This window comes from Stylophora pistillata, chromosome 8 (assembly GCF_964205215.1).
Source record: "Stylophora pistillata chromosome 8, jaStyPist1.2, whole genome shotgun sequence".
Classification (NCBI taxonomy): Eukaryota; Metazoa; Cnidaria; class Anthozoa; order Scleractinia; family Pocilloporidae; genus Stylophora; species Stylophora pistillata.
This window is the reverse complement of record NC_142526.1, coordinates 3,346,064-3,479,480: the sequence shown is the minus strand read 5'-3', so window position 1 is coordinate 3,479,480 and position 133,417 is coordinate 3,346,064. Positions and strand designations below refer to the sequence as shown.

At 38.6% G+C, this 133,417-nt stretch overlaps 10 protein-coding genes and 1 pseudogene across 21 annotated transcripts; 10 read left to right on the top strand and 1 right to left on the bottom strand.

Moving 5' to 3' along the window:
• Nucleotides 1-14,529: 14,529 nt before the first annotated feature.
• LOC111344378 (peroxidasin) lies at nucleotides 14,530-39,321 on the top strand. 2 transcript variants are annotated; one of them, XM_022951604.2, is made up of 5 exons: nucleotides 14,530-14,801; nucleotides 17,808-18,461; nucleotides 19,864-20,412; nucleotides 21,015-21,331; nucleotides 39,198-39,321. In XM_022951604.2, exons 1-5 carry the CDS (start codon nucleotides 14,600-14,602, stop codon nucleotides 39,231-39,233), a joined length of 1,758 nt encoding a protein of 585 aa, XP_022807339.2. In that variant the 5' UTR covers nucleotides 14,530-14,599; the 3' UTR covers nucleotides 39,234-39,321. The 2 variants fall into 2 exon arrangements, with proteins under 2 accessions (XP_022807339.2, XP_088586572.1); XM_088730446.1 differs by lacking the exon at nucleotides 39,198-39,321 and adding an exon at nucleotides 23,925-26,045.
• Nucleotides 26,089-32,910, top strand: LOC148724464 (uncharacterized). The gene has a single exon (XM_088730441.1). The coding sequence runs from the start codon at nucleotides 26,089-26,091 to the stop codon at nucleotides 32,038-32,040; it is 5,952 nt and encodes a 1,983-aa protein (XP_088586567.1). The 3' UTR covers nucleotides 32,041-32,910.
• On the bottom strand, nucleotides 33,925-36,887 carry LOC148724463 (uncharacterized; annotated as a pseudogene).
• Nucleotides 39,272-42,886, top strand: LOC111342613 (lactadherin-like). The gene is made up of 4 exons (XM_088730464.1): nucleotides 39,272-39,388; nucleotides 40,361-40,704; nucleotides 41,097-41,407; nucleotides 41,842-42,886. The coding sequence occupies exons 2-4, from the start codon at nucleotides 40,368-40,370 to the stop codon at nucleotides 41,980-41,982; spliced, it is 789 nt and encodes a 262-aa protein (XP_088586590.1). The 5' UTR covers nucleotides 39,272-39,388; nucleotides 40,361-40,367; the 3' UTR covers nucleotides 41,983-42,886.
• A 307-nt stretch (nucleotides 42,887-43,193) lies between these two features.
• LOC148724462 (roundabout homolog 3-like) lies at nucleotides 43,194-51,724 on the top strand. Of its 2 annotated transcripts, none has more exons than XR_015990670.1 (5): nucleotides 43,194-44,091; nucleotides 44,785-45,438; nucleotides 45,820-46,368; nucleotides 49,435-49,651; nucleotides 50,636-50,771. XR_015990670.1 is itself a non-coding variant. In XM_088730445.1 (5 exons), exons 1-5 carry the CDS (start codon nucleotides 43,893-43,895, stop codon nucleotides 50,774-50,776), a joined length of 1,857 nt encoding a protein of 618 aa, XP_088586571.1. In that variant the 5' UTR covers nucleotides 43,199-43,892; the 3' UTR covers nucleotides 50,777-51,724. The 2 variants fall into 2 exon arrangements, 1 of the variants encoding a protein (XP_088586571.1); XM_088730445.1 differs by having other exon boundaries at nucleotides 43,199-44,091; nucleotides 49,338-49,651; nucleotides 50,636-51,724.
• A 1,855-nt stretch (nucleotides 51,725-53,579) lies between these two features.
• On the top strand, nucleotides 53,580-66,959 carry LOC148724461 (contactin-associated protein-like 5). 2 transcript variants are annotated; one of them, XM_088730462.1, is made up of 4 exons: nucleotides 53,580-54,058; nucleotides 64,037-64,388; nucleotides 64,808-65,121; nucleotides 65,658-66,959. In XM_088730462.1, the coding sequence occupies exons 2-4, from the start codon at nucleotides 64,052-64,054 to the stop codon at nucleotides 65,796-65,798; spliced, it is 792 nt and encodes a 263-aa protein (XP_088586588.1). In that variant the 5' UTR covers nucleotides 53,580-54,058; nucleotides 64,037-64,051; the 3' UTR covers nucleotides 65,799-66,959. The 2 variants fall into 2 exon arrangements, with proteins under 2 accessions (XP_088586588.1, XP_088586589.1); XM_088730463.1 differs by lacking the exon at nucleotides 53,580-54,058 and adding an exon at nucleotides 59,185-59,400.
• A 2,595-nt stretch (nucleotides 66,960-69,554) lies between these two features.
• LOC148724460 (discoidin domain-containing receptor 2-like) lies at nucleotides 69,555-81,596 on the top strand. Of its 3 annotated transcripts, none has more exons than XM_088730465.1 (5): nucleotides 69,555-70,106; nucleotides 77,892-78,082; nucleotides 79,077-79,420; nucleotides 79,813-80,123; nucleotides 80,558-81,596. In XM_088730465.1, exons 3-5 carry the CDS (start codon nucleotides 79,084-79,086, stop codon nucleotides 80,696-80,698), a joined length of 789 nt encoding a protein of 262 aa, XP_088586591.1. In that variant the 5' UTR covers nucleotides 69,555-70,106; nucleotides 77,892-78,082; nucleotides 79,077-79,083; the 3' UTR covers nucleotides 80,699-81,596. The 3 variants fall into 3 exon arrangements, with proteins under 3 accessions (XP_088586591.1, XP_088586592.1, XP_088586593.1); XM_088730466.1 differs by lacking the exon at nucleotides 69,555-70,106 and adding an exon at nucleotides 77,134-77,274; XM_088730467.1 differs by lacking the exon at nucleotides 69,555-70,106 and having other exon boundaries at nucleotides 77,364-78,082.
• Nucleotides 81,597-82,562: 966 nt separating this feature from the next.
• Nucleotides 82,563-88,951, top strand: LOC111342612 (roundabout homolog 3-like). Of its 3 annotated transcripts, none has more exons than XR_015990669.1 (5): nucleotides 82,563-82,804; nucleotides 83,766-84,419; nucleotides 84,801-85,349; nucleotides 86,662-86,878; nucleotides 87,863-87,931. XR_015990669.1 is itself a non-coding variant. In XM_022949711.2 (5 exons), the coding sequence occupies exons 1-5, from the start codon at nucleotides 82,603-82,605 to the stop codon at nucleotides 88,001-88,003; spliced, it is 1,860 nt and encodes a 619-aa protein (XP_022805446.2). In that variant the 5' UTR covers nucleotides 82,563-82,602; the 3' UTR covers nucleotides 88,004-88,951. The 3 variants fall into 3 exon arrangements, 2 of the variants coding, with proteins under 2 accessions (XP_022805446.2, XP_088586570.1); XM_022949711.2 differs by having other exon boundaries at nucleotides 86,565-86,878; nucleotides 87,863-88,951; XM_088730444.1 differs by having other exon boundaries at nucleotides 82,563-82,840; nucleotides 83,769-84,419; nucleotides 86,565-86,878; nucleotides 87,863-88,951.
• A 145-nt stretch (nucleotides 88,952-89,096) lies between these two features.
• On the top strand, nucleotides 89,097-94,738 carry LOC148724459 (uncharacterized). Of its 2 annotated transcripts, XM_088730470.1 has the most exons (4): nucleotides 89,097-91,244; nucleotides 93,667-93,913; nucleotides 94,190-94,339; nucleotides 94,420-94,738. In XM_088730470.1, the coding sequence occupies exons 2-3, from the start codon at nucleotides 93,710-93,712 to the stop codon at nucleotides 94,262-94,264; spliced, it is 279 nt and encodes a 92-aa protein (XP_088586596.1). In that variant the 5' UTR covers nucleotides 89,097-91,244; nucleotides 93,667-93,709; the 3' UTR covers nucleotides 94,265-94,339; nucleotides 94,420-94,738. The 2 variants fall into 2 exon arrangements, with proteins under 2 accessions (XP_088586596.1, XP_088586595.1); XM_088730469.1 differs by lacking the exon at nucleotides 89,097-91,244 and having other exon boundaries at nucleotides 92,548-93,913.
• Nucleotides 94,457-110,388, top strand: LOC111344376 (uncharacterized). Its single transcript, XM_088730453.1, has 6 exons — nucleotides 94,457-94,492; nucleotides 94,794-94,913; nucleotides 95,062-95,187; nucleotides 106,201-106,552; nucleotides 106,970-107,283; nucleotides 108,444-110,388. Exons 3-6 carry the CDS (start codon nucleotides 95,098-95,100, stop codon nucleotides 108,582-108,584), a joined length of 897 nt encoding a protein of 298 aa, XP_088586579.1. The 5' UTR covers nucleotides 94,457-94,492; nucleotides 94,794-94,913; nucleotides 95,062-95,097; the 3' UTR covers nucleotides 108,585-110,388.
• Nucleotides 110,389-114,077: 3,689 nt separating this feature from the next.
• On the top strand, nucleotides 114,078-126,144 carry LOC148724458 (solute carrier family 35 member F6-like). Of its 4 annotated transcripts, none has more exons than XR_015990672.1 (16): nucleotides 114,078-114,236; nucleotides 115,752-115,840; nucleotides 116,157-116,221; nucleotides 116,824-116,897; nucleotides 117,541-117,602; nucleotides 118,204-118,283; nucleotides 119,471-119,530; nucleotides 120,911-120,983; nucleotides 121,243-121,337; nucleotides 121,691-121,735; nucleotides 122,297-122,411; nucleotides 122,714-122,779; nucleotides 123,195-123,277; nucleotides 123,833-123,914; nucleotides 124,386-124,480; nucleotides 124,812-124,831. XR_015990672.1 is itself a non-coding variant. In XM_088730449.1 (16 exons), the coding sequence occupies exons 1-16, from the start codon at nucleotides 114,139-114,141 to the stop codon at nucleotides 124,914-124,916; spliced, it is 1,248 nt and encodes a 415-aa protein (XP_088586575.1). In that variant the 5' UTR covers nucleotides 114,080-114,138; the 3' UTR covers nucleotides 124,917-126,144. The 4 variants fall into 4 exon arrangements, 3 of the variants coding, with proteins under 3 accessions (XP_088586575.1, XP_088586576.1, XP_088586577.1); XM_088730449.1 differs by having other exon boundaries at nucleotides 114,080-114,236; nucleotides 123,833-123,875; nucleotides 124,812-126,144; XM_088730451.1 differs by having other exon boundaries at nucleotides 114,097-114,236; nucleotides 116,197-116,221; nucleotides 123,833-123,875; nucleotides 124,812-126,144.
• The last annotated feature ends 7,273 nt before the right edge of the window (nucleotides 126,145-133,417 follow it).

The window sequence follows — 133,417 nt, the reverse complement described above, 5'->3', positions numbered from 1 at the left end:
GTTCATGAGCACGTGGGGCCTCATGACGAAAAGTAACATGGAATTGCTCCGTAACTGCAGCACGAAAGTTACATGGTAGTTAGCACTGAAGTGGAGAGCTTTCACCAGAACTTTTTGATGGATGGAAATTCCTCAATATACTTCAAGGTAATTCCTTTGTATGGTTGCATATTTCGTCAATACCAAGACAGAAAAAAAGACATGTACAGTGAACATGTTGATTATCAAGTTCAGTCTTTTGCAAGCTGAACTTCGAAAAATTTGCAGAGGATTCGTTTTAGCCGTCAACCGAACATTCTTAACACATGACAATGGGATAATTCATAGCACATTCGTGACTTTCTTGTTCTGATGATGCTCAGTTTCAACGGAGGATTATCTTGAGTGGAGTACACTGAGAAATCTCATTAACGGCTTAAAGACAGGAAAAAAAAATCTAATAAACATGTCACTTTATTTTTTTACTGTTTGTAAGGGAAATTGGTTTGTATCTGAAAAGGGTAGTCGGTGCACCGTTGGAAAAAAATTAGCACAAATAAAATGTAGATTGCGCATATAACTAGCAATGGTCACCAAGAGACGGAGTTGGCTACATGTAAACAAGCCGGTACTTTACTCGCAACACTGAAAACTGTCCATTGTGTATTTGAACTGGTGATCGCATTAAGCGACTTTAGTTCCACTGCGACAAAAACAAATCTGTACATCGGCAGGATTATTTAAAGCATCTTCTACAGTGGAACTGACCGTTTATATAGGTAATAAGTGGCTAGATTATAAGGGCGCTGATTAATCACCTTTAAGAGTGGTCGTCTGTAAAAATCGAGCAGAGGTGTTGAAAATAAAAAAAAAAAATTGAAATGTTTTCAAACTTTGCCAGAACATAGGTATGAATGGCCTCAGTTACGGAAAAATATCAAAAATGCTGAAAAAAAATTATTTTGGGAGAACGGTGGCATTTTGTGTTTTGGGGGTTCATAACCGTGTTTTCCCGGTGAAATATTGCACCTCAAGAGAACGGCCGAAAAAAAAATTATTTCGCCAGCAATTCGGAAATCACACAACAATTCTAAAACAAGAGATGTTTTTCAAAGGTTCTGAAGTATTTTTTTCCAAGATTCCTTAAAAACCAATTTTTTTACGAGTCTTCTAATTTTCGGGCTACTTAAACTAGAACTACGACTTGTTAGAGCGATTTTTATATAAGCGTATTTGAGCTGAAGAAGCGTATTACGTGACCAACGTGACTTGCACGTCACATTGAGCAAACATCATCAAAACACTCGAATTCCCTCTTATATCATACAAAAACTTCTAAACAGGTCTCCTTCATATTCAATATGCATATCACTTTCTCCTGAAGCCAAAAAGTCCAGATAATCCGGGCAATTTTTGATAGTCTAATATATACAAATTGCTGGTTTATGTTGTTACAATGGCCATATTCGCAACTATTACCAACCCGACAATAACAAAAATTTTGTTAACATCAGAAGGAATTGCCCAGGCTTCAATTACACCTTTAGTAGTGGTTTCCATGCCAAGAGTAAGTACTTTAGCTCGCTATACCATTTTCGAAACATATCATCCATGTTACCATTTCTCGCCACTGCAGTGCGATCGATGGTATGTGATTGCGTTAGACACATGAAGCCGATGAGCGTGGAATGTTTATCTTTGCCCTCCTCTTTCTTGCCTGCCATTATTTGAAATTGCTTCTTTTGCTAAAATGGCGGCATGCAGCTTCTCCGAGCTCGTTGGTGGTTCTTGTATTTCCCGCAAGACCAGTGGAGAAAGTAAATGCATAGTCATAACTAAGTGAAAAAGAGACATCCAAGGTCATCTTAAAGCATCAATGCCATGATGCTCAGCTGGAAAGTGAGATCCTCCTTCTTCTCGCCAGAGCAGGTGAATATCTCATCATTAAAAGTGTCAAGAATGTTTAGCAAAGGCAAATGCTGTATCCCTCTTTGTCTTGTTTTATATTTTGCACTAAGATCAATAAGATATGCTTCGTGCTAAAAACGAAAACGGAGAGCGTCGATTTGCTGTTGGCGAGTTTTTATCACCAAAGCAGATAAAGTCGCATTTCTCAAGGTCAGCATCAAAAATTAAACAGGCGGCATCTGTAGTAGAGATCGATGTACCAGCAATTGATAAGGAAATGGTATACTCCTCAGTTCGTGACAAGATAATTCAAGAGTGCCAGCTTAGTCATCCCATTTTGTAGGGCACATACAACCTCTGTCAACCTTCAAGATATATGCACATATTTCCACTTGGAACTGAATTGATTCCCTTCCTGCTACACGAAAAGCGCCATACATTGGTCTAATCAATAAACTGATAAAGTCAAGTACAAACAAGGAAAAATAGAAACTTTTCAGCTAGAAGTGACCATAGTCTTCGTGTTCAGAAAGTAAGGACTCCTGGAATAGAGAGACCAACATTATTCCAACTGTCTTAAGGGAATCGAAATAAGTATGATAAGTGCATATGCGTCATACGCAGCTACGATATGTCATTATCCCTTTGTAGCTTTGTTATAAAAAAATTGGCGGTGAAAACCTCACGTTTACATAAACATGTTTTAGATCGAAAGGATTTTATAAAGACCAACCTTGTTCTGTCAAAAACGTTGGTCATCCTTTGTACCATTCTCACTCAGTAATGGGCTTCCTGTGTGTAACGCAATCACGTACCATCGATCGCAGTGGCCAGAAATGTTAGCATGGATAAGTTTTGAAAATGGTGGAGCGGGCTAAAGTGCATACTATTGGCATGGAAACCACTTGTAAAGGTAATATTTTGTGTAATTATAGCCTGGGAAATTTCTTCTGATGTTAGCAAAGTTTTTGTTATTGTTGGGTTGATATTAGTTGCGAATATGGCCATTGTAACAACATAAACCAGCAATTTGCATATACTAGACTATCGAAAATTTCCCAGATTGTCATGAATTTTTGGCTTCAGGAGAAATAATATATGTATGAATATGAAGGAGACCTGTTTCGAAGTTTTTGTATGATGTAAGAGGGAATTCGTGTGTTTTGGTAATGTTTTTCTTGATGTGACGTGCAAAGCGTTGGTCACGTAACGCGAGTTCTTAAGCTCAAATACGTTTATATAAATCGCCCTAAAAATTCGTAGTTTAAGTAGCCCAAAAATTTTATTGCAGTTTCTGAAAGAATAAACCTTGTTTTTGATAATGGTTATTGTCTCACTTTATGGAGCCATGTAACAATGGCCGATTTTAGTCGTCAAAGTTGAGTTATGTTTTGATGGCTGAAATTTTACCTGAATTAGAAAACTCGTAAAAAAATCGTTTTTAAAGGAATCTTGGAACAAATTACTTCAGAACCTATGAGAAACATCTCTTGTTTTAGAACTGCTGTGTGATTTGCGAATTGCTGGCGAAATAATTTTTTTTCGGCCGTTATCTTGAGGTGCAATATTTCACCGGGAAAACACGGTTATTAACCCCCAAAACACAAAATGCCGCCGTTCTCCCAAAATAATTTTTTTTCAGCATTTTTGATATTTTTCCGTAACTAAGGCCATTCATATGTTCTGGCAAAGTTTGAAAAGAATTCAAGTTTTTTTTTTTATTTTCAACACCTCTGCTCGATTTTTACACACGACCAATCTTAAGAAAGGTGCCTTTGCTATGTATAAAACCCGATGCAAGTTGTTATCGTTAAGCGTGGTAGCACATAGAGGCCTTGACAGCGCGAGTGCCTCAAAAAGCTAGAGAAGCTCTCGGCTGCGCCTCGAGCTACTCTTACGCGATTTTCGGGCTCTCCGAACTTGCCGCGTGCATCCATAACTCGATATACGTACGCTAAGCATGAAAAAATTCTCAAATCTTTATTTCGTATGTGGGCCCGTAGTTGTAGCAGACAAAAGCGTTATTCCTGCAGGTAAAATGACAGCAAGCTCCTTCTACAGTACTGATTCCTACCCGTACTTCGGCCGACTGCATGCGACCAGCGAATACGGAGGATGGTGTCCAAAGACGGACTACATGGAACCGAACAAACTATCTTCAAGTTGACATGGGTACAGCACTAGTGCTCTCTATTTGCGCTGTGACCACACAAGGACCAGGGTAAATATCTGAATGGATTACCAGCTCAGTACAAACTACACCTTTGAACAGACGGCATAATTTGGAATTCTTACAAGGAGGCAATTGAAAAGACTCGTAAATCTGTCAAATACTTGTCAATACGAGTAACTACACCCTTAGAATAGCCGCCAGTTATCGCCCGTTAGTCTCAACGCCTACAATTCAAATGGTGTGTTCCCTACGGGTCACTGCCACCTTATTCCTAATTTTGTTTTTTTTTTCCTCTATTTTTGCTTTTGTCATTGTTATTGCTGTTTTTCTTTTTTATTACTTTGGGGGTATGTAAAAATTATCAAACCAAGAAAAATTGCTTTTTTAACATATTTCATTTAAGCTGTGCAATTTGGTCATTTTAGAAGTAAAATCGGGTAGTCAAGTATGTTTATTCATTCTGTCCATCTTAAAGTGTTTTTTTTTTATGTTGCTTGTGTTGTTGTTTTTTTTTATTTTTTACCAAGCTTGAGGGCTCAATTCTGTTTCTTATAGCGAACAGTTACTTTGGTATCGAAGATCATTTCCACCTCTGGCCCGACTACGATGTTCTTAAAGTCACTCACCCTCCCTCCGCCCTCCCGACCCCCACCCCCTCCGACTAAAACAGAAAGGGTTTTCCTTTTCCAGTCGTTCTCAGCAAACTCAGACCGAAATACCGTTGAGAAACATGCACTCAGTACGGACGTCAAAGCCAGATACGTGCGGTTTTATCCTGTCCCATACCAAAGCTGGCCATGTTTTAGAGTTGAAGTCTTTTTGCTTAAATAATTGAATATCTAACCATAAGTTCCTTCATTTCGTTAAAAAATCAAATGTATGTGTGTTTTTCTGTCACGAAATATTTTCAAGTGTGAGGACTAGTCTTCTGATTATCGTCTGGAATTTCCAAAGTCATAGTTACATTGTGCAAGAACAATGTTGACACAAAGCATAAAACAGTAGAGACATGTTGGTCACCCTGTCTTTGTTACATGTAGGTAACAAAAGGTATAGCATGCTCTTTGCAAAATTCGATTTGTTTTCGATATGTATGTGACAGAGTCACTTAGGCTTATTTTCTACTTAAAACATGTAAATTCTGTTTATTTTATTTTCTGGAATTTTAGTCATTTGTCAGTAATTTTAGTAATGTGTTAATTGTGTTAGTAATGTGTTAACTGTATTATTCCTTTACCTGCCCTTGTCCTGTTGTGTAAGAGTAAACACCGATTTCCCTTATGTAATTCCTGTTTAATCGACCGCTCCTAGCCCATATTTGGTTTTAAGTTATTTTTACCTTTTCCTGTAGTTACAACCGTTTCCTAGCTTTTGGTATGTTTCAGTATTTTATGTTTGTTTGAGCCCTAAGCTTAGCATGTAGTTGTTTCCATTTGTATTTTTGTAGTGATTTTCGGGTTAGAATTTGCTTAGTTTAGCCACATATTCCTTTTATCTTACTACTGTATTTTATCTGTTTACTCTGACCTTTGTCACACAGCATGTAATTTCTCTGCTATATAAACTGCAATTGTTTTCGTATTAGCAGCTGTAATATTTTGCTTACCTGCTTCCAGTTCATTGTTGCTATGATTCTTGTGTTTTCAGTACCAAATTATGGGTTCATCACACTAGTAATTTCATTTTCCCCTTTCACTGTTTTATACTGTATTAGCTCAAGTTGTAATATTAAGCCTAGCTCGTAGTCTTTGTTGAATTCATGCCTCGTGTAGCAATCACTAATTTTGATAGTTTCTGTCACACAATTTCCTCTTTTCAAGTACTTTGTTTAGTTCCTTTCTTTTACTGAATTATTTCTGTCTGTAGGTTATCCTTTAGTGTTAAGTACTTTCTCATAATCCATTTTAATCTTGTTACATAATTTAGCTCATTAATTGGAGCTTTGTTTTCTTATTTATTGTTCAGTGTGACTCGTTCCCGTTTTTTTATTGTACCATTGTATTTATTTGCTGTGTAATAAACTTGTAAATCTTCCCTTGGATCTTTTGTTCGTACGTCGACCGTTTTGGCCGTCTTATATGTATTTTGCAGAAACTATTGAATTTACACTTATAGCTGATTGTCAGTCTACGAATTCTTTTGGAGGTACAGCTGTTTACAGCGGAATCCAATTCAGTCGTGGTCATACTTATTGTTTCTTTATAGGAATGGGGTATAGATGAACTGGCTCGATACAAAAACATATAATTTTTTCAAAGGACTTACTATTTGGCTTTGTCGATCAATACATAAACTATACAAAGTAAGCAATGTTCGCTTGTGTTCCTGTCTCTATACTCTCTCCCTCGTAGCCAAACAAAACATCGGGACTGAATAGCGTCAAAGTATGTTTATCTTCTATCAAAATCTTTCCAGTGAATAAGTTTGCACTATGAACACAAAGTTAAAAATTATACAAGCTAAATTAAAAGAAATAATTAAACTAGCCTTAGCATCTGACGCAATAGAAAGAGACGAATTTAGATGAATAAAATGGAAGGAACTGAATTGTTTTTTATCCTAAAGTCTCTTCTAATACCTTATCGCATAAGTGCTCATAAAAAGGGACTCACTTTATCAAAAGCTTGAATGAAAGCCAGCTGCCAACTAATAGTTTGGTGCACTAAAGGAAAAAAATAGATAAGGGACGCAATGTATGAGGAGATGACCATCATTTAAACCAAAATTTCATTACTTAACAATCACTTGTAGTACAACTTGAGACTCGTTTACAAACCCTTGCAAAATGAGTTTTCTTAATTAAGAACGTGTCCACGAGAAAACCGAGCAGGGGGCGATAAAGCTCAAATCACCGATTTGAAAGTAAATGCTAAGTATCACGAGTTAACAAATGTGTGAAATAATAAATGACATCAATGTCAATGGCGTCAACCTTTGGAAGTACGTCGATAACACATCGATGGTCGAGAGTCCACAAGGGCCAACCAAGTGGAATCCAAGTTACTGTAGACGAACTAGTTAGGCAAGTCGAGGCAGATAAGTTCCAATTGAATGAGACCAAGTGTAAAGAGCTGCAGATAAGTTTTTAAAGGTCTGCAGATTCGTTCGAAGCAGTTACTATCAACAACAAACCAATAGAGGTTGTAACTAGCGTAAAAATTCTTGGTCTTAAGTGGAACGCTCACATAGAGAATGTTATCTAAAATGGAGCCTCCAGGCTTTCGGTTAAGGCAACTTAAGCGTGCAAAAGGAGATCCTGCGCAGCTAGTTTGTTTCTATACTACGTGTATTCGGCCCGTGTCTGAATATGCTTGTCAAGTTTTCCACAGTGGTCTACCTAAGAATATCACTGAAGAGCTGGAGAAAATTCAGCGCCATGCACTTAAAATAATTTTCCCAGACTTAGGCTACCAAGAAACTCTTAAATATTAGTAAGGTAGCCTTAAGGAGAAAGCTCGCTTTTAACGTACCTCTTTGAAGAACAAATAGAAAAAAGAATAGTTGTATCATGTACAACGCGGCTATTTCCTAATGGCTTTATCATGTATAATTCGGCTATTTTTTAAATTTCATTACGTATGATATATATAATAATATACATGATATATATATATATATATATATATATATATATATATATGTATATATTATTATGATATATATATTTAATAATACATACAATAATATATATCAATGGTATTTTTTACTCTTTCGTTCATGAATTTGAATATATACGCACATATAGTATTTTTAGCCTTTTTTTATTTAGTTTTTAGTTTTTTTGGATTTTGTATTATGTAAAAATTTGTACAGTCCGTAATTCAGCCTTTGGGCTGCAACGGATTTTTAATAAAGCTATCTATCTATCGATATCTATCTATCTATCTATCTATCTATCTATCTATCTAGCTAGCCATCTATCTAGCTATCTAGCTTTCTAGCTGGCCTATCTATCTATCTATCTATATATCTAGCTATCTATTTATCTAGCTATCTATCTATCTATCTAGCTATCTATCTAATAGGTAAAAATATTTAATTGCCTAGGAGATATAGGATCCCCTAGAGAAACCCCCATCTATTGCATTTTGCATAATTAACTAGCTAAGTTTGCATTGCTGCTGGGACAAACCGTAAAGCCATCTGCAAATTCAGTAAACTGGGCTGTGTTTTATATTTATCAGCCTTCAAGAGCATTGAACTTTTTTAACTTTTTCATTTCATTTCATTCCTTACCTCTCCCACAAGTAAAGACGACTTTTTCTGGTTTTGACAAAGTCCAAAAATAAGGGTATTTTAAGGCCCAATACCTCCGCTGATCAACCACTTCTAATAATTATTTCTACATGGTCAGTGAAAGCCATCACTTGACTTGCGAAATCAGTAATAACATTTTGGGGCAAATGATTTCATAACCCTTGCCGACGTGAAATTTACATCGAACTCTCGCTTTCTGGACTGTATCATCAAAATTCCGTAACCAGCATCTTGTATGTTTTACTAAACTGAAATAACTTGAAATTTGCAAAAAATTTCCCAGAGAGTATCGTTTAGACATTAACGAGGAGAGAATCTTTGAATAGCGCAACTTGAGCCCTTTTTGAGAACTTTTTTCGTTGCCATATTTGGATTATTGTCGAGGAAACGCGGCAGTTGATGATGAACATCAAGGGCGCGTGTAGTCGAACTCCTGACAAAAGAAATCTAGGAAGAAACTTGATAGTACATACATGTCTCTGTGGTGCCCCAGTTGCAACTTTTGGCTTGATATCATTTGTTAGATAAGTAGCCATTATGTCAACAATGCACCAGTTTCGATTTGCTTCGTTGCCTCGTCGAAATTTTAAACGGGGCGAGAGCTCTCGGAAAGAGCGATCAAATTGATTGGTCTTTTACTGCGTGATACTTATCGACTTACATGATATGTGTTGCCGCCAAAAATATAATTTGATGCCCTGAAAGCTGATGTAAATCAAAAGGACAATCCGCCATCGTTGATCACATTGCACCCGCAATTTTGTTCAGCGGTCAACTTTGACATTCATTTGACATGTTGTGTTTCCTTAATCTCCAAAGTTTAAAATGTAAGAAAGATTTACGGCTACCAAAATATTTGACTTATCATCTATTAAGCTTCAGATAGTTGCTGGTTGACCGAAAAACAAATAAGTCGCTGACATATTGGTCTCCTCTCAGCAAAAGGAAAAAGAAAATGGTTAAAAAACTGACACGTACTTAGAAGTCAATTACATATATTATCCGAGGTTTTCTGCTTACATTTGATATGTAATCTCTCGCTCGTGGTCTACTGTTATATCTGGCCTCGGAGTGCACAATATGTTGCGGCAGCCTCTTTGCGCCGGCCATATTATAACTGGTTACATGACATACACGCTCGACTGCTCAATAATATTGCTAGCTTGGTAAAGGATGGAGGAGCGTTGACCATGTAGACATCAAATGAGCTACATGTACGAATGTGTGACTACAAAATCGTTACAAAATGAATATCTCACGCAGGACCGTAAATAGCAGGAAAAAACTGACAGTATATAAGAGTACTGTGAAATTTTTGACAACACAACCAACAATTTCGGGATGGAGTTTGGAGGCATGATAATCCCAAGATCAAGGGAAGAATTCACGAAAACTTTGCCACTCTTTGCCCACAAATTGCCACTGTGTCGGGGTCCATCCCGGCTATCCTCATGGTTTGTTACATATGATCCTGAAAAAACGCGGCCAACCGTTGCTGACCAGGGTGGGGGGGGGGGGTGCTGATGCGATACTTGTCAATGCCTGGAAGGACTATTCTCTCTCTACCGGCGGGCCCAAGGACAGCGGAGATTATTTGGACCCCCAAGGTCATTCTCCGCGCTAGAAACGATTGGCCCGAATGCAGAGGACCCTGTCATTTACATGCTGCTCCAGTAATCCGTGGAAAATAACTGTCAGCCTTGAGGTTGCCTCTGCACTGAGCAAAAGATTGAAGGAAACAGTGGTGAGTTCGTCTGCTTGTTTGAAAGAAGGTGCAAGCTCAATGAATCATTCACTGAGCTTGCCAGATGGTAAACTATCTTTGCCTCCACGAGATGAACAAAAAGATAAGGCAATCACGAAGGTTCTCAATTCCTATGATAACCTCCTCTCGGTTAGCTCAATCGATAGAGCGCTAGACTGTTGTGCAGGAGGTCGAGGGCTCGAGTCCCGGCCGGACCAACACCCAAGGTCTTAAAATAATTGAGAAGAATATGCTGCCTTTCTATAATATCTGAAACGGTTAGAAATTCTAGTCTTCTTGGATAGGGACGAATAAATGGAGGTCCAGTCTCCTGCAGGGTTTGGGGGTAGGAGACGTTAATTTCCACGCACAAGATTACTGTGTGATGGATGTCCTCCCCTGGGTGGGATGGGTGGTTACTAGGCCCGCAATGATTGCCTGTCGGGAAATCTTGTAAATAAATATAAATAATAAAAAAAAGAAAATGTCTTGTTACCGTGTGAGAGTCTTTCACAGGAAACATCCCCTTCCGAGCTTCCACCAAAGCTACAACGATCAAACGAGAAAGCTTCCCTCATCAGCACAACAGAGAACAAGAGCATTGCATTATGAAAATGTCAATGTGGTAAATGGCTTTCGTGTGGCATTTTGTCGGCAGTGTCCACTTCTAAACATTGTCCGATTTTAGACATTAGTATCCGATTTTAGACGCTAGTGGCCGATTTTAGACGCAATTGTTCCATTTCATCACTACTTTCCGATTTTAGACACTAGTGACACTACAGTCTAATTTTAAACACTTGTCTCGCTCTTAAACGCTGTTGTCTGATTTTAGAAACCCGTAGGTGAATTTACTAATTACCAGTTATTACCAGTTACATCTTATAACTGTTATTAGTTCAACCTGAAAAAATCTGACGATTACTCGTCCCAGTCTCGGATGAAACTGCGTTCTTGACCTTTGCGAGTACAGATGCTTTATGAACAACGATTGAAGATTGTGGAGGAAGTCATGCCCCACGATCAATTAAAACGAGCAAGGACGGATTTAGCTTCAACCAAGGAGGGTAATGAAAACCGTTCTGTGTTGCATGAGATGGTTACATGTATACATACATTATCTACATTTCCAGTTAGTTTCGATACAGCTTTACAAGCTTTCATGCCCCCACAGGTAGCTTGAGCATTACTCAAGGTGGACCGCATGTTAGAAGTAAAACTCCTTAAACGATGTCAACGAGTTACGTATAATCTAATAAAATTGTTAATAGGACAACTTCAATCACGTTAAGTTATTCGGCATAGAACGTTACTTGGAGAAGCAAATTAATTACGCCAAAATGATACAAGTATATCTTTCATTTTTTTCGTTCGAGGCAAATTCTTATGGTGACTTCCGTTTGCAATTAGTTTGATTTTTACATAGGGTGTGATCTTTAATTTCACCTCTTGATGGACGAAATTGAGAGTTTCATGATGTTAAGAAGAAGTACTGATTTACGAGCATCTTTGAAAACCAATTCCTCCGTCGAATGAAACGTTCTCGTATCTCTTTTTAGCGGTTATTTCGAGAGAGGCCTCAAATTACTAGAAACGTAGCTGTAAAGTTGCTAAGGAATTCAATCCACCTCCTTCTCGTGTGGTTTCCAAATCTGTCGATATTATAATTTCCTTTGCTAAATATGCTTCTACGACATTTCACGTATCGCACGCTTTGCTAGCTTACTTAGATTCAGCAAAACAACAACAGCATCACCAAAAAAAAATTACAATAACTGATCACTAGTATCTATATAAAATGATCCTAATGGAAATCGGCTAAATTCACCAATAGCAAAATAAGTAGCCACTAAAAATTCACATCTTGCCAAGCACAGTAATTCTTTTTTAATTTCTTCTTTAAATTTAGTCTCTCACACCCACGGTGAGGATGAACTCCATCGAATGAAACGTAGTATTTCACAACCATCTCCTTTAAATAGCTCGGCTCATGTTAGGGAACTATTTGGAGACATAATCTCCACCACTTTAAAGATTTGTCAATGCCAAGGACAGTGAAATGTTTGCCCTCGTGGTCGGCCGGGACCTCCACGGAAAGCTGGACCAAAGGGTGACAAAGGAACGAAAGGCTCCCGAGGAATTATTGGACCTCCTGGTCGGAGCGGAAGAAAAGGAAAGACGGGACCATCTGGAGTAAGAGGAGAAAAGGAAATTAAAGGGAATATGGGGCCACCGGGTATGCCTGGTATCCCAGGGATTAAAGGTCAACCAGGAGAGTCTCTTTCGGCTCCAAAAGTGACAATTTCTCCACCAAAACTAATTGTCAACCAAACAAATACAGCCTCGCTTCTATGCTCTGCTTCTGGAAATCCCGCTGTTCTAATATCTTGGACAAAGACCAATGCATTGTTGCCTAGTGACCGGACCAAAATGACGTCAGATGGCTTAATGCAGATTACTAATGTCGGCTTTGAAGATGCGAGGCGCGAAGTATTCTGGGAAAGGATGAAAAAACCGCGTCTTGTCATTCAAAGTAGGTTGTATCTTTTTAACATGCTTTCCTTCTTTTTTTTTCGCTCCATGGTAATCGCATGTAAAAGCGTATCACCCCCTTCGAGCTTTAAGATTTACCCTAAGAATGATACGTTCGCTTCTATCCCGTCACATATAATGAATATCCATGTTTGAGAGTTGAGATATTCGAGCGAAAATGATGGCAACTTTTAACTGTATTTTTCCCATCTATCTCAGTGCACAAAGGCGACAATGAAAAAGTTATATGAGCTGTCGATGCCCAAAAAAAATTTGATAACCAGGAACGCCTATCAGAAACAGAATTCAGATTTCCATTAAACTGTGGTGTATAATAAAGGAAACAAAGTGGGGAAAGGATCAGAGATCTCATTCATTTATCAGTCTGTTGAGAAAACCACACAATGCTTGTATTTTCTATTACAAGATTTTTTCAAAACGTTCAAGCCATGTATGCAAATTATAGCTTAGAGTTCTTTTTTTTTTTTTTTTTTTTTAGTTTCAAATCATGTAAGGCTTAAATTCGCTTAGGTAATCCTCGCTTTGACAGTCTATATCTATGCTAAAGAATGAGTTCAATAGCAGCAACAGAAGTTTGACAAATAAGGCAAGATTTTAAAAATAAATATCTAGCCATACCGTTTTCGTATCATGCATTTGACGTAAGTCATGCGTTTTAGAAATCGACACACGCTGAGCATTTTGCAGGACGAGTTCATATATTCTCACTCAACAACTGTCAGCAATGGTGTCCAGGTACGTTTAGCTCCTAACCTAAATCTTTCTGGAATTAATTTTTCGGTCGAACAAATGCTTACGATTACGCAAGCTTTAAAAAAATAATAAATGTTATATATTCCCTTAGTAGATAAAGTGATGGAAAATAACAGTTCCGAAGTCATTAAAATACGAAGAAGGAAATAGTCTTGAGACTACTGCAGTATTTTAAACAAAACTCGAGTGGTGTTAGAAACCCTTTAACAACCGACACAGTTTAATTATTCAAACGGCTAGCTTGAATCAACGATAGCGGTGGTCGACCACCAACTAAGACTCTTCTAAGTCTGGTACACTGAAGAAGAGAAAAAAGCAAGATCCAAATGAAAAGCCGCCTTGCAGTCACTGAGAGACTAAATGGAGTTATGCAAAGTCATGTCATTTCTTCTAGGTTCATATGATCGAGATTCTCGTTTGTCGTTTGTGCTGAAAGGAAGACGTCTTTGAAAAGTGGTATGGGGAAATCATTGTTCAGAAGAGCCAGAGCTACCGCAAAATTTCAAGAAGAATCACAAAATTGAATTAAACCTCGCTTACTAATTGGTTAACGAAGTGCGATATTTAGCGTGAAAGAGCGAGTTGAAAATGAGGCTAAGTAATATTATCTCGCATCTACATATACATACCAGCTATCGTCAAATTGTTTTCAAAACCATTGTCATCTTTTGAAGAGCCGAAAACAAACAAAAGTGTCTTTAAAAGTGAGCCGAAGGTTCCTCCTTGGTTTGAACTGAACTACCAATTCTTAGACTGAGAAGAAAAAAATCAAAACCCACATCGGATACCAAATTCGAAAACCTATTAGTATTTTTGACGAAAATCGAAAACCACATGCTAAAACTCTGAAAATCTACAAACCACAAGGAACACCAAAACCCAAAAAACGACAAAACCGATATAAAAAGTAGCCAAAACCGCGGAACCGAAAATGCCAATGCCCCCTTCAGGAGCATGTTGGTGTAATGTTTGAACTATGTTAGTATTACTTGTCTGAACGCTTTAAAAGATAAACGAGATGTGTTTGATCATCTTTGATCGCTCAGCATTTTTAGATGTCTCTACCTTTCATGCCAAGGTTCACTTCTCACTTCTCGCAGTTATTGCATAGGGTTGCGTGACTTCCTCCCAGACCTTCTGAACTGAAATGCTATCAAATTCTTAAAAGGTCAAGTTTCAAGAATATGCCGTAACAAGTTGTTTTAGAGCGCTGTTGATTATACACGTTCGTGATGTCTCTTTCTGAAGACCGTTCTTGTCCGGTGAGCCCCGGCACAGTTCTGAGTGTTTTCAGTCTGCTTCTTTATTCTGCTGGATTCATTCGAATCGAAACCAAGTTCAATAATTATGAACGGAGGTTAATAACAGTGGAGGAATTCATGCCTCAAAATAAAATGAAAGAGTCGAGGACGGATTTGCCTGCCGCTGAACAAGGTAATATTCAACTGTCTCTAAATTGTATACGTGGTTTTCTTGTTCTTCGTTAACCATGTTCATTTAAAGTGATATTCGTATGATGACTTTAAGTTGCAAATTACTCTAGGCTGGTAAATAATTAAATTTTATAGTCAGAAGTATTCAAAAGCTTATCGTCATGTCTCGACTTCCGTTCATGGTTTTATCACAAAGAATGCGGCTTGGAAGTTCTTAATTGCCTTCAATACACAAGGTAGATATCTTCGCATATCTTGTGACAAAGAGTCAGCTAACGATATGAATTATTCCTACTGCATCTCACTCAATCTCGGTTTTCCCTTACGGAATCTGTTACAGCCCTTGCCAAGAATTAAAACGCAGAGGCTCACAAGGTCAACTAGCAGCTATTTCAAACTGGCGCTGATGAAAATAACAGACTTGATTCCTTTCCCATTGCATTGTCAAGGAGGCATCAAAACTCGTCAACTCTTGCACGTATAAAGGTTTCATAACTTGATTCGGATTTGTTTTTCTTACAGGGAGAGATAAAATCGTAGATAAACAGGACTTGAACTAGTTGTCATTGTTTACTTAGGGCCTATCCGCACTAGCGAAAAAAATATTTGTTTAGACAAATTTTCTGTCATCGCCAACACTCTAGAAGTGCGAATAGCTTGTCGCGACTGAAACAAATTTTGGTCGAAGCGGACAAATTTTCAAACGCACCGCCGACAAAGCTTGTCCCGGGTAAAACCCTGGAAAAACTGACTAAATAAATAAAACCGTGATAAACTTGTCGATCATTTGTCGTAAACGCTAACAGCACAGTGGTAACAGACCAATTTCGATATATTTCAACGTGACAGACTGGCGACGAAACTCCAACACCGAAGCGAAGCTCCGGGGAATACGGCGCGAATAATAAAAACAAACACACCACTGCAAACACTGCAAGGATGGCCATGTGCGATTGATAAAGAGGGTATATTCTCGGTTTTTTTTTTTTTTTTTTTGGTCCATTGCTGTTCATTTTCGCGTGTAGCACGATAAAGTATTGTGCTGTTGCGCTTTGCCGCAATGGGAGCAAGAAAAGATCGGATCTCAGTTATTTTTGCTTTCCTACAAGGCCCAATGAGCGTAAGAAGTGGGAAGTTTTCTGTAAGCGAGCAGATAAAAAATTCAAGGCACTGGGCGATCCACGAATCTGTTCCTTGCATTTTAAGGAAAGCGACATCGAGATTTGAATTACTGGTAGAAAAAGTGTACGTTCAGACTGCTATCCGACTATCTTTGATCCAACGAAATCTACTGATAATGTGAGTTCACGTTCGAAACGTCTTGCCGATAAGAAGGCACAGTGTGATGAACAACCGCAAGCCAAGAAAGTTTGTCCCAAAAAGCTCCATGAGGACTCCAATGAGACTTGCGTGGATTTTAGTGCTGATGCGATTCAGTAAACCATGATCACTCGTACTTTTGCAGCCAGGAACAAGCAACACAAAGTAACTCGAACGGTTCTGATAATACGCTTCCGAAAGGTATAATTTGGATATATCAACAAAGTTGGAGTGGTAAATTGGCCACATTAACGATTAAAAAAGCTGACGTTTCGAGCGTTAGCCCTTCGTCGGAGCCCGACGAAGGGCTAACGCTCGAAACGTCAGCTTTTGTAAACGTTACGGTGGCCAATTTGCCATTTCAACTTTGTTGATATATCCAAATTATTAGCTGATGAAATAGACTACTTGGTAACTGACCTGGAAGAGTGCAGGAGGGAGGAGATAGTTGCATATATCTGGGAAGGTGACTTCTGGAAATATCGAGAGGTTCCTACTCCAGTTCGATTTCAATATGGATGCAGGGTCTGGCAAAACACCCTCGTCTGTGGCAAGTAATTCGGCCATGATATGATTTTCATTTTCACTTTCCCCTTCAGTCACTTTCGGGAGCTTCATTGAATGAGCATTAAACGCAAGCTCAACCAACTCGGCCTTTCTTTTACACTTTCCTTACGAGGATGTTTGTACCCTTCTTCCTTGAAGGAAGTTTCGCAACCACGGCAACTTTTGACCCTGAAAGTATTGTAGATTGATGTCACCTCTTTTTTTTCCGTCGTGGCCATGACAACGATGATTACTTCGATTCAATTTCAACTCCAAGAAACTACGAATTTACAATAGAAAAACGATAATAACCCAAGAAAGCAGTTTCTGCTTGAAGATGTGAGCAACCAAAGCTACATTCGAATGAATTTTGTTCCCCGGAGCCTCGCTTGGGTGTTCAAGTTTCGCTACCAGTCTCTCACGTTGAAATATATCGAAATTGGTCTATTGAACTGAGTTCAGTTTACCAAAGATTGCAGTGATTGTCTTTCGTTGCGAAACTCGCGGACTTTACATATTCAGACAAATTAAGATGAATCTTGGTAACTGAAGTTTAAATCCATTCGAAAATTAAAGCTGCAACTCTTATGAACAAGTTATATAATTAGGCGCTGGAATGTCCCACCTTATGACAATCAAGGGAACAATTTGCATACAGCCGGGGCAAGTTACAACGGTGGAGTGACTATCCAGTCGCCACTTTACCAGTCCAACAATGAAGCCGTAGAGGTGGCACAAGATCCAAAAGTGCCTTCTTGAAGCAAAGGGAAAAGAAAAGCTACATTGAATAAATTACAATGAAATATAGCCAGATTGGTGTCATTTTTGCCCGTTGACCGAGTTTGACAGCTTTGACAGCTTCGAAACTTTTAGTACGGATGTAACAGTGGAGACAAAAGTTTGTCTTTACAAAAATTGTCCATTGATTTTGTCGGAACAATTTTAGTTTTGTCTGCTAGTGCAGATAGGCCCTTAATCTTGGACTGACAGAAAAGCAAATGTGCATTCTGTCACTACGTTTCCTGTCTTGGAAGTTTACGCAACTTGTCCTCCATGTCAAAAAGATCGATTTTCATCTTCTTATTAATGGGGACAAGGAAGTGTCTTGTTGAGTTATCATCTTTATTTGATAAATTTTCAGTTATATCGACCACCTCCAGCGAGCTTGCAGTCCATCGGCATAAACGTAGTATTTCACAATCGTCTTCATTCAATGACTCAGCTCAGATGAGAGAAATGCTGAAGGAAATTGTGTTGTCTACTTGGAAAAGTTGTCAAAACAGAGGCAATTCGAATGTTTGCCCTCGTGGCCGGCCGGGGCCTCCAGGGAGAGCTGGACCCAGAGGTGATAAGGGAAGGCGAGGAAGGAAAGGTTCCCTAGGACTCATGGGACCACCAGGAAAAAGTGGAAAACAAGGAGTCATGGGACCACCAGGGATGAGAGGAGAAAATGGAATGAAAGGTGACATGGGGCAACCGGGTAAGCCTGGTATGCCAGGATTGAAAGGTGAACCAGGTGAATCTATTTCGAGTCCAAAAGTAGCAATTACTCCCCCAAAACTATTTGTCAATGAAACCAACACAGCCTCACTCCTGTGCTCCACGTCTGGAAATCCCACCGCCCAAATATCGTGGTCAAAGGTCAATGGATCGTTACCAAGTGACAGGACCAAAGTGCGCTTAGACGGTCTGATTCAGATAACTGAGGTTCGCACGAGCGACTCAGGGAAATACAAATGCGTGGCACAAAATATCCTGGGGAAAGATGAAAAAACTGCAAGGCTTGTCGTACGAAGTAAGTTTAAAGACACCTTTAAATGTAGCTTACACCTCTCTTGCGTCTTTTGCTTGTTTGTGGCTTTTTACGAATTCCTCCTCTTCAGGGTAGAACGTTCATTAAAGGTGTATATTCTTATAACTTACCGATCTATCTTATCTATTGGTACACATAGGCCTCTTTTTAAGTGAAACTTCAATATAAAAGCTTTAATAAAAACTTCAACTCCAAAGATAGGCTGTTTTTCAAGAAGTAGGCATCCCCGATCCAAAACTTTCATCAGCTGATTTGCTAATTGAATTAAAATCCTGGTCATTGATCGGCTTAAAGTCGAAATCTGGGAAAAAAATAGCAAATGAAATGATTGTTTTTACTATTCAAGTGCTCATTTCGTTACTAGTGTCGTCAACATTGTAGATGCCAAGTGTTGTTACCATGGGATATGGGGAACTGGCTCAAATCGTAGAAAGGATATCTTCACTTTCGTCCGCCATATTGGATTGCAATTTTTCTTTGAGGTTTCTGTGGTGTTTGTATCATATTTTCACCGTTATAAAGACGTAAATGATGCTTTTAAAGGTAATACGGAACGCACTTATGCTGAGAATCAATGGCCTGAGGCTCTTGCCGCATTGAATCAAACTGTTTTTCCGGTCCCGAACTTGATACAACCTAAGCACGTGGACTGGAGTTCAACGCAGGGGAATCTTTTTTCCTTCTTAAACTTTTGAGTCTGTTAGAGACAGTGTTGGGAAACCTTTGGGAATTATAATATAGAAATAAATGAATAAATAAATAAATGGTAGTTTGAACATCAAAACAGAGGACGCTTATCTTCTGCATACCATAAATACATTCGAACGTGAGCTTTTGATCAGACGGTTCATTCTAAGAGCAGTTTACAACAATCCTTGTTTTCATATTTTCTTTATTAGTTTGGAAATGCAACCCTGTTACGTTCCTTTCTGATCGGATCGGATTTTGCCACTATCAATAGATTCGTGTCAAAGAACAATCATTATGAGAGTGACTCACCGCGAGGTGTCTAATAGTTATTTAAATGTGTAACAGAGATGTAAAAAAACAATCTTCTCCATTTTGAAAGAGTCTTTCGTTCGACTGTCATGTAGTTTTTAACATTGCTAAGAGATAGATATCGTCAAAACCATCAAAAATGCCTTTGCTATCCTTTTTCATGTATTTAAAAACTTAGATTTCGCGGCTAAGCTGTAAACAGCCAACGAGCCTCAAATATTTTGATTTGGTGAAGGTACTAAAGCTTTGATGCTTAACTGCCGTTTCTGGATCGGGTCTATTGTTTTATACCCATCTCTTATGCGGACCTTCGCTTAATAAGAGCCTGACAAGCAATTTACTAGATACCAATTTACGTAACGATGATCATTCCATTCATCTACAGGTAAACCTAAAGTTTCTCTCTCCTTTGGCCCGACTTATGTTGAAAAGGGCAAGAACGTCACGTTACCAAAATGTCACGTGACCAGTTTTCCTTCGGCAGTCATCACATGGTCTAGAATGCGCGGTGAACTCGCACATTCCAGAACTGTTATGAAAGACGGACAGTTGTTGATTATCCGTGCTCAGAAAAGGGATTCTGGTTTGTACGAATGCAAAGCCTCCAATATCCTGGGGCATGACTCAGCTTTGACAAATCTTGGTGTCTTAGATCTGCCCCGTTTTACAATCAATCCACCTGCACAGCTTGATGTAGGAAAAGGCGAAAACATTTCAGTCCCTTGTCAGGCTACTGGTGACCCTCAACCGATAATCACGTGGGTTAAAGATAACAGTGAGCTGCCAGTTGGAAGATCACAAGTTAGAGCGAATGGAACACTTCAGATGTGGAATGTTAAGGACGAAGACTCGGGTATATACATTTGTACAGCCACCTCACAAGGATTGTTTAAAACGTCTTCTTTAATGCAACTGATCGTGACTGTTGCGAAAGGTAAGGAATGGCTTAATTTGATATTTTGTCACTGGACGGTGATTCATAGATTTTTTCATGACGTAACAAAAATCCAAATAGTTGTGAGCGGCAGGGGATTTGCCATGTTTGGAATTTTTTAATTACGGTTGTGGTTCTAAGAAAATGATTTATCAATTTTTCTTTCCTTTCGCAATGGCTGTAAGACGTATGAGGCTCAACTAATGCATGTCAGCTGTAACCTTTGTGTAAATCATCCTCCTCAATTGCAATGAATCTGGACGCAAGAATAACAGCGAGCATCAGGAACAATAATAGGGAATATACCTACTATTCTTCTTATTATTAAAATCATTATTATTTTTCTTACTATTACTATTATCATTATAATTATTGTTATTATCATTACTACTATCATTACTATCATTATTACAATTACTATTATTATTATTATCATTATTATTTTCTTTATTTTTATTTTTAAAATCCATCACAGCTTGATCCGAACCTAAAGTCTGTGCTGGTTAATTAAACCTTTCTAAAACCAATGCAAAACAATAAAAGCAGGTTTTAAGAAGCCATGCGCATAGGCTTTAACATTTTTTCCATTAACTATCATTTAGAATGTGGGCCCGTCGGTGTGGTGGACAAAAATAAAATTCCAGATGCCGCTCTGAAAGCCAGCACATTCTTTAGTACAGACTATCATCCATACTACGGCCGACTGAATGAAACCAGGGGATATGGGGGTTGGTGTGCTAAGACTAAATTTGACAGAACAGACTATCTTCAAGTTGATATGGGTGCGGTGCTGTCCTTATGTGCTGTTGCTACGCAGGGAGCACGGAGCTATAGTGGTGAATGGACCGCCAGCTACAAATTGCATATATCCACAGACGGTGTAACTTGGACAACTTACAAGGAATCGAATGTTGAAAAGGTTTGAAAATATTGATGAATGAAAAGTTGATTTGATCGGCAGCTATAAATAATGGCTATAGAAGCGGGCGGAGTCCAATTCGATCTGCGAATTAGACGAGTAATTAAGAAAATCGGACCACTTCAAGCAAGAGTGTGATGTATGCGTTACTAAGTAAGTAAGTAAAGAATTTATTTAAAGAGGGTAGCACTAAAATAGTATAAAAATACTAACAAACCCGTGGCCCTCTAAAATTATGTACAATACGGATGTTAAAAACTATGGCATAACTATGAGATAATATAACGAATAAAATACAAGAGATAAGAGATAAAAATCAATTAATAGTATAAAAGTACGACCTAATCACAGAACAAAATGCTGCTGCTCTTCAAAAATTTTTTTTTCAAAGAGAGTTCATAATAGAATTTAGCGACGCTATTTTCCGCATGGATAGCGGCAAGCTGTTCCAGGCTTGACAGGCAGTCACAGTCGATGTTTTTCCTCCTTCAGTTTTACGTTTGATAACAGGGTGAGCAATATTGAAGTTGGCATACCTAGTCTGCCGTGAATGAGTGTCGCTAGTAAACTTAAGTAAACTTTTAAGATAGGTAGGTACATGCCTCTGTACACGCTTGTATATTATACAGCATTTAGTTAGTTTAGCCTGTTCGAAAAAGGGCATCCAGTTTAGTTTACTGAACAGTTTGACGGAGGAGGCTTGACAATCGGCGTCTTGAATAACTCTAGCAGCCCTCTTCTGCAACTTTAGCACACGCTTAAGGCAATGTTTATCACAGGTCGTCCAAACCACATTTACATAATCAATTACCGGTCTTATAATGGTGTTATAGAAAATAAGTCGATGTTTTAGAGGTAGACAATGTTTAAGACTCTTTAAAATGCCTATCCGCTGCGAGAGCTTTTTACTCAATTCTCCACATGTGGGATAAATGCTTAACCAACATTCTCGAGTTGTTTTCCATTGACCATTGTTTTCCAAGATCATGGTTAATTCTGTTAGAAAGTCGCTTGCCAGTAATGGTAAGCACTTTTGTCCCGCTCTCATTGAGAGGAAGTTTATTAGCTGTTGCCCATTGGTCGACCTCAGAAATTGCTGTAGTCAGTGAACTTTGAAGAACATCAACGGAGTCAAAGTTAGCAGCGGATGTTAATGTCGTGTCGTCTGCGTATAGGTCAATTTGAGCCGAGCTCACATATAGTGGAAGATCGTTAATAAAGGCGATGAAAAGCAAGGGACCCAGAATTGAGCCCTTAGGTACGCCATGACGAACACAAGCAGTTGGGGATTCAATGTTACCCATAGACACCAACTGGCGCCTTTCATTCAGATATGATCGAAACCAGATTAATTAATGATCTGTTGTCAAGCCCACATGCTTGAAGTTTTTGCAATAGAATCGAGTGATCAACCATGTCGAAAGCCTTGCAAAAATCAATTAAAACCATACCACTAACGTGATCATTGCTAAGGTTGAACAGCAGTTCGTCGATAATTCCAATAAGAGCAGTTTCAGTACTGTGACGCTTACAAAAGCCAGACATGCTTAGAATAAGTTAAATTATTGACACTCAAATAAATATAACGTGAGTCGTGTACATGCCTCTCAATCACCTCGGAAAGTACTGGCAACACTGATATCGGACGATAGTTTTTTACGTTTTCTGGACCCCCACCTTTAAATAACGGAGTGACTTTTGCAGTCTTCCAGCGCTGACGAAAAACTGATGTTACGAAGGAATAATTAATTAGTATAGCAATGGATGGATCGGAGCAATAATAAGAGCTGCTACTTTCAGCATTCGCGCACTCGTCTGATATTATCAATACCACAGGCCTTGTTTGAGCTAATGTTCTTGAGACAATCGATGATCTTGCTCTCTGTGATAGGTGGTATGGAGAAAGTGGTGCTAGCGTCCTTTCTTGAGATGAAAAAGTTTTGAAGTTTAGATATTTCAAAATTAGATTGAGGAAGTAGTGACCGATGCTGATCTGCAATAGATGTAAAATGAGCATTAAACTCAGAAGCAACTTTTTCATTGTCCTCTAAGAGACACCCACCAACTTTAAGGTTGTTTAAACGCTAAGACTGTTTGCTCAATTCAGAAATTGATTTGATTGTTTTCCACATTTCTTTGGCATTGTTTTTATTATTCTCAAGTTTTGAGGCATAATACTTTCATTTACCACTCTTTAGCATGCCAACTGCTTTATTCCTGACCTTCTTGTATCCAGCCTAATCGTCAGGATTGTTTGAACGCTTAGATTTTTTCAACAAGGTGTCCCTCAGCCTCAACTGATCAATAATAGCATTAGACATCCAAGGTGTTTGATGGACAAGTGCTACCCACTTATTTCTCCACGGACAATGTTGATCAACCGCGTTATTGAATAAACTCTCCCAAGATTCCAGCATGTCGTCTATTTCGTCAAAAACAAAGACAGTATCCCAGGGGGTGTGCTGAAGAGTTAACTTGAATTGTTCCTCATCAAACCTTTTCATGTTGCGATATCGAATAAAGGTGCTGCCCTTTGACGCGTTACGAATACAACGCTCATGTGCATTGTTATACTTTCTTACCGCAAACACAGGAAAATGATCAGAAAGACCAATTACTGGACAAGTGATACTCTGTATCCTTTGGGGCTGATTGGAAAAATGTGATCCAGACAGGTTCCGCTAATTGGTCGTGTTGGTACGTTTATGAGTTGATTAAAATTCATAGTCTTCAAACCCTTGCAAAAAATGTTGTTTTTCAAATTTTGACCGATCGAGTGCGTCGATGTTGAAATCGCCCAGTGAGATCGTTTCTTTGTTCAGGTGATAGGCCTGTTCAATGTTTGGCTCTAAGCAAGTATCGTCAGCCGAAGAGTACGAAGGCGGACTTCGACGGTAAATTCCTGAAATAAACAGAGACCTTTTTGACTTGAAAGGAAAACCAACAGCCAAATAATCCCTAAGTGAGCATTCCCCAAGTCAGCCCTACGTTTTACACGCAGATCTTGATTGACAAAGGCCAATACACCACCACCATCTTTCGATATTCTGATCTGATCAAACTTTGTTGAAGTTAAGCGATTAACGTTCCAGTGACCAATCCTTAAACCTTTATCATCCAAACCGAGATCAAAGAGAGGATACAACTCGCAGTGGTCTAATTCCACCGAAGAGTCAAAGGTGTCATACAAACCAATATGCGAACTCGACAGCGTACTTCCATCAAGCGAAAAAGACTCATCACTTAGGCTGCTTGGTGTAACCTGCGGCAAAGGTCCAGCAGGACCTGGATTTAGGGAGACATCATTGGATAGAATAACTAGATTTGCTGCAAGGCCAAAAACGCAAGATGCCAGTCGCCAATAATGATAATAATAATAATAATAATAATAATAATAATAATAATAGTAATAATAATAATAACTTTGTGTGCGACGCCATGGCACTTGCTTTTGCTGACTTCTTTGGATGCAAAAAGATGGATTCAATCCTTGGCGTCGAGACATCCCTGGTCACAATCAACGTTGTAAGGTCATAGCCAATACCTTTAGAAGTAGAGTTCAAGGATTTTCCACTCAAATGAAGGCTAAGAAGACACATTAGAAGATAAAATATCGAAGAGTAACATATCACATGTCTATCCGCCATTATTGTTTCACTGACCAAGCGTGGGTTCAAGATCGCTAGATATCGACCGAGTTAAGTTTTTGCCTTTATTGACCAAGCCGAAGTCGAGGTCCGTAAAAACGCAAAAGAGCACAATGAAACCACGAGAGTCGTTTACGTTTTTCGTTTTGACTGTCTTCTTCCGCTGATTTTTCGAAAAATTACGATCTTTGTTAAGTCCACTACACGAATGTTTTTCTTGCGCGGGATCAAAGCGGGCAATCCCGAGCCCATCCTGCCCGCCAAGGTAGCCAGTTCGAACACAGGACTAGCTTCATATCGACCAAGGGCACTGCCCGCTACAAGGTAACTATTGCTATTCTCGTGTATGATTACTGACCGGACGATGGGACAAAAAGTCTTGTGATCAATTGACCAAAACTATTGCAAAATTTTTAGAGAAATTAACATTGATAAAACGCATCCATAAATAACATTTTATTTATTAATTTATCTTTTGTTTTATAAACAAAAATGAACCCAACTGTCTGCCGATAACTATTACAGTCGAGAATTCAGTTCCAGTCTTCTAGTTAAAGCCGCATAACGCTTTGCGCAATATAACTTCATAGTATGTGTAGCCACGAGAGTTATTATTATTATTATTATTATTATTTTTTCTTATCAGTTCTGTCGTTCGTCTTTGTTAATTGTAATTAGCGTAAATAGTTCTCGTCTCGATAGTTCAGTTCTGTATTTATTAGTTTGTATTTTTTCGTGCTGTCAAAATGTAAATTAAGTTTGTCAGCGTTGTTTCATGCAATCGCCTTTGAGTATTGTGTAGCCTTGTTTAGTCTATTGTTTTTAGCCTTTTATCCGCTATATAACATCGTAGTTGTGATTTTCATTCAGTCGTTGTTATTCCGGAGTGCCGTACAGATCTTGTAAGTAGTTACGCTTTCGTTTGTATTTTCCTGTAGTTTCTCGTATTCCTTTCGTTGTATTTTAGTTTCGTTGGGTTTAAGTTCGCATTGTTAATTCTGTATTTTTTCTGTGTGTTATGTACAAGTGAATCGTCGAGATTAAAAGGTACGTATTTCAAACTGTAACGGAGTGTCAGTTACATGCATTCAAAGATCTGAAGTGGATGACATGTTGTCCGGAATTGAAGGTCGGAGAAGACGCCGAGCTCACTCAGAAGAAGCCCTCGAAAGTGTGCGAAAGAAGAATTCGAGGTCAGGGTGTTTATCCAGAGTAACGATGTTGTACCGTGCTACGGAAGTTCTGCTGAGTGATCCGAAAAATGTCGATGAAGTTAAACAGAAGTTACTGGAGATTGATGAAGCTTTTTCTCGCTTCGAACAGGTGCACTACGAATACATCTCAACTTTGGATGGAGATATGGAAGTGTGGGGAAGCGAGGCACGTTATTTCAAGGAACATTTCCGTCGAAAAATGGATTTTGTTTCGGGAATAGAGCGATGGATCCAGGAGGTGGGATTAAACGCTGGAGCACGCGAGGAAAATGAGATACCAGTTGAAGACTGTGTAAGTACCGCTAATTCTTCGCAAAGTTCGCATTCATCTAGACTATCTATCAGACAGCTTAAAGCGAATCAGGCAATAGCGCAACTGAAGTTGTACCAGCTGAAGAAAAGGCAAGAATTACTACGTCAGGAAGAAGAAACGAAGCTAGAGTTAGAGCTTTTGGATGTGCAGTTTGAAATTAGGAAAACTGAACTTCAAATAAAGTTACTTCAGGATGACGAGCTAGTCGATTTAGCCAAGTTACCGAACGTTTTTGAAAATCTGAAGCCGTCTAGGGAAGGAGTTGATGTAGGAGCTGCACATGCGCCTGATCAGGAATATTCTAATTCTCGTGTTGAACGCAACGTTGGTTCTCAAGACCTTCCGTTGCGGCTGAAATCTAATGCGCAGGAGTATAAGAGTTGGTCAGCCGGACCTACTGCCGCCTTTGCACATCCAGAGGCGATAGGTTCTGTTTTGCGTGGAGGAGTTATGGATAGTGTGGCTTTAGCTATGAGGCAAGGATTTGCGTTGCCTAAAAAGAAATTGACAGTGTTTGATGGTGATCCTCTGGAATACTGGAACTTTATCAAATCATTTGAAACCAGTATCGTGAACAATGCAGCCAGTGAAAGCGAGAAACTCATGTACCTTCTTCAGTACACTTCTGGAGCAGCAAACGATACCATCAAATGTTGCTTAGTAATGGATCCATCCCTTGGATATCAAAGGGCAAGAGAACTGCTTCAAGAACGTTTTGGTCACCCCTTCACAATTGCCTCAAAGTACGTAACCAGGTTAACAGAAGGACCCCCTCTGAAACCAGGGGATCGCGCGGGATTGCTTGCCTTTGCAGACAAATTGAAGGACTGTGAAAATACGTTAGAATCCATTGGATATCTAGATGAAATAAACAGTGCAGACAACCTAAGAAGAATTGTTCAGAGATTACCATATCATCTCCGCACCAAGTTTGTTGAAGTTGCAGACCAAATCCAGCAAACGGGCCAAAGAACGAACATCAGTCACATCGCTGAATTTGTTAAAGTCAAAGCCAGAGTAGCAAATAACCCCGTGTTCGGTTGTGTGGTGGACATCGCGCGCGACAGATCGGAAAATGAAAGGCGAAAACCTAAGTCGAGGAGTGCTACATTAACTGGAGAACGCGTCAGCACATTTAACACTCAAGAGACCAAATCCGGTGGCAGACAGAGTCTACCCCCTTTTTGCAAGCCAGCTTCTTTCATGAAGTGTCCATCGTGCAATGGTGATCATTCGTTAGCGAGGTGCAGGTGTTTCAAGGACAAGAGCTTCGAAGAGCGCCTGGAGATAATGAAGAAAGCTCAGCTCTGTTTCAATTGCTTTAAATATGGCCACATAGGAGTTGGATGTTTAGCAAAGGGTGCTTGTGAAGTCCCAGGATGTAAGAGGAGACATCACACCTTACTTCATCCACCATCTCCACCACCAGCAGTGGAAGGTAGCGACAGAGTGGCTGATAAAGGAACTCAAGCTGAAGGCGGTGCCCCGTTTCAAAGTGGACAGACTAATAGTACCTCAGCTGGAGAAGGAAAGGTGTGCCTGAGAGTAGTTCCTGTAAAGGTGCGAAGTCATGATGACGCCAACAAGACCATAGAAACCTATGCCCTTCTAGACGGTGGATCAGACATCTCCTTGTGTGACAAGAAGTTAGCCATGGATCTTGGATTGCATGGACGCCAGAAAACGTTTTATTTGACAACTCAAGAGAAAGAGGATAGCCCAAGAGTTGGTCACGAATTAAGCCTAGTTGTTGAACCACTTGATGGAAGTGACAGAGTTGACGTTGTTAGACTTTGGACAGTTGATAAATTGAATGCTTCCGGCCGCAGTATTCCATCAGAACAAGATCTAAAGCAGTGGCCTCACCTTAGAGACATCAAGCTGCCAAGTACTAGTGAGAAGGAAGTTCGATTGATTATAGGCACCAACGTCCCTGATGCCTTTTGGGTGTTGGAGGAGAGACGTGGTAACAAGGGAGAGCCATACGCCATACGCACGCCACTTGGCTGGACACTCATGGGCCCTATGCATAAGAACGTTGGCGGAGAATGCCATCTTAACGTTAATTTTGTTGGATCAGCGGAGGCCGTGGGAGAAAAGAATGATTGTCTTATGCACCAGCTAGAAAGGTTCTGGGAAGTGGAGAATTATGGAGTTGTTCCCCAATCCAAGCTTGGCATGTCAGTGGAAGACAAGAGAGCCCTTGAAGTTATGGAACAATCTGTGAAACTTGAGCATGGTCATTACCAAATTGCGCTTCCTTGGAGAAACTACCCACCAGTCTTGCCTTATAATCGCTGCATGGCAGAAAAGAGGCTACTGGCGCTAAAAGGCAGGTTCATGCAAGATGGTGAGCTTCTGAAAAATTACAAGAACACCATGGAACAGTATCTTACCAAAGGTCACGCTTCACGAGTGCCACTTAATGAAATTCATGTAAAGAACAAGCCTATTTGGTATCTACCCCACCACCCAGTGCTGAACAAACCTGGAAAGACTCGAGTGGTTTTTGATTGCGCTGCAAAACATAAAGGAACGTCTCTAAACGATCAGCTCCTTACTGGACCAGATTTGACAAATTCTATCGTTGGTGTGCTAATGAGATTTCGGGAAGAACAAGTCGCGTTGTCTGCTGATATTGAATGTATGTTCCATCAGGTCAGAGTAGTGCCAGGTGACCGAGATGCATTCAGATTCCTCTGGTGGCCAGATGGAGATCTGACCCAAGAACCAGTTGATCATCGTATGGAGGTCCATTTGTTTGGCGCGACCTCGTCTCCAAGTTGTTCTAGCTTCGCGCTAAGAAAGACAGCAGAAGACAACAAAGGTGAATTCTCAGAAGAGATAGTTAAGACTGTCAGAAGGAATTTCTATGTTGATGACTGCCTAAAATCGGTAAAGTCAGCTGAAAATGCTATCGAAGTTGTGTATCAGCTCCGAGAAATGCTCTCCAAAGGCGGATTTCGACTCACAAAGTGGTCGTGCAACAGTTTGGAAGTTCTGAGTACAGTCCCTCAATCTGAGAGAGATCAACCGGTACTAGACCTTGACCTAGACAAAGACAAGCTACCGATGCAACGCACGTTGGGGCTCCACTGGGAGATGGAGAGCGACAAGTTCCTATTTAAGGTTGCTCTTAAAGACAGACCGAACACCCGTCGCGGTATACTTTCCCTGTCAAGTTCCGTTTATGATCCACTTGGTTTCGTTGCGCCAATCATCCTCCCGGCTAAGAAATTGTTACAAGAGCTCTGTAAGCAGAAACTTGGATGGGATGATCCAATCAGCACTAATGATGGTGAAAGGTGGGAGAAGTGGAAGGCTCAGTTGGTCGGTCTCTCTCGGATAACAGTAGACAGATGCGTTAAGCCAACCTGCTTTGGAGACTTGAAGATGGCTGAGTTACACAACTTTGCTGACGCGTCGCAAATCGCATATGGAGCAGTCTCCTATCTCAGATTGGAGGATGTCGAGGAAAGAATCCATTGTGCGTTTCTCATGGGGAAGTCTCGCCTTGCTCACTTGAGACCTATGACTGTGCCAAGGTTGGAACTGTCAGCTGCAGTCTTAGCCATTCAGTTAGATCAGACCGTTAGAGAAGAGCTGGATATTCCGATTAGCCAATCGACATTTTGGTCGGACTCCACCTGCGTGTTGCAGTACATCAGAAATCAGTCAAAGCGTTTCCACACGTTTGTTGCAAATCGGCTGTCAGTTATACATGAAAATTCAGCGCCTCATCAGTGGAGATATGTTAGCTCCGAAGACAACCCGGCAGACGAAGTATCCAGAGGTCTTACGGTGGAAGAAATGAGTACAAGCAGTAAATGGCTGAGTGGTCCCGAGTTTCTGAAGAAAAAAGAAGAGTTCTGGCCGTGTGATCCTACAATTCACCGATCAGGACCTTCAGATGATGATCCAGAAATCAAGCGTGAAACTCATTCTCACGGCCAGTCGTTGACACGTCATCGAAGCGAAGTTCTCTCCAGGTTGATAGAGTATTACTCATCTTGGGACAGATTACGAAGAGCTGTGGCCTGGCTATTGAGGTTCAGAACGTGGCTCATCGAAAGACACAGTAGCAGATCCATTAACTCCACACCTGAAAGCAGTTTGAAAGAGGGATCCCAGTTCCTGTCCGTGGAAGAATTACAGAACGCAGAACGGGAAGTTATCAAGCATGTACAAAAACTTTCATTTCCGGAAGTCATTCAAGCCATACAGACAATCAGTTCATCGAAACCTTCACGTGGAGTTACCTCCGAGTTAAAGAATCTTAAGATACCAGCTCACATGCGCAAACTTCATCCATTGTTGGACGACACTGGAATTCTAAGAGTTGGAGGAAGACTGGAAAATGCCTTAATCAACTATGACGCAAAACATCCAATTATTCTGCCGTATCGTCATCAGGTAACGGATATGATCATTTCTCAGCACCACAAAAAGGTTGGCCACCTCGGTCAAGAATACGTACTGTCCAGCTTACGACAATTCTCTTGGATAATCAAGGGGCGTTCAGCTGTGCGTCGAGTGATTAGTGGCTGTTTCCAGTGTAAGAAACTTGGTGCAGTTCGTGGAGAGCAGTTGATGGCCGACCTACCAAGGGAAAGACTAATGTCAGGAGACCCACCATTCACATACGTAGGCGTGGATTACTTTGGTCCCTTTTATGTACGCCAAGGTCGCTCGAACGTGAAACGTTTCGGGTGTTTGTTTACTTGCCTGGTCGTCAGAGCCGTTCATATAGAGGTCGTGAACTCGCTTGACACTGATTCATTCGTTAATGCGTTACGAAGATTCATTAACTTACGAGGATGTCCAGTTACCGTATACAGTGACAATGGGACGAACTTCCAAGCAGGGGAAAGAGAGTTACGCGAGTCATTGAATGATTTAAATCAAGAATCAATCCACAGTTTTCTTCGTCAGAAGAATATTAGATGGAAATTCAATCCCCCTACAGCCTCACACATGGGTGGGGCCTGGGAGCGTACGATCAGATCTGTGCGCAAGATCCTGAGAGCACTGCTAGGACAACAACTCGTCTCTGAAGAAATGCTCCGAACCTTGATGAGTGAAGTTGAAGGGATCTTAAATGGCAGACCTTTGACTCCAGTCAGTAGTGACCCGAAGGACCTGGAGCCTCTTACGCCAAACCATCTGCTCTTGTTAAGAGCCAACCCAAATTTGCCTCCTGGAGTCTTCAACAAAGAAGAAATGTACAGCAAGCGACGCTGGCGTCAAGTCCAGTACATGGCCAATTTGTTTTGGAAGCGCTGGTTGAAGGAGTATTTGCCAACCCTCCAAGAGAGAGCAAAATGGACCAAACCTCGCCGTTGCTTAGCGAACGGAGACCTGGTACTAATTGCAGATGACAACATTCATCGAGGAAGATGGCCGTTAGGCCGAGTAACCGAAGTTTTCACGGGAAAAGACGGGAAAGTCCGCTCAGCCAAGGTGCAAACAGCTACCACAATTCTTACAAGACCAGTGACTAAACTGTGTTTCTTAGAGGGAGAAAACAGAGCTTAAAAAGAGAAACTGAACCTGTTGTTAAGAAGAATGCAATGGAATTGAAAATCCATACTGTAAAAGGATAAACTTACTCTCGCGTCGTACAATAGTTACGTTAAGTAATGAACTGTGGACTTTAGTGGTTCATTAGGGGGGCTATGTAGCCACGAGAGTTATTATTATTATTATTATTATTATTTTTTCTTATCAGTTCTGTCGTTCGTCTTTGTTAATTGTAATTAGCGTAAATAGTTCTCGTCTCGATAGTTCAGTTCTGTATTTATTAGTTTGTATTTTTTCGTGCTGTCAAAATGTAAATTAAGTTTGTCAGCGTTGTTTCATGCAATCGCCTTTGAGTATTGTGTAGCCTTGTTTAGTCTATTGTTTTTAGCCTTTTATCCGCTATATAACATCGTAGTTGTGATTTTCATTCAGTCGTTGTTATTCCGGAGTGCCGTACAGATCTTGTAAGTAGTTACGCTTTCGTTTGTATTTTCCTGTAGTTTCTCGTATTCCTTTCGTTGTATTTTAGTTTCGTTGGGTTTAAGTTCGCATTGTTAATTCTGTATTTTTTCTGTGTGTTATGTACAAGTGAATCGTCGAGATTAAAAGGTACGTATTTCAAACTGTAACGGAGTGTCAGTTACAGTATGGTCCTAGCTCTTCAATAACCTTGACCTTGCTTAGAGTCCTCACCGGGATGGTTTAGTGTGCGTTTTAGTTCTTACAAATTGGTTGTTTTTTGTCGTTCATTTCGAATATCTTAAAATATGTTAACCCTGCTATAGTCCGTTGTGCCGTAAGCCGCAACGTGCCTTTAAGAGCATGTACTCCGGGCTGAATAAGAAAGACAGAGATGCAGAGAGTGAATAAATGTTCTTGATCAGACTCACAGTTCCTTCGTTTGCGCGATTGTTAACCCCAACAGTACAACAATGTGCCCCTTTATTTCAGTCGTTTAATTACCTCCATAGTAAATTTCATTGATTCAAGGCCGTCAAAATTTAAAGCGGACTTTTGTATTCCGCTAAGCGAAGATCTCGCGAAGTTCATGAGCCAGTAGGGCCTTGTGACGAAAACTTGCCATCCTCGGAGACCCAGGGGCTGTGAGTCGATTTCAAGTTAGGGCCGAGGAGCCCCTGGAGACATTGTCTTACATGACTCGTTCCAAACGATCGCAGTCGTTCTGGCATCTGATTGGTGCCAGAAAATCGTTGTTTTTTTTCTACCCAATCAGAGTAAGGTGTGCCTTAGAGTCTTTTCGTGTGTTTTGACACGGACATATACAAGAAGCTACGTTGCTCGCCATGTTTGTTTGGGTCGTGCGACGGAGCATTGCTCGAGGTGAAAAGTTTCAGTCTCAGCACACAATTTAAGAGAAATCGGTCAGATTGTCCGCAAAAATCTTACCGGAAACTATACGGAATACTTTCGCAAGTATTACAAGGGAACGTGTTTAAAAGTTTGTGAGGTTCGTATAAAACAAAATTGTTGCAGGCGTTTATGTGTTGCTTTAAACGTTAGACGAGATGTGAGCTTAAATATTTCTAGACTTTTTGTATAATTTACTGTGACTGAAACGTTGCCAATTCCGTGAAGTTATTTCGTCGCACGGGCCACGCAGGTATGACGAGCAACTGGCGCTTACGCAGCTTTCTGTGCGCGCCAAAATCTAATCTCCTTCGGCTAGTTGTTTAGGTAAAGTTCAGGGTTTTTTTTACGATAATTAATAACCCGGGTGAAAATGTTTCAAATCGTTGTCGAGTATGCTCTTCCGTTTTTATCAACATTAAGAGAAAAAGAAATCTCAATGGCGAGTTTATGAAAATATTTGAAGAAGTTTTCAATCAAAAGGTTCTACCAGACGATGGTCTTCCGCGTGCAGTTTGCGACACTTGTCGCTATAGAATTGAACCATCATGGAAACGTAATTGCAAGCTTAAGAGTATGGCACGTTTTCAGAGTCAAAATTCAAATTCTTGTTGTACTTCATTCTGAATTCCGAATTCACATCACTGCATGACAATTGCATTCACAAAATTACCCTGTTATAGTATTTCAATCAAAAACAAGCCATCGTCTACGTTTTTGAAATAAAAAGTACATTTTTCGATTTAACTAAGTTTACCCGTTTTAAAAAAAAGTAAACAATTTCAAAAGTATTCCCCCTCCGATAGATTTTACAAGTTTCTAATAAAATATAAATGCACGCAATTTTTTTCTAGAATTTAAAATGTCTTGACACATTGTGCAATCGCGAACGTCGCTATACATTAATTCTGAATTTAGTAAATGCGTTTTGAATTGAATAAACGCGTTTTGAATTGAATACTTTTTGCCAGGCGTTCCTGGCGGAATTCTGGATGGCCTTGTCGCTTGTTCAGAGCTACGCTTTTTGACCAGCGGCTCTCGTGTCTAAAAACAACCACTCGAAAACGTACTCTGAACTGCTCATAGTTGTATTTTTGCATTTTTTTTGTTGTTGTTGTTGTTGTGGATGGTACAACTTGCGGATAATAAAGCCTTTACAACGGAGCAATGGCAGTTTTTACAGAGCGTAAGGCTCATTCTTTTGGATTTATCCCGACGATTGCACCAAGATGTCAGCGAGGATGTAGCTGATCACGCTTTGTTTCAGCTACAGCAATTGTCGCTGGGTTAAATGGGGTTGACGGGCCTACACGACTCCCCAGCGCGTGTTTAGAGTAGCTTATTCAAAGTTTAGCCCTCACGAGTTTGTCTTTGAGCGACCACCCTCTTTTGTAAGATGCGAGCGGCGGATTTTTATATAGTTCGTTCAGTAGTGGTTGTGTATCTATTAAATGCCAGTTTTTCATGAGAATTTGCTTTATGTGTGGCACTGATGGTTGGTATTGTGTAACAAAAGGCAAGATTCGTTCGTTCGTCTTCGGTTTCTGTTGAAGAGCTAATTTCCAGTTTTTGAAATTCACCTCTGAGAGGGTTGTGTTAATGAGGTCCTCTGGGTAGCCTCTCTTTAGCAAATGCGCTTTGAAATTTGCGATTTTCTCCTGGAATATCGTTTGAGAGGAGTTTGTTCTGAGAAGTCTGAGGGCCTCCCCTTTTATGAAGCCTTTTTTAACTCCTTGTGGGTGACAGGAACTATAGTGTGTATACTGAAATGTCTCAGTTTGTTTAAAATGGGTACGCACTTCAAGAATTGCGTCCTTTTCGAATCGCTCGCCTTTGTAGATTTAGGTGTCCAGGAATCTTGTTTCCTTATCGGAAATTTCAGCCGTAAATTTTATTGTTGGATGATGGTTGCTTGCTTTTTCAATGAAACGTTCTATTGTTGCTTTGTTTGTGCTCCATAGCGAGATGTCGTCTATGTAACGCTTCCAAACAAGAGGTTTGAAAAGGCTTTTGTTAAGGAATTTTGTCTCTACCTTGTTCATCGTTAGATTAACGACAACTCAGACATTCAAAATCGCTAAAAAAAATTTTTTGAGGCAAAGGGACGACTTTACACCACAGGTAAAGTAATTCAACGTTTATTTATCACTGATTTATATACATAGTCAGCAATATATCACCATAGGTGAGGCAAACGGTAAATCTGGCACATTCACTATAAAACAACAGTCGGCTTCACAAACATATTGTATGGTCCCCTGTGGTTGCAGAAGCGGCATGCGTATTCGTAAGAGATGCGCTTCTGAACAAGCGACCAGGCCATCCAGAATTCCGCCAGGAACGCCTGGCAAAAAGGTTCAATTCAAACGCGTTTATTCAATTCAAAAGACATTTACTAAATTCGGAATTAATGTATAGCGACGTACGCGATTGCAGAATGTGTAAAGACATTTTAAATTCTAGATAAAAACTGCGTGCATTCATATTTCATTAGAAAATTGTAAAAGCTGTCGGAGGGGGGAATATTTTTTAAAATTGTTTACTTTGTTTAATACGGGAAAACTTTTTTGTGAAATTGAAACGTGTACTTTTTATTTCAAAAGCGTAGACGGTGGCTTGTTTTTGATTAAAATACTATAACAGGGTTATTTTGTGAATGCAATCGTCGTGCAGTGATGTGAATTCGGAATTCAGAGTGAAGTGCAACGAGAATTTGAATTTTGACCCTGAAAACGCGCCATATCAGGCTGTCTCTTATTTCCAAACGGTCGATTTCGCGTCAGAAATAATTTTTCCTGAAACTCTGTCAACAGAATGACTTTACTTAGGAAAGAAGTAAATTAGGTTTGATTTGATTCGAAATAATTTTCTGACTGCGTTGGGGGCCATAGTTATTTCCCAGTCCGTAGGGACCGTGGCAACGTCTCGAAAATTGAAAAATAGGCATATTTTGTAACATTGTAAAATATTTGATTCGCATAGTTAAGCCACCGAATTTAAATCAGATTGCTTAAAAACCTTTCTGGTTTGCCAAGAAAGTTAGAATTTTCCCTCTCAATGTATCTGAAAAGGCGAATTTTAGCATATTCTGACCCCTGTAAATCGCCATCGGCCGATGGCTGTAAATAACCTTGATTTAGACGTTAAGTTTTGGGATTTGGGACCTGGTTGACAAATTTACCCTACACAGCCGTTAAGTTTAGACCTTTATAGGCAAAAGCATGCAAAAAACCCTGTACGTTTTCGATTTTTCAAAAGTTATGACCGCTTGAATCACGAGCATTCGCGATTTTTTCACCTACACTAAAATCGAACTACTGGAGCAGATTTCGTCATAAATACAACTTACCCACTTTGCAGCCCGGCTTCATGGCTAACTTCAGTATTTCTCCTGAGATTGCTTCTTTTGGTTCAGCGTCGATTGTGTCCACAGACCAGCAACCTGTCGATAGCCGGAGAAATCGGCTACAAACGCGATAAAAATTTTGACACATGCTTGGTATGAACAGATGTTATAAGTGTTGCTTCTGGTAAATTTTCAATCGTTTTTATAAAAAAAAAAAAAAAAACATCACTGATTGCGAAAAGCTGAACACACTTATCCCTTTTTTCGTTAAAAATGATTTTGACTTGAAGAGCAAGGCTCAGTACGATGCCTATATCGTGTATCGGACACTGCTTGACATGTCTTCAAACTAGGTACTATCTTTCACTGATTTAGTTCTGAATTCTAAGTGAGTAGAGCACGAAAAAATTTAATGTCACATATATCATAAGCTTTGAGTATTACACTATAACAACGCCGTCAGAGCTTGATATCGGAACTAAAGGTAGTTTGTATCTGTAGACCATGTTCTACTTTTTCAGCAACTGTATAGGACATTGTTTACATAAGTCTATTGTGAAACACACTGACAATCCTTAATCACGTCGGACAGTTTGTCCACGAGGATCTGCCTTTTGCCTCTCAATTTTACAGGGATCTCAAAATGACTACAGATGGCTCGCAACAAAACCACATTGAATTTCTGAAGTGTGTGGCCACTTATTCACATCTCATTGAACCACAATACATCCTTTCGTGTTCTGCCTCGTTCTTCTAAGCATGAAAGTGGACATCAGTGGCGTCTAATAAGTTATAATTGTGTAGTTCCTCCTATGATATGTTTGGTAGCTAGTTCCCAAATCGCCTATTGCAGAATTTAGATTTAATTCACATAAATTCTTAGTGAATAAGAACCTTACACTGATGTATGTTTGCTCTTTGGTATTTGATTCATAAAATGGTTAAAGAGAAAAAAATGTTAACATCACTTATTGCGTTTAAAATTTTAAACAGACACGAGCGTAAACCTTAATTGCACAATCCGTAATCGTTCGTAGTCATTACGGGAGTAAAATACCTTGCTCTGATCTCGCTTCTAGCCAATAAGAGCATGCTAACCATCAGCCCATTCGATCAAGAGTGAAAAGACAATTTTGCGCCGAAAAAAAGGCATATTGCCACTTCCATCGGAGCACTGACTACCGTCAGCTCTTAACTTCAACATTTCACCTTTTTGCGCATCTCCCCTACCACCTCCCTAGATTTTAAAGTTAGTCGTAAGAGGGTGATTTTTTTCTCTCACAATGTGTCGTTTTAAAAGCGTCAACATATCAGAGTATCATGTGTCTTGTGGGTAGTGCGGTTGACATTTGGCTCAGGTCCTTAAAGTGTCTTCTAGTCCTTTTCGTGTTCGTAGGATGAATTCAAATACATTTGCTTATTCTTAGGATCTTCATTTTCTTTATTCAGTATGTGAGTCATTCATGCTGTCCAGAGAGACATTTTTACTTTATATCGAGCTTGGAAAAACCCAATTGAAGGATATATCGTCAGAATTAAACTCAGAAAAGAACTCCTCTCTAATTAAGCATTTAAAAGAAACCTGATCGATATTCGAGTCTTAACTACTAAGCCAAGACGTTCGGGATAGGTGTCATTTGAACTGAAATTCTACCGCCTTGTGAAAGTCAGTTTGATATGAAATTACCCTTGTTGGTCAATTTTGATGGTAAAAGCGAGCGATCAAAATTGTTTTAGAACGATAGATAAACTATCAACCTTTTCACATAATTGAAATTTATTTTTAACACTTCTGCTGCATGATCGTGCTGTTTTGAGATGTGGAATAACAGTAAGTACCAGTCATTAGAAAACAGACACGAACCCATCCGTTCAATCATAAAAAAAAAATGATTGAATTTCATTTAGACAATATTTTTAAAATATTCGGCCACCGAACTAGGTGAAATAGCTTTCGAAAATATTTTTCACTCAATAACCCGCTAAACACCTTTAATTCAACACTCTCAATTGATAGAAAACGCCAAACTCTGTGTTGCAATTAAAACTACTTTCGATAATATTTAGCTCCCAAGAAGCCGATAAACATGCCACTGATGAGATGAGGATGACCTGAATGCAGAATACGATCAACGGCGAAATCTGCACTTGGTTCCAAGTATCACCATCTCAACATGACAAAAATGTGCCCAGTTGAGAGAGCTTAGTGGGGTTCACCGTTGGCCGCAAACAACCAAAAATCAGTCTTAAAAAATGATATTTTCAACCTTTAGTCGTAATAAAAGGAAAAATCTGGTTAATGTGATAGCGAGGGTATGTACACCGATAACAAAAACAAAGATATTTCTCTCAGGTCCGGCAGAGTCATATTCCGCGAACCGATACTGACTTCCTTTCGCTTCTGGGATAAGTTGACAGACAGCTGACTATTTCTGGGATTTTCGGTTTCTTTATTCAGTGTGTGAGCGATGGCTGTCCTGAAAGGCATAATTAATTCATAACGAGCTGGGGAACGGAAGTCAGTTGAACGGGCAAGAATTGAAATCATTTCAGCTTCAGTCGACTATTAGCGACCTGCGATAGTGCTTCGCACCGCAGAAGAAGATCAACCAGAGTCAGTTAAAAGAAACTAAGGGTATTATTAACCAGGTATGTGTCTAAGTTTATCCATATCTTGATTTAAACATTGCCATTTCAGAGAATGCGAAAAAATAAACCATGTCAGGAATAATTAGGGGAAAACATTTGCCTCCACGGCGGCAGGTTATCATTCTTCCTATCCTACAGAGAGTGGCTTACGCATGACCAAAGTTCGAACGTTGCTTATTTGTGGAAGTTTCCTAATAACGCAGTTTTTTTCCATCCCGGAATATGACAGGTAAATTAAAATAGATGACCAAATGATGTTTCGCCAAATATCAAGAGGAAGGTGAACTGAAAACTACTCAACGCTTTTGCTTTCCTCATATTTGTGTTTGCATTTCATTTCAAAAAGAATTACAAGAGGAGAGAGGCAGTGGGCGGAGTTTAAGGTGAAAACGTTCTTAGAGAGCTTTTTGGAAGTTTTTCCACAAAGATATTGGAGTGGATGATTTTTTCATTCTCTAGTCATTAATTTTGTATGGAATGTCAAAACTGCAGGTCTGCCTTAGCTCTCTTGCATTGTAAGATATTTTCTTTGCTAAGTATACTTGAGCATGCTTATTTTAAATATTTTTTATTTATTTTTTTTTTTTTTGGACTTCATCAGCTTTCTCACCTCCCCTCTGACTTGTCTAACACTCCGATCCGCCCTTTTCATCAAACATTTTTCAATAAATGTGCTGAACGTCTTGTTTTGCAGGTACTTAACGGTGGTCAGCGTGTCGGACTCGCAATCCGTCGCTCCCGGGTTCGAGTCCCGCCCTGACCACTACCTGAATTTGTTTCTCGGTGGCTCCGAGTTCAAATCCTCGGCCATGCTTGTAAATAGCCAACTGGTTTGCCTCCGGCCAGTTGGGATTCTTAACAATTTTATGTTCTATTTGAATGATTTGTTTTATAGCCCACAATGTAAACTACTGGGTTACCAGTAATTGTGTTAGCTATTAAAGTTAATTTTTTTTGTTTTTGTTTTTTTAGTTCTGATATGCCTCACATGACTGGTCGACAGGCTTCATTTTTTACCGCGCTGTTTTTGATTTCTCAAATGTTCCGTGACATTGTCGGTCAGCAGTGTAGAGCTGGTGGAGACCTATACTCAATTTATCAAATGATGCTTAAGGACCACACCTTTAAGACGTTTAAGTTTCCACCAGGCACGCTGGAATGCAGAGAGGCTTGTCTGGTTGATGACAGATGTCAAAGCTATAATGTAGTCATGTTCATTGCAATATGTGAGTTAAACAATCGGACTAAAGAGGCCAGACCAGAGGACTTTGTCAAGGACCAGAACAGATATTACATGCCGATAGGTCGAAAACGAGGTGAAAGAACGTGAAACACTAAACAGTATTAACGCACTAAAGAGATTGGGGACGCTCAATCTACTAGTTGAATTGTCTAATTTAAATGTAAGTCTAACATTTACACAAAAACGTTACCCAGCATTGTGATAAATAGTTTTTAGAGAAAGGCTGGTAGACTATTAATTAAAAGTGCATTAAGGTAATGCAGAAAAATGGCATGGGTCACCTCACGTTCATGAATTTACGCTGCTTGTAAGTGTTGTTAGTTTTCCTATCCTTTTCAACCATCTCAATATATGTAGTACCCAAAGTCTATAGTATTTATATCAATGTTCTAGATCGGGAAGAAAAAAACCAATGCAGGTAGATATAAGCGTAACTGCCTATTTCTTTAATAACAATTTATTTAGAATGTGAGCCTGTTGGTGTGGCAGACAGGAACATAATACCAGACGCAAGAATGACAGCGAGCACCACTAACAGTGATAAAGAATATCCATACTATGGCCGATTGAATGAAGGGAGAGGACTCGGAGTGTGGTGTCCTGATACTAGATCTGACAGAACAGACTTTCTTCAAGTTGATATGGGCACAGAGCACCTTGTTTGCGCCGTGGCGACACAAGGATATGGAGGGGGTGCTCGAGTCACCAGTTACAAAGTACGCCTTTCTGCGGACGGAATAACTTGGATCACTTACAAGGAAATAAATATTAAAAAGGTACAGAACGATGTTAACTTTGCGGTTACATTTTTATCTTAATATGATCCATAACCTAAGATAAGGAGCGATGAGAAGAAGGAGAGAGATGAGGTTCATAGGAAAGATTTTAAGCATCAAAATTCACACCGGATTGCTTAAAAGAAGAGCGGATTTAAGTAGTAAGTCAACGATCTAACTCTCGTTTCTCGCGTAAGATCATTGAGCTTGAAAAACATCTACATTAAATTTATGTAATCTTAAATTGACCATCCAATATTTATCAACCTTAGTAAACAAACATTGTTTGCAATCTCTCTTATACCGTGTTGCGACCTGGGCAGCTCTGAAAGAGTGTTTGTTTCTTTGTTTTGTTATTTTGTTTAAAGACATAGTTTCTTTTTTCCTTTTTTCGTTTGTCTTTTCTGTTTAAGATTTCTTTCCTTGATTTTCAGGTGTTTGTAGGAAATTCCGACGGAAGGAGTGTTGTGAAAAATTCAATGGGTACTGACGTCAAAGCCAGATATGTTCGGTTTTATCCTGTCACATTTAACCTGTGGCCATGCACGAGTGTTGAAATATATGTGAGGAAATGATGGACCAAACAAGTTTACTTATCTAACAGCTCAATCACTAACAGCATACAATCAGAATAACTAGAAAGAAAACACCAAAAAAATCACAAAAATAATTTTAGAATTAATAGTGATAATGATAGTAATGATTATGATAGAAGTATTGACAAAGATAACAATTACAAGTCTAGGCTGGAATATGCAAACAAAGCTCTGATTCCGTACAGATAGTCAATAAGCGAACGGAAAATCTTCTATATTCAGCAGAATTACACAGTTAAACAGAATCTGGGGTAGACGGATAAGATATTCCGCATTTGTTTCAAAGTTGTTTGTGTAACATCGGTATTTATCTAGTATAACATTCAGTTACCATTGCTGATTTCTGACGTGATCTCTAGATACATATGAGTCATCTTTTCTATCCAGACCAGTTGATGACTTGTGGAAGGAACCACATCAGTGAAAGTCTAATCGAAATTCCTGAAGCAGGCCAAAAATAGTCAAACAATGCAATAAGTGAATGGCTTATGCAAATAATATCAATAGATTCAGTGGAATTGAGACTACTGAAGGGTGGATACCTGAAACCAAACAGCAAAGCAGTCAGTCAATAAGTAATCATGCAGTTATGTAGGAAAACAGTATCAACTCGTCCAAACAATAATGTACCAACAAAAGCGGGCTAAAACACGCCAACAGCAGCTCAGTATGCTACATTAACAGCAATGAGTTACTTTTCAACTTCATTACCCGATGAAGACAAGCAGTAAAGAAGTTATAGGGTCGCGATTTACAGTTGCCTTTTATAGCTTGAGTCCGCAAATAATAAGTACTATTTATTTTGAAAAAAAAAAAACGTTTTATGTTTATCTATTACCTGGGATCTGATTTTTACTCGCTGATATTAATTAAAAGCTGAATCCACCAAAGAGCTCCTCTTTCAAGTGTTTGGCGAATTTACTGCGGGAGGGGGGAGGGAAACATTCAGGGGATGGTAGGAAATTGAAAGGTAAGGAAGCTGGAGTTAAACGCCGACTGGATGGGTCACCTGGCTCATAAATAGACTTTAACCTCGATTGTCGATAGTCGATTGGTAATGGCGGAGGAACGTGCAAAACCTGATCGGCATCATTGTTATTCTTACGAAGCTCCCACCTCAACCCCGTTATGGTAGCTTTTTCTTTTCTCCGATAGTTAGCATAAAAGGATCTGTGCTTGATTCCACCAAAGTAACGCTTTTATCACGCATCTTGTTCCTTTGCTAAGAAAGCAAAAAATCACGCCCTTTTAATCTTCCCACGAGTTTTAAAAGATTTAATTAAATTCAAAACTAATACGTGATAAATCTTCTTCTGCCGTCCACAATAGCTTTATCACATTCTTCTGACAACTAATTCATTAAACTAAAAGGGTTTTGACAGATTTGGTGACTAGGAACGAAGCGATCAGAAGGCAACTGCACAAAACTTATTCCCTCTGGATGTAAAAGTCGTGGTTTAAACCAGATTCAGGCCATAAAGTGTGTTGTGTTTCGGGATAAAATTTCGTTACTCACACAACCTTCCCAACACAGGAATTAAGGTTGATATCACGGGGATAAAAAAACTGTCAGGAACACTTCACGAAATGTGGTATGTTATGTATGATGCGTAAGCGAAATTTTCCGTAGACCATTCGGCTAAGAACCTTAACCATACAGCCTTTATAACTATTAAATTGATCAATCCGCCTTGAATCAAATCAAGCACTTTTAAAAACAGATCATACTACAAACAAACGTAGCGTCTCCAACCCATGACGTCTTTCTAGCTATCAAATAAGGCTCTAGCCTGCTGAGCGAAAGGTAATATTAAATTTAGGCAGTGTCAGGTTTCGGTAATATTTTGAGAAAGCTGTTTTCGAGAAAGCTCGATCATTCAGATCTCGTGATGCCTCTCAAAGACCGTTCTTTTCCAATAAGCTCCGGCACAGTTCTAAGTGTTTTCTGTTTGCTTCTTTACTCCGCTGGATTCATTCGAATTGAGACGAAGTTCGATGATTATGAACGAAGATTGAAGACAGTGGAGGAATTCATTCCTCAAGATCAAATGATGCAATTAAGGACGGATTTTGCTCCGACTGAACAAGGTAATGTCCAACTGTCTTTAAATTCCAAACACGGTCGTCCATTTTTTTGCTCCTTAAAAGTTGTTTAAGGATGCGAATTACTCTGAACTGTCAAACGATGAAGTTTCTAATCAAAGTTACTCGAGAGCTAATGGTCATGTCCTCCCACTTCCGTTCTAGCAAAATGAATAATTTAAACAAGATTTATCGTAGAGAGATGTTTTTTTCGTCTTATCATGAGCGATGTACAAAGAAAAACGTCTGAGTTCCCGTGAGGAATAGAACCTAAGAACTACGGATTCCACGCTCCAATGCTCTATCACCGAACCACAGAGACTCTCTAGTGAACAAAGCCCATCACGAAGTTCATATTCGACACGCGTCCTGCATACTGCTAGGATCGGCGATGTCGATCGGTAGAGTCATCATCCTTCCATTAATAAATCGACGCTTCCACAAATCTCACAACGTAGGAAAAGTATACCAGGGATATGTTTTACATCATATCTAGTCATGACCCATTTGACAAGGGGTTAAATCTAAATCTCTTTTACGTCGCTTTTGATGACTGAAAAGGATTTTCTGTCCTCGCTCTGATAAAATTTGTCATCAGCTTCGGTGCTTGTAATTGATCTTAGCTCGTTTTCATGTTAATTGAGTTGACAAGAAAGGCGTTATGAGGTTACCCCTTTTCATTTTATGATACATTTTCAGTAGTCCCCACCACCCCTACCGAGCTTGAGGTTCATCGACAGAAACGCAGTATTTCACATCCATCTCCTATTAATGACTCGGCTGGGATTAGAAAAATGATAGAAGACATTGTTTCATCCACTTGGAAGATTCACCACAACAAAGCTGCTTCGAATGCTTGTCCCCGTGGCCTTCCGGGACCTCCGGGAAGTGCTGGACCCAAAGGTGACAAAGGAAGAAAAGGGAGAAAAGGATCTCAGGGAGTAATGGGATCACCAGGAAAAGGCGGAAAACAAGGAATCATGGGACCACCGGGGATAAGAGGAGAAAAAGGAATACAAGGTGACATTGGGCCACCGGGTATTCCGGGTATCCCAGGGACTAAAGGTGAACCAGGAGAGTCTATTTCAAAGCCAAAAGTGACAATCTCTCCTCCAAAACTTAATGTTAACGAAACCAATACAGCCTCGCTCCTATGCTCTGCTTCTGCAAATCCTGCAGCTCAGATATCTTGGTCAAAGACTGATGGATCGTTACCTAACAACAGGACCATAGTGACGTTTAATGGACTTATGCAGATAAGCAATGTGCTTCTCGAGGATTCTGGCACATACAAATGTGTGGCGAAAAATATCCTGGGAGAAGATGAAAAAGTTTCAAGTGTCGTCGTACACAGTAAGTTGTATATTTATTTACACCATGCGTTTGAAATTGGCCAGATTAATTTTCTTTCACTAGATTTAGGGCTTTAGTGAAAAGAAGGAGTGATGACAAGAAAAGGTGCAGCGTTTCTCCACTGCTACCTTTTATACTTTTGTTTAACTGCCGTGGTGTATTTGTTGTTGTTGCAATTTTTGTCTCACTGTTTTTTTTCTTTGCTTTTTGTTTTGATTTTGAGATTAATTCTTTAGCTTTTAAAATACCTGTAATTGTTTCTAACGGATTACTAGCCTACATAAGATAGTCAAAGCGTGATATGGCCATCAATATCCAAATAGGCTAGTCACATCAGTCTTTGTCACTATTAGATGTGTATTATTCGTTACTCGTCGACAGGTCGTCCGAAAGTCACACTCCCATTTGGTCCAACATACGTTGAAAAGGGTAAGAACATCACTTTACCAAAATGTCACGTTATTAGCTCTCCTCCAGCAGTAATCACATGGTCTAAAGTGCACGGTGAGTTGGCAAAATCCAGGATTGTTTCAAAGGATAGGCAGCTGTTGATAGTTTATGCCCAAAAGCTGGACTTTGGTTTGTACAAGTGTACAGCATCAAATACATTAGGATATGATTCTGCTGTTACGTCGCTCGCTGTTGTAGTATTGCCTAAGTTTATTGTAACTCCACCCACAAAGGTAATAGAGATCATCAGCTACAATATCACTGTCCCCTGTAAGGCCAGTGGAGACCCTCAACCAAAAATCACCTGGGTCAAAGAGAATGGAGAGCTGCCAGTTGGACGATCGCAGGTTAGTGAAGATGGAACACTGAAAATATTTAACTCTAAGAAAGAGGACGCGGGAAGATATGTATGTACAGCAGCCTCGAACCAAGTGATCGCCAAGGCAGTGAGTACAGTGGAATTATCTATTGTCAAAGGGGGTAAGTCCGCTCTATACTTGCATCTTCTATATTTTTAAACCATTTTTTTGTATTTTCATAACTCTAAGAACTTTTACAAGATTTGTAATGCCTAATCCTCGTCACAATTCTTGAAAAATCCTCATCAATGTTGGCGAAGGGAAGAATGGAGAGTCGGGTAAAAACGCAGAATTGAGAGGTAAGCGGGGCGCTTTAACGCATCCGTTAGCAATCCATGGTTTTTCCTTTTTTAACCGACCAACATTTTCATTCTCGTATATGATCTATAGCCATTGCTCTTACTTTTGTTAAAAGCGTTCGTTTCTCCATTATGGGTGTTGGCGGGAAATCGAAGGAAAAGCCTCATTTTATTCAAGAGAAGAAGTAAGCCTTGCAAGGGGACTACCAAATACATGTCATTAATTGGACTCTTGCTGTTTTGATTAGAAATTCTACAGACATACCACTTACCCTATGTCTAAATAGTCTGTTGTTGAAAGATTCTTGGCATTATGAGGGGAGTGGGGATTGGGATTAGGGGAATGCTACCTTGGGATAGTGGACAGGAACAAAGTAACAGATGGGGAAATGATAGCAAACATTTTTCAAAATAATGCTATGCCCGATTCCATGGCAAGAGAAGGAGGGGACGATTCCTCAGCAAAGGACATTATCATTCAGTACTTTGTCACGACAGAAAGGTTTTACACTTTCACGCTCCAAAAACTGTGGGAAAAAAATGAAACTGTGAAGTTTGTTTACTTAATGTCTGTGCCATTCAATTTCAATCAGTATGCGAGCCTGTTTAAAAAACTGAAAGAATACAAGAACTGAAAGAATACAAGATGCCACTGAAGATTATGTAAATTTCCCTATACAGGATTGTATTGTCGACAAGAAACTTGCAAACATTGATTGTTGTGTTGATGAGGTAAGCCGCCTCCTCCTAAAACTCAAGCCCAACAAGTCCCCTGGGCCTGACCTTATCGCGCCGTGCATCTTAAAATCGTGTGCTTCGGAATTAGCACCTTCGTTGACCTATATGCTAAATAAATCGTTCTCTGCTGGCCTCTTACCAGATGAATGGAAACACGCAGATATTACACCTCTACACAAGAAGGGTCCTAAGTCTTCGAGAGAAAACTACCGCCCAATTTCCCTTACTTCAATCCCTTGTAAGATCGGTGAAAAAATTGTTTTCGACAGGACGTTTAATTTCTGGCGTGAAATTGACCTTATCAACAACAATCAATTAGGCTTTCTGCGAGGAAGATCTACTGCAACTCAATTATTATCAACGTTTAATGACTGGGCGAAATCACGAAATCTCTCCACTCCTACCGACGTCATCTTTCTCGATCTTGCTAAAGCCTTTGACAGTGTCCCTCACGAGCGGCTGCTTTTAAAATTAAAAAGTAATGGCATCGACGGTTGTCTGCTTAACTGGCTCAGACATTTTCTGGTTGGTCGCAAACAACGTGTAGTTATCAGGGGATCTTGTTCTGATTGGTCGTATGTAACCTCCGGCACTCCACAGGGGACCATCCTTGGGCCTTTATTGTTTTTGCTGTATATTAATGACATAACAGAATGTGTATCGTCCACAATCAAATTATATGCAGACGATACGAAGATCTATAGAGAGATAATTGACCCGATCACAGATTGTCAGCGTCTTCAGGAAGATCTTACCAATATTGGCGAATGGGCTTGTAAATGGCAATTACGTTTTAACGCGGATAAATGTGAATCTATGCGAATTACACATTCACGTGATAAGTCAGTGACCAATTATTTCTTTGGACAGCCCTTGAAAGACGTAGATAAATTTAAAGATCTCGGTGTTATAATAACTAAGGACCTCTCATGGAGTAACCACATTGGTATAACTGTGAACAAAGCGAATAAAGTCCTAGGTTCTATTAAACGCTCCATAGGCACCGCTAATGCAAATATTTTTTCTATGCTCTACAAATCTCTTGTACGGCCAATTTTGGAATATGTGGTACCTGTCTGGTGTCCTTACCTCGTCAAGAACATCCATGCTCTTGAAAATGTACAGCGAAGAGCTTCAAGACTTGCTTTAAATCAACGCAAAGGAGACATGTCCTACGAAGACCGATGCAAATTGCTAAAATGGCCTACTCTTTCCGACCGTAGAACTTATCTATCTTTAATTGAGTGTTATAAAATTGTTTTTGGTTTTTACCATTTAGATTTTGGAACCTTTTTTGATTTTGCCACAACTAGATGTACGAGAGCAAATCATCAGTACAAACTTTACGTCAAACCAGCAAGACTTAATTGTTATAAACATTCGTTCTTCATTAGGATTGTTAAATTATGGAATGAATTACCAAGAAACATTGTGGAAGCTGATAATCTTCAGCATTTTAAATCTCAGCTTAAATTGTATTTAAATATTTAATTATAACTAAGTATTTTATTTTCATTTAGACTTATTTTTTAGGGAGTTTTCACATAGGGATAACCTCTTAACTTCCTTTTCTGGAAGCATATTTTCCATTTCCTCTTAGTGTATACATAGTCTGCTTCTGGAATAAATAAAGTATGTATGTATGTATGTATAATGAGAGCAACCTGCTTTTTCGATAAGAAAAATTATCCATACTTTGGCCGACTGAATGAAACATGGCCAGGCGGACCGTGCTTGACTAATACTAAAACTGACTGGAATTCACATAAAACGGTGCTCAGCATTGTGATACATGGCTTTTAAAGAAAACTTGTGAGACTACTCATTAGAAGTGGGTTAACGTAACGCAAATAAATGTCATGGGTGACCTGAAGCTCATGGATTTTACGCTGCTTGTTTTTGACGTTTAATATTCTTAACCTTTTTAACTATCTCAGCATAATCCGCACCCAAAGTCTGTACTAGTCATTTCATATTGTTCAAGATAGGACTTAAAAACAATAAATGTGGCTAAATATAAGCCTTATAGTTTATTTCATTTACTCTTATTTAGAATGTGGGCCTGTTGGTGTGGCAGATAATAATATAATTCCAGATGCCAGAATAACAGCAAGTAGTTTTTACAGTATCAATTATCATCCATACTACAGCAGACTCAACGAAAGTAGGGGGAGCGGAGCGTGGTGTCCTAGGCATCCATCTACTACAGCAAACTATCTTCAAGTTGATATGGGTGAAGTGCGTTTTATTTGTGCTGTAGCTACACAAGGAGAACGGGCGACATCTGAATGGACCACCAGCTACAAACTACAATTATCTACAGACGGTACAATTTGGAATACTTACGAGGAGACGAATATTGAAAAGGTATGGAAACAGCTTTGATTGACATTTTCAACAACTAACAAAGAGTTTGAAGTCAATGCAAATAATTGGCAAAGAGATCGCATACACTCAGATGGTGAATTGGACACTTATCTTCATTGGCCATTGCACCAGAAAACGGTCGTCAGAGATTATAAGTTTGTGTATGACAGGTTTGATTGGAAATTTTAAAAAGAAACTAATGCGTCTTTTGACCGAGACGAAACGTCGTCTAAACCAAACAAAAAGCATTTTTTCAAAAGTAGTTCACTTTTCTTTTAAAGATGAGATTGATTAAAAAAAAAACCTTTAAACTAGGATTGGAGTCGAATTTTTTTTAACAGAATGCTTTAATGACTTAAACAGAGGTAGTTCATCTATTCTCGAGTGTGGTGTGTGACGTCAAAGAGATTTAGAAATTATTTGGACATTGTGCTGCGAAGACTTTTCCACCCACGATACATTAACTAAAACATCATTTCTCATGATGATATCTTGTTTTGCGGATTTCGTGAGACAGGAAACGTCTCCATCTCTCTTTCTGTTCCTTATTTTGTCTATGTTATTGATTCATTATGCTTTGGTTTATTTTTTTGGCCTTTTCCTCTTTCGCAAATCACAATAGTGACATGATATGTGCACGCTGCACACACTAGCTTAAGTATTAGCAACATTGATATGCGGGGAAAGATTCAAGAAGAGACTTTGCATTTGGTTTCAGAGAATGAATGGTAAACAATCCAAAATAAAAAAAGATAAAAAAGTGAAAAACGTGTCGAAAAATTAACTTCGTTTGGAAACGCCGGGCCGCAATACAATATAACACAAAAATGCCTGAAAGAAGTGAGCTGTTGAGACCTGTTCAAATGCCCCCTACCTCCCTCTCCCCCTCATCCGGCACCCCCTTCATTTTATTGTATTTAGAATTGGTTCACCATAACAAGTTGTTCACTCGTTTTTTTTTTTTTCGTCTTTTTTTTAAATCAGGTGTTCCCAGGAAACTCAAATCAGAACAGCATTGTAAAGCATTCAATCAGAAATAAATTCAAAGCCAGATACGTTCGCTTTTATCCTGTAACATACAATAGTTATCCCTGTTTAAGGGTTGAAATATTTGTGCTAAAGTAATACATCAAATATGTCCATTCATCCATCAGCCTAAAAAACTGAAAGAAAATTGTCAAATTAATAATGGCAACTGAACTGAGTGGAGTACAATTTGGGCTGAAATCATACGCGTGATTTCAAAATCGAACGAGCGCGCAGTGCGAGTTCGATTTGAAATCAAAAATATGATTTCAGACCAAAATTTGCACGACGCGAGGTTCAATTACCACTTTATTAAATCGATTTTGAAGTCGCCCAAATACAGGACTTGGTCAATTCAAATATTTTATTGATGCAGTGTTACATACATTTTGAACTCGCCCAAATACAGAAATCTAAAATCTGAAAATCAGAAATCTTGGAATCTGATTAGTTGTTTGTTTTAAGTGTAACATCCTCATTGGCTGGAAAAAAGATACGATTTAAAGCAAAAAATGGTGCGATTCATGAATAAATCGCACCAGTTAGAGCCAATCAGATTACAGAGACCACCAATGATTTCAAAATGGATGTAATAAATAGGGATACACGGGAAAATAAAGACTAGCAAACGAATCAACAAACTGATTAACCAACTAACCATTATCAAAGGCGGATCCAGGATTTTCCTTAGTTGGGAGTTGTTCACTTTTTTCTTCGGTTTTCTTTTATTCCAGTTGTTCTCATGAACTCAAATCAGAACAGCATCACAAGAGCATCTACTCAGAAATTAATTCAAAGCCAGATACGTTCCGTTTTATGCTGTAACATACTATCATTGGCCATTTTGACAGTAGAAATATTTGCACGAAAGTAATGCATTAAATACGTCCATTGCATGCGTCCATCTAAAATCAAAATTAACAGAAAACTGTTAGTTAAATGGCAAAAATGTAAATAAACCGTAGCAAATAAACAAAAAAAGAAATCTGAATAACCAAGTAACCATTATCAAGGGCAGATCTAGGATTTTTCTTAGGAGTGAGTGAACCACAAAGGAATGACCCCAATGATGTTTCTTTTGACGAGGAGAAGAGCTGTTGCTTAAAACATTTGTGCTAACCTGTCATTTTTATGGAGTTTAACATAAATTCTTTAACCTTAACTTACGCTTTGCTTCAAAACCAATATTTTTTCTCGTAGTGCTTATTTTTTTTATCTTTCTTCCTTTTTTTTTTTTTTTTTTTTTTTTGCAATACTAGTTATAAAAGAAAGCTGCAGGTCATTTCAGGTCATTTCAGGGGGAGGCTGCTACTCACCCCATGCACCCTCCCTCTAGATCCGCCCCTGACTACTCCCCCTTCGCTGCAGTCGGGTAGTAAAACAGTTATACAAATAAACATTTAGGATAAAATATATAAGGTGTTCCAGATCTGTGCTAAATGGTGTGTTTGCTCACTGTCACTTTTCATTTAACATTTGTGGTTAGCTGCTATCGTTGTGAGTTTTGTTTTTTCAATAAGTTAATATCTTATGAAAATGAAATCAATAGATTCAGTGGAATTGAGATTCCTGGACACCTGAAACCAAAAAGTAGAGTAGGCAGCCGATAACAAATCATATCTGTAGGAGAACAATATCAACTCGTCCAAACAATAATGTACCAAGAGGAGAGCGCTAAAACACACCATTAGCAGCTCACTATGCCACATTACTAGCGATGGGTACCTCCTATTCAATGACATTACCTGATGAAAACGAGCAGTAACGAGGTCATAGGGCCGCGATCTACAATTGCCTTTGATAACTAGACTCCTCAAATGCTAATTACTCTTATGAGAAGAAAAGGCTTCATGTTTTTTTGGTTTTTTTGTTTTCCCAAACATTCGCTGATACTAACAGCTGAATCCACCAAAGAGGTCTCCATACCTCTCTGGTATTTGATTAAAAATATTTAAAAAAAAGTTGATCGCTTCACACACACTCACACACACTCACACACACTCACACACACTCACACACACTCACACACACTCACACACACACACACACACACACACACACACACACACTCACACACACTCACACACACACACACACTCACACACACTCACACACACTCACACGCACTCACACACACACATACACTCACACACAATCTCAAACACACACACTCACACACACTCACACACACTCACACACACTCTTACACACTCACACACACACACATATATATATATAAATTATATATATATATACATATTATATATATACATTTTATTTGAACTGTTAGACGGACACGATTGTAATTGTATCGCATTGAAGAGAAATAAAAGTTGCAATAAACTAAAGTAATTCAACTCCTTTTATCTATTTGCACTAGTACGCCTTTTTTTCTTACAGTCGAACCTCTACAGCTTCGCTGGAAAATAAACGAATGAAGTTCGATCGTGTTTTGCTATTAGGGAAGACACTATATATTCACAGTGCCCCTCTTTACCCAGGTGTTTCAAGGGGTATCGTCGAATTTAATGCTTGGGAGGAGGGTAACCTTGCAATGGACTAGCATCCCATTCAGGGAGTGGTAGGAAACGGAAACTAAGAATGCCTGGGTTAAGCGCCGGCTTGATGGGTTACCTGGCTTATAAAGGAACTTTAACTTCGATCGTCGATAGTCCATTGATTATTGGCGGATGAACGTGCAAAACCTGATCGGCGATCATTGTTATTCTTACATACAACGCAAAGGTTGACATCATGGGGATAAAAAAACTGTCAGGAAGGCTTCACGGAATATGGGAGGTTACGTATGATGAGCAAGCGAAGTGCTCCGTAAGCCAATTTGGCTCAGAATCTTAACCACAGTCTCTCGAAGTATTGCATTGATTCCGCCTAAAACCAAATCAAATACTTTTAAAGACAGATCATACTACAAACAAACGTAGCGTCTCTAAACCATGACGTCTTTCTAGTCAAGTACTTTTAAAAACAGATCAAGTACTTTTAAAAACAGATCATACTACAAACAAACGTAGCGTCTCTAAACCATGACGTCTTTCTAGCTATCAAATAGGGCTCTGGCCTACTGACCTTAAGGCAATATTAAATTAATTTAGGCAGTATAAGGTTTTAGCAACCTTTTGTGAAAGCTGCTTTCGAGAAAGTTCGATCATTCAGCTCTTGTGATGTCTCTCAAAGACCGTTCTTTTCCAGTAAGCCCAGGCACAGCTCTGAGTGTTTTCTGTTTGCTTCTTTATTCCGCTGGATTCATTCGAATTGAGATCAAGTTCAAGGATTATGAACGAAGGTTGAAGACTTTGGAGGAATTCATGCCTGAAAATCAAAAGATGCAATGAAGGACGGATTTTGTTCCGACTGAACAAGGTAATATTCAACTGTCCAAACAGGGTTGTCTGTTTTGTTGCTAGTCATTCTCCTTTAAAATTATTAAGGTCGCGAATTACTTTGAAATATTAAACGATTAAGCTTTTCATCAAAATTATCCGAGAGCTAATGGTCATGTCCTCTGACTTCCGTTCCACCAAAATGAAATAATTTGAGCCAGATTTATCTTAGAAAGATTTTTTTTTCGTCTTGTCACGAGCGTGAGACAAAGATCAAATTCTGAGTCGCCATGAAGAGTAGAACCTCAGACTTTCGGATTCTACGCTCCGATGCACTACCACTGAGCCACGTACAGAGACTCTATGGTGAGCAGGGGTCATTACGAATTTCATATTTGACTCGCTCCCTGCATACTGCTAGGATAGGCAATGTCGACCGGTAGATTTATCTTCCTTCCACTGAAATATCGACACTTCCATATATCTCACAACGTAGAACAATTATGTAAAGGATGTGCTTTACATAATATCTTGTCCCTCATTTTCATTACGAAATAAGTTGGAGACCTGCCAAGGATTAAAAAGCAGAGGCTCTGAAGATTAGCAGTACACTATTATTAAATGGCAGTAATTGAAAAAACAGATTTGATGTGTTGCCCATTGCACTGTCAAAGAGAAATCGAAGCTCTCTTCAAGTCTCTTTGCGAACATAAAGCTTTAAAACTAATTTACTTTCTTGTTATGCGTAATCCTTGAAATAATTGTGTTTGTGGAGAAATCAAGTCAAGATTAAAACATGACCCATTTGACAAGGGGTTGAATCTAATATTATTTTGCGTCGCTTTTGATAACTGGAAAGGACTCTCTGTCTTCGCTCCGATCAAATTTTTTTTAGCTTCTTGTGTTTATAATTGTATCTTAAATCGTTTTCATGTCATGAGGTTACACTCTTTGGTTAGTTGATATATTTTTTAGTCCTTCACACCACCTCTAGCGAGATTAAAGTCCATCGACAGAAACGTGTTATTTCACATCCATCCCATTTCAATAACTCGGTTGAGATTAGGAAAATGATGGAAGACATCGTTTCATCCGCTTTGAAAATGTGCCACTCCAAAGCTGGTTTCAATGCTTGTCCTCGCGGCTGGCCAGGACCTCCGGGGAGAGCTAGACCCAAAGGTCTTTCATATTGTTCTAAACAGGACAGAAAAAATTCTATACAAAATTCTGCAAGTGAGGAAGACAAAATAACAACGATACATCGACGCAATTCAATGACAATGATTCGAAGAGAAATAATTAAATCTCCGGTTTCATACATTAAAATATTATCAGAAAAAAATCGAACAAAAAGGGTATTCAAAAACGCAGCACCATGCTCATGAACACTCCCATTTCTCGGGAAAAATGAACCATAGCACAGACTAACCGGACGAAAATACGTAGATGCCAGCAGGCGTTGTAACGTAGGTAGTCTCATTATTATCTGTCCATCAAATTTTAATCAAGTCATAGCATCTTTACACTTTTTGGGATCAAAGTCAATGACCTGTCTGTCCAAATTGTTTCCGAAGTAGTACATGTGTCAATCAATGATAGACCAAAGAAAATCTAGTAATGGGTGTATAAGAGTGGCTATGAGTCGGAATGGTATGATCATACATAGGACCAAAGTTATGATGAAGAAAGTTCTATTTCATCCAATCAGACAAGTGGTGTATCTCACTGAAGTCCATCCCTACATAGAAGTCGAAGAGAAGATCAATACAATAACACCGTTCCTGGATACTCCGTTTAAACACAAAATAAAAGCGGTAAAAGAGAGGCAACATAGCAACTACCTATATACAAGAACGTTTTTCACTGAACCTCGACATCTATATGTGGTAAAGCGATTGGAAGAATTACAAGGAGCATAATCCAAAGACTTATTTAGCTCATATGATATGGACTTGCTTTACATGTGACGAAAAATGACTAAAACGTGGAAAAATTGCCACAGTGGCTACGCGACCGCATTCTGGACGCGCGCGCAGGAGCAGGAAAGAGGAAGAGAAAGAAAGAGTGTACATAGAATGATCTATCACTTTAATAAACTGTTTTAAACTGTCACATTTGTTAGTGGTAATGTCTTACAGCGAGTTTATATTAGTCCCAAGAACTGAGTAAAGTTGAGGAATAAAATGACTAGAACGAGTGAGTAAATGTGAAGAACAAATTATATTATTTGAAGAAAGAGGAGGAGGAATGACGAGGAGGAGGAAAGAGGAGGAGGATTGAGGAGGAGGAAAGAGGAGGAGGAATGGCGAGGAGGAGGATTCAGGAGGGAGAATGAGGAGGAGGAGGAAAGAGGAGGAGGAATGAAGAGGAGGAATGAGGGGGAGGAAGAAGAATAGAATATATACCATCCCACATGAACGAAATGGACAGTTTCGTTTCGTATATAAGAAAAATAAACATTTGGTTCCATATGAGCGCGCACTTTGAATTATTATAATTAATATTTCAAAGTGCGCGTTCTTTTAAAGTTTGTTATACATAACGGTGAAGGATGTATACAATATGATAAAACTCGAAGTGTCTACCTTCACACTCATTTCTTACCTGCTCACGGAGAGTGCGCACGATGGCGAGTACTCAGGATCTTTCCGCGGTTCTTTCCGCGGTTCTAAAGTCGTATCGACAAAAAATGCATGCTGTTCATGCTCGCGTAAAGTATCAGGAAAATGTGTTGAAAGAATATAAAAAACATGCTGAGAATAGAACGATTTCCAAAGATTGAAATCAAGGAAAAGTTACCCTAAGATGCAAAGTCCTGAAGCTCAAAAACGTTTCAATGAAGCATACCATCAAGTAGAATGTACGGTCTTAGATCAAGCGATTCAAGAGGTTGAAAAGAATCTTGCTGCACACAAAGAACAATATCAATCCTTGCTGCAACAGCGACAAAGTGAGCGACAAGTATTGGAATGCAGGAAAGAAAAGACACCCAAGATATCTCTCCACACACGGGTGAAAACTGAATCGGTTGAATTACAGAAAAAATACGATCAACTCTTCGCCAAGTTAGACACATTCTCAAAATCTAGCGAGAACAAAGATATCTTACACACGGGTGAAGAGGGTGTTAGTGGTTTATGAGGCGGTAATAGGTTAGGGAATGTGGTGAGACAATAATGCATAAAAAGTAGAGAATCTTACATTTTTTCATTAGTAGCGCTGTGACATGAAATGGGAGTGGGGTTACCTTGTTAAACTTCTGATCGGATAATGCCACACCTTTGCCGCTACTGCAATAGAGCATTCACGCGTTCGGATAACAAAGAGCGTCACGAGAAAAATTCATGCGTGAACTCAAGGGTCAATCCAAATCAATGGTTCCCTTCAACTGTGAATACCAACTACAGAAAATTGGACTTAATTTTGAATCGCCGGGCCTCGATTAGCTATCGGTCGCGCATGAACACTCGTTTTATCACAGTCAGGCGAAGTTTGAAATGAACTGTGGAGGTGATTAACTAAAAGAAAAAGTACGTTACAGTACGACGGAGATGTTACAAAGGAAGAATCATGAAGAGGACACACTGTACGTATCTCGGAGAGCTCCACACAATTTCTTATAATAAAATTATAAGGAATTGTATGAGGCTTTTTAGCATTAGTCGAGACGGGCAGGTGTTGTCACATACGATCCTCACAAGGATCATATGTGACAACACCCGCCACGCCACAACTAACGCTAAAAAAAAGCTCCATACAATTCCTTATAATAGAATTATAAGGAATTGTATGGGGTTCTCCGGGATACTTACAGTGCAAGCCCTGTGTGTCTTCTCATGATAAAGAAAATCAATAGTAAACACCTAAACGATTAATGAAAATTCAAAATGGAAATGTCATAATATACGCCAAGCTATTATTTTTTGTCGCAATTGAAACGACTTTAGATAACATTTAGCTCTTAAGAAGCTGCTAAATATGCCACAAATTAAAGTGGAAAAATGCATCATGCAGATTACGAAACAACGGCTTAACCTGCACTTGATTCCAAATATTGCCATCTCAATTTGACAAAAACGTGCACCTTTGAGAGGGCTCGATGGAGTCAAACGTTAGCCGCAAACCGTAAAAGGAAAAAGGAAAAAAAAGGCGGTTAACCTTAAAAACAACTTTTTAAACCGTAAGTCGTGAAAAAGGGAAAAATTGCCAATCTACGATGTGTCATTTTGGCGTATTCATAAGATGATATGGGTCTTGTCTTGTGGTTAATTAACCTTACAAGCCATCTCTCCATTGAGACCCGCAGAAAGTTACAGGTGTTTGAAGATGTGCAATAACAGGAACTATCGAAAACAAATGTTTTTCAGAAAGTTCCAGTCGTAAGAAAATTGACACCAAGATATGAAGCTCGACCCATCTGAAATACCAGTCTTACTTCATGAAAAATTAATGATTTTCATTCAAGAGGTTATGTAATATTAAGCCATCTAAACTGAAATGATTCAAAACATATTTTACTCTCAAGAAGCAACAAGTGTTTTAAGATGTGCAATAACAGGAACTATCGGAAAATAAATGTTTTCCAAAAAGTTCCTGTCGTAAGAAAATTGACACCAAGATATGAAGCCCGACCCATCTGAAATATCGATCTTACTTCATGAAAAATTAATGATTTTCATTCAAGAGGTTATGTAATATTTGGCCACGTAAATGAAATGATTTAAAAACATATTTCTACTATCAAGAATCCATGAAGCACCTTTAATTCAAAATAGAGCGACTAGACGACAAAGTAAACTACATCAGGCTCCACGTGTCTTCACGTCAGTACACCCAACTACCACTGGTAGTATCCGATATAGTCAATTCCAACCGCTCTTGCTTAATTTGAATATTTATCCCGACTTTTCTAAAATAGAGAGCTTAATGGGGTTCACCGTTAGCCACAAAACGGCCAAAAAATCAGCGGTTAATCTTAAAAATTGACATTTTTTAACCGTTAGTCGTAAAAAAGGCAAAGATGTGGTTAATGTGGTTGCGAGGTTATCTACACCGGTAACAAAAACAAAAATATTCTGTTAAGGTCCCGCAGGGTCATTCCGCGAACCAAAAATAACCTCATTTCGCCTGTGGGATGAGTTGACAGACAGCTGACTATTTTCAGGATTTTAATTTTCTTCATTCAGTTTGTGAGTGATGGCTGTCCTGAAAGGCATAATTAGTTCATTGCGAGCTGGGGGAGGGAAGACATGTGAATAATGCAGGGCAAGAATTGAAATTATTTCAGCTTCAGTTGACTGTTGGCAACCTGCGATAGTGCTTCGCACCTCAAAAAAAAATCAACCAGAGTCAGTCAAAGAAACTAAGGGTATTGGCAACCAGGTATGTGCAAAATGTTATCCATATCTTAATTTAAACTTTGCCATTTTAGAGAAGGCGGAAAAATAAACCATGTCAGGAAAATTTGGGGGAAAACGTAGGCCTCGATAGCGGCAGATTATCATGATTCTTCCTATCCTACAGAGTGTGGTTTACCTGTGACCAGAGTTCTAATCCTACAGAGTGTGGCTTACCTGTGACCAGAGTTCTAATCCTACAGAGTGTGGCTTACCTGTCACCAGAGTTCTAATCGAACTTTGCTTGTTTGTGGAAGTTTCCTAATTACGTAGTATTTTCCCATTTCGAAGTATGAAATAATTTTAAAGAGATGAACAAATGGATGTTTCTCCAGATATGAAGAGGGATTTGAAGTGAAAACTACGCAGCGTTTTTGCTTTCCTTACATCTGCGTTTACATTTCATTTAAAAAAAGGAATTACAAGAGAAGTTTGGCTGAAGTTTGAGGCGACAGCATTTTGTTTTTTTCAATCAGCGATTGAGTCAGATGATTTTTTTATTTTCTTATCATTAATTTTGTACGGAATGTCAAAACTGCAGGTCTGCCTAAACTCTCTTGCTTTTTTGGATATTTTCTTTGCTAAGTATCTTTGAGAACGCTTATTCTAAATATTTTTCCTACTCAGGGAATTTTTTGTACCTCGTCAGCTTTCTCATCTCTCCTTTCGCTTGTCTAACACTCCGCCCTTTTCATCAAAAACACCTTTATTTGCATATTTAATTAGCTCAAGTCTGTTTTCCAACATGGAGCCATTCTTCTGCATTATCGGTTTAGTTCTTTTCAGAGAGCTTCTCACTTCGAAAAGCTGAGACCACAGACTAGCTAGCTCGACTTTTCTACAATAATTTCGTACTATTTAAACAGAAATGAAGCTGTAACAAGAAGTATAATAAATGAATTTAAAAAGGTAAACACCAAAGCAAGACGATCGATGAAAGTTAAAAAAGAGAATATCACAATATACGCCAAGCTTTTAATTTGTGTCACAATTGAAACGACTTTTGATAACCTTCAGCTCCAAAGAAGCTGCTGAAGATGCCACCAATGAAAATGGAAAAACGTTTCATGCAGATTACAAAACCACGGCTTAACTTGCACTTGATTCCAAATATCGCCATCTCAACTTGCCAAAAATGTGCACCCATTGATACAGCTCGATGGAGTCAAACTTTAGCCGTAAACGGCAGGAAAAAAAAGCGGTTAGTCTTAAAAAAAACTTTTTAAACCGTAAGTGGAAAAAAGGAAAAATTGTCAATCTAAGATGTGTCATTTTGGCAAATACATGGAATGATATGAGTCTTGCCTTGTGATAAATTAACCATACAAACCATTTCTCCATGGAGACCCACAGAAAGTGACAGGTGTTTTAATATGTGCAGTAACAGGAACTATCGGAAAACAAATGTTTTTCAAAAATTTCCTGTCATATGAAAACTGACATCAAGATATGAAGCTCGATCCATCTAATATATCAATCTTCATGGAAAATGAATGATTTTCATTCAAGAGATTAAGCAATATTTGGCCACCTAAATGAAATGATTAGTAAACACGTTTAATTCAACATGGAATGACTAGACCACAAAGTAATCTACATCAGGCTCCACCTGTCTTCACTTCTGTATACCCAACTTCTCAATAGTTTCAATTCCGACCGCCCTTGATTAATTGCATATTTAATCAGCCTAGCGTCTGTTTTCCAGTAAAAAGCAATTCTTCGCCATTATCTCTTTAAGTGTTTTCCGAGAGTTTCTCTCTTCGAAACACTAAACCGATGCCACAAACTAGCTCGACTTTTCCAAAATAATTTCGCACTATTCAACCAGAAGCGAAGCTGTAAATGGGATATGAATAAAGAAGTTTGAAAAGTAAACACAAAAAACAACACTGTCAACTGATGGAAAAATGATAAAATTTCAATAAGAAAATATCATAACACACGCAAACTTTGTGGTGCAATTAAAACTACTTCAATAACATTTAGCTTCCAAGAAGCCGCTGGACATGCCAATTATGGAATAAGGATGCTTAATGTAGAATACGAAACAACGGTGAAATCCGCACTTGGTTCCAAGTATCTCCATCTCAACATCACAGAAATGTGCTCATTCGAGAGGGCTTAACAGGGTTCACCGTTAGCCGCAAAAAGCCAAACATCAGTCTCAAAAAAAAAAATTATATTTCTAACCTTTAATCGTAAAAATGGAAAAAAATGTGGTAGCGAGGGTGTGTACACCGATAAAAAAAACAAAAAAAAACAAAGATATTTGACTCAGGTCCTGTAGAGTCATATTCCGCAAACCCGATACTGACTTCTTTTCGCTTGTGGGATAAGTTGACGGACAGCTAACTATTTGGGAGTTTAAGTTTCTTTATTCAGTGTGTGAGCGATGGCTGACCTGAAAGGCATAATTAATTCATAACGAGCTGGGGAAGGGAAGTCAATTGAACGGGCTAGTATTGGAAACATTTCAGCTTCAGTTGACCGTCGGCAACCTGTAATCTTTACGGTGGCCAATTTACCATTTCAACTTTGTTGATATATCCAAACCTGCGAAAGTGCTTCGCACCTCAGAAGAAGATCAACTAGAGTCATTTAAAAGAAACAAAGGGTATTATTAGCCAGGTATGTGTCTAAGTTTATCCATATCTTGATGTAAACGCTGCCATTTCAGAAAAGGCGGAGAAATAGACCATGTCAGGAACATTTAGGTGAAAATATTCGCCTCCATAGCGGCAGGTTATCATTCTTCCTATCCTAGGGAGTATGGCTTACCTGTGACCAAAGTTCGTAAGAAGTAGTCATTCACTTCTTAAATTTATCGTCTTCGAAGGAAAGATTAATGAGATAAGCACAGTATGGGTTTTTTTACTTTCTTTTTCTAGTCAAATTTAGATGTCGGTCTTTTCGCAATGGGTGTGAACATTCTGGCGTGAACAGACAACAGGCTTGTGTTAACTTTGTCATTAAGCATCAGCTACGCTCTATGATATATCGCCATTAATGCATTGATAGCTTTGGACCTGACCATATTTGAGGCAGATTGATCACTGCTTACTCGGTTACCTTCTTAAATAACTAACTAGTTGAGTTGATTTTTCAAAAATGCAAGTCGTCGAAGTGAGGTATACCGACCCGCACTCGAGTCTGCTGTATCAGCTGGTGCAATGCTTAATCGAAGCGTTTCTAGAGGTCGGAGATACGCAAAAATGATAATTTTATTTCCAGACGTAAACTGTTTTGGACCTTTTGCCGGCAAGAGATGAATTTCAATATGAGATGTGCTGCCTGGGTCGTAGTCTTACTACCAGCACGAGTAACTAGCGAGGCACAGTAGCCTCTAGGGAAGAAGTAGTATAAATATAAAGCTGTTGAACTTTGGCTAGTTCAGCGAAAGTTGTGGTTTTCCAGGTTTGATCCTTATCAAAATTCTTTTAAAGAAACAAACATTCAAACACTGTAATTTTCTCTGTTGCACATCTGCAGTGATGGGCTATGCCCTTTGCAGATCTTTCACTCCTTTTGTCCTAAAATAAGCTTTATCCATCGAATTACCATGAAACAATCAATTATCATGATACATTAAATTATGATCGGCGTTAGATAATTGTTTGCTCTTTTTTTGTGGGTGTAACACTCGACCTCAGTTCCTGTAGCCACGTGCTTCGCAGTCCAATGTTTTATTATTTCGTTTTATTTTAGAAGACCTCATTTTGAATTAATAAGCCAAATGTAAGCAGAATGTTACTAGTTCAGAGACCTGTTTCTCGTGTGTGGAATAACGGCGTTACTCCACACACGAGAAACACTTCCCCAAAAAATATTTTGGATCAAAAAGAACTACACTTCGCCTTCCAAAAGCCAGATTCTCAGTAGAATATTTTATTCAGCACACAGTTACTTAAATAACGGGGTTAGTTTAGACCTATCTTTAATCTTGTCAGAACAAGTTCGGATAAAATTCAATTAGATTGTGAAAATAAACGATCAAGAATTGCTAAAATTGCTGTCAACAAGTGTATTGATGTTATTTTTCAAGATCTGGTAGTTTTTGTCGGTGCAAGTGTTTTCAATTCTTGGCGTGACGCTCCGAGATTCGTCTGTTGAGCTTCAAAAGAGTCATTTTGACGGAATTCTGTTATTATAGAATTTCTCGAAAATAAATCGATATTCAGCCAAACAAAGTGCGCAGTGCTTTGTTTCACCATAAGGCCTACCTAACTTGAGAATATGATCCGAATCGTTTTTTCAGCTGTTGCCACCAAATGCTTGACCATTGGTAACAATGATTTGCTCTTAAGGCAACAACGTTGTGTTTTTTTTCAAACACCGATGGAGAAAATTTCTCCACAAAAATATTGGAGTGGATAATTTTTTATTCACTAGTAATTAATTTTGTATGGAATGTCAAAACTGTAGATCTACCTTAGCTCTCTTGCTTTGTAGGATATTTTCTTTGCTAATTAAGTATATTTGAGCATGCTTATTTTAAATATTTTCTTAGTCATTGATTTTTTTGGACTTTACTAGCTTTGACATCTCTCCTCTGATTTGTCTTACATTTCGTTCTTTTCGTCGAACATTTTTCAATTAAAAGTGCTGAACTTCTTGTTTTGCAGGCACTTAGATCTGATATGCATCGTATGGTTGGTCGACAGGCTTCATTTTTTACAGCGCTGTTTCTCATTTCTCAAATGTTCTGCGATATTGCCAGTCAGCAGTGTGGAGCCAGTGGCGACCTATACTCGATTTATCAAATGATGCTTCAGGGCCACACCTATAAGACGTTCAAGTTTACACCAGGTACGCTGGAATGCAGAGAGGCTTGTCTCGCTGATGACAGATGTCAAAGCTATAATGTCGTCATGTTCATTGCAATATGTGAGTTAAACAACCGGACTAAAGAGGACAAGCCAGAGGACTTTGTCAAGGACAAGGACAGATATTACATGGCGATAGGTCCAAAACGAGGTAAAGATCCTGTAAAGGCTAAATAGTAGTAACACACTAAAGGGTTGGGGGTGGGGAGGGTGGAGGGACATTAATCTACAAGTTCAATTTTCTATTGTGAATGTCACGATACTCACGAACGTAACGAAATTCATAAAACGGTGCTCAGCATTGTGATACATAGTTTTCAGAGCAAAAGTTATTTGACCACAAATTAAAGTGCGTTAAGAAAATGAACAAATGTTAAAACTCACCTGATGTCCATGGATCTTACGCTGCCTACTTATAATGTTTAGCATTCTTACCCTTTTCAACTATCTCAGCAAAATTCACACCCAAAGTCTGTACGAGTCATATATTGTTCTATATAGGGAAGAAAAACAATAAGTTCAGGTAAATATAAACCTTACTGTTGATTTCATTTACTCTTATTTATTTAGGATGTGTGGCTGTTGGTGTGGCAGACAAAAATACAATTCCAGATGCAAGAATGACAGCAAGTAGTTTTCACAGTAGTTATTATCATCCGTACTACGGCAGACTGAACGAAACCAGGGGACACGGAGGGTGGTGTCCTGAGACTAAATCTAATAGAACAGACTATCTTCAAGTTGATATGGCTGAGGTGCGTTTTCTTTGTGCTGTGGCCACACAAGGATATCGGAGCAGCTCTGTATGGACCACCAGCTACAAACTACAATTATCAACAGACGGTGTAACTTGGAACACTTACGAGGAGACAAATATTGAAAAGGTATGGAAAGAACTGTAATTGACATTTTCAGCAATTAACAAAGACTTTGAGGTCAATGCAAACAATTGGCAAAGAGATCGCATGCACATAGATGGCGAGTTTGGACTTTTATCTTCATTGGCCACTGCAGCAGAGAACGTTCGTCAGGGATTATAGGCTTGTGTACAACAGGTTTGCTTGTACACAAGCTTGATATGTGCACGCTGCACACACTAGCTTAAGTATTAGCAACATTGATAATCGGGGAAAGATTCAAGAAGAGATTTTGCATTTGGTCTGAGAGAATCAATGGTAAACAATCCAAAATAAAAAAAAGTGAAAAACGTGACGAAAAAATTAACTTCGTTTGGAAACGCCGGGCCGCAATACAATATAACACAAAAATGCCTGAAAGAAGTGAGCTGTTGAGACCTGTTCAAATGCCCCCTACTTCCCCCTCCCCCTCATCCGGCACCTCCTTCATTTTATTGTACTTAGAATTGGTTCACCATAACAAGTTTTTCACTCTTTTCTTTGTTTTTTTTTTTTTATTCCAGGTGTTCCCAGGAAACTCAAATCAGAACAGCATTGTAAAGCATTCACTCAGAAATAAATTCAAAGCCAGATACGTTCGCTTTTATCCTGTAACATACAATAGTTATCCCTGTTTAAGGGTTGAAATATTTGTGCTAAAGTAATACATCAAATATGTTCATTCATCCATCAGCCTAAAAACTGAAAGAAAACTGTGAAATTAATAATGGCAACTGAACTGAGTGGAGTGTAATTTGGGCTGAAATCATACGCGTGATTTCAAAATCGAACGAGCGCGCAGTGCGAGTTCGATTTGAAATCAAAAGTATGATTTCAGACCAAAATTGCATGACGCGAGGTTCAATTACCACTTTATTAAATCAATTTTGAAATCGCCCAAATACAGGACTTGGTCAATTCAAATATTTCATTGATGCAGTATTACATACATTTTGAATTCGCCCAACTACAGAAATCTAAAATCTGAAAATCAGAAATCTTGGAATCTGATTGGTTGTTAGTTTTAAGTGTAACATCCACATTGGCTGGAAAAAAGATGCGATTTAAAGCAAAAAATGGTGCGATTCGTGAATAAATCGCACCAGTTAGAGCCAATCAGATTACAGGGACCACTAATGATTTCAAAAATTAATGTAATAAATAGGGATACACAGGAAAATAAAGACTAGCAAACGAACCAACAAACTGATTAACCAACTAACCATTATCAAAGGCGGATCCAGGATTTTCCTTAGTTAGGAGTTGTTCACTTTTTTCTGCGGTTTTCTTTTCTTCCAGGTGTTCTCAGTAACTCAAATCAGAACAGCATCACAAAGCATTTACTCAGAATTTAATTCAAAGCCTAATACGTTCCGTTTTATGCTGTAACATACTACTATTGGCCATTTTTGACGTTAGAAATATTTGTACGAAAGTAATGCATCAAATACGTCCATTGCATGCGTCCATCTAAAATTAAAATTAACAGAAAACTGTTAGTCAAATGACAAAAATGTAAATAAACCGTAGCAAATAAACAAAAAAAGAAATCTGAATAACCAAGTAACCATTATCAAGGACAGATGTAGGATTTTTCCTAGGAGTGAGTGAACAACAAAGGAATGACCCCAATGATGTTTCCTTTGACGAATAGAAAAGCTGTTGCTTAAAATATTTGTGCTAACCTATCATTTTTATTTAGTTTAACATAAATTCTTTAACCTTGACTTACGCTTTACTTCAAAATCAATATTTTTTCTCGTAGTGCTTATTTTTTTTATCTTTCTTCCTTTTTTTTTTTACAATACTAGTTATAAAAGAAAGCTGCAGGTCATTTCAGGGGGAGGCTGCTACTCACCCCATGCACCTCTCCTCTATATCCGCCCCTGATTACTCCCCCTTCGCTGCAGTCGGGAAGTAAAACAGTTAAACAAAATAAACATTTAGGATAAAATATATAAAGTGTTCCAGATCTGTGATAAAAGGTGTGTTTGCTCACTGTCACTTTTCATTTAACGTTTGTGGTTAGCTGCTATCGTTGTGAGTTTTGTTTTCCAATAAGGTAATATCTTATGTAAATGAAATCAATAGATTCAGTGGAATTGAGATTCCTGGATGCCTGAAACCAAAGAGAAGAGTAGCCAGCCGATAACAAATCATATCTGTAGGAGAACAGTATCAACTCGTCCAAACAATAATGTACCAAGAAGAGCGCGCTAAAACACACCATCACCAGCTCACTATGCCACATTAATAGCGATGGGTACCTCCTATTCAATGCCATTACCTGATGAAGACAAGCAGTAACGAAGTCATAGGGCAGCGATCTACAGTTGCCTTTGATAACTAGACTCCTCAAATGCTAAATACTCTTATGAGAAGAAAAGGCTTCATGTTTTGTTGTTTTTTTTTTTCCAAACATCCGCTGATATTAACAGCTGAATCCACCAAAGAGGTCTCCATAGCTCTCTGGTATTTGATTAAAAAAAATTAAAAAAAGCATAATTGTATCGCATTGAAGAGAAATAAAAGCTGCTATAAACTAAAGTAATTCAACTCCTATTATCTATTTGCACTAGTGCGCCTTTTTTTTCTTACAGTCAAACCTCCACAGCTTCGATAGAAAATAAACGAATGAAGTTCGATCGTGTTGTGCTATTAGGGAAGACGCTTTACATTCACAGTGCCTCTCTTTACCCGGGTGTTTAAAGGGGTATCGTCGAATTTAATGCTGGGGAGGAGGGTGACCTTGCAATGGACTAGCATCCCATTCAGGGAGCGGTAGGAAACGGAAACTAAGAAAGCCTGGGTTAAGCGCCGGCTTGATGGGTTACCTGGCTTATAAAGGAACTTTAACTTCGATCGTTGATAGTCCATTGATTATTGGCGGATGAACGTGCAAAACCTGATCGGCGATCATTGTTATTCTTACATACAACGCAAAGGTTGATATCACGGGGATAAAAAAAACTGTCAGGAAGGCTTCACAGAATATGGGAGGTTACGTATGATGAGGGAGCGAAGTGTTCCGTAAGCCAATTTGGCTCAGAATCTTAACCACACAGTCTCTCCAAGTATTGAATTGATCAATCCGCCTAAAAACAAATCAAGTACTTTTAAAGACAGATCATACTACAAACAAACGTAGCGTCTCTAAACCACGACGTCTTTCTAGTCAAGTACTTTTAAAAACAGATCAAGTACTTTTAAAAACAGATCAAGTACTTTTAAAAACAGATCAAGTACTTTTAAAAACAGATCATACTACAAACAAACGTAGCGTCTCTAAACCATGACGTCTTTCTAGCTATCAAATAGGGCTCTGGCCTACTGACCTTAAGGCAATATTAAATTAATTTAGGCAGTATAAGGTTTTAGCAACGTTTTGTGAAAGCTGCTTTCGAGAAAGTTCGATCATGCAGCTCTCGTGATGTCTCTCAACGACCGTTCTTTTCCAATAAGCTCCGGCACAGCTCTGAGAGTTTTCTATTTGCTTTTTTATTCCACTGGATTCATTCGAACTGAGACCAAGTTCAAGGATTATGAACGAAGGTTGAAGACTTTGGAGGAATGCATGCCTGAAAATCAAAAGATGCAATGAAGGACGGATTTTGCTCCGACTGAACCAGGTAATGTTCAACTGTCCAAACAGGGTTGTCTGTTTTGTTGCTAGTCATTCTCCTTTAAAGTTATTAAGGTCGCGAGTTACTTTCAAATATTAAACGATTAAGCTTTTCATCAAAGTTATCCGAGAGCTAATGGTCATGTCCTCCGACTTCCGTTCCAGCACAATGAAATAATTTGAGCCAGATTTATCTTAGAAAGATTTTTTTCGTCTTGTCACGAGCGTGGGACAAAGATCAAATCCTGAGTCGCCATGAGGAATAGAACCTCAGACCTTCGGATTCTACGCTCCGATGCTCTACCACTGAGCCAAGTACAGAGACTCTATGGTGAGCAGGGCTCATTACGAAGTTCATATTTGACTCGCTGCCTGCATACTGCTAGGATAGGCAATGTCGACCGGTAGATTTATCTTCCTTCCACTGAAATATCGACACTTCCATATATCTCACAACGTAGAACAATTATGTAAAGGATGTGCTTTACACAATATCTTGTCCCTCATTTTCATTACGGAATAAGTTGGAGACCTGCCAAGGATTAAAAAGCAGAGGCTCTGAAGATTAGCAGTACACTATTATTTAATGGCAGTGATTGAAAAAACAGATTTGATGTGTTGCCCATTGCACTGTCAACGAGAAATCGAAGCTCTCTTCAAGTCTCTTTGCGAACATAAAGCTTGAAAACTTTAATTTACCTTCTTGTTATGCGTAATCCTTGAAATAATTATGTTTGTAGAGAAATCAAGTCAATTGTATAGCAACCTAAGGAGGATTGTTAAAAACGTCTTCTTTATTGCAACTGACCATTGAGAAAGGTAAGGGAGGGGGGGGGCTTGATTCGGTATTTTTTTCAGTAGGCACTGATCTAAATGTAGAAACCTTTGATGCTTAGTATTCTTATCCTTTTAAACCCTCTCGGCATAATCCGCACCAAAGTCTGTACTAATCATTTCATATTGATCTAAACAGGACAGAAAAACAATAAATTCAGGTAAAATAAGCCTCACAGTTTATTTCATTTACTCTAATTTAGAATGTAGGCCTGTTGATGTGGCAGATAATGATATAATTTCAGATGCCATAATAACAGCAAGCAGTTTGGCGTGTATTAATTATCATCCATCCTACGGCAGACTAAACGAAAGCAGGGTAAACGGATCGTGGTCTACTAAGACTACATCTGATAGAACGGATTATCTTCAAGTTAATATGGGTGAAGTACGTTCTGTTTGTGCTGTGGCCACACAAATATTACGATGGACCTCTGCATGGACCACCAGCAACACACTACAATTATCCACAGACGATAAAGTTTGGAACACTTACAAGGAGAAAAATATTGAAAAGGTATGGAGAGAACTGTAATTGACATTTTCAACAACTAGCAAAGAGTTTGAAGTCAATGCAAATAATTGGCAAAGAGAGCGCGTACACTTAGATGGTGAATTTGGGCGCTTATCCTCATTGGTCTCTGGAGCAGGGAACAGTCATCGGAGATTATAAGCTTGTGTATAACGGGTGTTGCTTAGAAATTTTTAAAGGAATCTAATGCATCTTTTGGTCGAGATGAAACGTCGTTTAAACTAGACAAAAAGTATTTTTCCCAAATAATTCACTTTTTTTTAAGATGAAATTGGTTAAAAAACCTTTAAATTCGAACTGGAGCCAAATATTTTAACGGAAGGCAACGACTTAAGCAGAGGTAGTCCTTCTATTCTTACGTTTGGTGCCTAAAGTTAGAAATGTGGAAATTAGTTGGACATCGTTTATTTACTGAATCAGAGTCCTCAAACCTCGAAGCCATGACTCTGAGAAAGCAGGGAACGTTACAGAAACCAAAAGTGCATAGCCGAAATATGAGCGTTTATTATGAATGATACACAGTGTCACGCAACTACCCATACCGGTTCTACGACAATAGAGTATCCACACTTTAAAATTAGAAGGAAATGTATGAGAGATGTAGGAAGGAAACACAAAATAAAAGTGTTGAATAAATCCTGGTTTAGGGTTAAATTGCGTAGGTTATACGAGCGTGTTTTTTTTTGTCTTTTTTTTTTTTTTTTCATAATTGGAAAAAATAAAGGTCATCTAAGATGGTGTAAAACAATAAAAATAATGAAACCTAAGATGGTGTTTAATTCTCCCTAAGGGTAAATGATTTCAAGATAAAATGAATATTCAAAAACGTTCATTTTAGAATAAAAGGAAAAAAAATGTTGTGACCAGGATTCGAACCTGGGTTATTGCGGTCACTCACACGACCACACTCCTGACTCTCACCCTAAGCCCAATTCCCTAACCCACTTAAACTCATAGCAAAATCAAAATCAAAACCCCCTAACAGTCAAACATCAGAGTGAGACAAACAATGAAAACAGTAAAACGCAAAATGGCGACTCATACTTCCAATGATAAAGTGATTTCAAGATGTCATTAGCATTCGTATCGTGTAGAAAAAAATCGAAAATAAAAGAGGTTTCTTTCCGCCTAAACCCTATGATGGGATGTGAATAATTCATCCTACTCCAATAAAATGAAAATAGTTCGGATGGTGATCACTCAGTTCATGAGTATTCAAAATTCTCTGAAAATGAACAATGATCTGTTCGAGGTAAAAACATGCGAAAGCTTTTTTCTCAATAAAAGTCTTTACTTTAGTTAAAATCTTAATTAAAAATAAACTAACGCGTGAGTGTGATCACTATCAGTGACGAAAGTGTTTGACTTTAGATTCTATACAAAATTCCGTAGTGAGGAAAATAACAACGATACATCGACGCAATTCAATGACAATGATTTGAAGAGAAATAATTAAATTACCCGTTTCATACATTAAAAATTATCAGAAAAAAATCTAACGAAAGAGGTATTCAAAAACGCAGCACCATGCTCACGAACATTCCCATTTCTCGGGAAAAATTAACCATAGAACAGACTAACCTGGGAAAAATACGAAAATGCCAGCACGCGGTGTAACCCAGGTAGTCTCATTATTATCTGTCCATCAAATTTTAATCAAGTCATAGCATCCTTACATTTTTTGGGATCAAAGTCAATGACCTGTCTGTCCAAATTGTTTCCGAAGTAGTACATGTGTGAATCAATGATAGACCAAAGGAAACCTAGTAATGGGTGTATAAGAGTGGCTATGAGTCGGAATGGTATAATCATGCATGGGACCAAAGTGATGATGAAGAAAGTTCGATTTCATCCAATCAAACAAGTGGTGTATCTGGCTGATAGTTTCGAAAGAAACTGTTTGGGGCTGGGTCGGTGGGAGTAACGAAATAATTTGGATAAATCAACAAAGTTGAAATGGTAAATTGGCCACCGTAATGATTACAAAAGCTGACGTTTCGAAAAGCTGACGTTTCGTCGGAGCTCCGACGAAGGGCTAACGCTCGAAACGTCAGCATATCAAACTGTTTCCCCACTGCGATGGACATTTGTTTTTGTCGGTTCCAGCCTGGCGCGGCCGCTAACCCAGATGCCCTCCTGAGCAAATTTTCAAAATGGCGGACAAGCCAAAGAGAGAGATAAGAGAACCAAAGCGATTTTGCAACAAATACTCAACATACACCCATGTTAAAAAGGTCACTTCACAGAGAAAAGATACAAAATTGTATGATATTGAAGTCACGGAGGTTGACAAACCCAACAAGAGACTGAAAATTCACTACATAAGCTACAGTACACGCTTCGATGAGTGGAGACCCTTCGTGGTTCTGTCCTCGTGTACCGGTTCACAAGAGCCAATACAAAAGACAAAATAATACACAATAGCTAACCGATAACTCCTAAACAAAGAAAGAACAATGATAATTCCCTTGTAAACCGGTACACCAGGACAGAACCCCTTCGGGGACGGTGAAGCATCTGAATATTTTCCTTCGAAATTGTATAGACTAGTAGGCTGCAACAAAAATTTATTGGACGACGTTTAGGGTAAAAACAGCAATCTAACCTGAAAAAAATGTATTTATTCCGACTCTTTCGGAAAATAACTTTACAAATCTTACTTGTTTATCTCGTAAGTAAACGATGGTGAAGTGCTTTCCGAGCTACCCGATTCTTCTCCCACTGCTTTCACGCTTATCAAACAGGAAACGGGCAAAAGGAGGAAGGTGTGGCTGTTTTGACTAGCCATTTGACGAGGTTCAATGTGCTCCTTGTTCGACAATTTACATATCAAAACAAAGGAAATTTGTTCCTCTCTTTGATTTTGGCAGTACATTTTCAATTTGCGCTTGCGTAAGAGAGAAATCGCCCAAGACTCCTTGCTCGGTCTTGTTTTGACCACGAACGCCTTCTTAATTTTGACGGACCCGCTCGGGAAAAGGTGAAAATGACGAGGGAAAAACTTTACTTTGTAGTACGAAAATACACAAAATGGAAAGCCATGATATTATAGTTCAATATTTCGGTGGTACATTGTTAACTTTTTATACAGAGAGTCGGCAAGATGATACAACATCCAAAAATCGCACTCGATTTGAGTGGGCCGATGAAGTGGGCGTGGTCACGAAATTCAGTAAGAAACTATTTGTACCCCGTGAGTTTGATATGTTTTGTAATCATTACGGTGGCCAATTTACCATTTCAACTTTGTTGATATATCCAAAGTATAAAGTGGTGTATCTCACTGAAATCCATCCCAACATAGAAGTCGAAGAGAAGATAAATTCAATCAAACCGTTCCTGGATACTCCGTTTAAACACAAAATAAAAGCGGTAAAAGAGAGGCAACATAGCAAGTACCTATATACAATCACGTTTTTCATAAAACCTCGACATCTATATGTGATAAAGCGATTGGAAGAATTACAAGGAGCATAATCCAAAGAAGGCTTTAGCTCACATGATATAGACTTGCTTTACATGTGACGAAACATGACTAAAACGTGGAAACATTGCCACGGTCGCTACGCGACCGCATTCCGGACGCGCGCGTAGGAGCAGGAAAGAGGAAAAGAAAGAAAGAGTGTACATAGAATGATCTATCACTGTAATTAACTGTTTTAAACTGTCACATTTGTTAGTGGTAATGTCTTACCGCGAGTTTGTATGAGCCCAAGAACTGAGTAAAGTTGAGGAATAAAATGACTAGAACGAGTCAGTAAATGTGAAGAATAAATTATATTACTTGAAGAAAGAGGAGGAGGAATGACGAGGAGGAGGAAAGAGGAGGAGGAATAAGGAGGAGGAATGAGGAGGAGGAGGATTGAGGAGGAGGAATGAGGAGGAGAAGGAATGAGGAGGAGGAGGAATGAGGAGGAGAAGGAATGAGGAGGAGGAGGAATAAGGAGGAGGAGGAATGAGGAGGAGGAGGAATGAGGAGGAGGAGGAATGAGGAGGAGGAGGAATGAGGAGGAGGAGGAATGAGGAGGAGGAATGAGGAGGAGGAATGAGGAGGAGGAATGAGGAGGAGGAAGAGGAGGTGGAATAAGGAGGAGGAATGAGGAGGAGGAATGAGAAGAAGGAATGAGGAGAAGGAATGAGGAGGAGGAATGAGGAGGAGGAAGAGGAGGTGGAATAAGGAGGAGGAATGAGGAGGAGGAATGAGGAGGAGGAATGAGGAGAAGGAATGAGGAGAAGGAATGAGGAGGAGGAATGAGGAGGAGGAATGAGGAGAAGGAATGAGTAGGAGGAGGAATGAGGGGGAGAAATGAGGAGGAGGAATGAGGAGGAGGAGTGAGGAGGAGGAATGAGGAGGAGAAATGAGGACGAGGAATGAGGAGGAGGAATGAGGAGGAGGAAAGAGGAGGAGGAAGAACAATAGAAAATATACGATCCCACATGAACGAGATGGACAGTTTCGTTTCGTATATAAGAAAAATAAACAATTGGTTCTATATGAGCGCGCACTTTGAATTATTATAATTAATATTTCAAAGTACGCGTTCTTTTAAAGTTTGTTAGACATAACGGTGGATGTATACAATATGATAAAACTCCAAGTTTCTACCTCCACACTCATTTCTTACCTGCTCACGGAGAGTGTGGACGATGGCGAGTACTCAAGATCTTTCCGCAGTTCTGAAGTCGTATCGAAAAAAAATGCATGCTATTCATGCTCGCGTAAAGTATCAGGAAAATGTGTTGAAGGAATATAAAAAACATGCTGAGATTGGAACGATTCCCAAAGATTGAAATCAACGAAAAGTTACCCTAAGATGCAAAGTCCTGAAGCTCAAAAACGTTTCAATGAAGCATACCATCAAGTATAATGTACGGTCTTAGATCAAGCGATTCAAGAGATTGAAAAGAATCTTGCTGCACACAAAGAACAATATCAATCCTTGGTACAACAGCGACAAAGTGAGCGAAAGTATTGGAATGCAGGAAAGAAAAGACACCCAAGATATCTCACCACACACGGGTGAAAACTGAATCGGTTGAATTACACAACAAAATACGATAAACTCTGTGCAAAGTTAGACACATTCTCAAAATCTAGGGAGAACAAAGATATCTTAGACACGGTTGAAGAGGATGCAAGTGGTGTATGAGGCGGTGATAGGTTAGGGAATGTGGTGAGACAATAATACATAAAAAGCAGAGAATCTTAAACTTTTTCATTAGTATCGCTGTGACACGAAATGGGAGTCGCGTTATCTTGATAAACTAGCGACTAGACGACAAAGTATAAAGACAATAACGAAAATCAATAGTAAACACCTAAACGATTGATGAGATTTCAAAAAGGAAATGTCATAATATACGCCAAGCTATTATTTTTTGTCGCAATTGAAACGACTTTGGATAACATTTAGCTCTTAAGAAGCTGCTAAATATGCCACAAATTAAAGTGGAAAAATGCCTCATGCAGATTACGAAACAACGGCTTAACCTGCACTTCATTCCAAATATTGCCATCTCAATTTGACCAAAACGTGCACCTTTGAGAGGGCTCGATGGAGTCAAACGTTAGGAAAATAAATATTTTCCAAAAAGTTCCTGTCGTAAGAAAATTGATAACAAGATATGAAGCCCGACCTATCTGAAATGTCGATCTTACTTCATGAAAAATTAATGATTTTCATTCAAGAGGTTATGCAATATTTGGCCACCTAGATGAAATGATTCAAAAACATATTTTTACCATCAAGAATCCGTGAAGCACCTTTAATTCAACATAGAGCGACTAGACGACAAAGTATAAAGACGATAAAGAAAATCAATAGTAAACACCTAAGGGATTGATGGAATTTTTACCATCAAGAATCCGTAAAGCACCTCTAATTCAACATAGAGCGACTAGACGACAAAGTATAGAGACGATAAAGAAAATCAATAGTAAACACCTAAACGACTGATGAAATTTCAAAACGGAAATGTCATAATATACGCCAAGCTATTAATTTTTGTCGCAATTGAAACGACTTTGGATAACATTTAGCTCTTAAGAAGCTGCTAAATATGCCACAATTTAAAGTGGAAAAATGCCTCATACAGATTACGAAACAACGGCTTAACCTGCACTTGATTCCAAATATTGCCATCTCAATTTGACAAAAACATGCACCTTTGAGAGAGCTCGATGGAGTCAAACGTTAGCCGCAAACCGTAAAAGAAAAAAGGAAAAAAAGGTGGTTAACGTAAAAAAAAAATGTTTAAACCGTAAGTCGTGAAAAAGGGAAAAATTGTCAATCTACGATGTGTCATTTTGGCGTATTCATAGGATGTTATGGGTCTTGTCTTGTGGTTAATTAACCTTACAAGCCATCTCTCCATTGAGACCCGCAGAAAGTGACAGGTGTTTTAAGATGTGCAATAACAGGAACAATCGAAAACAAATGTTTTTCAGAAAGTTCCAGTCGTAAGAAAATTGACACCAAGATATGAAGCTCGACCCATCTATAATAGCAGTCTTACTTCATGAAAAATTAATGATTTTCATTCAAGAGGTTATGCAATATTTGGCCACCTAGATGAAAGGATTTAAAAACATATTTTTACCATCAAGAATCCGTGAAGCAGTTTTAATTCAACATAGAGCGACTAAACGACAAAGTAAACTATATCAGGCTCCAAGTGTCTTCACCTCAGTACACCCAACTACCACTGGTAGTATATGATATAGTCAATTCCGACTGCTCTTGCTTAATTTGAATATTTATCCCGACTTTTCTAAAATAGAGAGCTTAATGGGGTTCACCGTTAGCCCCAAAAAGGCAAAAAAATCAGCGGTTAATCTTAAAGAATGACATTTTTTAACCGTTAGTCGTAAAAAAGGCAGAAATGTGGTTAATGTGGTTGCGTGGTTATCTACACCGGTAACAAAAACAAAAATATTTTATTCAGGTCCCGCAGGGTCATATTCCGCGAACCAAAAATAACCTCCTTTCGCCTGTGGGATGAGTTGACAGACAGCTGACTATTTTTAGGATTTCAATTTTCTTCATCCAGTTTGTGAGTTATGGTTGATAAACTATCAACCTTTTCACATAATTGAAATTTATTTTTATTACTTCTGCTGCATGATCGTGCTGTTTTGAGATGTGGAATAACAGTAAGTACCAGTCCTTAGAAAACAGACACCAACCCATCCGTTCAATTATAAAATAAATGATTGAGTTTCATTTAGACAATATTTTTAAAATATTCGGCCACCGAACTAGGTGAAATAGCTTTTGAAAATATTTTTCACTCAAGAACCCGCTAAACACCTTTAATTCAACACTCTCAACTGATAGAAAACGCCAAACTCTGCGTTGCAATTAAAACATAATATTTAGCGCCCAAGAAGCCGATAAACATGCCACTGATGAGATGAGGATGACCTGAATGCAGAATACGATCAAAGGCGAAATCTGCACTTGGTTCCAAGTATCACCATCTCAACATGACAAAAATGTGCCCAGTTGAGAGAGCTTAGTGGGGTTCACCGTTGGCCGCAAACAACCAAAAATCAGTCTTAAAAAATGATATTTTCAACCTTTAGTCGTAATAAAAGGAAAAATGTGGTTAATGTGATAGCGAGGGTTTGTACACCGATAACAAAAACAAAGATATTTCTCTCAGGTCCGGCAGAGTCATATTCCGCGAACCGATACTGACTTCCTTTCGCTTCTGGGATAAGTTGACAGACAGCTGACTATTTTTGGGATTTTCGGTTTCTTTATTCAGTGTGTGAGCGATGGCTGTCCTGAAAGGCATAATTAATTCATAACGAGCTGTGGAACGGAAGTCAGTGGAACGGGCAAGAATTGAAATCATTTCAGCTTCAGTCGACTATTAGCCACCTGCGATAGTGCTTCGCACCGCAGAAGAAGATCAACCAGAGTCAGTTAAAAGAAACTAAGGGTATTATTAACCAGGTATGTATCTAAGTTTATCCATATCTTGATTTAAACGTTGCCATTTCAGAGAATGCGAAAAAAATAAACCATGTCAGGAACAATTAGGGGAAAACATTTGCCTCCACAGCGGCAGGTTATCATTCTTCCTATCCTACAGAGAGTGGCTTACGCATGACCAAAGTTCGAACGTTGCTTATTTGTGGAAGTTTCCTAATAACGCAGTTTTTTTCCATCCCGGAATATGACAGGTAAATTAAAATAGATGACCAAATGATGTTTCGCCAAATATCAAGAGGAAGGTGAACTGAAAACTACTCAACGCTTTTGCTTTCCTCATATTTGTGTTTGCATTTCATTTCAAAAAGAATTACAAGAGGAGAGAGGCAATGGGCGGAGTTTAAGATGAAAACGTTCTTAGGGAGCTTTTTGGAAGTTTTTCCACAAAGATATTGGAGTGGATGATTTTTTCATTCTCTAGTCAGAAATTTTGTATAGAATGTCAAAACTGCAGGTCTGCCTTAGCTCTCTTGCTTTGTAACATATTTTCTTTGCTAAGTATACTTGAGCATGCTTATTTTAATTTTTTTCATTTTTTATTTATTTTTTTTTTGTGGACTTTATCAGCTTTCTCACCTCCCCTCTGACTTGTCTAACACTCCGATCCGCCCTTTTCATCAAACATTTTTCAATAAATGTGCTGAACGTCTTGTTTTGCAGGTACTTAACGGAGGCAGCGTGGCCGAGTGGTCAGCGTGTCGGACTTGCAAACCGTCCCTCCCGGGGTTCGAGTCCCGCCCTGACCACTACCTGAATTTGTTTCACGGTGGCTCCGAGTTCAAATCCTCGGCCATGCTTATAAATAGCCAACTGGTTTGCCTCCGGCCAGTTGGGATTCTTAACAATTTTATGTTCTATTTGAATGATTTGTTTTATAGCCCACAATGTAAACTACTGGGTTACCAGTAATTGTGTTAGCTATTAAAGTTAATTTTTTTTGTTTTTGTTTTTTTAGTTCTGATATGCCTCACATGACTGGTCGACAGGCTTCATTTTTTACCGCGCTGTTTTTGATTTCTCAAATGTTCCGTGACATTGTCGGTCAGCAGTGTAGAGCTGGTGGAGACCTATACTCAATTTATCAAATGATGCTTAAGGACCACACCTTTAAGACGTTTAAGTTTCCACCAGGCACGCTGGAATGCAGAGAGGCTTGTCTGGTTGATGACAGATGTCAAAGCTATAATGTAGTCATGTTCATTGCAATATGTGAGTTAAACAATCGGACTAAAGAGGCCAGACCAAAGGACTTTGTCAAGGACGAGAACAGATATTACATGCCGATAGGTCGAAAACGAGGTGAAAGAACGTGAAACACTAAACAGTATTAACGCACTAAAGAGATTGGGGACGCTCAATCTACTAGTTGAATTGTCTAATTTGAATGTAAGTCTAACATTTACACAAAAACGTTACCCAGCATTGTGATAAATAGTTTTTAGAGAAAGGCTGGTAGACTATTAATTAAAAGTGCATTAAGGTAACGCAGAAAAATGGTATGGGTCACCTCACGTTCATGAATTTACGCTGCTTGTAAGTGTTGTTAGTTTTCCTATCCTTTTCAGCAATCTCAATATATGTAGTACCCAAAGTCTATATTATTTATATCAATGTTCTAGATCGGGAAGAAAAAAACCAATGCAGGTAGATATAAGCGTAACTGCCTATTTCTTTAATAACAATTTATTTAGAATGTGAGCCTGTTGGTGTGGCAGACAGGAACATAATACCAGACGCAAGAATGACAGCGAGCACCACTAACAGTGATAAAGAATATCCATACTATGGCCGATTGAATGAAGGGAGAGGACACGGTGTGTGGTGTCCTGATACTAGATCTGATAGAACAGACTTTCTTCAAGTTGATATGGGCACAGAGCACCTTGTTTGCGCCGTGGCGACACAAGGACATGGAGGGGGTGCTCGAGTCACCAGTTACAAAGTACGCCTTTCTGCGGACGGAATAACTTGGATCACTTACAAGGAAATAAATATTAAAAAGGTACAGAACGATGTTAACTTTGCGGTTACATTTTTATCTTAATATGATCCATAACCTAAGATAAGGAGCGATGAGAAGAAGGAGAGAGATGAGGTTCATAGGAAAGATTTTAAGCATCAAAATTCACACCGGATTGCTTAAAAGAAGAGCGGATTTAAGTAGTAAGTCAACGATCTAACTCTCGTTTCTCGCGTAAGATCATTGAGCTTGAAAAACATCTACATTAAATTTATGTAATCTTAAATTGACCATCCAATATTTATCAACCTTAGTAAACAAACATTGTTTGCAATCTCTCTTATACCGTGTTGCGACCTGGGCAGCTCTGAAAGAGTGTTTGTTTCTTTGTTTTGTTATTTTGTTTAAAGACATAGTTTCTTTTTTCCTTTTTCCGTTTGTTTTTTCTGTTTAAGATTTCTTTCCTTGATTTTCAGGTGTTTGTAGGAAATTCCGACGGAAGGAGTGTTGTGAAAAATTCAATGGGTACTGACGTCAAAGCCAGATATGTTCGGTTTTATCCTGTCACATTTAACCTGTGGCCATGCACGAGTGTTGAAATATATGTGAGGAAATGATGGACCAAACAAGTTTACTTATCTAACAGCTCAATCACTAACAGCATGCAATCAGAATAACTAGAAAGAAAACACCAAAAAAATCACAAAAATAATTTTAGAATTGATAGTGATAATGATAGTAATGATTATGATAGAAGTATTGACAAAGATAACAATTACAAGTCTAGGCTGGAATATGCAAACAAAGCTCTGATTCCGTACAGATAGTCAATAAGCGAACGGAAAATCTTCTATATTCAGCAGAATTACACAGTTAAACAGAATCTGGGGTAGACGGATAAGATATTCCGCATTTGTTTCAAAGTTGTTTGTGTAACATCGGTATTTATCTAGTATAACATTCAGTTACCATTGCTGATTTCTGACGTGATCTCTAGATACATATGAGTCATCTTTTCTATCCAGACCAGTTGATGACTTGTGGAAGGACATCAGTGAAAGTCTAATTGAAATTCCTGAAGCAGGACAAAAATAGTCAAACAATGCAATAAGTGAATGGCTCATGCAAATAATATCAATAGATTCAGTGGAATTGAGACTACTGAAGGGTGGATACCTGAAACCAAACAGCAAAGCAGTCAGTCAATAAGTAATCATGCAGTTATGTAGGAAAACAGTATCAACTCCTCCAAACAATAATGTACCAACAAAAGCGGGCTAAAACACGCCAACAGCAGCTCAGTATGCTACATTAACAGCAATGAGTTACTTTTCAACTTCATTACCCGATGAAGACAAGCAGTAAAGAAGTTATAGGGTCGCGATTTACAGTTGCCTTTTATAGCTTGAGTCCGCAAATAATAGGTACTATTTATTATGAAAAAAAAACTCGTTTTATGTCTATTTATTACCTGGGATCTGTTTTTTACTCGCTGATATTAATTAAAAGCTGAATCCACCAAAGAGCTCCTCTTTCAAGTGTTTAGCGAATTTAATGCGGAAGAGGGGAGGGAAACATTCAGGGGGTGGTAGGAAATCGAAAAGTAAGGAAGCTGGAGTTAAACGCCGACTGGATGGGTCACCTGGCTCATAAATAGACTTTAACCTCGATTGTCGATAGTCGATTGGTATTGGCGGAGGAACGTGCAAAACCTGATCGGCATCATTGTTATTCTTACGAAGCTCCCACCTCAACCCCCGTTATGGTAGCTTTTTCTTTTCTCCGATAGTTAGCGTAAAAGGATCTGTGCTCGATTCCATCATAGTAACGCTTTTTTCGCGCATCTTGTTCCTTTGCTAAGAAAGCAAAAAATCACGCCTTTTTAATCTTCCCACGAGTGTTAAAAGATTTAATTAAATTCAAAACTAATACGTGATATATCTTCCTCTGCCGTCCGCAATAGCTTTATCACATTCTTCTGACAACTAATTCATTAAACTAAAAAGGTTTTGACAGATTTGGTGACTGCGGACGAAGCGATCAGAAGGCAACTGCACAAAACTTATTCCCTCTGGATGTAAAAGTCGTGGTTTAAACCAGATTCAGGCCATAAAGTGTGTTGTGTTTCGGGATAAAATTTCGTTACTCACACAACCTTCCCAACACAGGAATTAAGGTTGATATCACGGGGATAAAAAAAACTGTCAGGAACACTTCACGAAATGTGGGATGTTATGTATGATGCGTAAGCGAAATGTTCCGTAGACCATTCGGCTAAGAACCTTAACCATACAGTCTTTATAACTATTAATTTGATCAATCCGCCTTGAATCAAATCGAGCACTTTTAAAAACAGATCATACTACAAACAAACGTAGCGTCTCCAACCCATGACGTCTTTCTAGCTATCAAGTAAGGCTCTAGCCTGCTGAGCGAAAGGTAATATTAAATTTAGGCAGTGTAAGGTTTCGGTAATATTTTGAGAAAGCTGTTTTCGAGAAAGCTCGATCATTCAGATCTCATGATGCCTCTCAAAGACCGTTCTTTTCCAATAAGCTCCGGCACAGTTCTAAGTATTTTCTGTTTGCTTCTTTACTCCGCTGGATTCATTCGTATTGAGACCAAGTTCGATGATTATGAACGAAGATTGAAGACAGTGGAGGAATTCATTCCTCAAGATCAAATGATGCAATTAAGGACGGATTTTGCTCCGACTGAACAAGGTAATGTCCAACTGTCTTTAAATTCCAAACACGGTCGTCCGTTTTTTTGCTAGTCGTGCTCCTTAAAAGTTGTTTAAGGATGCGAATTACTCTGAACTGTCAAACGATGAAGTTTCTAATCAAAGTTACTCGAGAGCTAATGGTCACGTCCTCCCACTTCCGTTCTAGCAAAATGAATAATTTAAACAAGATTTATCGTAGAGAGATGTTTTTTTCGTCTTATCATGAGCGATGTACAAAGAAAAACGTCTGAGTTCCCGTGAGGAATAGAACCTCAGAACTTCGGATTCCGCGCTCCAATGCTCTGTCACCGAACCACAGAGACTCTCTGGTGAACAAAGCCCATCACGAAGTTCATATTCGACACGCGTCCTGCATACTGCTAGGATCGGCGATGTCGATCGGTAGAGTCATCATCCTTCCATTAATAAATCGACGCTTCCACAAATCTCACAACGTAGCGAAAGTATACCAGGGATATGTTTTACATCATATCTAGTCTCTCGTTTTCATTGCGAAATAAGTCCAGACTTGCCAAAGATTAAAAACAAGGGCTCTCAAGACTAGCAGTACACTATATTTAAATAGCGGTATTTAAATAACAGATTTGATGTGTTGCCCATTGCTCTGTCAACGAGAAATCAAAGTTCTCTTGTAAGTCTCCTTGTGAACATAAAGCTTTGAAATATGATTTACCTTCTCGTTAGGCTTAATACTCCAAATGATTAAATTTGTAGAGAAATCAAATCAAGAGATTAACATGACCCATTTGACAAGGGGTTAAATCTAAATCTCTTTTACGTCGCTTTTGATGACTGAAAAGGATTTTCTGTCCTCGCTCTGATAAAATTTGTCATCAGCTTCGGTGCTTGTAATTGATCTTAGCTCGTTTTCATGTTATTTGAGTTGACAAGAAAGGCGTTATGAGGTTACCCCTTTTCATTTTATGATACATTTTCAGTAGTCCCCACCACCCCTACCGAGCTTGAAGTTCATCGACAGAAACGCAGTATTTCACATCCATCTCCTATTAATGACTCGGCTGGGATTAGAAAAATGATAGAAGACATTGTTTCATCCACTTGGAAGATTCACCACAACAAAGCTGCTTCGAATGCTTGTCCCCGTGGCCTTCCGGGACCTCCGGGAAGTGCTGGACCCAAAGGTGACAAAGGAAGGAAAGGGAGAAAAGGATCTCAGGGAGTAATGGGATCACCAGGAAAAGGCGGAAAACAAGGAATCATGGGACCACCGGGGATAAGAGGAGAAAAAGGAATACAAGGTGACATTGGGCCACCGGGTATTCTGGGTATCCCAGGGACTAAAGGTGAACCAGGAGAGTCTATTTCAAAGCCAAAAGTGACAATCTCTCCTCCAAAACTTAATGTTAACGAAACCAATACAGCCTCGCTCCTATGCTCTGCTTCTGCAAATCCTGCAGCTCAGATATCTTGGTCAAAGACTGATGGATCGTTACCTAACAACAGGACCATAGTGACGTTTAATGGACTTATGCAGATAAGCAATGTGCTTCTCGAGGATTCTGGCACATACAAATGTGTGGCGAAAAATATCCTGGGAGAAGATGAAAAAGTTTCAAGTGTCGTCGTACAGAGTAAGTTGTATATTTATTTACACCATGCGTTTGAAATTGGCCAGATTAATTTTCTTTCACTAGATTTAGGGCTTTAGTGAAAAGAAGGAGTGATGACAAGAAAAGGTGCAGCGTTTCTCCACTGCTACCTTTTATACTTTTGTTTAACTGCCGTGGTGTATTTGTTGTTGTTGCAATTTTTGTCTCACTGTTTTTTTTCTTTGCTTTTTGTTTTGATTTTGAGATTAATTCTTTAGCTTTTAAAGTACCTGTAATTGTTTCTAACGGATTACTAGCCTACATAAGATAGTCAAAGCATGATATGGCCATCAATATCCAAATAGGCTAGTCACATCAGTCTTTGTCACTATTAGATGTGTATTATTCGTTACTCGTCGACAGGTCGTCCGAAAGTCACACTCCCATTTGGTCCAACATACGTTGAAAAGGGTAAGAACATCACTTTACCAAAATGTCACGTTATTAGCTCTCCTCCAGCAGTAATCACATGGTCTAAAGTGCACGGGGAGTTGGCAAAATCCAGGACTGTTTCAAAGGATAGGCAGCTGTTGATATTTTATGCCCAAAAGCTGGACTTTGGTTTGTACAAGTGTACAGCATCAAATACATTAGGATATGATTCTGCTGTTACGTCGCTCGCTGTTGTAGTATTGCCTAAGTTTATTGTAACTCCACCCACAAAGGTAATAGAGATCATCAGCTACAATATCACTGTCCCCTGTAAGGCCAGTGGAGACCCTCAACCAAAAATCACCTGGGTCAAAGAGAATGGAGAGCTGCCAGTTGGACGATCGCAGGTTAGTGAAGATGGAACACTGAAAATATTAAACTCTAAGAAAGAGGACGCGGGAAGATATGTATGTACAGCAGCCTCGAACCAAGTGATCGCCAAGGCAGTGAGTACAGTGGAATTATCTATTGTCAAAGGGGGTAAGTCTGCTCTATACTTGCATCTTCTATATTTTTAAACCATTTTTTTGTATTTTCATAACTCTAAGAACTTTTACAAGATTTGTAATGCCTAATCCTCGTCACAATTCTTGAAAAATCCTCATCAATGTTGGCGAAGGGAAGAATGGAGAGTCGGGTAAAAACGCAGAATTGAGAGGTAAGCGGGGCGCTTTAACGCATCCGTTAGCAATCCATGGTTTTTCCTTTTTTAACCGACCAACATTTTCATTCTCGTATATGATCTATAGCCATTGCTCTTACTTTTGTTAAAAGCGTTCGTTTCTCCATTATGGGTGTTGGCGGGAAATCGAAGGAAAAGCCTCATTTTATTCAAGAGAAGAAGTAAGCCTTGCAAGGGGACTACCAAATACATGTAATTAATTGGACTCTTGCTGTTTTGATTAGAAATTCTACAGACATACCACTTACCCTATGTCTAAATAGTCTGTTGTTGAAAGATTCTTGGCATTATGAGGGGAGTGGGGATTGGGATTAGGGGAATGCTACCTTGGGATAGTGGACAGGAACAAAGTAACAGATGGGGAAATGATAGCAAACATTTTTCAAAATAATGCTATGCCCGATTCCATGGCAAGAGAAGGAGGGGACGATTCCTCAGCAAAGGACATTATCATTCAGTACTTTGTCACGACAGAAATGTTTTACACTTTCACGCTCCAAAAACTGTGGGAAAAAAATGAAACTGTGAAGTTTGTTTACTTAATGTCTGTGCCATTCAATTTCAATCAGTATGCGAGCCTGTTTAAAAAACTGAAAGAATACAAGATGCCATAATGAGAGCAACCTGCTTTTTCGATAAGAAAAATTATCCATACTTTGGCCGACTGAATGAAACATGGCCAGGCGGACCGTGCTTGACTAATACTAAAACTGACTGGAATTCACATAAAACGGCGCTCAGCATTGTGATACATGGCTTTTAAAGAAAACTTGTGAGACTACTCATTAGAAGTGGGTTAACGTAACGCAAATAAATGTCATGGGTGACCTGAAGCTCATGGATTTTACGCTGCTTGTTTTTGACGTTTAATATTCTTAACCTTTTTAACTATCTCAGCATAATCCGCACCCAAAGTCTGTACTAGTCATTTCATATTGTTCAAGATAGGACTTAAAAACAATAAATGTGGCTAAATATAAGCCTTATAGTTTATTTCATTTACTCTTATTTAGAATGTGGGCCTGTTGGTGTGGCAGATAATAATATAATTCCAGATGCCAGAATAACAGCAAGTAGTTTTTACAGTATCAATTATCATCCATACTACAGCAGACTCAACGAAAGTAGGGGGAGCGGAGCGTGGTGTCCTAGGCATCCATCTACTACAGCAAACTATCTTCAAGTTGATATGGGTGAAGTGCGTTTTATTTGTGCTGTAGCTACACAAGGAGAACGGGCGACATCTGAATGGACCACCAGCTACAAACTACAATTATCTACAGACGGTACAATTTGGAATACTTACGAGGAGACGAATATTGAAAAGGTATGGAAACAGCTTTGATTGACATTTTCAACAACTAACAAAGAGTTTGAAGTCAATGCAAATAATTGGCAAAGAGATCGCATACACTCAGATGGTGAATTGGACACTTATCTTCATTGGCCATTGCACCAGAAAACGGTCGTCAGAGATTATAAGTTTGTGTATGACAGGTTTGATTGGAAATTTTAAAAAGAAACTAATGCGTCTTTTGACCGAGACGAAACGTCGTCTAAACCAAACAAAAAGCATTTTTTCAAAAGTAGTTCACTTTTCTTTTAAAGATGAGATTGATTAAAAAAAAAACCTTTAAACTAGGATTGGAGTCGAATTTTTTTTAACGGAATGCTTTAATGACTTAAACAGAGGTAGTTCATCTATTCTCGAGTGTGGTGTGTGACGTCAAAGAGATTTAGAAATTAGTTGGACATTGTGCTGCGAAGACTTTTCCACCCACGATACATTAACTAAAACATCATTTCTCATGATGATATCTTGTTTTGCGGATTTCGTGAGACAGGAAACGTCTCCGTCTCTCTTTCTGTTCCTTATTTTGTCTATGTTATTGATTCATTATGCTTTGGTTTATTTTTTTGGCCTTTTCCTCTTTCGCAAATCACAATAGTGACATGATATGTGCACGCTGCACACACTAGCTTAAGTATTAGCAACATTGATATTCGGGGAAAGATTCAAGAAGAGACTTTGCATTTGGTTTCAGAGAATGAATGGTAAACAATCCAAAATAAAAAAAGATAAAAAAGTGAAAAACGTGTCGAAAAATTAACTTCGTTTGGAAACGCCGGGCCGCAATACAATATAACACAAAAATGCCTGAAAGAAGTGAGCTGTTGAGACCTGTTCAAATGCCCCCTACCTCCCTCTCCCCCTCATCCGGCACCTCCTTCATTTTATTGTATTAAGAATTGGTTCACCATAACAAGTTGTTCACTCGTTTTTTTTTTTTTCGTCTTTTTTTTAAATCAGGTGTTCCCAGGAAACTCAAATCAGAACAGCATTGTAAAGCATTCACTCAGAAATAAATTCAAAGCCAGATACGTTCGCTTTTATCCTGTAACATACAATAGTTATCCCTGTTTAAGGGTTGAAATATTTGTGCTAAAGTAATACATCAAATATGTCCATTCATCCATCAGCCTAAAAAACTGAAAGAAAATTGTCAAATTAATAATGGCAACTGAACTGAGTGGAGTACAATTTGGGCTGAAATCATACGCGTGATTTGAAAATCGAACGAGCGCGCAGTGCGAGTTCGATTTGAAATCAAAAATATGATTTCAGACCAAAATTTGCACGACGCGAGGTTCAATTACCACTTTATTAAATCGATTTTGAAGTCGCCCAAATACAGGACTTGGTCAATTCAAATATTTTATTGATGCAGTGTTACATACATTTTGAACTCGCCCAAATACAGAAATCTAAAATCTGAAAATCAGAAATCTTGGAATCTGATTAGTTGTTTGTTTTAAGTGTAACATCCTCATTGGCTGGAAAAAAGATACGATTTAAAGCAAAAAATGGTGCGATTCATGAATAAATCGCACCAGTTAGAGCCAATCAGATTACAGAGACCACCAATGATTTCAAAATGGATGTAATAAATAGGGATACACGGGAAAATAAAGACTAGCAAACGAATCAACAAACTGATTAACCAACTAACCATTATCAAAGGCGGATCCAGGATTTTCCTTAGTTGGGAGTTGTTCACTTTTTTCTTCGGTTTTCTTTTATTCCAGTTGTTCTCATGAACTCAAATCAGAACAGCATCACAAGAGCATTTACTCAGAAATTAATTCAAAGCCAGATACGTTCCGTTTTATGCTGTAACATACTATCATTGGCCATTTTGACAGTAGAAATTTTTGTACGAAAGTAATGCATTAAATACGTCCATTGCATGCGTCCATCTAAAATCAAAATTAACAGAAAACTGTTAGTTAAATGGCAAAAATGTAAATAAACCGTAGCAAATAAACAAAAAAAGAAATCTGAATAACCAAGTAACCATTATCAAGGGCAGATCTAGGATTTTTCTTAGGAGTGAGTGAACCACAAAGGAATGACCCCAATGATGTTTCTTTTGACGAGGAGAAGAGCTGTTGCTTAAAACATTTGTGCTAACCTGTCATTTTTATGGAGTTTAACATAAATTCTTTAACCTTGACTTACGCTTTACTTCAAAACCAATATTTTTTCTCGTAGTGCTTATTTTTTTTATCTTTCTTCCTTTTTTTTTTTTTTTTTTTTGCAATACTAGTTATAAAAGAAAGCACCAGGTCATTTCAGGTCATTTCAGGGGGAGGCTGCTACTCACCCCATGCACCCTCCCTCTAGATCCGCCCCTGACTACTCCCCCTTCGCTGCAGTCGGGTAGTAAAACAGTTATACAAAATAAACATTTAGGATAAAATATATAAGGTGTTCCAGATCTGTGCTAAATGGTGTGTTTGCTCACTGTCACTTTTCATTTAACATTTGTGGTTAGCTGCTATCGTTGTGAGTTTTGTTTTTTCAATAAGTTAATATCTTATGAAAATGAAATCAATAGATTCAGTGGAATTGAGATTCCTGGATACCTGAAACCTAAAAGTAGAGTAGGCAGCCGATAACAAATCATATCTGTAGGAGAACAATATCAACTCGTCCAAACAATAATGTACCAAGAGGAGAGCGCTAAAACACACCATTAGCAGCTCACTATGCCACATTACTAGCGATGGGTACCTCCTATTCAATGACATTACCTGATGAAAACGAGCAGTAACGAGGTCATAGGGCCGCGATCTACAATTGCCTTTGATAACTAGACTCCTCAAATGCTAATTACTCTTATGAGAAGAAAAGGCTTCATGTTTTTTTGGTTTTTTTGTTTTCCCAAACATTCGCTGATACTAACAGCTGAATCCACCAAAGAGGTCTCCATACCTCTCTGGTATTTGATTAAAAATATTTAAAAAAAAGTTGATCGCTTCACACACACTCACACACACTCACACACACTCACACACACTCACACACACTCACACACACACACTCACACACACACACACACACACTCACACACACTCACACACACTCACACGCACTCACACACACACATACACTCACACACAATCTCAAACACACACTCACACACACTCACACACACTCACACACACTCTTACACACTCACACACACACATATATATATATACATAAATTATATATATATATATATATATTATATATATACATTTTATTTGAACTGTTAGACGGACACGAGTGTAATTGTATCGCATTGAAGAGAAATAAAAGCTGCAATAAACTAAAGTAATTCAACTCCTATTATCTATTTGTACTAGTACGCCTTTTTTTCTTACAGTCGAACCTCTACAGCTTCGCTGGAAAATAAACGAATGAAGTTCGATCGTGTTGTGCTATTAGGGAAGACACTATACATTCACAGTGCCTCTCTTTACCCAGGTGTTTCAAGGGGTATCGTCGAATTTAATGCTTGGGAGGAGGGTAACCTTGCAATGGACTAGCATCCCATTCAGGGAGTGGTAGGAAACGGAAACTAAGAAAGCCTGGGTTAAGCGCCGGCTTGATGGGTTACCTGGCTTATAAAGGAACTTTAACTTCGATCGTCGATAGTCCATTGATTATTGGCGGATGAACGTGCAAAACCTGATCGGCGATCATTATTATTCTTACATACAACGCAAAGGTTGACATCACGGGGATAAAAAAACTGTCAGGAAGGCTTCACGGAATATGGGAGGTTACGTATGATGAGCAAGCGAAGTGTTCCGTAAGCCAATTTGGCTCAGAATCTTAACCACAGTCTCTCGAAGTATTGCATTGATTCCGCCTAAAACCAAATCAAATACTTTTAAAGACAGATCATACTACAAACAAACGTAGCGTCTCTAAACGATGACGTCTTTCTAGTCAAGTACTTTTAAAAACAGATCAAGTACTTTTAAAAACAGATCATACTACAAACAAACGTAGCGTCTCTAAACCATGACGTCTTTCTAGCTATCAAATAGGGCTCTGGCCTACTGACCTTAAGGCAATATTAAATTAATTTAGGCAGTATAAGGTTTTAGCAACCTTTTGTGAAAGCTGCTTTCGAGAAAGTTCGATCATTCAGCTCTTGTGATGTCTCTCAAAGACCGTTCTTTTCCAGTAAGCCCAGGCACAGCTCTGAGTGTTTTCTGTTTGCTTCTTTATTCCGCTGGATTCATTCGAATTGAGATCAAGTTCGAGGATTATGAACGAAGGTTGAAGACTTTGGAGGAATTCATGCCTGAAAATCAAAAGATGCAATGAAGGACGGATTTTGTTCCGACTGAACAAGGTAATATTCAACTGTCCAAACAGGGTTGTCTGTTTTGTTGCTAGTCATTCTCCTTTAAAATTATTAAGGTCGCGAATTACTTTGAAATATTAAACGATTAAGCTTTTCATCAAAATTATCCGAGAGCTAATGGTCATGTCCTCTGACTTCCGTTCCACCAAAATGAAATAATTTGAGCCAGATTTATCTTAGAAAGATTTTTTTTTCGTCTTGTCACGAGCGTGAGACAAAGATCAAATTCTGAGTCGCCATGAAGAGTAGAACCTCAGACTTTCGGATTCTACGCTCCGATGCACTACCACTGAGCCACGTACAGAGACTCTATGGTGAGCAGGGGTCATTACGAATTTCATATTTGACTCGCTCCCTGCATACTGCTAGGATAGGCAATGTCGACCGGTAGATTTACCTTCCTTCCACTGAAATATCGACACTTCCATATATCTCACAATGTAGAACAATTATGTAAAGGATGTGCTTTACATAATATCTTGTCCCTCATTTTCATTCCGAAATAAGTTGGAGACCTGCCAAGGATTAAAAAGCAGAGGCTCTCAAGATTAGCAGTACACTATTATTAAATGGCAGTATTGGAAGAACAGATTTGATGCGTTGCCCATTGCTCTGTCAACGAGAAATCGAAGCTCTCTTCAAGTCTCTTTGCGAACATAAAGCTTTAAAACGTTAACTTACCTTCTTGTTAGGCGTAATGCTTGAAATAATTTGGCCATCTCAACTGAAATTATTTAAAACATATTTTACTCTCAAGAAGCAACAAGTGTTTTAAGATGCGCAATAATAGGAACTATCGAAAAATAAATGTTTTCCAAAACTTCCTGTCATAAGAAAATTGGCACCAAGATATGAAGCCCGACCTATCTGAAATATCGATCTTACTTCATGAAAAATGAATGATTTTCATTCAAGAGGTTATGCAATATTTGGCCACCTAAATGAAATGATTTAAAAACATATTTTTACCATCAAGAACCCGTGTAGCACCTTTAATTCAACATAGAGCGACTAGACGACAAAATAAACTACAGCAGGCTCCACGTGTCTTCACTTCAGTGCACCCAACTACCATCTAGTCAATTCCGACTGCTCTTACTTAATTTGAATATTTAGCCCGACTTCTCTAAAATAGAGAGCTTAATGGGGTTCACCGTTAGCCACAAAAAGGCAAAAACATCAGCGGTTAATCTTAAAGAATGACGTTTTTTTAACCGTTAGTCGTAAAAAGGGCAAAAATTTGGTTAATGTGGTTGCGAGGTTATCTACACCGGTAAAAAAAACAAAAATATTTTGCTCAGGTCCTGCAGGGTCATATTCTGCGAAACAAATTAAAAATGACGTCCTTTCGCCTGTGGAATGAGCTAACAGACAGCTGACTATTTTTAGGACTTTAATTTTCTTTGCTCAGTTTGTGAGTTATGGCTGTCCTGTAAGGCATAATTAGTTCAAAACGAGATTGGGAAGGGAAGACAATTGAATGCTATATGACAAGAATTGAAATCGTTTATGCTTCATTTGACTGTTGGCGACCTGCGATAGCGCTTCGCACCTCGAAAAAAGATCAACCCGAGTCAGTCAAAGAGACTAAGGGTATTGTCAACCAGGTATGTGTAGAAGTTTATCCATATCTTTATTTAAACTTTGCAATTTAAGAGAAGGCGGATAAATAAACCATGTCAGGATTGAAAATTAAAGGGGAAAACAGCATACGCCTCCATAGCGGCAGGTTATCATTCTTCCTATCCAACAGAGTGTGGCTTACCTGTGACCAGAGTTCTAATCGAACGTTGCTTATTTGTGAAAGTTTCCTAATTACGTAGTTTTTCACCCATTTCGGAATATGACATAATTTTAAACAGTTAAACAAATGGATGTTTTTCCAGATATCAAGAGGGATGTGAACTGAAAACTACCCAGCGCTTTTGCTTTCCTCGTATATCTGTTTCATTTCATTTAAAAAAAAGGAATTACAAGAGGAGAGAGGAGGGTTTGAAGAGACAGCGATTTGTTTTTTTCAATCACCCATGGAGGAAGTTTCTCCTCAAAAGAATTGAATTGGAGTGGATGATTTTTTTATTCTCTCTTCATTAATTTTGTATGGAATGTCAAAACTGCAGGTCTTCCTTAGCTATCTTGCTTTGTGGGATATTTTCTTTGCTAAGCATATTTGAGCTTGCTTATTTAAAATATTTTTCTTAGTCATTGATTTTTTTGGACTTCGTCAACTTTTTCATCTCTCTTCTGACTTGTCCAACAATCCGTTCTTTTCATCAAACATTTTCTAGTAAGAGTGACGAACTTCTTGTTTGCGGGTACTTAGATCTGATATGCTTCAAATGGTTAATCGACAGGCTTCATTTTTTACCGCGCTGTTTTTTATTTCTCAAATGTTCCGTGACATTCCCAGTCAGCACTGTGGAGCCGGCGGTAATCTATACTCGATTTATCAAATGATACTTAAGGGCCACACCTATAAGACGTTCAAGTTTACACCAGGTGCGCTGGAATGTAGAGAGGCTTGTCTCGCTGATGTCAGATGTCAAAGCTATAATGTCGTCATGTTCATTGCAATATGTGAGTTAAACAACCGGACTAAAGAGGCCAGACCAGAGGACTTTATCAAAGACAAGGACAGATATTACATGAAGAAAGAGGTAATACTGGATGTCGATCTTGCAAAGATTCAGATAAAATAGTAGTAACAACTAAGATTGAAGGAGGGACACTCGATCTAGTGGTTCAATCTTCTAATGTGAATGTAACTCTCAGCATTCTGATCCGTATTTCTAGAGATAAGTTGATAGACTGCTAATTATGCGGGAAGTCCCATACAAGACCCATACATATGGGTCATCTTATTCTCATGGATTTTACTCTGCGGTATAGTTAGACACGTTTCGTACTTTTATCCTGCTAAATTTCAATTACAGTTCCTGTCGGATCAACTCGTGAGCTACCTGTTACGTCGTGTGAGGAAGTCAAAGCGAGTGAAGGAGAACAAATAGTCAGCGGTAACTATTGGCTGGATTCTACCGGATCTGGGAAATCTATTCTGGCTCGTTGTGACATGAAGACAGGAGGTTAGTACGAGAAATATTTCTTAGCATGTTGTTGTCGTGCCAATGAGAGGCCATCTCTTAATTAATATTCTTTCATCTAGTTGCAGATTATTGTGTCAAGCACCAGTGCCAAAACGATATCAAAGTGTGTGAACCGGGAAACGAACCACTCGTGTGCGTGTAACTCATCTGGTTGGACAGGAAAATGTTGTGTAAAAGGTTTTGGTTAGGGTTAGGGTTTGTCAAAATCTTTTCTTTTTAACAGCTCTTGTTAAACAAATGAAATGGAGGAAATATGTTAAATTAACCTTTGTTTATCCAAAGATATCAACGAATGCTTGGAGGATCCGCATATTTCACATTATTTGCTAATATTGTGAAAAAGATTCGTCGTTGTTTAAAGGTCTTCCGCTAAAGCTCATGTTGAACGAAAAAGATGAGGGAACGATATCAATTAACATCTGCTTGTTCATAGATGTCAACGAATGTATAGAAGGTCTACATGGTTGTCACGTAAACGCCAATTGTAACAACACTAAGGGATCCTGTACATGCAAACCCGGATTTACTAGAGACGGAAGAAATAACTGCAAAGGTAAAGTTGTTGATAGTTTTCTTTAAAGACCTTATTGAAGGGGAAGCTTAAACTTTCTACAAACATGCGCATTGTGAATATCACATAAGTCTTATCACCTAAATGAACATTATCATTAACGTCATCATCGCCACATTCTTATACATAGACGTCAACGAGTGCAAGGAGGGTCTGCACAGATGTCATGCCAATGCCATTTGTAACAACACTGAGGGCTCCCACAACTCTACATGCAAGCCAAGATTTATTGGAGACGGAAGAAATAACTGCAAAGGTAAAGTTGTTGTTAGTTTTCTGTGAAGACCTTATTGAAGGGGAAGCTTAAACATTCTCCGTTTTATTTTAATTTTACTAAATATATTCAGAGAGGTCGTGATAGAAATAGGGTCATTTTTATTTTTGCGCTAAGCGTTCGCAGAGGTCGGACTTATGAGTTTTTCTGCTGTTGTGGATTCGATTTTTTTTCGTTTAAAACACAATTTCATCTCGTCGAAACAAGGATCAAGTTAAGGATTATTTGACAGTCAAATAGTGTTGGTGTGATTTGTGGTGTCACAGTTTGCTAGGCAAGATCAAAACATTTCGACGTCCTTGGTTAGGTTTTAGTTCATTTTAAGACAATTATCGAAATTGAGATTAGGTCACGCTCAAAACGTTATTAGTTTTATACTTTTATTTACATTTTTTGTAGTGCAGAGAAACATTCGCGCGGTTTCTGGAACGCATTTCTCATGTCAAATTACTGAAGGCCTTGGTAATGAGATATTAGAGAGCTTAAGCACCAGACGTTATTGACAACACGAACGGCAGAGAAGCCGCGTAAGACTGGATCGAGGCCTTCGTTCTTGGCGCGAAATAGGAAGGTTAAGCAGTCGACGTTTTTCAGACACGGACTTCTACCCGTGTTAACATGTCTTTGCTAAAAGATGCTAGAGATATGACCTTAATGAGCAAGGGAATAAGTTTTTTTACCCCACTCTCTTGACAGAATGAATAATTCGTCAATTTATTAGGCGACTTGAAATTTACCACATCATAGTTGTGTAAACAATGCGAACAAACGAGCGAGCATGAAATTTTCAGTGCACGATCTGGGTGCCTAGAGGACCATTTCTCTTTTTCTAAATTCGTTAACCACAGCGAGATTTGTTATTCTTATGTTTGTAGTCGGTTGCTCAAAACCTAGCATAGATGCCTACGATATGCAATGTGCAGTTACAAAATACAACCGATGCAGAAAGACAATCATCTATCTCATTTTGCACTTTGTTATTGTATCTAAATGTCGCTTAAGTGTCTTAATTCTAAATTATCGCTTAAAGTAATTTGTGATAAGCTTAAACCCGGTTTAAAAAAATCTTAGTTCTGCATTTGATGATTCAAATGGACATGAAATCAAATGACTTAACTCACCCAGACTTGGCGAGAAAATTGTCTGCCATTGTCGAATCCCGTTTAATCTATCGATTAAGCAAAAACCACTTTACGCGCTACGAAAACGTTTTTTAATCACTTAATGAAAAGCAGAAGAGCTTTTTATGGTTTTGAGTCAATAATTCATCTCCTATAAACAAAATAACAGCATATTTTTGTGGCGTCCTACCTTCAACCTGAAAAGTGGCGTTCTGGCGTCTGCGACGTGACCACGCGAACCTCATGACATGCGCAGTATGTACATAGTTCCTCTGGGATATTTCTCCTCAAGAGGGCAAAAGTGTATTTAACTATTGAATGTAGAAAAATGTTATATAATGCTCTCATTAAGCCAATTCTTGAGTACTGTTGTACTGTTTGGGGTAATTGCTCGTTTGAAAACCTCCACAGGTTGTTACAAGTACAAAAACGATTCGGAAGATTAATTTTGGACGCCACGATCAACGATAGTTCCGTTGAACTTTTTAATAAATTACGCTGGTTATCTATTGATAACATTGTACGCGTTAGAAAATTTGTATGCTACATAAAGTTAGCCAAGGTCATTGTCCTGAATATTTTAGTCCATATTTTAAATATGTCAGATCTACACATGGTTATTGTGCTAGATCTGCTTTTTGCAATGATGTTCTAACACCATCTTGTAAAAGAAACTCAGGGCTTACAACTCTCCACTCACGTGCATGTAGGCTATGGAATAAACTAGTAGGTAACTCTTTTAGAAACATAACCTCCCCCTCAAATTTTAAGATAACGTTACTGAAAAAATTTATTAAAGAAAATACCTCGATAGAGCATTTTAAGATCGGTAGGACGTTTTAAGTCCAATTCTTAGTATAATGAATTTTCTTTGTTGAGGGCCATTATGTAAACTACCGGGTAACCGGTAATAATGTATTTTACCCTCGGTAAATAAAGTGTTTGTGTTTGTTTGTTATAATAAAGAAATTAAAAAAGGTAAACACCAAAGCAATACGATCGATGAAATTTAAAAAGGAAAATATCATAATATACACCAAGCTTTTATTTTGTGTCACAATTGAAACGACTTTCGATAACCTTAAGCTCCAAAGAAGCTGCTGAAGATGCTACAAATAAAAATGGAAAAACGTTTCATGCAGATTACAAAACCACGGCGTAACCTGCACTTGATTCCAAATATCACCATCTCAACTTGCCAAAAATGTGCACCCTTTGATAGAGCTCGATGGAGTCAAACTTTAGCCGTAAACGGCAGAAAAAAAAAAAAAAAAGCGGTTAGTCGTAAAAACAGCTTTTTAAACCGTAAGTCGAAAAAAGGAAAAAGATGTCAATGTAAGATGTGTCATTTTGGCAAATCCATAGAATGATATGGGTCTTGCCTTGTGGTAAATTAACCATACAAGCCATTTCTCCATTGAGACCCACAGAAAGTGACAGGTGTTTTAAGATGTGCAATAACAGGAACTATCGGAAAGCAAATGTTTTCCAAAAATTTCCTGTCGTAAGAAAATTGACACCAAGATATGAAGTTCGACCCATCTAAAATATCAATCTTCGTGGAAAATGAATGATTTTCATTCAAGAGATGAAGCAATATTTGGCTACCTAAATGAAATGATTATCAAACACGTTTAATTAATTCAACATGAAATGACTGGACCACAAAGTTATCTACATCAGGCTCCACGTGTCATCGCCTCTGTACACCCAACTTCTCTATAGTCTCAATTCCGACCGCCCTTGCTTAATTTGCATATTTAATCAGCCTAGCGTCTGTTTTCCAGTAAAAAGCATTTATTCGCCATTATCTCTTTAATTGTTTTCCGAGAGTTTCTCTCTTCGAAACACTAAACAGATGCCACAAACTAGCTCGACTTTTCCAAAATAATTTCGCACTATTCAACCAGAAGCGAAGCTGTAGATGGGATATGAATAAAGAAGTTTGAAAAGTAAACACAAAAAACCACACTGTCAATTGATGGAAAAATGATAAAATTTCAATAAGAAAATATTATAACACAAGCAAACTTTGTGTTGCAATTAAAACTAGTTCAATAACATTTAGCTTCAAAGAAGCCGCTGGACATGCCACTGATGGAATGAGGATGCTTAATGTAGAATACGAAACAACGGCGAAATCCGCACTTGGTTCCAAGTATCTCCATCTCAACATCACAGAAATGTGCTCATTTGAGAGGGCTTAACAGGGTTCACCGTTAGCCGCAAAAAGCCAAACATCAGTCTCAAAAAAAAAATTATATTTCTAACCTTTAATCCTAAAAAAGGAAAAAAAAAATGTGGTAGCGAGGGTGTGTACACCGATAAAAAAAAAAAAACAAACAGACAAAAATATTTGGCTCGGGTCCTGTAGAGTCATATTCCGCAAACCGATACTTACTTCTTTTCGCTTGTGGGATAAGTTGACGGACAGCTGACTATTTGGGATTTTAAGTTTTATTATTCAGTGTGTGAACGATGGCTGACCTGAAAGACATAATTAATTCATAACGAGCTTGGGAAGGGAAGTCAATTGAACGGGCTAGAATTGAAAACATTTCAGCTTCAGTTGACCGTCGGCAACCTGTAATCTTTACGGTGGCCAATTTACCACTTCAACTTTGTTGATATATCCAAACCTGCGAAAGTGCTTCGCACCTCAGAAGAAGATCAACTAGAGTCAGTTAAAAGAAACTAAGGGTATCATTAACCAGGTATGTGTCTAAGTTTATCCATATCTTGATGTAAACGTTGCCATTTCAGAGAAGGCGGAAAAATAGACCATGTCAGGAACATTTAGGTGAAAACATTCGCCTCCATAGCGGCAGGTTATCATTCTTCCTATCCAAGGGAGTATGGCTTACCTGTGACCAAAGTTCGAACGTTGTTTATTCGCGGAAGTTTCCTAATAACGTAGCTTTTTCCATTTCGGAATATGAGGGACAATTTTAAATAGATGTCCAATTGGATGTTTCGCCAAATATCAAGACGGAGGTGAAGTGAAAACTACTCACCGCTTTTACTTTCTTCGTTATGCCTATCCATTTCAGTAAAAAAAAAACAAAACAAAACAAAAAAGAAATACCAGAGGAGAGAGAGAATGGGTGGAGTTTAAAAGCAAATGTGGCTAAAAATCGAGCATTTTCAAAATATAGTGGCAACAACCAAAAATCCGATTCGGCTCATATTTTCAAGTTGGGCAGACCTTATGATGGAACAAAGCGCTGTATACTTCATTTTGCAGTCTTAAAATTGTTGCATCGCTTCCACAATTAGCGATATGACTTGGCAGGATAGTCAACACCTCCTGATAGTGATTGTTTACAAAGCATATCTCGGGGTTTCTCTATTCCTATTTCATTGAAAAGGAGGCTAAAATTATTTCACACAAGAGATTTTTGTCTAAGGATGTCTTCAACCGAACCGCGAACCAAACGTTGGCGCAATGTTGCTGTTTCAGAAACATGTTTTTCGTGTGCGGAATAACGCTAATCGACAACTCCGCAAAAATTCAACATTGGACTGTGAAGCACGTGGCTAAGGTCCAATGTTACAAATAGGAAACAGGCGCAAACAATTATTTAACCCCGATCGTTGTTGAATCTATATATTTATTTCATAAATTATTGTTTAGGTGGATAAAGCTCATTTTAGGGCAATAACAAACCAAAGAAATATCTAGTTCGGTGATCATCACCGAACTAGATTTTTCTTTAGTTTTTTATTGCCCTAAAGATTTTTAGATTTAGATTTTTAGACTAGATTTTTCTTTGGTTGATCTTCTTCTGAGGTGCGAAGCACTTTCGCAAGTTTAGATATATCAACAAAGTTGAAATGGTAGATTGGCCACCGTAACGATTACAGTTAAAACCACTGCTTGCTATAATATTAATGTATTCTGCTGTTGATAAGTTTTCAACCTCCCTGCACTCTTACTTAATTTTCTTTGGTTGACGGTATGTTTTTTTTCCAAAATGAGTTAGAGTTAAACCTCTTAAATGAAATTCTCAGTGATCAGAGGTGTGTTTTTATCGTTAATTGCTGACACCCCACTGAGTATCTATAAAAACACTTGGTGTTTACTTTGTGTAAGAAGGAACCGGTCGAGATGACAGTTTCCTTGAATGGAAGTAAGGATTTTTCGCAAATCGAAAACAAATTATTTTAAACGATGGCACTTATTTGAGTTTGACTAATGGTCGTGGGTCGTGGGTCGTGGGTACAAGTCGTGGGTCGTGGGTGTGGGTGTGGGTGTGGGTAAAAGTCGTGGATGTGGTTAATACTTAATAATAAAAATAACCATTTCAAATATTAAATATAATAATACATAAATTTTATACAACCCTGTCATTCATTAATTTAACTGTTCTTTCTTCTAGTTATTTTATTTTGTTTATTCAATTTACTCTACTTTGGTGAAAATCAGACCTGAAAAAAATTTCAGGCCTGTACGGGATTCGAACCACTGACCTCTGCGATACTAGTGCAGCGCTCTACCAATTGAGCTAACAAGCCAACTGGGAGCAGGCCATCAAATTAATTCGATATAAACCCGTAGATGATAAATCAAACAACAACAAACATATGAAACATATGTGTGAACTGCGGTTATGAGACGTATATGAGAACGATCCTTCGCAGTAAAGCACTATTTGAGCAATAGTGAAAATCAGACCTGAAAAAAAAATTTCAGGCCTGTACGGGATTCGAACCACTGACCTCTGCGATACTAGTGCAGCGCTCTACCAATTGAGCTAACAAGCCAACTGGGAGCAGGCCATCAAATTAATTCGATATAAACCCGTAGATGATAAATCAAACAACAACAAACATATGAAACATATGTGTGAACTGCGGTTATGAGACGTATATGAGAACGATCCTTCGCAGTAAAGCACTATTTGAGCAATAGTGAAAATCAGACCTGAAAAAAATTTCAGGCCTGTACGGGATTCGAACCACTGACCTCTGCGATACTAGTGCAGCGCTCTACCAATTGAGCTAACAAGCCAACTGGGAGCCAACTGAAATTTTTTTCAGGTCTGATTTTCACTATTGCTCAAATAGTGCTTTACTGCGAAGGATCGTTCTCATATACGTCTCATAACCGCAGTTCACACATATGTTTCATATGTTTGTTGTTGTTTGATTTATCATCTACGGGTTTATATCGAATTAATTTGATGGCCTGCTCCCAGTTGGCTTGTTAGCTCAATTGGTAGAGCGCTGCACTAGTATCGCAGAGGTCAGTGGTTCGAATCCCGTACAGGCCTGAAATTTTTTTCAGGTCTGATTTTCACTATTGCTCAAATAGTGCTTTACTGCGAAGGATCGTTCTCATATACGTCTCATAACCGCAGTTCACACATATGTTTCATATGTTTGTTGTTGTTACTCTACTTTACGTCTATTTTTATCTGTTATCTCACTGTCAATGAAATTAGTTTCAGTTTCGCGACGCATTCCGAGATCTCGTTTGATAATAAAGGGAAGAGAGATAAATCTTGTAATTACACACTGTGTACACGTTTTTCGAGCTGTGCGGTCTGCGGTCTACGTTCTGCGTTCTGCGTTTTCGAGGTCTGTGTTAACGAGACACCTGAGCTGCTTTGTACGATTGTACCAAAAATGATTTCATATAGTAGAAGTACTATAACGTTAAAATTGCGACAGCGCTCGTGAATTCTATATTTGCGGCTAAAGTCAGGGGCCAAGGAACAGAAATTCCGAGATCTCGTCTGACAACATCAATGACAAAAGAATGATAGATAAATCTGGTAATTACACACTGTATACACAAAGAAAAACTGACTGTGCACAAGTCGACTGACTCAAAAGGCACACACATAACCTCTGCCAGACTGGTAACTCGACAGTGGAGGATCGTAAACGCGATATCAGCTGTTGTCACACTACAGGGTTTTGTCCTAGGGAAACTCAAATTTGCGAGTGTGACCGATTTTTCCCTAAGTAAATTACTTCGGGAAAGTTTTATCGTCTGGGGCTTGAAAACCGCAAGAGAACAAAAGAATGTCCTGTGGATTTCCCTTGACAACAACCCTATAAAGCAGAAAAAGGGAAAAATCAAATCCCAGAGTAGCCGACCAATGGACGCTCGTCGGCGATAGCGCTGGTGACGGATCCGGAATTATCGCGTTGTGAAACTAATTTAATGTAATTACAAGATTTATCTCTCTTCCCGTCGCGAAACTGAAACTAATTTCATTGACAGTGAGATAACAGATAAAAATAGACGTAAAGTAGGGTAAACTGAATAAACAAAATAAAATAACTAGATGAAAGAACAGTTAAATTAATGAATGACAGGGTTGTATAAAATTTATGTATTATTATATCTAATATTTGAAATGGTTATTTTTATTATTAAGTATTAACCACACCCACGACTCTTACCCACACCCACACCCACACCCACGACCCACGACTTGTACCCACGACCCACGACCCACGACCCACGACCATTAGTCAAACTCCACTTATTTCCGTTTTCTGTTATTGTTTTTCCTTGACGACCCGCGGTCGCTGACGGCGGAGACTGGAAACTGCGATGGTATGAAAATTTCCCCCGTTTCGTTTACACATGTTTTTGTACTTTGATTAAATGATTTGTAAGTATTTTTTTAAGACGATGAAAGATTTAATCGTATTTTTTTTTTCTCTTCCTTACTATTTTAATCGCTATTTATTGTTTGATTAATTAAAGAAATTACCTTGAAACTTGCATTTTCGTTTACTAATAAAACGAGTTGCAGAGAAAAGATGTAAACTCTGCAACAGCATTGCGCGTCGTTCTTCTTTTAAAGATATCTGCTGCCTCTTCAAAACTTTAGTAGGAGTACACTTTGTGACTTCGAAAAACGATCCAGAAAACGGGAAACGGTAATTATACCTCTTCTTACCTGTTCAAGGCGGATTGATAGCCATTCCGCTAGTTTCGGTTTTTTACCGGGCCAAAAGGCGAAGGTGACCTTGTTCTTAGCCGAGCAGCCATATTCTCTCCTCCTGTTAACATACATTCCATGCAATTTGTCCCTTGCGTGGTGCAGAGCTTGGTTTGGGGTGGACGAGAGGCTTTAGTTGGAGGCGCCGAGCTCCTTCTGATGTATCAAACCATGTTCTCTAATATCGCCATATAATGCATCCATTGGCTTTGGACTTCTGTAAGAAGTAGTCATTCCCTTCTTAAATTTATCTTCTTCGAAGGAAAGATTAATGAGATAAGCACAGTATGGGTTTGTCTACTTTCTTTTTATAGTCAAATCTGGATGTCAGTCTTTTCGCAATGGGTGTGAACATTCTGGCCTGAACAGACAACAGGCTTGTGTTAACTTTGTCATTAAGCATCAGCTACGCTCTATAATATATCGCCATTAATGCATTGATGGCTTTGGACCTGACCATATTTGAGGGAGATCGATCACTGCTTACTCGGTTACCTCCTTAAATAACTAACTAGTTGAGTTGATTTTTCAAAATGCAAATCGTTGATGTGAGGTCTACCGACCCGCACTCGCGTCTGCTGTATCAGCTGGTGCAATGCTTAATCGAAGCGTTTCTGGAGTTCGGAGATACGCAAAAATGGTAATTTTATTTCCAGACGTGAACTTTCTTGGACCTTTGCCGGAAAAAGATGAATGTAAATATGAGATGTGCTGCCTGGGTCGTAGTCTTACTATCAGCACGAGTAACTAACGAGGCACAGTAGCCTCTAAGGAAGAAGTAGTATAAATATAAAGCTGTTGAACGTTGGCTGGTTCAGCGAAAGTTGTGGTTATCCAGGTTTGATCCTTATCAAACTTCTTTTAAAGAAACAAACATTCAAACACTGTACTTTTCTCTGTTGCATATCTGCAGTGATGGGCTATTCCCTTTGCAGATCTTTACTCCTTTTGTCCTCAAATGAGCTTTAACCATGGAAGTACCATGAAACAATCAATTATCATGATACATTAAATAATGATGGGCGTTAGATAATTGTTTGCTCTTTTTTCGTGTGTGTAACACTCGACCTCAGTTCCTGTAGCCACGTGCTTCGCAGTCCAATGTTTTATTTTTGCGTTTTATTTTAAAAGACCTCATTTTAAGTTAATAAGCCAAAATGTAAGCGGAATGTTACTAGTTCAGATACCTGTTTCTCGTGTGTGGAATAACTGCGTTATTCCTCACACGAGAAGCAGGTCACTGAACTAGTAACATTCCGCTTACATTTGGTTAACGGTTCGGTTGAATAAACAAAGATCTCTTACGTAAAGTATTTCAACGAAATGGGTATAAAAGAATCCCCGAGATATGCTTTGTAAACAATCACTATCAGGAGGTGTTGACTATCCTGCCGAGTCATATCGCTAATTGTGGAAGCGATGCAACAATTTTAAGACTGCAGTCCCCTTTTGTGATACAGCAATATGGGCGGTAAGATGATATTATGTTAAATGAGCTAATACGAAACGATTGAGTTTGTGTGCGAATGTGTACATTTCCGACTAATTGACGGCACCGTCAAATCAGCTCATTTTAATTTATCCAACTTTAAAATTTGATTAAATCGCACTGAATCACTTCCCCAAAAATTCTTTTGGATCGAAAAGAACTACACTTCGCCTTCCAAAAGCCATATTTTTAGTAGAATATTTTATTCAGCACGCAGTTAAATAACGGGGTTATAATTAGTTTTGACCTATCTTTAATCTTGTCAAAAGGGAGGTTGGATAAATTTAATTAGATTCACGGTGAAAATAAATGATCAAGAGATTGCTGAAATTGCTATCAACGAGTGTATTGATGTATGATGCACGATCCTTCGCAGTAGATAGCGCTATTTATTCAATAGCGAAGATCAGACCTGAAAAAAATCAGGCCTGTACGAGATTCGAGCCACTGACCTCTGCGATACTAGTGCAGCGCTCTACCAATTGAGCTAACAAGCCAACTTGAAGCAGGCCGTTAAGTTGATTCGTAATAAACCCGTGATGATAAATCAGATACAATGGATATATGAAGTTCATATATTTTGAACTGCGGTATTAAATACGTATGATGCACGATCCTTCGCAGTAGATAGCGCAGTTTACGCAATAGCGAAAATCAGACCTGAGTTTTTTTTTGTTTTTTTTTTGTTTTTTTGTTTTTTTTTTTCAGGTCTGATTTTCGCTATTGCATAAATAGCGCTATCTACAGCGAAGGATCGTGCATCATACGTATTTAATATCGCAGTTCAAAATATATTAACTTCATATATCCATTGTAAGTGTATTGATGTTATTTTTCAAGATCTGGTACTTTTTATCGGTGCAAGTGTTTTCAATTCTTAGCGCGACGCTTCGAGATTCGTCTGTTGAGCTTCAAAAGCGTCATTTTGGCGGAATTTAGTTATTATCGATTTTATCGAAAATAAATCGATATTCAGCCAAACGAAGTGTGCAGTGTTTTGTTTCACCATAAGGCCTACCTAACTTGAGAATATGAGCCGAATCGGTTTTTTGGCTGGTGCCACCAAATGTTTGATCATTGGTAAAAATGATTTGCTCTTAAGGCAACAACGTTGCGTTTCGTTCAAACACCGATGAAGGAAGTTTCTCCACAAAAATATTGGAGTGGATGATTTTTCATTCGCTAGTCATTAATTTTGTATGGAATGTCAAAACTGTAGATCTACCTTAGCTCTCTTGCTTTGTAGGATATTTTCTTTGCTAATTAAGTATATTTGAGCATGCTTATTTTAAATATTTTTTTAGTCATTGATTTTTTTGGACTTTATCAGCTTTCTCATCTCTCCTCTGATTTGTCTTACATTCCGTACTTTTCGTCGAACATTTTTCAATGAAAATTAAGTGCTGAACTTCTTGTTTTGCAGGTACTTAGATCTGATATGCATCGTATGGTTGGTCGACAGGATTCATTTTTTACCGCGCTGTTTCTCATTTCTCAAATGTTCTGCGACATTGCCAGTCAGCGGTGTGGAGCCAGTGGCGACCTATACTCCATTTATCAAATGATGCTTCAAGGCCACACCTATGAGACGTTCAAGTTTACACCAGGTACGCTGGAATGTAGAGAGGCTTGTCTCGCTGATGTCAGATGTCAAAGCTATAATGTCGTCATGTTCATTGCAATATGTGAGTTAAACAACCGGACTAAAGAGGCCAGACCAGAGGACTTTGTCAAGGACAAGGACAGATATTACATGGCGATAGGTCCAAAAGGAGGTAATAAATCCTGTAAAGGCTAAATAGTAGTAACACACTAAAGGGATTAGGGGTGGGGAGGGTGGATAATCAACAAGTTCAATTTCCTATTGTGTGTCACGATACTCACGAACGTAACGAAATTCTTAAAACGGTGCTCGCCTTTGTGATACATAGTTTTCAGAACAAAAGTTGTTTGACCGCAAATTAAACGTGCGTTAAGAAAATGCGAACAAATGTTAAAAGTCACCTGATGTTCATGGATCTTACGCTGCCTATTTGTAATGTTTAGCATTCTTACCCTTTTCAACTATCTCAACAAAATTCGCACCCAAAGTCTGTACTAGTCATATCATATTGTTCTAGATAGGGAAGAAAGCAATAAGTTTAGGTAAATATAAACCTTACTGTTTATTTCATTTATTCTTATTTACTTAGGATGTGGGCCTGTTGGTGTGGCAGACACTAATACAATTCCAGATGCAAGAATGACAGCAAGTAGTTTTTACGATAGTTATCGTCATCCATACTACGGCAGACTGAACGAAACCAGGGGATCCGGAGCGTGGTGTCCTAAGACTAAATCTAATAGAACAGACTATCTTCAAGTTGATATGGGTGAAGTGCGTTTTCTTTGTGCTGTGGCCACACAAGGATATCGGAGAAGCTCTGTATGGACCACCAGCTACAAACTACAGTTATCAACAGACGGTGTAACTTGGAACACTTACGAGGAGACAAATATTGAAAAGGTATGGAAAGAACTGTAATTGACATTTTCAGCAATTAAAAAAGGTTTTGAGGTCAATGCAAACAATTGGCAAAGATATCGCATACACATAGATGGCGAGTTTGGACTTTTATCTTCATTGGCCACTGTAGCAGAGAACGTTCGTCAGGGATTATAAGCTTGTGTACAACAGTTTTGCTTGTAAATTTTTAAAGGAATCTAATGCTTCTTTTTGGCCGAGACGAGACGTCGTTTCACCCAGACAAAAAGTATTTTTTCACAAATAATTTACTTTTATTTTTAAGAAGAGATTGGGAAAAGACCTTTAAATTCGGATTGGAGCCAATTCATTTTTTAACGAAATGCTTCAATGACTTCAACAGAGGTAGTTCATCTAGATCTATTCTTGCGTTTGGTGCGTGAGGTCCAAGAGATTTAGAAATTAGTTGGACATTTTTCCGGGAAGACTTTTCCATCCACGATATATTAGCTAAAATATTTCTCATGACAGTATTTTGTTTTCCGGATTTTCGTGAGAAAAGACAAGACTCCTTCTCCGTCTCTCTTTCTGTTCCTGGACAATGTCGTTAACTCATTTTGCTTTGCTTTGTTTGTTTGTTTTTTTTTTTGTCTCTTTTGTTTTCGTAATTCATAATGGTGACATAATATGTGCACGCTGCACACAATAGCTTAAGTATCAGCAACATTGATACTCGGGAAAAAGATTCATGAGCATATTTTTATAGTTGGATAAAGGGAATTATCGAGTCACCTTGACAATATGGCTATCAGAGGATGAATAGTAAACAATCTAAGATAAAAAAAAATATGTAAAGTGAAAAATGTTACAGAAAATTAACTCCATTTGGAAACGCCGAGTCGTAATACAATACACCAAAAAATGTGTCAAAGAAATGAGCGAAGGAAGATGTGTACTCAATAAAAAAAAATATAAAAGTTTAATAAAAAACGTTTCGGTCCGAGACCTTCATCGGTTATAATATGATAACTTTCAAAACTCCTTAAGTATATTTGCAAAGTGGGCGGATGACACATATTAACAAAAACAGTAATTGACATCTGTTAAAATGCCCCCCACTTCCCCCCAGCACCTCCTCACTTTACTGTAGTTAGAATTGGTGCAACAAGTTGTTCATTTTTTTTCGGTTTTCTTTATTCCAGGTGTTCCGAGGAAACTCAGATCGGAACAGCATCGTGAAGCATTTACTTAAAAATGAATTCAAAGCCAGATACGTTCGTTTTTATCCTTTAAAATACAATTCGTGGCCATGTTTGAGGGTAGAATTGTTTGAGGTTAAGTAAGGTATCAAATATGTACAATATATCTGTCCATTAGTTTCTGATAGTATTTTAGTTTTTAATAGCTTAATAACAAATATTATATCGCAGCCAAGGGGTTGAATTACATAATATTTAACAATGATATACTAGGCTGTCATAAATACATACAGGAGTATAGTTCATACAGGAATGTAATAAATAATTATAATTGTATCAGAAACTATAAAAAGATAAAATATCACTAAGATTGAATAATACTAGGCAGGCTTGATCAAACGAATATTCACACAGTGTTGTTTGAGAGTCGGCACATGCTCGGGATGAAGGACCGCTGAAAACGCTTGCATTGGTGCTCACGCCAAGGAGGTCGTACTTTCTAATTCTCCTTAGGTTATAATAGTTTACGTGATTGGCAGGAAATAAGTGAGATAGTTTTTGGTCATTGGAGATTGCATCAAACAGTTTAGAACACCGTTTCTCGCGCCGAGACTGCAGTGTCTAAATCATAGTTACGCAAGCATAGACGACTGTAAGAACAATGTGGTAGGATGATACTTAATGCCCTTTTCTGTACGCGTTCGATATCATTACTTAAATACTCGGGCAATGTATGGCGAAAAACGGGCGAACAGTATTCCAGGAAAGGTCTTATAACAGAGAACTAAAACTAACTGAAAACTGTTGGTCTAATAAAGAAAACAAGTATATACACTGGGTCTAGAGTAGGAAAATAAACAGTAGCAAATAAACTATAACAAACTGATTAATGGTGTAGTTATTACCAAGGGCGGATCAAGGGTTTTTTTTATGGGAGTGAGCAAACCACCAAGTAATAACCTCACTGGCGTTTCCTCTGACGAATGGATAGACTGATTCTGGAAATATTAGTGCTAACCTACCATTTTTGCTGTGTTTAATATAGATTCTTTAACCTCGTCTCATGTTTTACTTCAAAACCAAAACTTACATAGATTATTTTTTTAATCTTTTTTTTGTTTTTTTTTTTTTTTTGCTCAGTACTAGTTACACATGAAAACCGCAGGTCCTGTCAGGGAGAGGTGGGTGTGCACCCCCCGCACCCCTCTTCTAGATCCGCCACTGATTAGCCCCCTCTCTCTGTAGTTGCGTTAGAAAACAGTTATACAGAAAAAGTATTTAAGGTGAAATAGAAAAGTTATTGCATATCTGTGCTGAAAAGTGTGTTTATTCACTGTTACTTATTCATTTAACATTTATGATTAGCTGCTATCAGCGTGCGTTTTTCTCCGCAATAAGTTTATGGCTTATGCAAATGATATCAATAGATTCAATGGAATTGAGATTCCTGATGCGTGGACGCCTGAAGGGAAAAAGCAAAGCAGTCAGCCAATAAGTAATCTCGTATGTAGGAAAACAATACAAACTCGTCCAAACAATAATGTACCAATAGAAGCGCGCTAAGACTCAACAAGAACAGCTCACTATGCTACATTAATTAATAGCGATCAGTAACTATTCAGGGTCATTACCCGATAAAGAAAAGCAGTAAAGGAGTTATAGGGTCGCGATTTATAGTTGCCTTTTTTAGCTTGAGTTTGCAGATGATAGATACTCTTTATTATAAGAAACATGTTTCATGTTCATCTAGTACCAAGGATCTGTTTTTTCAAACACTGGCTAATATTAATGGTTGAATCCAGCAACAGACGTATTCTTACCTTTTTAGTATTTGATTTATAAAATGAAAAAAATTGATCGCATTACATAATTTCTTTTAACTCTTAGACAGACACGGGTTTCAACTAATCGAATTGAAAAAGAATAAAAGTTGCAATAAACTAAATTATTACACGACTCGGGCAGTCAGAGGGCCAATAACTAAATTCAACCAATCAAAATGCTCTATTGCCGGTCAATATTCACTCAGTATTGGACCGGGCACTGTCCCGAATGGTCCCGAATGATACCGCACTTGTGTCCCTTTGAACTTCAGTCGTATAATAAATCTCTTATTAACCAAGCTTGCTCGGGACCGCACTGGAAGAATATCGGCCCTCGGTTTTTTTTGTACGGACCTCGCTGCGCTCGGTCCGTACTGTCAAGACCTCGGACCGATATCCTCCAGTGGCCACACAGGGAAACCTGGAAGGTCAGAGGACCACCACCTACAAAGTTCGCCTGTCTACAGACGGTATAAAATGGAACACTTACAAAGAAACAAATATTGAAAAGGTATGGGAAGAATAGTAACTGAATTGTTGCAGCAAATCTACTCTCTGGCGTTGTAAAAGTGATATCAGTTAGTTTGAAATAATTACGATATGTTTTTCTGCGATCTTGACATTACCATCTTGTATATTTTAGCTAAAAGATAAATATTCTGCAAACGCTAACGCGGTGTAACACCATAGCAAGGTGTTTTTAAGAGGGAAAGGGTGTACCACCCACTTTAATTTTTCATTTTTTAATTCTGCTTTTGTTTCTGTTCTTGTGCTTGTCTCCGTCTTTGCTTCTTTGTGTGTGTGTGTCATAGTTTTATATTGATTGTTTGTTTTGTTTCGTGCTTTCTTTTTTCGCTTCTCTGATTTTGCAAATCATGATTCTGATATTTTAAGTGGTTGTTGTATAAACCATTAACAAGTCATTTTGAAAAAAAAAAAAATTGACACTCTGTTCAGAAACGTTCGCCCCCGATGAAAACGCCAGTCTCCTATCAACACTTGGTTATCAAGCCAATTTTGAAATAAACTGCGGAGACGATTGGTAAAAAAAGTAGGGTACAGTATGTTAGAGAGTTGGAAAAAATGAGTGAGCAATAGCTGAACTAATTTGTTTCTTTTGATTAGACCTAGCTTTTTAAATGCCCCACCCCCTCCCCCTAATTCCTCCCCTTTGCACCTCTTTACTTAACCGGTATTTACAATCAGTGCGGCATAACAGGGAGTTCAGTAGTGTTTGTATCTCTGTTTCGATTTGCTTTGCTTCAGGTGTTCCCAGGAAGCTCAGATCAAAGCAGCATCGTGAAGTATTCACTCAGAACTGACTTCAAGGCCAGATACGTTCCGTTTTATCCTGTGACATATAATAAGTGGCCATGTATGAGAGTTGAAATATTTGTGCGAAAGTAAAACATCAAAGATTTCCATTAATCCATCAGTATTGAACTAAGTGAAAACGATAAGTCTAATGCGAAATAAAAAAGTATATACTCAGAGTCTACGGTAGGAGAAACAGGCAGTCAAATTCTGCCGAGAAAATAAACTAACACTGAAACGCCCGAACCTTGGCGAACCCCTCTACAAAAACAGCTGTTCACATCAGTGTTAGTGGTTAGTAGTAAATACTTACTTTGCTTACGGTAAGGTAAGTATAAATTGAAGTTTCCTACAAAACCGTTGACTTTTGTGGTGCATAATAAGTGCTCTAAATGTATGGTTTAGCTCATACCTAGATAATCGCCATCAACAATGTTTTGTAAATGGTTCGCTCTCAATTAGTCAAGTTCTCACTTGTGGAATTCCGCAAGGAACAATTCTAGGACCTTTGCTTTTTGTTCTATACATAAATGATCTTCCTAATTGCCTGTCTAATTCAGTTGCACGTATGTATGCCGACGATACTCACCTGACCTTTGCCAGTAACAACATAGAAATGATCAATGATGTTATGAATCACGACCTATCCAATGTTAACACATGGCTCACTGCAAACAAATTGACTCTAAATTCATCTAAAACTGAATTCATGTTAATTGGATCGCGGCAAAGGATAGGTACCTACGATACTTCCCCTAAACTAATCATAGGTGGTGACATAATTAAACAAGTTAGCTCAGTCAAATCTCTGGGTGTACATATTGACGAAAACCTTTCATGGAATATGCACATTGAAAAAATAGCCAAGAAAATCGCATCGGGCATTGGAGCAATTAAACGTTGTAGGCCTTTTGTTAATCGAACCACGCTTGAGTCCGTTTTCAATGTCTTAGTTCAACCGTACTTTAATTACTGCAGCGAGGTCTGGGGGCATTGTAACAAGGGTCTTTCGAATAAGCTCCAAAAGTTGCAAAACCGGGCTGCCCGTATTCTGACCTTCTCCAGTTATGACACAAGCGCTGATCCTCTTTTTGTGCAACTTAACTGGAGACGGTTAGATACTCAGCGACAAATACAAGTGGCCACCATGGTCTATAAATCTATACATGGTCTTGCGCCCGACTATCTTGGTTCTCTTTTCACTAAATATGATCCTCCATATAATCTAAGGAACTCTGAAAACAAACTAGCTGTTCCATTGCCTCGCACCAATTTCCTGAAAAATAGCTTTAGCTATAACGGTGCGGTTATATGGAATAGCTTGTCCCCTGAATTGCGGCAAGCAAAATCACTTCAATCCTTCCGAAATGGTTGTCGCAATTTCTTCCTCTGAATCGACAAAACACACACGGCATCTATGTAAAGCAGAATTTCTTTATTTTTTTCTATTTTACTTTTAAATTTTAGATCATGTTTATATAGATTAAAATAGATTGTAACTGTAATAATAGATTGTAATAATATTATTATTTTATCTGATAGATTTACCGTGTCTAAATAAAAATAAAGTTCAAGTTCAAGTTCAAGTTCTCAACCAATATTGTGCACAAAAATTTCTTGAGCTTGCTAGAATCGCAGTGAAGTGCCGCAAACGCATATAGGTGCTCAAAAGTTGTCGAGCACAATCAGAACAGGCCTATTGCTCATACCATTAGAGCACTGACTTCAGTCAGATCTTGACTTAAGCATTTTTCCCGTTAACGTACCCTTCCACCTCCCCTTACACCGAGGAGATCAGATCATGATATGCGAGCCTCGAGTGCAAATTAGGCTAAAAAAAAAAAAAAAAACATTTGAATTTTTTACAAATGGTTGCTTATAGGGTCTTATATCCCTGTGAAATAAACAAACGTGTTAGGAGGATCAGATTTCGGTATCTCCAGCGGTTTCCCGGCGAAGCCAATGAGTGTGGGTTCATTCCTCGCTAAACAATAGCTGGCTATCGTGTCTACGTTGTTGTCTAAGTTTGCCCGCTGCTTTTAACCTCCCGTAAGCTTTGACCACTGATTATGAACACTTGAGAACTATATACAAACTATTTTCACGAGCGTGGGATAAAGAAAAGCTGTCAGTACATCACGAGAAATCGAGCCCCAGACCTTCGGTTTCGCGGTGCAATGTTTCCTATTTACAGGAACACTTCTATGGCCGGAACTGATAGTTTCCTGTCTGCCCCTCAGTCTTAAGTTTAATGTGAAAATGCTGGTCTTTTAATGTTGCGAAGACGAGGTATTTTCCTATTTCTCTGTAAGCTTAATCATTGTTGAACTCTGCCGTTTGCATTTGCAGTTACCACAGTAATGCATTTCTTGATTAATATATTCATATAAACGGGCGCCAATGGAACCGAACAGGCTAAGCCAAGATTGTTTGTGACAACTCCTTTCACTGTGGTAGTCACATGTTGGCTATTAACAGTCACGCGATAGGTTTGGTATCTACAGTCACGCGCTAAGTCACGCGATTTATTCGTGTTCGCATAATTTTGTTGAGGGTAAAATATGGCGGCCCATGCTTGTACTCAGATTTTGTTGGCTGTTGGAATGCTGATTACAGGTTCACTTAACACCATCACTCTTAAGGCACAGAGCTACTGTTCGTAAGTGTCACTATAACCTTAACGTATGTGGAGTTGAAAGGGTTGTGCATGATAATCGGGGAAATGTGTTATGGAATCGTTGTTTTTGTTACCTTAGTATTACTTCCTGCACTATCTTTCTGGGCTGTTGTGATATTAACTTCTTCTCGTGTGATTTGCATGGGGTCAGTTAGGCAGTTGACGATTGGCTTCAGTTTCCGTTGTGTGAATTTAGTTGTACCACGCAGGATGCGACTGAAAGAATCGCAAGTGTCTCGGATATATATCTCCTACACAATGTTAAGTTTTTACCAGGCATAAAGCTTGATAAATTGTTTTGTGGCAACCATCGTTTAAGAGGACAATTTTTAGCTTATGCATTTGTGAAAACTGTCGTTTTAGCAGTGAAAAGCTTCCGGTTCGTACGTGTTTAGGCTCGTAGAATCGAAAGTAGTCTGTATCAAGCGGAAATCGTTGCAGACCAGCTAGGAAAAAATAAGAAGAAATTAAAGAACGCGAGGAGATTTTTGCTCGATGCCTCATTCCGGTCCATGAACTCCTGGTATATCCTCAGGGTTTTCGGAGACCTATATATTTCATACTTAGGGCCACCCCCTACATCTTTCGTTTTCTATCACCCGACACATTTTCTTACGAAAGAGGAGGAAAAAACGTAGATAAAAGAAATCCAACTACACTGTTGGACCAATAGAATCGCATTCTTATTTCAAAGTGAATAATCAAGACTTTTTTCAAATCACTTTATGCTTGAACTTCTAGCATGTGTGTTCAGTATTGCAAATATTTGGGTTAGGATAAGACAGCTGGCTAGCAAGCAGACGATTTTTTAGGCGAACTCAATTTGATGTGATCCTACTTCAATTTTTAGACATTCAATGACCCAATGGGCCAGTCATATACCACTATCGTATGCATGTTAGAAAGCACAATACCCTGATATCCAATAAATGCATTGTAACTGGGAGGCCCAGTTCGAATCCTACTGAAGCCTTTATCTTTTCAACTGTCACGCTTCCTTTCTGCAATTTCTAAACTTGCATTGTACCGGCGCGGCCTGCAAGTATCGCTGCTTGATTGTAACTGCTGGTATATATTTAACAATTATTCGCCTCAGGTTCGGTGAACATCGTCGAATAATCCCCGAGATGTGGTCGAGGGGATTATTCAGCAATATTTACAGAACCTGAGGCGAATAATTGTTTTAGTATAATTTCAGAGCTGAACAACAGAGAAATTTCTAAAATCATAACATTTTAGTAACCTTTATTAACATTTTATTTTAACATTTTATATAAACCGGGTGGAGCGGTCATATAAGGAACTGCTCAACCAATCAGATTGCTGGAAACTCTTTGCTGAGCCCTGAAATTATACCAAACATTTATATTGCCCAGCTACATGTGTTTACATTTTAACTAATTGGTGTTTATCTCCTGATTGACGATGGCCTGAACAATTTTTTTCCAAACTGAATGGGATATAGTTGTTTCTGTCTTTCTGTTCCATTTTTTCCAGAGCCAAGGGACTGAAAGATATGAATGGTAAGGATCGCGAAGTACACAAATTTGAACATCCATGGTTTCAAACTGCTCTAATGTTTGTTGGTAAGTTAAGATGCATGTAACCTTTAATGAGTGTCATATTCAATTCTAGTTAAACCTGCATTTAAATGTGATTTGCTGGAAAGATTAGATCTGAAGGCAATCTTCCACAACTGTTAATTGCAAATATATACACCCTTATGTATCCTACAATTAGGGTAATAGACAATATGTGCTCATGCATTCACGTACCTCCTTCTCCTCCATTGTACATGCAGTTTGGTGCCATATTGCTTGAACTTGTAATACTGATGTACATAATCTATGCTCATTATAAAATATTTCGGAAAGAGTTTAATTTTTTTTTTCACCTCAATAGGGGAGATGATGTGTTTAATTAGTTTGTTTATTCATCGCAGGAGGGAAAGACAGAAATACAAACAGGTTTGCCTCTTTAAAACAAAAACACACCTATGAATTATACCACATTTTGATTTCCTCTGTGGTGTTATATTGAGCAGTAACACCATAATGCAGCAACATGGAATCTATCTTTATTTCATAATTTATCATTGTAAGTCCATCCATCCTTCAGTTGATCATTAAGTGTAAAGAACCAATCAAAATGAGTCTAATATTAGATCATCTGAAATACCAGGAATTGATCAAAATGTACAGGATTCAGAATTCAAGCTTTTGATTAAAGGCTTAGACTGTTATTTGTATTCATTTTTTGAATGTAAAATAAATTATTGTATTAAGATATCTCATTAGACATTTGAGTTGTGCCGTATTGTGACAAGCCCATAGGGCAAGTCAAAATACAAACAATAAGTAAAAATACTCAGTGATACAACACAACAAAAGGTCTAATCAGAGATTTGTTATCCAACACACCAAATTCTTATTTCAGTGCAGGTGAATTTTGCGGATATTTCATGAGTACAAATATTGCATGATATTTGGACTCATCTTGTGCATTACTTGTACACTATGAAGCACAGTTGGACAATAATTATTGAATGATATATATTTTTTTCAATTAGAGATTATTGCATAAGGGGATAGATAGAAGAACTTACAAAGAAGATGCACCAACCAGAAAAAGTCTTCAAATGAGGTTTGCAGAATCATGAATGAGTTATTAAGCAGTCTTAGTAAGAATTGTTTCAGGTAATGAACATATATGTACCTCTGTTAGAACGAGTCCAAATTAACTGAACACATCTTCTAATACGGGAAGTTTTTAGGAGGGTGGGGAGAGATGGTGGGTTCTGAATGAGGCAGAAGTGATGTAGACCTGAAATATATCATCAGTTTGATACAATGTGTTGTTCTAAGATAGAAGTAAGTCTGAGTCCAAATTAACTGAATGCATTTTCCTGTATAAAGCTCGAGGGCAGGGGAGGGAAGATAGTGGGTTCTAGATGAGGCAGACTGGTGACGTAGACCTGAACTGTCATTATACTCAGTATGATACAATGTTTTGTTAAAAAGAAGTTGGTACATTGTTGATCATGGTGGATACTCAATATGCCATACTGAGTAGTTATTAAAGGATCATTTCTCATACTTGTGAAATGTTATTAGCATCACCCAAATCTCCTAAGCATGACTCCAATTTCCAGTAAGGATGATGTTGCCTTAAACTGAATTTATAGCTTGATGCTTAAAAAAAAAAAAAACATTTATGTTTTACATAAATGTTAACCATTCTGTATAGTAGTTATTTTGCCTAACACTTGGATTTTCTCCCCATTCAGAGTGTTTCAGTGGATCTTTGCCCTTCCTGCTGTATGTGACCTGTTTGGAACCACTTTAGCAAGTGAGAATAAGTATTAATATTAATCTTTTGTTTTTCCTTTATTGTATGTTTTCAAGTTGTATTGCCCATTAATCCCTCTGAGGTTGTTGTGTTCAGACTACTAAAAGGTTTTTTTCCAACTACTAAAATAACTTGTTCAGACTACTAAAATAACTTCAAGCGAAAACCACATGTCTTTTTATATACCATAATAGTAATGCAACAAAATGTCCTCAGTAGGGTGGTCCCATCATAAGTCCAGTCTCACTGGGGGGTGTGAGATCCTCCCACTGCGGGTCTGGGCCCGAACAGAGGTAGTCATTATACCTAATGCAAATTTACATTAGGAATGTTTTTAATTGTAACCAAAGTGTCCTTTGGGTGGTACATTTAAAATAAAAATGTGCCAAAACAAAGCTTCCTAGGCCTGATCTAACTACCTCATGCATACCATGACCACTATCTCAGTAATGGCAATGTTTTTTTATTGGGCAATGAATGAAATAATAAATGTTAAAGAAATAAAATTTATTGAAATTAAAGACACCTTCTAGAGCCACTGAAGGAGAAATACCCTAAAGGTACTAAAGGTTTATTTTTTTCTGTTTTTATTTCACTCAAGCAATTGGTCTGCTTTATGTAAAAGCATCAGTATGGCAAATGCTGAGAGGTTCAATTATAATATTTACTGGTTTGCTATCTGTAAGTGTTGAATAATTATATAATTTTATTATATATATATATATATAGACAGAGAGAGAGAGAGAGAGAGAGAGAGAGAGAGAGAGAGAGAGAGAGAGAGAGAGAGAGAGAGAGAGAGAGAGAGAGAGAGAGCGAGAGACATTAAACTTGGTGTCCGTGAAACAGTGCTCGATACAAATAGTAGAGCGGGTATAATGTGTGGTAGTCGGAAAAAAACAACTACATATGCATCCCTATACAGACCTGTTTCGTGGTTGCCCACTTATCAGGGGATTTTAATGGCAGAATAATGCGATACCATCGCTTATATGTTACACTAATTGCTAATTAACATGGTCTATGCAGTGTGAAAAGTGTCAAGTCAGCTGTTGCGTAGGAGTGCTTTGTTTCTGTGTCGAAGAGACGAGTTCGTTACACTTGTTGTCAACACTCACTTAGATATAGCTCTTTGGCATACAAAGCTTTGCTTTCATGTCCAAATTGAGCACTCTATCTAGGATGAGTCATTGCCGTTGCAATTGCGCATGCTCGCTGGTTTACTCTAGTTTGAGCACTCTGGCATGGCTTAGACGATACCACAAAGGTTGGGTCGTTTGAGGTGACCGTCTCGGTTCTCCCCCATCCTAGCATTAGCACTGCACTGATGAGGCCCAGAAGAAACAGTGCACACTGTTTCGACCTATGTGGGTCTCATCAGTGCAGTGCAGACACTGGGCCAAGCTCTGGAATAAACCATTGCCTGGGCGCTACACTTGTGGGACCAAGTGCAGACACGTTGCCATGCGAGAGTGCTCAAATCACAACTAAGGTGATGAGCTTCGCCCATATATAAATGCTTTCCATACAGCAACAGATGCCCTTTGAATTATAATAGTAATATTCCAAGCTATAATAATATTCTAAGTATATTACTAAGTTGACTCTGTGAAGACACACACATGTTTTTCCTTAGAGATATTTTTGTCTTAATTAGCAGTAACTGCATGTAGGGATGTGAAAGGATAGTAAGTCTCATGAACCATGTCATTCAGTTCAGGCTTGATCATTGCATCTTTTGTTTTTCAATCCAGTTTAAATGTACTTATGAAAGGACTCTTAAATATGCAAGAATGGCGGATTCTGATTGGATGAAAATACTGTGTGCTGTGTTATACTATGTGAAAATTTTCCTTCTTTGTAAATTATAGAAAATCTTTTTGAAAAGAAAGTTGTGGCCAATTCACTGGATTGGAATGATTGTAACAGTGGTAAGTGGAATCTTTTGAATTCCTTCAAATTTGTGGAAGTTACAAGTTGTAAATAATTAAATGAGGAACATGAAGTACACGGACACAGCAAGGTAGGAATATCAGGTTCGAATCCAACTTTCAAAATGCTGATAAGGAAAAAGCTCCACCCCCTCTCCCCCTATCCCCCTCTCCGGATCCATGAAAACTAATAAATCATTGCGTACATTCGGACCGTGAAGCGTGCAGTGTTACACAATGAATAAGAAAATGTGGTAAGCCATCAACCAACGTAAACTCCAGGAACTATGTTTAGCTGACACTGCAAGCTGAATTGTGGGCCTAACGCGGGGTATTAAACAAAGGCGACTGTCAACGTAAGTGAATGGAGTAATCTGGAGTAAATTAATTGATATGGAAAAATAAGTAGAAGAAGAAAAGAAGATAAAAGTTTAAAACAAGGATAGTTTTCCAGTCAACCATTGAAGTTAGAATGAAAACCGTATGATTTCTGCACCTGGATTTTACCTTTAAAAGAGCTTGAAACACACCGACATGCATAGTTGATGTATATATAATCCTTTCCCGTTTGTTTCTGTCCACTCTGGCGAACGAAACAATCACGTTTATTATAAACATAGGAAAGCTATAATTAAGTCATTTAATTAAAACTTGTCATAGAAACAAATCTGATTCATCAACCAAACGGAATTCTAGGACATAAAAGTCAAGTAAACTGCAAATCGTTAAAACAGTTATGGCTTCTTATGACCAAACTATATTCAATCTACATTTCACTCAAGCGTTATAACGATTGTTGTGTTACATCAACACTCTAAAAACGAAATTACAGTATTTTATCTTATAGTTCGAAGCTAGACTCTGTAATAAAAGGAATACTTAAAATTCTTATATGGTACGTACTTAGAAAATGATAGATCTAGTTCTAGCAATGAGACATTCAATTCTTTTGTTTGCTTATTACATCAACCCGACAAAGATAGGGGTATGTCGGTTCTGTAAGAGGATATGCTGCTTTTGGTAATTTTATTTAGTTATCTCAGATCAAGGAATATAACCTTTGTGTCCCGAACATATGCTTAGTCTCTTCATTGCGCATGCGCTAGACCATTGCGTAAGCTTCGCTAATGTAACAGATTCCAACGTCTTGAGAGTTTGAGAAATTGAATAGGACTATCTCAAAGTAACTGATCTGCAATATAAGACATCATGAGGAACACTTGTTTTAATGGAAAGTGATAACTTTAACATGCAATAATTGACCGAAGAACAGCGCAAAAAACTTTAAAGAATCTTGCTCGCAAAGAAGCACAAACTTAATCGTGTGCCAGTTGCTTAGTGCTAGCTAGAATGCTTCACAAGATTTTTTATCTATACCAGGTTGGTTTAGTTCTTGTTGGACTGTCAAGTGTTCTCAGAGATGAAGGAGCCACTCATCCTAAAGTTGGTTTAGGTAACTTGTTATAGAATTGCCATCGTGAAAATACTGTGGTAACTTTAGATACTAATTCAATACCACTACAGTTATCTCTTTGTGTAGGACGTTAGATTTTCAAGATTTGAACGAAAAAAATCTCTCATGGAAGTTCTACTGGATAATAATACACAATACTCCAATTTCGATGTTACACTGGAACATTTGGCTGCAGTGTTGTAATCATGTGTAAAATTCGTTTTGCTCACCAATTATTTTGCTTATCCTTATGGCGCAGGTATTGCTCTTATTCTCATGGGTCAGTGCCTCAGTGCCACACAATTTATTGCAGAAGAACTATTCCTCAAGGAAAAGAACTTTCACCCTCTTCAGGTTGTTATCGTTTTTATCTTTTCCTGTATGGAAGTAAGAACGAATATAAAGATGGTGTTGTACCCTCGCTTGCTGTGTCTAGGTCGAATTTCTTCAGTATTTGATACACCCTTTAGGAGGAGGTCTTTGATACGCCCTTTTGGAGAAGGAGAAGGAGAAGTTTTTATTTACCTTGGTATTTTAAACAATTTCAGTAGGCGATTCAACGTAAACGTACAGTTTGGAATCAAAGAACTCACTAATGCACCGATCGAGTGAAAGTACTTTTGTCCAAGCGCGAACTGTCATGTACGTGTAACTATAGTGGAGCGAGCTGATTTTTAATGATGCTTTTTGTCTTATAATGCTTTCAGGTCGTTGGAATGGAAGGCTTCTTTGGATTCACTGTCATGGCTGTTGTAAGTGCCGTGTGCAGTCCGTTTTTTTGGTTAGGAAAGCTAATGAAAAAGTCATTTTGCACACAAGAAAAAGTTGCAAATCAAGGCAAATATTTTCATTATGTAGGTAGGTGTCCTCACGAAGTAGCGCTGATGCCGGATCCTCTAGTGGAACAATCGTTAAGCAAATGTCTAGTTTAATTCGGTATGGCATCATCATCAATTATCTCAACTTGTATGCACATATGACCACGTGAATTTTGTTCTCAGAGTAAACCTGCTGTGAGTGAGGTTGGTATTTTAATGATAAACTGTGTGTGATAAGAGGGACTGAAGAAGCAACTAAAATTATGAACCGTGCTCCGCTTCCGAGGGGAGCCCGAACATTTTCCAACAATTCCAAGAAAAAAAAAGGCTGAAGAGACACTTTCGAATCTAACTAATAAGGTTAATAGAGGTTTAAAATGGTTTAAAAAGGTTAAAAAATTAAACGATGAAAAGTCTTTGTACCAGCTCTTTTTCCTGATATCTCGACTAAAATTATATTGGTTTTTTAAAGATTTTTGCTTATTTATTTTACAGATAGTCCTTCCTGTGCTGTACTTTGTTCCAGGAAAGCAGAATCACCACAGCTATGAGAATAGCCTTGATGCTATGCTGATGATAAAAAATGATAAGACACTTTTGACGCTTGTAGGTGGGGAAAACGTTTTGTGTCCTTTGGCTTCGTTATTCTCAATGAAATTTTAAATTAGAATAGAGTTTGCTTTTTAACAGGCTATGATTTTCAGGTTACAGAAAACCTTTACCACCCATTCAACAAGTCACATCGAAAAACTAGTCACGACTTCGTTACTCCCGATTTTCCGCGCTTAGACGGTTTGCCTGTTTTTACTCTGCTTTCGCAAAGTTCAATCATTTTGTTTATATTTTTTTATTTCTTGGTTGGTTCATTGATTAAATATTTACCGACTGACCTATTTCTTTGCTTGTTTCTAGTGCTGTATACTCTTTCTATTGCATTTTATAATTTCTTTGGATTGGCCCTCACGAAATCTCTAACAGGTACGGACTGGTGTTTCATGAAACCAACTACAATCATAAGGCATTTTCATACATCAAGCCTATTAATCTCCGGCTGACGTTACTTTGGATTTTAGTGCATTGCGATTAACCTGTGTACTTCATCTCATTTTATAAAAGAATCTTGAACAATTTTTACAACTCCCTTTAATTCGATTTACAGGACTACAAGAAACAAATGGACCAGAATTCCCATTTTATTACTTCCACGTCAATTTCATTCATTTGTTTCACTACCCTCATTACTTCTAGAGAATGCCCGTGAGATTACTACATAATCAACAACATATTCAAAGTATTGCACATACGCGCAGAACGTTCCAACTCACAATGGTCACGTGACTTTAAGGTCGTAAACCTAAATCGATCCAGCCAACAAAATATATTTCCTTTTCAGCGGTCCACCGAACATTGATAGACGCCTGCAGGACAATAGTAGTGTGGGCTGTCGAGCTTTTTATACACTATGTCATTCATGAGGTATTCCTTTTCATCACGATTCCATTGCGTGTTATGTCCTAATTCCATTGATGATGGCATTTGCATAGAGACAGTTCACATCTCTTAAACGAAAACATTGCTTCTTAAGTGGATTATGCGATTGAGGTCTTGTGCTACTGTCTCTTTTATGCCAACGTTATACGAAAAGAGCGGACCCTGGATTCGTCCTTGTCATCGGATTACTCATCCAAACAACATCTTTGGTGTATGATTACTCCAGTGCAATCTGATAGAGGGTTCTTGAATTTTTTTCCTAGCCACATGCCCCAGTTACTTCGAGTTTGTCTCGGGACTTATTGCGGTGGTTTAGTTCAATATATATTACAGTTTGTGAGTGCTGGAAAGGGGTAAAATCAACTCAACTTGCTTAACCTATTGAAGCTCCGGCTTGAGTTGGTTGTCGGTTGTCACTTGCCATGAACGATCATATGGTTGATGATTTCCTTTTTTCTGTAACTCGCTCTATGTAGGAACATGGTGTCTTCATCGTTCTTTTGGATTAAATAACTTCACCTTTATGTATTGTCTTTCCAGGGTTTTGGTGAAACATGGGATAGAAAGTATAGCATATTTCAAGGTAAAGGTTGTTGCTGTACGAGCCAATGAGATACTCAAGGCAAAACTGCTAAAACTTCACAGTTTCTTCGTTTGGTTCAATATGCATCATCCTCACGAATTAACAAACCACCTGCACCACAAGCTCTGGTAAATTGAATAATGAGATGCATTTCACGAACCGTTGTTAGCTCGTCATGTTCCGTTGGGAGATTTGCTGTTCGCGCAATCTGCAAGTTCTGCACCGAGAGACAAATATTTTGAGTCCAAGCCGATTGCTACTAAATCTCCTACAATTCCAATATAACCCACAAACTGTTTCAATCCAACCATTAAGGAACAACTGCCAAGTTTACAGTCTGTAATAACTACAGCAACCAGACTTTCATCAACCGTTAGAGAGCGGGTATACTGAAAAACTTTATCATCTAACTCAGTAGTAAAGCTGCCCAATTTGCTTTCCAGGACACTACTCTCTGATGTTCTTAATTTGCACAATTTGGTATAATTTGGAAATCTTTTTTTTCCGCAGTTGATGGATTTCTTTTCCTGATGCTTGGCACAGCTTTCTATAACGAACTATTAATTATTCCTCCACTGATGCCCAAGCCTGATGCATCTCAACAGGTAAGATAGTTGCACAGTAATGAAATCAATATGTGACATTCCAAAATCCGATTCTGATTCTTCCGTTAGTTTTTTTCACGTTTGCTTTTGAGCTTAAACTTTTGCAGTGCTCTTCAATTTTACATGGTAGTAATAGTTAGCCCTACAAATCGCGTGTGATCAAGCACGTCAGTCTTCTTATTCTTATGATTGACATGATAAACTACAAAATAAACGCATGTGGTTTTCACAACCAGTGACCAGGCTAAGAGTAACGTAGAGTAACTCGTCGTAACTTCAACTATCCTGTAAGACCTCAGCCAGCGCATAAAACCATGTGCTTTGTTCACAGGATCAACCTTCAAATGGGTTAGAAAATGGCAGTGCAGACCTATTGGAGAATGAACCATTTCTGAGAGGCCATGAACAAGCACAAAGTTACACTGGTGTCCTGTAGACAGCGACCAATTTGGCCCAGATAATCACCCTTTGTTTCGTAAACACGTTGTTCCAATTGAAATTGTTGGTCTGACTCATTCAGAAATACGGATTTTGTGCCAGCCTGGTACCGTTAGTAAAATTAAATTGTCTTAAATTACATCCAACAAAGCATCATGCACGCTGCGGCCGATGATACGCTTGCCCTTAATGAAGACATTGAAGATATTGAATCAGAAATCTTGAAGATCTTTCAGTAAGATATGATAATAGGGTAAAACTACAGAATACAGAGCCACTTATTTACATCTCATTGCACCACAATACATCCTATCGTGTTTTGCCTCGTTCTTCAAAGCATGCCTTACCAGGTGGACATCATTGGCTCTGTACTAAAAAGTTGTGTAGTTCTTCCTGACATAACGTTTGGTAGCTAGTTCTCAAACTGCCTATTTCAGAATTTACATTTAAATCAAATCCAATCTCAGTGAAAAAGAACCTTACACTGATGTATGTTTGCTCTTTGTTATTTTATTCCTAAAATGGTAAAAGAGAAAAAAAATGTTTACATCACTTATTATCAGATACAATGAAATATATGAAGTTCATATATTTTTGAACTGCGGTATTAGATACGTATGATGCACGATCCTCGCAGTAAATAGCGCTATTTAAGCAATAGCGAAAATCAGACCTGAAAAAAATCAGGCCTGTACGGGATTCGAACCACTGACCTCTGCGATACTAGTGCAGCGCTCTACCAGTTGAGCTAACAAGCCAACTGGGAGCAGGGCGTTAAGTTGATTCGTAAAATATATGAACTTCATATATTTCATTGTATCTGATTTATCACTTTCACGGGTTTATTACGAATCAAGTTAACGGCCTGCTCCCAGTTGGCTTGTTAGCTCAATTGGTAGAGCGCTGCACTAGTATCGCAGAGGTCAGTGGTTCGAATCCCGTACAGGCCTGATTTTTTTCAGGTCTGATTTTCGCTATTGCTTAAATAGCGCTATCTACTGCGAGGATCGCGCATCATACGTATCACTTATTATGTTTGAAATTTTAGACAGGCACGAGTATAAAGTTTACTTGCGCAATCCGTAATCGTCCGTGGTAATAACGGAAGCAAAGTACCTTGCTTTTATCTCGCTTTTAGCCAATAAGAGCATGCTAACCATCAGCCCATTCGATCGATAGTAAAAAGACAATTTTGCGCCGAAAATAGAAGTATATTGCTAATTCCATTAGAGCATTGACTGCAGTCAGCTCTCGACTTCAACATTTTACCTATTTGCGCATACCCCTCCCACCTACCCAAATTTAAACCGTTAGTCGTAAAAGGGTGATTTTTTTTCTTTCTACGATGTGTCGTTTTGAAAACTTCAACATTTCAGGCTATCAAGTGTTGTGTGGGTAGTGCGGCTAAGACATTTGGCTCAGGCCCTGAAAGTGTCTTCTATTCCTTTTCATGTTCGAAGGATGAATTCAAAGACAGTTGCTAACTCTTAGGATCTTCATTTTCTGTATTCAGTGCGCGAGTCATTGAGGCTGTCCAGAGAGATATTTTTACTTTATATCGAGCTTGGAAAAGGCCACTTGAAGGATATATAGTCAGAAGTAAACTCGGAGAAGAACACCCCTCTAACTTAGCATTTAAAAGAAACCTGATCAATATTCTGAGTCTTAACTACTAAGTCGCCTCCCGGTTAGCTCAATTGGTAGAGCGCCGGACTGTTGTGCGGGAGGTTGTGAGTTCAAATCCGGCCGGACCAACACTCAGTGTCTTTAATCAACTGAGAAGAAAGTGCTGCCTTTGTAATAATATCTGCCAATAGTTAGACTTTCTAGTCTTCTCGGATAGGGACGATAAATGGAGGTCCCGTCTCCTGCAGGGTTGGGGTAGGAGACGTTAATTTCCCACACACGAGATTACTGTCAGTTTGATCTGAAACTACCCTTGTTGGTCAAGTTGATGGTAAAAGCGAGCGAGCAAAAATGTTTTTGTGAACGATAGATGAACTATCAACTTTTTCAAATAATTGAAATTTATTTTAAACACCCCTGTTAATCGGGCTGTTTTGATATGTGCAATAACAGTAAGTACCTGTTCTTAGAAAACTGACACCAAGATATGAAGTTCAACCCATCAATTCAATTATAAAAAAAGAATAAGTTTCATTTAGACAATGTTTTAACAATATGCGGCCGCCAAACCAAGTGAAACGACTATCGAAAATATTTTTCTCTTAAGAACCCGCTAAACACCTTTAATTCAACATGGAGTGACTAGACCACAAAGTAAACTGCATCAGGCTCCACGTGTCTCCACCTCAACACAACTAACCTCTATGTTTCGCTCCGACGATGGGCTAACGCTCGAAACGTCAGCTTTTGTAATCTTTACGGTGGCCAATTTACCATTTCAACTTTGTTGATACATCCAAATAACCTCTATGTAGTTTCAGTTCCAAACGCCCTTGCTTTATTTGCATATTTAATTAGCTCACGTCTGTTTTCCAACATAACGCGATTCTTCCCCATCATCGATTTATTTATTTTCAGAGGGTTTCTCTCTTCAAAAAACTGAGACCACAGACTAGCTCCACTATTCTACAATAATTTCGTACAATTTAAACGGAAGTGAAGCTGTAACAGGAAGTATAATAAAGAAATTAAAAAAGGTAAACACCAAAACAATACGATCGATGAAATCTAAAAAAGAAAATATCAAAATATACGCCAAGCTTTTAAACGAATTGCGATAGCCATCAGCTTCAAAGAAGCTGCTGAAGATGCCCCAAATTGAAATGGAAAAACGTTTCATGCAGTCGGATTACAAAACCACGGCGTAACCTGCACTAGATTCTAAACATCGCCTTCTCAGCTTGCCAAAAATGTGCACCTTTGATAGAGCTCGATGACATCAAACTTTAGCCGTAAACGGCAGAAAAAAAGGCAGTTAATCTTAAAAACAAATTTTTAAACCGTAAGTCGTAAAAAAGGGAAAAAATTGTCAATTTTATGATGTATCATTTTAGCAAATGCATAGAATGATATGGGTCTTATCTTCTGGTTAATTTACCATACAAGCCATTTCTCCATTAAGACCCGAACAAAGTAACAGGTGTTTTAAGATGTGCATTAGCAGGAACTATCGGAAAACAAATGTTTTCCAAAAAGTTTCAGAGAGGATGAGATGCAGAGAGGATGGAATGCTAAAAAGTCGCTAAAAAATTGCCAACACCTGAGAAGTTGCCACCCAAATTTCAAGTGTTGCTGCCTAAATTTCTTAATATTTTTATAAAATCGTTGATTGTAAGTTTTACTTTTCGTTCCTCGATCAATCACAATAATTGCTAACATTGAAACATAGCTTTAAAGAGTTACTTGTAAATATGGGCGAGGTATTCTATAGGCCTAACGGCACAAAACACATGGTTGATTTGACGTCTTACCGAACGAAACGTTACCAGGTAATAGGTTAACGTTATGAGTTCAAAAGGTTAATAAACATTCAAGAAATTTGTGTAAATTGAAGTTTTCTATAAAATCGTTGACTTTGTCGTGCTTGATAAGGGCTCTAGATCAGCATTTTGCGCAATTCCTCAGAAATACAAAAATACAAAAGTCGCTAAACTCACGAATAGTTGCCGCAACGTCAAAAGTTGCTCAAAAGTTGCCGAGCTGAATCAGAACAGGCCTATTGCTTTTACCATGAGAGCACTAACTGCAGTCAGACCTTGCTTATACCATGAGAGCACTAACTGCAGTCAGACCTTGCTTATACCATGAGAGCACTAACTGCAGTCAGACCTTGCTTTTACCATGAGAGCACTAACCGCAGTCAGACCTTGCTTATACCATGAGAGCACTAACTGCAGTCAGACCTTGCTTTTACCATGAGAGCACTAACCGCAGTCAGACCTTGCTTTTACCATGAGAGCACTAACTGCAGTCAGACCTTGCTTATACCATGAGAGCACTAACTTCAGTCAGACCTTGCTTTTACCATGAGAGCACTAACTGCAGTCAGACCTTGCTTTTACCATGAGAGCACTAACCGCAGTCAGACCTTGCTTTTACCATGAGAGCACTAACTGCAGTCAGACCTTGCTTATACCATGAGAGCACTAACTGCAGTCAGACCTTGCTTTTACCATGAGAGCACTAACTGCAGTCAGACCTTGCTTTTACCATGAGAGCACTAACCGCAGTCAGACCTTGCTTTTACCATGAGAGCACTAACTGCAGTCAGACCTTGCTTTTACCATGAGAGCACTAACCGCAGTCAGACCTTGCTTTTACCATGAGAGCACTAACTGCAGTCAGACCTTGCTTTTACCATGAGAGCACTAACTGCAGTCAGACCTTGCTTATACCATGAGAGCACTAACTGCAGTCAGACCTTGCTTTTACCATGAGAGCACTAACTGCAGTCAGACCTTGCTTATACCATGAGAGCACTAACTGCAGTCAGACCTTGCTTATACCATGAGAGCACTAACTGCAGTCAGACCTTGCTTTTACCATGAGAGCACTAACTGCAGTCAGACCTTGCTTTTACCATGAGAGCACTAACCGCAGTCAGACCTTGCTTATACCATGAGAGCACTAACTGCAGTCAGACCTTGCTTTTACCATGAGAGCACTAACTGCAGTCAGACCTTGCTTTTACCATGAGAGCACTAACTGCAGTCAGACCTTGCTTTTAGCATTTTACCTCTTTACGTACCTTTCCACCTCCCCTTGCTGAGGACGGGAGAGCAGATCTCGGATACAAGTCATTATCATCATCTTCATCAATCTTTATTTATACACGAAATCGTATCATTTTACATGGTCTTCCCAGGAATCGTTTAAACTAAACTGAAATACTCTAAGGAACTATTGACTATAATATTAAAAATACAAAACTTACATCATGAATAATAAGGAACTATTAGCTATAATGTTAAAAATACAAAAACGTACATTGTTGGTAATAAAAGTTACAATGGTGTATCAGAAAAATCTTTCCGATGAAATGAAGTTTTAAAAACATTTAAGCTAGGCAGTTTTGTGATCTCTGAGGGAATCCTGTTCCATAGAACAGATCCTCTGTAGTGTAGGCTCCCTTTTGCAGACTCAGTTCTGGGTCAAGTGTGAGGGAATAGCCGAATTGGTCACCATCTAGCGAATATGAAGTATATGCGAGGGTCGAGTGCAAATAAGTCTAAAAATATTTGAAATTGAAAAATGAAGTAGTGCTCTATATGATCTTACATTTCCTGCGAAACAAACAAACTTTCTTAAGAAGGGGTATCGAATGGTTTTAGCGAGCATTTGCGAGCATGCGAGCAATGTGTTTATTTTTGGGAGCACGAGCAGGTTGTCAAGTTTTTCTTGCGAGCAGCGAGCACTTTAGAAAATACAGGTGGCGAGCAGCGAGCACTCCAGAAAAATACAGATGGCGTGCAGCGAGCAGTTCGAGTACTTTGTAAATTTTCCGCTGGCCGGAATCTCTCTTTTATTAATAATAATCTGGCTGACATCTCCAAGAACTTTTTTTTGGAGGTGTCAAATTTTTTCTGGAGGTATCAATTTTTTTTCCCATTGCCCACTGGAAAATGCATCATATCTACAAACTCTGACAATTTTCTCAAATAAATGGGAATTTAGATCAACAAAGGTTCGCACGTAATGTTTTCTCCACAGGAGATTATGTCACCTCCCGTCATGTAGAGCTTCCTCTTACCTATATCACAATATCCCGGTAAATAGATCGTGTTACAGTCACGTTTTCAGTGTTCAAGCGAAAGAAGGTTTAATTCATTGATTAAAATACCTGGGAAACTGGTCAGTGAAACAAGAATTGTAAGGCTGGCTTCAAGAAGCCAGGTACGTTCGGTTTTATCCTGTAACATACTGGCCATCTCTAAGGGTAGAAATATTTGTACGAAAGTAATGCAATAAATACGTCCATCTAAAACTAAAACTAAGAAAAAACTGTCAGTCTAATGGGAAAAAAAGACAAATAAACTAACGAAACCAATTAACCAAGTAACCTTCACCAAGGCGGAACCAGGATTTTTCTTAGGAGCGAACCACGAAGGAATAACCTCACTGGTATTTTCTCTAACGAATAGATGGGCTTATGCTCAAAATATTAATGCCAACCTACCATTTTTGCTGCGTTCAGCATACATTCTTTAACCTCGTCTAACAATATTAGTTATAAAGGAAAGTCGCAGGTCATCTTAAGGGGTAAACGGGTGTGCTCCCCTTGCACCCCTACGACCCTAACTATCCCCCTTTCTCTGCAGGGGCGTAATAAAACAGTAAAACAAAATAAACATTTAAGGTAAACTGAGAAAGGGTATTGCAGATCCGTGCTGAAAGGTGCGTTTGTTCACTGTCACTTCTCATTTGACATTTGTGGTTGGCTGCTATCAGAGTCAGTTTTCTTTTCCAGTAAGTTAGTGGGTTATTCAAATAATATCAATGCAGTAGGTACAGTGGAATTGAGATTCCTGAAGTGCAGATGCCTGAAACCAAACAGCGGAGTAGCCAGCCGATAACAAATTATATCTGTAGGAAAACAGTATCAACTAATTCAAACGATAATGTACCAACAAGAGCGCGCTAAAACACATCAATGGCAGCTCGCTATGCCACATTAATAGCGATGGGTACCAATCAACTCCTGTTATGGTACGTTTACCATTTCTCCGATAATTAGCAGAAAAGGGCCTGGGCTCGTTTCCATCCAGATATAACGCGTTTATTGCGCATCAAGTTACTTTGCTAAGAAAACAAAAAACTCACTCCATTTTCCTTCTTTCTACGGGTTGTAAAAGATTTAACTAGATTCAAAAGGTATGTGTTAAAAATCTTCTGTAGTCCGCAGTGACTTTATCACATTCCTCTGACAACTAATTCTCGGCTTCAATGACTACAAATCCAAGATTACAAAATGGTTTTGACAGATTTGGCGACTGGGGACGAAGTGATTAGAAGGCGATTGCACAAAGCTTATTCCCTCTCGGTGTATAACTCTTGGTTTAAGCCCGATTCAGGCCACAAAGTGTGTTGTGTTTCTGATAAAATTACGTTACTCGCACAACGTTCCCGACCTAGGTAGGTTGATATCACGGGGATCAAAAAGCTGTGAGGAAAGCTTCACGGAATAAGGGAGGTTATGTACGATGCGTAAGCAAAGTGTTCCGTAAGACAATTCGGCTAAGAATCTTAACCATACAGTCTATCTAACTATTAAATTGATCAATCCGCCTTGAATCAAATCAAGTAATTTCACAAAACAGATCGTACAAGTAAACAAAGGTAGCGTCTCTAATTCATGACGTCTTTCTAGCTATCAAATAAGGGTCTGGCCTACTGACCTAAAGGTACTATTAAATTTAGGCAGTGAAAAGTTCAGCAACGTTTTGTGAAAGCTGCTTTCGAGAAAGTTCGATCATTCAGCTTTCGTGATGTCTCTCAAAGACCGTTCTTTTCCAATAAGTCCCGGCACAGCTCTGAGTGTTTTCTGTTTGCTTCTTCAGTTACTCCGCTGGATTCATTGGAATTGAGACCAAGCTCGATGATTATGAACGAAGGTTGAAGGCAGTGGAGGATTCATGCCTCAAGGTCAAATAATGCAATTGAGGACAGATTTTCCTCCGACGGAACAAGATAATGTCCAACTGTCTTTAAATTGCACACATGGTTGGCTGTTTCAGTGTTGCTATTCATAGGTTGCGAATTACTTTGAACTTTTAAACGATTAAGTTTCTAATCAAAATTACTCGAGAGCTAATAGTCCTGTTCTCCGACTTCCGCTCTAACGCGATGTAATAATTTGATCTAGCTAAATTGAGAAAGATGGTTTTTTCGTCTTGTCACGAGCGTGAGACAAAGAAATAATTCTGAGTTCCCATGAGGAATAGAACCTCAGAACTTTGGATTCCGCGCTCCAGTACTCTATCACTGAGCGACAGAGACTCTATGGCGGGGCAAGGCCCATTACGAGGTTTATATTCGACACGAGTCCTGCATACTGCTAGGATGGGCAATGTCGATCGGTAGATTTATCTTCCTTCCACTGAGTTATCGACACTTCCCTATATCTCACAACGTAGAAATACATATGATACACGATCCTCGCAGTAGATAGCGCTATTTAAGCAATAGCGAAAATCAGACCTGAAAAAAATTAGGCCTGTACGGGATTCGAACCACTGACCTCTGCGATACTAGTGCAGCACTCTACCAATTGAGCTAACAGGCCGCATTAGTAAACTAACAAGCTGCACTAGTATCGCAGAGGTCAGTGGTTCGAATCCCGTACAGGCCTGATTTTTTTCAGGTCTGATTTTCGCTATTGCTTAAATAGCGCTATCTACTGCGAGGATCGTGTATCATATGTATCTAATACCGCAGTTCAAAATATATGAACGTAGAAATATCATGCAAAGGATAGGTTTTACATAATATCTAGTCTCTCATTTTCATTACGAAATATGTTGGACACTTGCCACA

Excerpts from the sequence above, each read along its gene's own strand:
- LOC111344378 (XM_022951604.2), top strand. The coding sequence starts at position 14,600 with ATGTCTCTTTCTGAAGACCGTTCTTGTCCGGTGAGCCCCGGCACAGTT. Across the intron at positions 14,802-17,807 it reads TTTGCCTGCCGCTGAACAAG|TTATATCGACCACCTCCAGC; the intron begins GTAATATTCAAC and ends ATAAATTTTCAG. Across the intron at positions 20,413-21,014 it reads GATCGTGACTGTTGCGAAAG|AATGTGGGCCCGTCGGTGTG; the intron begins GTAAGGAATGGC and ends ACTATCATTTAG.
- LOC148724464 (XM_088730441.1), top strand. The coding sequence starts at position 26,089 with ATGTTGTCCGGAATTGAAGGTCGGAGAAGACGCCGAGCTCACTCAGAA.
- LOC111342613 (XM_088730464.1), top strand. The coding sequence starts at position 40,368 with ATGCCTCACATGACTGGTCGACAGGCTTCATTTTTTACCGCGCTGTTT. Across the intron at positions 40,705-41,096 it reads GCCGATAGGTCGAAAACGAG|AATGTGAGCCTGTTGGTGTG; the intron begins GTGAAAGAACGT and ends CAATTTATTTAG. Across the intron at positions 41,408-41,841 it reads AGGAAATAAATATTAAAAAG|GTGTTTGTAGGAAATTCCGA; the intron begins GTACAGAACGAT and ends CTTGATTTTCAG.
- LOC148724462 (XM_088730445.1), top strand. The coding sequence starts at position 43,893 with ATGCCTCTCAAAGACCGTTCTTTTCCAATAAGCTCCGGCACAGTTCTA. Across the intron at positions 44,092-44,784 it reads TTTTGCTCCGACTGAACAAG|TAGTCCCCACCACCCCTACC; the intron begins GTAATGTCCAAC and ends ATACATTTTCAG. Across the intron at positions 45,439-45,819 it reads TTCAAGTGTCGTCGTACACA|GTCGTCCGAAAGTCACACTC; the intron begins GTAAGTTGTATA and ends ACTCGTCGACAG.
- LOC148724461 (XM_088730462.1), top strand. The coding sequence starts at position 64,052 with ATGCATCGTATGGTTGGTCGACAGGCTTCATTTTTTACAGCGCTGTTT. Across the intron at positions 64,389-64,807 it reads GGCGATAGGTCCAAAACGAG|GATGTGTGGCTGTTGGTGTG; the intron begins GTAAAGATCCTG and ends TTATTTATTTAG. Across the intron at positions 65,122-65,657 it reads AGGAGACAAATATTGAAAAG|GTGTTCCCAGGAAACTCAAA; the intron begins GTATGGAAAGAA and ends TTTTTATTCCAG.
- LOC148724460 (XM_088730465.1), top strand. The coding sequence starts at position 79,084 with ATGCCTCACATGACTGGTCGACAGGCTTCATTTTTTACCGCGCTGTTT. Across the intron at positions 79,421-79,812 it reads GCCGATAGGTCGAAAACGAG|AATGTGAGCCTGTTGGTGTG; the intron begins GTGAAAGAACGT and ends CAATTTATTTAG. Across the intron at positions 80,124-80,557 it reads AGGAAATAAATATTAAAAAG|GTGTTTGTAGGAAATTCCGA; the intron begins GTACAGAACGAT and ends CTTGATTTTCAG.
- LOC111342612 (XM_088730444.1), top strand. The coding sequence starts at position 82,603 with ATGATGCCTCTCAAAGACCGTTCTTTTCCAATAAGCTCCGGCACAGTT. Across the intron at positions 82,841-83,768 it reads TTTAAATTCCAAACACGGTC|TCCCCACCACCCCTACCGAG; the intron begins GTCCGTTTTTTT and ends CATTTTCAGTAG. Across the intron at positions 85,350-86,564 it reads ATTATCTATTGTCAAAGGGG|AATGTGGGCCTGTTGGTGTG; the intron begins GTAAGTCTGCTC and ends ACTCTTATTTAG.
- LOC148724459 (XM_088730469.1), top strand. The coding sequence starts at position 93,587 with ATGCTTCAAATGGTTAATCGACAGGCTTCATTTTTTACCGCGCTGTTT. Across the intron at positions 93,914-94,189 it reads GATATTACATGAAGAAAGAG|TTCCTGTCGGATCAACTCGT; the intron begins GTAATACTGGAT and ends TTTCAATTACAG.
- LOC111344376 (XM_088730453.1), top strand. The coding sequence starts at position 95,098 with ATGCCAATGCCATTTGTAACAACACTGAGGGCTCCCACAACTCTACAT. Across the intron at positions 95,188-106,200 it reads CGGAAGAAATAACTGCAAAG|GTACTTAGATCTGATATGCA; the intron begins GTAAAGTTGTTG and ends CTTGTTTTGCAG. Across the intron at positions 107,284-108,443 it reads AGGAGACAAATATTGAAAAG|GTGTTCCGAGGAAACTCAGA; the intron begins GTATGGAAAGAA and ends TCTTTATTCCAG.
- LOC148724458 (XM_088730449.1), top strand. The coding sequence starts at position 114,139 with ATGGCGGCCCATGCTTGTACTCAGATTTTGTTGGCTGTTGGAATGCTG. Across the intron at positions 117,603-118,203 it reads GTTTGGAACCACTTTAGCAA|CAATTGGTCTGCTTTATGTA; the intron begins GTGAGAATAAGT and ends ATTTCACTCAAG. Across the intron at positions 121,736-122,296 it reads GATTCACTGTCATGGCTGTT|ATAGTCCTTCCTGTGCTGTA; the intron begins GTAAGTGCCGTG and ends TTTATTTTACAG.